Genomic DNA, 136,203 nt, shown 5'->3' on the forward strand with positions numbered 1-136,203 from the left:
CATGGGGTTTATTTCTCATGTGTCATCTGTCTTCCCTGCATGACGTGAGCTCCATGAGGACAGGCAGGTTGGAGGGCCTGTGCTCCATTAGATTTTTAGGTTGGTTAAATCAGGTTCTCAAAGGTTTCTCCCCAGGCTTCAGGCTGTTCTGAACTGACCTAATAATGCAGGGGTTTGCAAATATATCTGTGAAGGGCTAGACAGTGAATATTTTAGGCATCGGTGGGAAGGTGGGAATCATCTCTGTCACAGTAGCTCTGATCTGCCATTGTAAGCCCCAAAGCAGCCAAGGACAAAGCAAAAACAAATGGTCGTGACTGAGTTCTAGTAAAACTGTATGTATAAAACAGGCAGTGGGTTGAAGGCCTCTATTATTGTCATATCCTTCAGCCTGGAAGGATTCCAGCTCCCAGGAGAACTATTTTTACCTTGACATTTCTTTTCCCTCCCTCCCTCCTTCCTTCTTTGCTCCCTCCCTTTCTTTCTCCCCTTCTCTCTTGCCTTCTTCTCTCCTCCCTCCTTCCCTTCTTTCTTTCCTTCTTTTCTTTCCCACTTTTCCTACACTGTCAATAGCCAGTTGCTAGTGTTGACCCAGTCTTCAGTGAAGGTCAGCCCACTCATCTGTTGCTCCAGACGGGTGTCTTGAAGTCACACCAGCAGCCTCGTTGGGCACTTAGAATCTTTGATTAGGTCCTGGCACAGCCTGTGGAACCTTGGATCTCCTCCAGTTTTGACAGCCTCAACCCCTGGGTCCACTGCTCCCTTAGCCCTCTCTCTGAGGTCTGTCAATGTCCCCGGTTCGCTCAGGTGACCCATCCAGGTGCTGCTGTCTGCTTACTCTCTCTCCTCCCTGAAAGTGGTCTTCCAGAATGTTGTTGCTAAAGTTCTAAGGTAGAAAAATCCTTGATGTGTCTACCAAAGGGTTTCCCTTATGGCTCAGGCAGTACAGAATCCTCCTGCAAGGCAGGAGACCTGGGTTGGGAAGATCCCTTGGAGAAAGGAATGGAAGCCCACCCCAGCATCCTTTCCTGGAGAATCCCATGAGCATAGAAGCCAGGCAGGCTATAGTCCATGGGACTGCAAAGAGTCAGACTTCACCGAGCAACTAACACTGTGTCTACCAATAAAGATCAGGAGACTGTTCTCTAATGTGGATTCTGTGTTGATAAGATTACACATTTTATCAAAGAAAAAGAAACTTCAACCCTGAATAGTTAAACAGAAGCACATTGTAGTTTATGAGTCATAGACCACGTGCCATTTGGCAGAGGGGGAAATTTGCGTTGGCATGAGCAATTCAGAATTGTTGGAGGATTCCATGATTAGGTGGCCAAAATCTGCTGACCAGTGCTTAGAAATCTTGCTTTCCCACTTTGAGCATCTAGATTCTCTTAAGTTTATCGGAAGACCATATTTTTTTCTGGAAGACATTAAAAACTCAGTCTGTTTTCAAAGAGATTTTTCAGAGATGAGGATAATTTACTACATAAGAAGGTGGAGTGAGGGACCTCCCTGGTGGCCCAGTGGTTAAAACTTTGTCTTCTGGTGCAAAGGGTACAGGTTTTATCCTGTCAGGGAGCTAAGATTCCTCCATACCTAGCGGCCAAAACCCCAAAATTTAAGTAAAAGAAGCTGTATTGTAACAAATTCAGTAAAGACTTTAAAAATGGCCCACATCAAAAGAAAAAAAAAATCTTAAAAAAAAAAGGTGGTGTGAAAAGGAAATAGCTCAATACCTTTTAACTCTGAGTTCTCTGGTGTGGGTTAAAGTACAATTTTGTTATTACAAATTAAGAAACCCTAATTAAAACTTCCTGCAATGTATGATATCCAAGTACCTTCCCTACACTTCAGGAAGCTCAAGAACCAATTGTTAGCTTAGAGATAATAGCTGAGACAGTACAATTAGATAACTTGATATCAGCTTGCATTCTTAAGTCATAAATCTTAAATCAGGTGAGGAGGCGGCATATTCTCATTACCCTGTATAACAAATGTTTGTCACTGAAATCTAGGTTCCTGCTCTTTTCAGGGTTTCATAGACTAGCAGAGATGTTCTCCAACATCAGCTATATGAGTTTCCTGGAATCTAATCTAATAAAAAGGGAATTAATCAGTGGGAAAAAACATGGTCTACTGATACATCAGACTACACTTAAAATGATATGAGGCCATTCATCTAATATCTAATTTTGGAAACATTGTTCCTTTTTTTTTTTTTCCTCTGAAAAATACCAGCGGCAAAGCCTTCATTTATTCTTTCTAGTTATTTTGATATCTCCTTGCACTTTCCCAAAAGTAGTGTTAGAAAACTGCCACTGTCTTTGTGGATGCATGCAAGTAATTAATATTCTCCACACAGTGACCTTTAAAAGCCATCATGGCCATTTCAGCGCTGGCTGCAGAGAAGACAACTAGCTCTCATTTCTGACTGAGCACCTGAGGCATGTCTTGTAGCACTGGAGAGTGTGTGTCTTTTGAAATACAGCTCCTTAGAGTGGACTACCAAAGTTCAGAGTGATGCACTGAACTCTGAGAAAGAAAACAAACAGATGAACAGCTCCAGATATTTGGTCACTGGCCTGGAATTCAGAGTTAAACTGTATTATTCCTTTATTAGAAATAAGCGATCTCTGTACATAATGTATATCAGAATGCCTTTAAAGGTTAACTATATACGTCATACAAGCAAGTTGTACCTTCTTTCTTTTTTCCTCTGTGCTACACAGTGTTCTCATTAGCCATCTCTTCCACACAAGTAGTGTATATATGTCAATCTCAATGTCCCCACTCATCCCTTGGTATGCACATCCCATGTACTCCACCTCTGTTTTGCAAGCAGGTTCATCTGTACTATTTCTCTAGATTCCACATGTATATATTAATATACAATACTTGTTTTTCTCTTTCTGACTTATTTCCCTCTGTATGGCAATTCCATCCATGTCTCTGAAAATGGCACACTTTGTTCCTTTTTATGGCTGAATAATATTCCATTGTATCTATGTACCACATCTTTATCTGTTCTTTTGTTGAGGGGGAGTTAGTGTTTAATGGGGACAGAGTTTCTGGAGATGGATGATGGTGAGAGTTGCACAAAACTATAAATGTACTTACTGCCTCTGAACTGTACAGTTAATTATGGTTAAAATAGTATGTTTTATATTATGTGACTTTTTACCACACACACACAAAACATTAAAAAACAAAAGCATCAGGACCAAAAAAAGAAATAATTTCATAGAATACTCAACTGTATTGCTCAATGTGCTCTAAGGTAACAGAAACAGTGGGATTATATATAGATACATAGAGATTTATTGTGAGGGATTGAGTCACATGACTACAGAGGCCAAGGAGTTCTTGATCTGCCATCTGCAAGATGCAGGCCCAGGGAAGTCACGGGTATAGTTCCAGTTCAAATCTAAAGGTCTAAGAACCAAGGGAGCTGTTGGCATAAGTCTCAGTTGGAATCTGAAGGCCCAAGAACCAGGAAAGCAAATGTTGGAAGGCAGAAAAAGTTGGATGTCCCAGCTAAGGCAAATGGGCAAATTCACCCTTCCTCAGCCTTAAAAAATTAAGGCTGACATATAACATATATGTTGGCATATATCATTATGTCAGCTTAAGGCATATATATAGTGACATGTTGGTTTGACACATTTATATTTATTACAATATGATTACCACTATACTTTTAGCCAGTAACTTTCTCATATCACATAGTTATTATTATTTGTTTTGTGGTGAGAACATTTAAAATCTAGTCCCCTAGCAACTTTGAAGTATACAGTAGGGTATTGACTGCCATCATTGTGCTGTACATTAAATCTCCAGATTGTAAAATGGAGATCACAAAAATCACTATATTCAGAAGGAAGTAAAAGGCAAGCAGATGTCATATGAACCCTAATGTATAGAATAGCTGGGGAAATAGAGATGGAGAGTGAGAGACTAGGTTGGTTTATTAGCTTCTGCTTAACAGATGATCTGAGGAGGGCAGGTGGGGATGGGGTGGGGGAACTTGGTTGCCAAGCCTGAAGGACAAAGGGAGCTTTCTCTGCCTTCTCCTTTTGGGATAGCTATGTACAGACTCCATTTCCTGTCATTTTCATACCTATCACGCAAGGTGAATTTTACCACCATCACCATCATGGCCTGACTTAAAAGGTGGAGAAGTCAGGGCCCAGAGAAAGGTTAAAAAGCATATCCAACAACACAGAGTGAAGCTATAGGCAGTAACAGAATCTGTTACTCCAAAGTTCACAGACAAGACACTACACCAATGGCCTCTAAACACTGCCAAATATTTGCACACCATTGGAAAGAAATCTTTCTAAATGAAGCCAGGAAAAAAAAATGGGAGACTGAATTTTTTCATAAAAGTCTTATTTTAAAATTAGGAAATGAAATATTATAACCATTGTTAAAGTTTTATTATTATCCCCTTATCAAAGAGTTTCTTAGCTTCTTGAAAAAGTTTTTGGTCAAAATTTCAAAAATGGTGTGACCACCAAACATTGCAGACTGAATGTATTATTGCTATAGTAAAGAAATTTTGTTGTTGGATAAAAGAATTTTGAATTAGGTATTTTTTTTTACTGACCTGATAAACTACATAATTAATGTTTCTCACTCTACTTCTTAATATCAAGTTTATTTTTAATTTTTTTTAATAAATCATGTTGAAAGGTACTATTATCTTGATAGTACTTTTGATATGATATAATGAGAAGGATACTTTACCTCCGTGGTCTTCCTCTCCAAAACACACAACCCTTGTTTAATCATGAGAAAAACAGCAGATAAATCCCAATTTAAGGAACATTCTACAAAACAACTCCTCAGTACGTCTCAAAACTGTCAAGATCACCGAAAACAAGACAGTTGTAAGAAATTGTCATGGTTAAGAGAAGCTTACAGAGATTTCACAACTTAATGTAATGTGTTTATAGCTTCCCAAAGCTTTGTACTGTTGGATATTTAATCTTTGCCAGTATTTCAGTGAGCTTTTTTGGTATTTGTCATTGATCTGTATCCAAATTTATTCATTGGACTACAATATAATGATTTTTTTTCTAATTTTATGAGCTTTTAAATTTCAGGAAATTAATTCTGATTAAATATCTCTTTCATCTATCAAAATGATCAAAAATGTTTACATTAGATAATCATTGCATTCCTGGTATCAGCATTTCTCATTATATTTTTTTCATAAACTGCTAAATTATACTGAATATATTTAGTATTTTAAAATCCATTTTCAAAGTAATTATAGTTCTGTTTTTTTTTCTTATAACATTTCTTCTTGTTCTGATGTCAAGGTTATACTTGTGTTACAAAATGAATTAGGTAGCAGTTTCCCTGGTCCACGCTGAACTTGCCATATTCTGCATCTAGTGGCTGCATTTACAAAGGAGCACTGAAGCCTACCCACAGTATTTGACAGTATTTGGCTGTCATTGGTCAACTTCACTGACCCGAGAATGTCACCAGTGGGTTGTGCCCTTCTACTGGTTTTTAGTTTTACTCACTTAAAAAAATCAATCAAATAAACAAGCAAGCGCAGATGAGAAGAAAGAACAAATAAAAAACAGCTATCCACCTATCAACCAGGGAAACCCATAGTTGATGGCTTGGGATTATTATTTCCTAATAATTAAACTCTTTCATGGGATTATCAAATAACCAAAAAGCCTGCTTTTGTCTGAGATTGTTAGTTAAGGAAATTTATTGAACTGAATTATTCTTCTGTTTGGCTACATTGATTAAAGATGAGAAAATAATAGTTGCAATGATTCTTTTTAAAAATTTTTTATTTATTTTTAATTGGAGGATAATTGCTTTACAGTATTGTGTTGGTTTCTGCCATATATCAACATGAATCAGCCATAGGTATACATATGTCCCCTCCCTCTTGAAGTTCCCTCCCATCTCCACCTGATCCCAGCCCTCTAGGTTTTTACAGAGCACTGGTTTGAGCTCCCTGAGTCATACAGCAAATTCACATTGGCTGTTTATTTTACATATGGTAGTGTATATGCTTCCGTGCTGCTCTCTCCATTTGTCCTACCCCCTCCTCCCCCCACTGCTATGTCCACAGCTGTTCTCTATGTCTGTGTCTCCATTGCTGCCCTGCAAATAAGTTCATCAGGACCATCTTTCTAGATTTCATATATATGCATCAATATATGATATTTGTTTTTTTCTTTCTGACTCACTTCACTCTGTATAATAGACTCTAGGTTCATCTTCTTTTTAGAACTGACTCAAACGCATTCCTTTTTATGGATGAGTAATATTTCATTGTATATATGTACTACAGCTTCTTTATTCCATTCATCTGTTGATGGACATCTAGGTTGCTTCCTTGCTCTAGCTATTGTAAATAGTGCTGCAATGAATATTGGGATACATGTGTCTTTTTCAGTTGTGGTTTTCTCGGGGTATATTTCTCAGGGTACTGGTCTTCCAGTAGTGGGACTTTTGGGTCATATGGTAGTTTTATTCCTAGTTTTTTAAAGGAATCTCCATACTGTTCTCCATAGTAGCTGTATCAATTTACATTCCCTTCAACAGTGCAAGAGAGTTCCCTTTTTTCCACATTCCAGCATTTATTGTTTATAGATTTTTGGATGATGGCCGTTCTGACTGGTATGAGGTGATATCTCATTATAGTTTTGATTTGCATTTCTCTAATAATGAGTGATGTTGAACATTTTTCCATATGTTTATTAGCCATCTGTATGTCTTCTTCATTGAAATGTCTGTTTAGGTCTTCTGCCCCTTTTTTTTTTTTTTGGTTTATTTTTTTTTTATTTTTTTTTTAAATTTTATTTTATTTTTAAACTTAACATAACTGTATTAGATTTGCCAAATATCAAAATGAATCCGCCACAGGTATACATGTGTTCCCCATCCTGAACCCTCCTCCCTCCTCCCTCCCCATTCCATCCCTCTGGGTCGTCCCAGTGCACCAGCCCCAAGCATCCAGTATCGTGCATCGAACCTGGACTGGCAACTCGTTTCATACATGATATTTTACATGTTTCAATGCCATTCTCCCAAATCTTCCCACCCTCTCCCTCTCCCACAGAGTCCATAAGACTGTTCTATACATCGGTGTCTCTTTTGCTGTCTCGTACACAGGGTTATTGTTACCATCTTTCTAAATTCCATATATATGCGTTAGCATACTGTATTGGTGTTTTTCTTTCTGGTTTACTTCACTCTGGATAATAGGCTCCAGTTTCATCCACCTCATTAGAACTGATTCAAATGTATTCTTTTTAATGGCTGAATAATACTCCATTGTGTATATGTACCACTGCTTTCTTATCCATTCATCTGCTGATGGACATCTAGGTTGCTTCCATGTCCTGGCTATTATAAACAGTGCTGCGATGAACATTGGGGTACTCGTGTCTCTTTCCCTTCTGGTTTTCTCAGTGTGTATGCCCAGCAGTGGGATTGCTGGATCATAAGGCATGTCTATTTCCAGTTTTTTAAGGAATCTCCACACTGTTCTCCATAGTGGCTGTATTAGTTTGCATTCCCACCAACAGTGTAAGAGGGTTCCCTTTTCTCCACACCCTCTCCAGCATTTATTACTTGTAGACTTTTGGATCGCAGCCATTCTGACTGGTGTGAAATGGTACCTCATAGTGGTTTTGATTTGCATTTCTCTGATAATGAGTGATGTTGAGCATCTTTTCATGTGTTTGTTAGCCATCTGTATGTCTTCTTTGGAGAAATGTCTATTTAGTTCTTTGGCCCATTTTTTGATTGGGTCATTTATTTTTCTGGAGTTGAGCTGTAGGAGTTGCTTGTATATTCTCGAGATTAGTTGTTTGTCAGTTGCTTCATTTGCTATTATCTTCTCCCATTCTGAAGGCTGTCTTTTCACCTTGCTAATAGTTTCCTTTGATGTGCAGAAGCTTTTAAGTTTAATTAGGTCCCATTTGTTTATTTTTGCTTTTATTTCCAATATTCTGGGAGGTGGGTCATAGAGGATCCTGCTGTGATGTATGTCAGAGAGTGTTTTGCCTATGTTCTCCTCTAGGAGTTTTATAGTTTCTGGTCTTACATTTAGATCTTTAATCCATTTTGAGTTTATTTTTGTGTATGGTGTTAGAAAGTGTTCTAGTTTCATTCTTTTACAAGTGGTTGACCAGAGTTCCCAGCACCACTTGTTAAAGAGATTGTCTTTAATCCATTGTATATTCTTGCCTCCTTTGTCGAAGATAAGGTGTCCATATGTGCGTGGATTTATCTCTGGGCTTTCTATTTTGTTCCATTGATCTATATTTCTGTCTTTGTGCCAGTACCATACTGTCTTGATAACTGTGGCTTTGTAGTAGAGCCTGAAGTCAGGTAGGTTGATTCCTCCAGTTCCATTCTTCTTTCTCAAGATCGCTTTGGCTATTCGAGGTTTTTTGTTTTTCCATACAAATTGTGAAATTATTTGTTCTAGCTCTGTGAAGAATGCTGTTGGTAGCTTGATAGGGATTGCATTGAATCTATAGATTGCTTTGGGTAATATACTCATTTTCACTACATTGATTCTTCCAATCCATGAACATGGTATATTTCTCCATCTGTTAGTGTCCTCTTTGATTTCTTTCACCAGTGTTTTATAGTTTTCTATATATAGGTCTTTAGATTCTTTAGGTAGATATATTCCTAAGTATTTTATTCTTTCCGTTGCAATGGTGAATGGAATTGTTTCCTTAATTTCTCTTTCTGTTTTCTCATTATTAGTGTATAGGAATGCAAGGGATTTCTGTGTGTTGATTTTATATCCTGCAACTTTACTATAGTCATTGATTAGTTCTAGTAATTTTCTGGTGGAGTCTTTAGGGTTTTCTATGTAGAGGATCATGTCATCTGCAAACAGTGAGAGCTTTACTTCTTCTTTTCCAATTTGGATTCCTTTTATTTCTTTTTCTGTTCTGATTGCTGTGGCCAAAACTTCCAAAACTATGTTGAATAGTAATGGTGAAAGTGGGCACCCTTGTCTTGTTCCTGACTTTAGAGGAAATGCTTTCAATTTTTCACCGTTGAGGATAATGTTTGCTGTGGGTTTGTCATATATAGCTTTGATTATGTTGAGGTATGTTCCTTCTATTCCTGCCCCTTTTTTGATTGGGTTGTTTGTTTTTCTGGTATTGAGTTGCATGAGCTGCTTGTGTATTTTGGAAATTAATCCTTTGTCAGTTGTTTCATTTGCTATTATTTTCTCCCATTCTGAGGGTTGTCCTTTCACCTTGTTTATAGTTTCCTTTGCTGTACAAAGTTTTTAAGTTTAATTAGGTCCCATTTGTTTATTTTTGTTTTTATTTCCATTACTCTGGAAAGTGGGTCATAGAGGATCTTGCTGTGATTTATGGCATAGACTGTTCTGCCTATGTTTTCCTCTAAGAGTTTCTGGCCTTACATTTAGGTCTTTAATCCATTTTGAGTTTAGTTTTGTGTCTGGTGTTAGGAAGTGTCTTAATTTCATTCTTTAACATGTAGCTGTCCAGTTTTCCCAGAAGCACTTATTGAAGAGACCATCTTTTCTCCATTGTATATTCTTGCCTCCTTTGTCAAAGATAAGGTTCCCCATAGATGCATGGGTTTATCTCTGGGCTTTCTATTTTATTCCATTGCTCTATATTTCTGCTTTTGTGAAAGTACCATACTGTCTTAATGACTTTAGCTTTGTAGTGTAGTCTGAATCAGGCAGGTTGATTCCTCCAGTTTCATTCTTCTTTCTCAAGTTTGCTTCGGCTATTCAAGGTCTTTTGTATTTCCGTACAAATTGTGAAATTTCTTGTTCTGGTTCTGTGAAAAATGCCATTGGTAATTTGAAATGGATTGCACTGAACCTGTAGATTGCTTTTAGTAGTACAGTCATTTTCACAATACTGATTCTTCCAACACAGGAACATGGACTATCTCTCCATCTGTTTATGTTGTCTTTGACTTCTTTCATCAGTGTCTTATAGTTTTCTGTACACAGTTCTTTTGTCTCCTTAGGTAGGTTTATTCCTAGGTATTTTATTCTTTTTGTTGCAAGGGTAAATGAGATTGATTTCTTAATTTCTCTTTCTGATTTTTCATTGTTAGTGTATAGGCATGCAAGTGATTTCTGTATATTGATTTTGTATCCTGCAACTTTACTAAATTGACTAATTAGCTCTAGTAATTTTCTGATAGTATTTTTAGGGTTTCTATGTATAGTATCATGTCTTCTGCAAACAGTGAGAGTTTAGTTTCTTCTTCTCCAATCTGGATTCCTTTTATTTCTTTATAATCTTTCTCTAATTGCCCTGGCTAGGTCTTCAAAAACTATGTTGAATAATAGTGGTGAGAAGAGGGCACCCTTGTTTTATTCCTGCTCTTAGAAGAAATGCTTTCAGTTTTTCACCATTAAGAATAATGTTTGCACTGGATTTATCATATACAGCCTAGGTTTCTTCTAAGCCCATTTTTGGATGAGTTTTTATCATAAATAGGTGCTGAATTTATTCAAAAACTTTTTCTGCATCTATTGAGATTATCATGATTATTATATAGTTTTTATCTTTCAGTTTGTTAATACAGTGTATCACAATGATTGATTTGTGTATATTGAATAAGCCTTGTATCCCTGGAATAAACCCAACCTGATAATGGTGTATGACCTCTTTAAAATGTTGTTGAACTCTGTTTGCTAGAAATTTTTTGAGGATTTTTGCATATATGTTCTTCAGTGATATTGGCCTATAATTTTATTCTTTGTGTGATGTCTTTATCTGGTTTTAGTATCAGGGTGATAGTGGCCTTGTAGAATGAGTTTGAAAGTGTTCTTTCCTCTGCAATTTTTTGGAAGCATTTGAGAAGGATCGGCATTAGCTCGTCTCTAAATGTCTAATATGGAGAAGGCAATGGCACCCCATTCCAGTACTCTTGCCTGGAAAATCCCATGGACGGAGGAGCCTGGTAGGCTGCAGTCCATGGGGTCGCTAAGAGTCAAACACGACTGAGCGACTTCACTTTCACTTTTGACTTTCATGCATTGGAGAAGGAAATGGCAACCCACTCCAGTGTTCTTGCCTGGAGAATTCCAGGGACGGAGGAGCCTGGTGGGCTGCCGTCTTTGGGGTCGCACAGAGTTGGACACGACTGAAGTGACATAGCAGCAGCAGCAGCAAATGTCTAATAGAATTCACCTGTGGAGCCAATTGGCCCTGTGCTTTGTTTTTGAGGGATTTTTTGACCACAGTTTCAATTTCAGTGTTTGTGATTGGCTTATTCATAGTTTCTATTTCTTCTGGGCTGTTTTGGAAGGTTGAACTTTTCTAAGAATCTGTCCATTTCTTCTAGGTTGTCCGTTGTATTGGCATATAAAGTTGCTCATAATAGTCTCTTACGATCCTTTGTATGTCTGCATTGTCTATCGTAACTTCTCCTTTTCCATCTCTAATTTTGTTGATTTGATTCTTCTTCCTTGTTGAGTCTGGCTAATAGTTTGTCAATTTTGTTTATCTTCTCAAAGAACCAACTTTCAGTTTTATTAGTCTTTACTGTTGTTTCCTTTATTTCTTTTTCATTTATTTCTACTCTGATCTTTATGATTTATTTCCTTCTATTAACTTTGAGGGTTTTTGTTCTTTTCCAGTTGTTTTAGGTGTAAAATTAGGTTGTCTATTTGATGTTTTTCTTGTTTCTTAAGGTAGGATTGTATTGCTATAAGCTTGCCTCTTAGAACAGCTTTTGCTGCATCCCATTGGTTTTGAGTCATCATGTTTTCATTGCATTTGTTTCTAGGAATTTTTTTAATTTCCCTTTTAACTTCTTCAGTAACCTGTTCATTATTTAGAAATGTATTGTTTAATCTCCATGTGTTTGTGCTTTTTTACAGTTTTTATTCCCTGTAATTGATATCTAATTTCATAGCATTGTGGTCATAAAAGATACTTGATACAATTTCAATTTTCTTAACTTTACTGAGGCTTGATTTATGACTCAAGATCTGGTCTATGCTTGAGACTATTCCATGTCACTTGAGAAGAAAGTGTATTGTTCCGTATTTAGATGAAATGTCCTGAAGATATCAGTTAGGTCCCATCTGGTCTAATGTGTCATTTAACACTGTGTTTCCTTATTAATTTTCTGTTTTGATGATCTCTCCATTGGTGAAAGTAGAATATCAAGTCCCCTACTATTATTGTGTTACTGTCAATTTCCCCTTTTTTGTCTGTTAGTGTTTGTTTTATGTATTGTGGTGCTCCTATGTTGGGTGCATAAATACTTACAATTGTTATGTCTTCTTCTTGGATTGATCCCTTGATCATTATGTAGTGACCTTCATTATTTCTTTTAATTTTCTTTATTTTAAGGTTTATTTTTTCTGATATGAAAATTGCTACTCTGGCTTTCCTTTGATTTTAATTTACATAGAATATCTTTTTCCATCCTCTCGCTTTCAGTCTGTGTGTGCCTCTAGGTCCAAAGTGGGTCTCTTGTAGACAGCATATATGTGGGTCTTGTTTTTGTATCCATTTAGCCTGTCTGTGTGTTTTGGTTGGAGCATTTAATCCCTTTGCATTTAAAGTAATTATTGATATATACTTTCCTATTGGCATTCTTCAAAATTGTTTGTGTAGGTCTTTTCCTTCTCTTGTGTTTCCTGCTTATAGGTCTCTTTAACATTGTTGTAAACTGGTTTCGGGGGCCTATATTCTCTCAACTTTTGTTTGTCTGTAAAACTTTTGATTTCTCCATCAACTTTGAATGAGATCCTTGCCATGTAGAGTAATCTTGGTTGTATATTTTCCCCTTTCAGTACTTTAAATACATCCTGCCATTTCCTCTGGTCTTCAGAGTGTCTGCTGAAAGATCAACTGATAATCTTATGGGGTTCCTTTTGTATGTTACTTTCTGCTTTTCCCTTACTGTTTTTAATATTCTTTCTCTGTGTTTAATGTTTGTTAGCTTGATTAGTATGTGTCTCGGCATGTTTCTCCTTGGGTTTATCCTCTATGGAACTCTGTGCTTCTTGGATCGATTGACTATTTCTTTTCCAATGTTAGGGAAGTTTTCAACTATAATCTTTTAAAAAATTTTCTCAGACCCTTTGTTTTTCTCATCTTCTTCTAGAACGCCTATAATTCAAATGTTAGTACCTTTAATATTGTCCCAGAGGTCTCTGAGACTATCCTCAATTCTTCTCATTCTCCTCTTATTCTGTTCTTCAGTTATTTCCACTATTCTGTCTTCCAGCTCATTTATCTGTTTTTCTGCTTCAGTTATTCTGCTATTGATTTCTTCTAGAGTATTTTTAATTTCAGTAATTGTGTTGTTTGTCCCTGTTTATTCTTAATTTCTTCTAGGTCTTTTTTAAATGTGTTAACTGATCCTTGCATTTTCTCCATTCTATTTTTGAGGTTTAGGGTTATCTTTACTATCATTATTTTGAATTCTTTTTCATGTAGTTTGCATATGTCCTCTTTGTTTATTTGGTCTTGTGAATTTTTACCTTGTTCCTTCATTTGTGTAATATTTCTCTGTCTTTTCATTTTTTTCTAACTTACTTTGTCTGAGGTCTTCTTTTCCCAGGCTTTTGAGTCATATACCTTCTTCCTTTTGGTTACTGCCCTTGGTGGGTGAGGTTGGTCTAGTGGTTTGTGTCGGCTTTGTGTTGGGAGGGACTTGTGTCTGCATTCTGGTAGGAGGAGGTGAGTTTTTTTCCCCCTCTGATGGACAGGACTTGCGAGTTGGTAGATTTTGGGGTGTCTGTGGCAGGCCTCTCCACTAATGACTGGGTTTGTGTTTTTGTCTTACTTGTTGGCTGGGTGAGGTGTCTTGCACTGGGTGCTGCTGGCAGTTGGGTGATTCCAGGTCTTAGATACAAGTGGAGGTCTTCATGGGAGTTCTCAATAATCAATACTCCCTGGTGTCAGTAGGTCTCTGGCAGTCCACTGTCCTGGATTCAGAGCTTCCACTCCAAAGGCTCAGGCCCAGTCTTTGCCTGGGGAACTGACACTCTACAAGCCATTTGTTATGACTTTAAAGGGGATTAAAATAAAAACACAAAAATAGCACAACAAAACAAAATAATAAGTAAAAGAGGAGCCCCAGACAAAGGGTAAATACAAAATTAAGCAAATAATAACACACACACACACACACACAAAACCCCAAATAGTCCAAAGACAAGAAAGTACAAGAGAGTGACTTGGCAAGCAAAGGAAACCAAAAATGATACCAACCAATTAAAAACAAAACTAAAACACAAATTGGTAAACAAGACCAAAGCAGAATGTCAACTGGAGAATAAGCAAAGAAATCAAAACAAACTAACAAACATGGTGAAATAACGAAAGGAAAGGAAGAAAAGAAAAAAATAGAAAAGAAATAAAAGATTTACATATATTAAAGAATAACTACAGCAGGAAAACAACAGTAAGAAAAACAAACAAACAAACAAAATTTTAAAAAGAAAAAAGCCCCACAGAATCACAAAAACCAATGAAAAGGTATAAGTATATAAAGGAAACCAAAAGTGTGATTTAAAAAAAATTCTCAAAAACTTAGAGTTAATAGTAATAATAAAATCAACAACCATAGCAACAAAGAAAAAAAAAGAAGATAAAAAAACTAGGATCAACTACAGAATAAATTAAAATATATGAATAATAATAAATGTTTTTCTTGCATCTCAGCTGCCAGTGTCCTTTCCTTCACTGTGAGTCACAGTCCACCTCTGCCTCCCTAGGATGCCCTCCAATACCGGCCTGATGTCTGGACCTGCTGTGGGAACAGCTCAGACTAATCTGGCCCTATTCCTGCCATGTTCTTGCCTGCAATGTTCACAGCTACCAGAGCTGGTTTGTTTTCTTTTGTGATAGCTCTCACTGTCCTTTTATATATTCCATAGACACAGTCTTCCTAATTGATCATGTGGATTTAATCTGCAACTTGTACAGCTGGTGGAAAGGCTTTTGATCCTCTTCCTTAGCCACACTGCCCTTGGAGTTCAGTTGTGGTTTTATCCCCACCTCTGCATGTGGGTCATCCACAGGAGTTTGCTCCTGAGGCTGCCCTGGCAGACTTAGGTGTGCCTTAGTGAGGACCGGGTGTGGAGGTGGCTCAGTTGCTTGGATCACAGGGACCTTGGTGGTGCCGAGTGTGCAGAGATGCTGGTGGCCTCAGGTGCAGGAGCTATGGCACTATTACAGTCTTTTTCTAGCCCCTGGCAGCTGGCATTCAAAAGGCATCTCTGGCTGGTTCTACTCTGTTGCTTGGTGCAGCAGGCACTCAAAGATCTCCACTGGCTGGGGTCCTTCTCTATTGCTCTGTGCATCAGACACTCATAGGGTGACCCTCTCTGGGGTCTTTCTCTATTGGTCAGTTGCCAGCACTAGGGGGTGGGGGGAGAGAAGCTACAAGGATGGCTCCTCCCCCTGCACATGACTCAGCAGTACCGCTTGGCTTCAGTGGCTACTCAACATTGCTCCAAAGATATTCCCCACCATGACTCCTCCCTCATGTCCCGCTGGGCTGTCTCCCAGCAGTCAACAGCAACCCTCACCCTGGGATTGCTCTCCAGTCCCTATGCTCCAGCTCCCAGCCACTGTGTATTTCAGGAGACTTGGGTCCCTGACCAGGGTACATACGGCTGCAGCAAGGATTGTCTGGTTCTCACTCCATTCAGACAGTCCCAGATCAGCTGCTTCACCCTCCAACAGCTTCAAATACTTCCCCTGTGTCTCAAACGATTGCTTCAATTTGGGGATCTGACCCCTGCTTCAGTTCCCCTAACCCCAGGTGCAGGTCCAGTCCTGCTCATTCTCCTCTTTCCCCCTTCCTTCCTTTGTCCTGCTGAGTTTTGGATCTATATATTCCTTTCCAGTGATCAGGGACTCCTGTCTGCTCTCAGCTGGTGTTCTGCGAGATCTGCATCTGAAGGTGTATTCCTGATGTATCCACGGAGAGAGATGTTCTGCACATCTGGCTACTCCTTTGCCATCTTGTCTTCCTCTGCAGTCACTCTTTTCTTTTATTTTCTAGGGTTCTTTTTTTTTTTTTTTTTTTTGCTGTGAACTGCAATTGTTATGTCTGACTCAGTAATTCTTCGCAGTGTGAAGAAATTTGGAGAGGACAATCATGGTTTTGAGTCAGACAGCTCATGTAAGTGGCCTTTTATCTTATTGTCTCTTGTACAAAAAAAGGTGAAAACAAAAGTGGAACAAACTAGTGAAGATATTCAAGGAGCAGAGAAAATTCAGCAACAATAAGTAGAACTATTACCTCATATTCTTCTTACACAACCTGGGTATTTCTCCCGAGAATCCATGTAATACAACTGCTGAGAGTGCTAGGTAAGAATGCATAAATCCTGGGAGAATGAAAGCATCTCACTATAAATATTTTTTCCCTGGATAGACTGGGGTTGTTTTAGCACTTGCTCAGATGGTAAAGAATCTGCCTGTCAAGAAGATCCCCTGGAGAAGGGAATGGCTACCCACTCTAGTATTCTTGCCTGGAGAATTCCATGGACAGAGGAGCCTGGTGGGCTACAGTCCATGGACTCGCAAAAAGTCAGACATGACTGAGTGACTAACACTTTCAATACTTTCATTATTATTACCTTTATTCATATATTGCTATAATTGATTGTAGTAATATGCATTTAGGGAGCATTGCTCTCTGAGAGGAATGGTACAAAGACATTGCTGGCCAGAGTGAGGTAAAGTGGATGGGGATCCATAGCACCAGTACCTAGAGTGTGGTAAGGGCAGGTGATTCTGTGCTATTATTATTTTCAAAAGTCCTATGATTTGACACTTTATAGAAAAGGAAACTGAGATTTAGATACATTGTCTTAAGCTTGACAAAGATTGCATGACTATTGATTAAAGGAGCCATAATCCTAACCCAGTTCTGATTCCCAAATATGAGAGGTTAATCTTTGTCTACACTATAATGCCTCTTTACTCTGTATGAAATGAAATGAAAATGCCAGGGGAACCAGGATGTGCTGTCCCATGATGATGGTTGACATTAAAATCCTGGGTTCCTTTCACTATGGCTTCCCTATGCCCATGACCCTGAACCCCACTTTCACCTTTTCCCTTCTATCTGCTCTGACCTATGCTGGGGAAAATAATACGTGGCTCAATTCTATGGCTTCTACTGGCACAGGGGTGTCAATGACATTGTATTGTCTGTATTTTATGGTCTGTATTTTAAGTAGATTTATGGTCTGTATTTTAAGTAGATAAATTCTGATGTTTCTAAAAAAAACAAACAATAAATAAGTATTCACTTTATTTGGTAGTTCAAAAAAAATCAGATTTTTCTGTAACTAATTTACAAATATTGGCCTTTAGTTAGCATTCAGAAGATAAAAAGATTTCATTTTCTGGAGAAACTGTAGTCAAGGCAGCAGTCCTATATGTGAAAGAGTGTTTTCTTCTATAATACGGAGGAAGAGAGAGAAAGGTGAAAAAGCAAATAATTATTTTGTATTGTTCCATGAATAAAATAATCATAGAAATGTTTTTCCAGAGCAAAATTGTTAATGATTATGTTTCATTTTGTCATTATGATTAACTGCTTTATGTATTGTTTTTATCCTGACAGATAACAATGATAAAAAATCAAAGTAAGTGACTGCTTCAACAATGCAAAACATTTTCAAAATAATTCCCCTAATATTCATATCAAAGACACAAAGCAGAAGTAATATATGTTTTATATATGTTGCACTGCCCACAAATGGTATATATAATCCATTCTTTTTCTCTTTAAAACATTACTATAATTTGATTTCAAAAATCTTTGGGAATATTCCTTCTGGATTAGGTTCAAATATCCCCTATATGTCCAGGAACCCCACAAAATTTCTGACTTAAACAAGCAGAAGAAAATTTGGACATGTAAGATTTCATGGTCGCAGAGGAAGTTCTTTTTACAGAAGAAAATCCCAATTCTTCCCAAAAGCAAATTGTAGAAACCTAAAATGTAGTGACTAGATATTTCTCTTTAAGAGTTGAAATTCTCTTAGAAACCAAATATCAGTTTATCCTAATTTGACATGAGGACAGGATTAATGGAGTCTGATTTAGAAGATAAGGATGCCAGCTAAGTTTCTGAAATGGAGGTGGTGGAAAGGTAGAGGCTGAAGGTGTGTAAAACATTTTAAGTGTTAATACTGCATGATAGAGAGAGCTGGTGGTTGCGGTAACACGAGTTTTTCACTTGGAATGGTAGGGTCAGTTGAGGACAGAAGAACCACTCTTGTCTCATTGGGTGGGAAACAGATGGAAAAGGGCATGGATGCAGAGAAATGAAGGATCAGATAAATGAGCTGCAGTGAGAAGATGAGCAGGAAGGTTGAGTGAGTACTTTGGTTTTTAGAGAAAATGAACCTATGTCTGCATAGATGTGGTAATGGAGAGTGAGAAGATCACAGTGAAAGTTTGATAAAGCCGCTGAGGGGAGTGGAAACAATCTGTAGAGGAATGAAGTATAGTGCCTTGGGTTGAGTTGAGGTTAGAGACCATATTCATCCATTCATTTCACAAATATTAATTGAGGACTTACTGGGTATCATCTGCCTGGTAAAGCATGTGCCTGCAATCCAGGAGACCTGGGTTCAATCCCTGGGTTGGGAAGATCCCCTGGAGAAGGAAGTGGCAACCCACTACAGTATTCTTGCCTGGAGAATCCCATGAACAGAGGAGCCTGGTGGGCTACAGTCCATGGGGTCGCAAAGAGTCAGACATGACTGAGCAACTAATACACATACACACATATTGGGTATCAGGCACTGGTTTAGGTGCTGAGGATATAGAAAAGAAAAAAAATAGGCAAAAATCTCTGTCTTGAGGAACTTAACATGCCTTTGAAGAGTTCTCCCCTTTAGTGAGGGAGACATAATAAACACCATAAATAAATAAAATATATAGCATGCTAGATAATGACAATTTATCATCCCCTTTCTAAGAAAAAACAACAAACATGGAAATGGAGATTTGAAATGATGTGGGGGGACAGTTGAAATTATAAAGACTTTGACCATGGATGGCCCACTTGAAAAGGCAGCTTTTGAGAGAAGGTATGAAGGAGGTGAGGGAGTTCTCCACTCTATTATCCGAAGAAAGAACACTTTGGTGAGAGGAAATAGCAAGTGCAAACACCCAGAGGTGGGAACAGATTTGGTGTGGATGAAAGTCAGCAGAAAGGCCAGGCAGCTCGGGTGGGGTGAAGCAGGAGGAAACAAGGTAAGAGAGTCAACTGGCCAGATCACAGAGGGCTTTGGACATGTCAGCAAGGGTTTGTGATTCCACCCTGAGCTGGAAGGGAAGCTTAGGGCAGCTGAGCGCTAAGCACAGCATGTGTCGGTATCTGTTTAGACAATGGAGAGGTTGTCTTCAGCAGGCCTAACAGCCTGGCTTCAAGAGGAGAAGGGGGAACAGCGGACTGAATGCAGAAATGGTGTTTCCAAAGATGAATTTGGAAAAAAGGATTGAGGATGATGGTGACAGCTTGGTCCAAATGGCTGGCAATGGGACCTAGAATGCCTGGAGGAGGGAGAATCTTTTTTTTTTTTTACTTTATCTTTGGTTGTGACAGGTCTTTGTTGCTTCGCTCTAGCTTTCTCTAGTTGCAGAGAGCGGGCCTACTCTCCATCTGGGCTTCTCATTGCAGTGGTTTCTCCTGTTGCAGAGCACAGGCTCCAGGTGCATGGCTTCAGTAGTTGCTGCTTGTGGACTCGAGATCACTGGCTCAGTAGTTGTGACGCATGGGCTTAGTTGCTCCAAGGCATGTGGAATCTTCCCAGACAGAGATTGAACCCCTGTACCCCGCATTGACAGGCAGATTCTTATCCAGTGTATCACCAGGCAAGTCCAAGGAAGGAGAATCTTGATGGTGTTTAGTGATTGTAAGTAAATGGAGGGTTTAAAGAACTGGGCTTCCCTGGTGACTCAGATGGTAAAGAATCCGTCTGCAATGCAGGAGACCCAGGTTTGATCCCTGGGTTGAAAAGATCCTCTGGAGGAAGAAATGGCAGCCCACTCCAGTATTCTTGCCTTGGGAAATTCCAGAGATAGAGGAGCCTGGTGGGAGAGTTGGACATGACTGAGCAACTAACACACAAAGAACTGTGGGTCTCAACTGAGATGACAAATAGGTATGGAAGGAGGAAGGAAGTGAGAAAACAAGATGCATGGGTATTCCCAAAGAGCCAATGGAGTAAAGTGGTTCCTGGTGAAAATAAGACCTAAAGGGTATTTGTGAATAGATAACTTAGGTGAATTAGACCTCTTTGGCATTAGAAAGTTCAAGGATGGGTTAAGTACAATTTTCTGAGCAATAAATTGAATAGGAAATAGTAAGTAAATATGGTTTTAAGGGAAGTATGGGAGTTTTTGAATTTTTCATATCAGCACTATTTGATGTAGTTGCAAGCTTTGTAAGAGCTAGAAGCAATAAATTAGATAATCCAACCATTTAAATTTACTCACAAGGAAATGAAGGTAGATATAAATTGAGGGTCAAGGCTGAGGTTCCACAGTTGTTTGTTACTACAACTGGGGGTGCAGAGTACTTTTTGCTTTCTCTCAAAGAGATAAAAAAACCTCTCTGAAAAAAACCTCGGTGAATCTCTACTGAACAAGAGACATAGCTATACTGAAAATGCTAGCAGAGGTAAATCTGAAAGTAATAGCCAGTTTTTAAGACACCAGTTTTGGAAAGAATTTCACAGCCAGTGGGGACTTTCATTCTTACTAAAGAATGACTCATGAAGTCACAATTTAGGGAGAATTTCTCATTGTTTTGGAAAGGATGGTCTGTAAATCCCTGTGTTTTTCTCCTCAGGTTACAAGATGAGAAGAAAGGTGGTAGCAGTCAAGTTGGCTTCTTTCGATTGGTAATAAAACTATGCTGATTAATGGCATAGGTTTTGCAACTGTGAATTGTTCAGATCATGGAGAAAATGTAAATTTTTTAGTCATATTGGCAGGTGCTTAACTATAGTGATCACTTTTTTCAGTCATAAACTTTGTCTATGTGACAACATGTGGATTAGTAATTAGAAACTATTGCTGATTAAACACACATTCTATCTGGTAGATCGGAAAAGTGTTCTAGAAGATAATTTCTAAGTCCCTAATGATCATTTTAGTAAGGAAAATTGTCACAATAATCATGTTATGCATATTTATTCTTATGATGCCTTTAGAAGTTCCATAGTGTAGGTATTTTCTTCAAATTTGCAAAATGGAGACATTTCGGGGCACAAGCAGATGCTCTTCATTATCAATATCAGTTCTGTGAGCCAATTTCTACTATTGCTGAATAAGCCATACGGAGCATCTACATGGCAATAACATCAGTGTCAGTGATTTTTTCCCTCTAAGTTGGGGATGAAAAGCTAAGAACTGAAGTCAGCTCTTGAGGAAAAGAGAATGAATTAAGAGGCTAGGAAAGAAAGAACATGAGTTAACAATGTAAGAGTTTAATGACTTGGATAATTGATGCACCGTTTATTTCAGCGTTATTGAAACTGTACATTTCAATTAAAACGATTCCCTTAAGACTTGGTGTTGAACACTATTTATCAGAATCTAGTAACTAAAATTAAATAGTCCTCCTACCTCTCCTGCTTTTCACCCATAGATGATCTCTGAATCCTTTGTTTTTCAAGTTTCGATTTTCTTCAAAGACTGACATTTGCCTGATGTCTATGGGGAGTTTATGTGCACTTCTCCATGGAGTAGCCTATCCAGGAGTGCTACTCATTTTTGGCACAATGACAGATGTTTTTATTGAGTATGACATGGAATTACAAGAACTCAGTGTCCCTGGAAAAGCATGTGTGAATAACACCATAGTGTGGACCAATGACTCCCTCAACCAGAACATCACAAATGGGACACGCTGCGGGTAGGCTGCTATTTGTTTTTATTTATTTATTTATTTTTTGCTCATATCTTAGATTGTACTTCAAAATGTGTAAAGAGAACCTTATGGAAGGACCTGGAGTGGTATCTAACATGGAGTGAACAGAAACAAATTTACACATATTTCTATAAATTACTCTGCCCTGATGTTCTTATTCCACTGGGTTTTAAAATCCCAACAACAGCAACAAAATACAGAATTGAAAATTACTCATTAAATACGTACCCAAATTTCACACCTTGTAGACCGTAGGCTTGAGAATGACACTATTGATACTTAATATCATTGGAAGGTGACTCATAAATTTTGAGTCCTTGTCATTTCTCATATCTGAGACATCCTTTTCCCTTCCTTCCTCTTTCTTCCTTCCTTCCCTCTTTCCTTCCTTCCTCTCTTCTCTTTTGTCCTCCAGCTTCTGTGGCTGTGGCTGATGACCTACTTGACCACCAGTCTTCTCTCCACAATGGAAATTTCATCATTCCTGTGCTCTCGGACTTGGAGTAGGGGTCACTGGCCTCAACTAGCAGTTGAGTTGCTGTGAAAGAGAGGTGTGGTGCTAAGAACAGAAGACAGCCACGCAGTTAGCCAGAGCTCACTGTGTCCCTGTTCTGTCTGTGATAAGCCTGATAGGCTGCCACGTAATCAGTGAGTCTGCAGTATACACAGGGTTGACTTACTGTCACAGCATGGACTTTGCAGCCTGCCTCATGCTGCCTCAGGGCCAGAACAAGATCATTTTCACATATAAACTCACTCAGGTTCAAGAATCAAGAGCAGGGCACATCCTGGCTAGAGAGACACTTGGAATGGCTCCCTCAAGTGATGCATATTTTTCTCCACCATTTAAATTTTTTCTATAGGCTTGATTCCAGATTATGACAAATCCTTCTAAATTACTGATGTTCTTCTGTAATATTTGTTGTTAGCATCTTTCATTCATCTACTCATTCAACCAAAATTTTTGGAACACCAGTTATGTACCAGGAAAATGTGTAAGCATAAAGGCTACAGTGGTATCTTGTGAGTAATGGTCCTTATCTTTGTGGAGCTCACGTCTAATTGGTGAGACCATCATGAAATCAACGACCATGCAGATAAGTATGTAGTTATAAACTGGCTAGCACTTGACAGAAAAGTACAGGACAACATACAATGTACAGAAATATCCTTAAAAAAATAAGCCTACTCATAAGAAATAAATTTCCAACATATAAATGTGTATATTTCTCTTCTAAATTTGGAAGTAACATAACAATTTGTATAAATGGGAGACTGTCCTCAATGACAGTCTTTAAAATATTTTCACTTGCACCATGTGGCTTGCAAGATCTTACTTCCCCAACCAGGGACTGAACCCGAGTCCTCTGCAGTGTAACTACAGAGTTCTAACCATTGGAGTTCACAATGACAATCTTTTATTTTCTTTCATTTATGTTGGAGAACAGAAGACTTGAACTAATATTTACAGAGTGATATGACTACAAAATGTGAACTAATCACTTCCCCCTTTGAAAAAAAAATCCGTTCAGACTTACATATGTAAAAAGACCCCAGTTGTTAATAACACCAGTCAATCCTAAAGGAAATCAACCCTGAATATTCATTGGAAAGACTGATGTTGAAGCTGAAGCTCCAAAACTTTGGCCATCCTATGAGAAGAGTTGACTCATTGGAAAAGACCCTGATACTGGGAAATATTGAGGGCAGGAAGAGAAGAGGGTGATGGAGGATGAGATAGTTGGATGGCATCATCAACTCAATAGACATGAGTTTGAGCAAACTCTGAGAGATAGTGAAGGAGAGGGAAGCCTGACATGCTGTAGTCCATGGGTCACAAAGAGTCAGACACAACTGAGCAACTGGAAAACAATAAATTAATAACACTCATGAAAACAAACTCTTCAAGTGAAAAATCCTGAAAATATATCTTATAATGCCTTAAAAATTGGAAATAAATGTTAGAGGGACCAGTATTTGAGACATATTCAAGATAACAAGTGCTCATAAATATTTATTAGATAAACTGAAGAATGAATATGCCCTTAATGTCTGCATCACTGGCATCCGTTAGAAAGGATGCCTACCCATTACTCACTGGGCTTCCCAGCTGGCACTAGTAGTAAAGAACCCACCTGTCTCTTATGCCAAAGGAGACATAAAAGATGTGGGTTCAATCCCTGGATCAGGAAGATCCTCTGGAGGAGGGAATGGCAACCCACTCCAGTATTCTTGCCTGGAGAAGCTCATGGACAGAGGAACCTGATGGGCTACAATCCATTGGGTTGCAGAGTCGGACACAACTGGGGAACTTAGCACATACCCATTATTCACACTTTATTCTTACTGGGTCATATACTTGAAGGTGAGCAAATTGTTCAAAGCAAATAAGGGCTTTCATAAATTCCTTGGCTTTGGCTGAATTCACATGATACCAAGCATGTAAATAGATATCTGTCTTTTTAAAAAAATTTTTTTTTCATAAGGCTATTTGAAATTGTGTAGACCACACCTTTCTTAGGCCTTTACCAGGAGCTCACACTGAAGAGCTAAATATTTTAAATGTGAGTTATTATGGTCACTGACAAGAATACTGCTAATAAGCAGTATTCTGAATAAATGTGTGTTTAGCTTTCATGTGATGAGATCATTGTGAAAATGAACTTGGGTGGGACAGAAGAGAGGCAGGGGATGTTTTCTTACCAGGAAGTAGTGAATGTGCCTCCAAAATTACCCAACTCTTTCACAGATTTCTTTCTTGGAAAAAGTACAGCATTAAAAGTGCAGTGTCTCCACCTACTCTAATCAGTGTGCTAGTCTTGGACTATACAAGCAACTCAGTGATCTTATCAACATAAACATGCATGTACAAAGTAGGAGCTGGTTTTTCTCTTTCATTATATTGATTTCGACATATTAGTTATCATCCATTCGATGGAATTTTAGGCTGGAGGCTTCCAAATGGCTGAGTGAATAAGGCTGAGAAGGATGGCAGAACATTAGGCCTTCTGATTAGCTTCTCAGAATTTGTTTTCTCAGAGTAGTCAAATAATAAGGTAACAAAATGAAAGAAGAAAGAAAAAAAAAAATCACGATGCAGTTTACTTTTTTTTTTAATCCAATTAAAGTGTAAAAACTCAAATGGAAGCTCCAAAGCCTTATAACTTAATTGTGGAAGTGACATACCATCATTTCTGCTGTTTTCTGTTGGTCACACACACCAACTCTGGTGTAATTTGGGAGAGGACTACACAGGAGCGTGAATACCAGGAGGCAAAAATAATAAGGGGCTCCTTGGAGAATGACCCACGACCATTGGGACGTTTGTCCTTACCTACTCGACATGGATGTGTTGATGCAGAAATCTAAGTCTGTACTTCCTCTTGGATTTCAGTCTATGTTCTTAGCAATATACATTTATCTTATGCACTCAGGTACTGTTTTGAAGTTAGACACTGAAGATCACGTACATTGAAAAACAGTTTTATCAGGATTTAATTCATATACCATAAAATTAACCCACTTAAAGTATCCAGCTCAGTGGCTTTTAGTATATTCACAGAGCTGTGCATTCATCACTGCAATCAATTTTAGAACATTTTTGTTATTTTGCTGCTGCTGTTAAGTCGCTTCAGTCGTGTCCAACTCCGTGCGACCCTATGACGGCAGCCCACCAGGCTCCGCCGTCCCTAGGATTCTCCAGGCAAGAACACTGGAGTGGGTTGCCATTTCCTTCTCCAATGCATGAAAGTGAAAAGTGAAAGTGAAGTCGCTCAGTCATGTCTGACTCTTAGTGACCCCATGGACTGGAGCCCACCAGGCTTCTGCGTCCATGGGATTTTCCAGGCAAGAGTACTGGAGTGGGGTGCCATTGCCTTCTCCGTTTGTTATTTTATTATCACTTAAATTTCACTCCCCGGTTCCCCATCCTCCCCTCAGCCCTAGACAACCACTAATCTACTTTCCATCTCTGTAGATTTGCTTATTCTGGACATTTCATGTAAATGGAATTATACAATATGTGGGCCTTTGTGACCAGGTTCTTCAACTTAGCGTAATGTTTCCAAGGTTCATCCATGTGGTATTAATAGCATAAATCAATACTTCATTTATTTTAATTGCTGAATAATATTTCATTGTATGAATATAATACATTTATTGTGTGGATATAATGTGTGGATTTATCCATTCATCAGTTGATGGACATTTGAGTTGTTTCCTCTTTTCAGTTATTACAAATGCTGCTATGAACATTTGTGTACCTGGTTTCCTATGGACACATGATTTCATTTTTCTTGAGTAGATACCTAGGAAGGGGACTACTGGGTCAGATGTTAATTATATGTTTAACCACTTGCAGAATTTCCAGACTGTTTTTCAGAATGGCTGTACCATTTTATGAGCTTCCCAAGTGGCTCAGAATGTAAAAAATTTGCCTATAATGCAGGAGACTTGGGTTCGTTTCCTGGGTTGGGAAGATCCCCTGGAGAAGGAAATGGCAATCCACTCCTGTATTCTTGTGTGGAGAATTCCATGGACAGAGGAGCCTGGTGGGCTACAGTCCATGGGGTCACAAACAGCCAGACATGACTGAGTGACTGACACTTAACATGTGTGAGGGTTCCAGTTTCTTAACACTCACACCAATGCTTGTTATTATCTGTATCTTGACTGTTTCTCCATGCATGCATGCGTGCTCAGTTGTGTCTGACTCTTTGCCACCCTATGGACTGAGATTTCCAGGCAAGGATACTGGAGTGGGTTGCCATTTCCTCCTCCAGGGGATCTTCCTGACCCAGGGATTGAATCTGAATCTCCTGTAACTCCTTGCATTGGCAAGTGGATTCCTTACCACTGAGCCACCTGGGAAGCCCTGACTGTAGCTCCAGTAGGCTGAGTAACAGCCCCCAAAGATATCTATGATATTCCTGTGAATGTTACCTTCTATGGGAAAAAGAGTCTATGCAGATATAATTAACTAAAATATCTTGGGATTGGGGAGAGTATACTGGATTAATCAGGTGAGCCCTAACTGCAATCACGAGTATTTTTTAAAGAGACGGTTACTAAAAAGAGGCAGGAGATCTGACTTTAGAGAGAAAAAGAGACAAAAGGTGCCTATAAGGGCCTGAAGTGAGGTCCCAAGCTCAGGAACGCCTGTAGCTACCTGAAGCTGGAAGAGGAAGAAACAGATTCTCCTCTAGAGCCTTTGGAGAAAGTGCACCCCCACCAGCACCTTGATTTCAATCCTGTGAAGCTGATCTCAGACTTCTGGTCTCCAGAAATGTGAGAAAGATGGAAATATGTGTAGATACCAAAGCGTGACATAAGCAATCTTTGAATGAAGAAAATATTCTGCTCTTCATTGTATCCAAGTCAACATCCTGGTTGTGATAATGTCCAATAGACTTGCAAGATGTTACCACTGGGGGAAAACTAGATAAAGGGCATGCATAATCTCTCTATAATATATCTCACAATTGCATTAGCCATTCTGGCAATGTGCTAGCATAGTGTGAGGGTATTCTATAAAGCATCTTTACCTAGTAATAAATCATTTGTCCATAGGTCAATGTCCCATGCATTGAGGAATATGGACCCTTGCTATTTTGGAAGTAGGATATGGATGCATTTCTACCAGCTGGGTTGCCACTGATATGCACTCTAATGCAATGGTCCACAACCTTCTTGGCAGCAGGGACTGATTTTGTGGAGGACATTTTTTTCCCATGGATTGGGTGTGGGGAGGATGGTTTCAAGATGATTCAAGTGCATTGCATTTATTGTACACTTTGTTTCTAACCTAATTCTGCCACTGAGCTAATGGGAGGTACCTGTATGTGGCCCAGAGGTTGGGGACCTGCTCTAAGGTGTCAATGCTACTGAGTCTACAGTGCATAAGAACCCCTATGAACCTCTACAGTTCCTAAAAACCCTAGTGAAAGGAGAGCTTCTGGTGAGTCAATGCCTCTTGTCATAAAGACCTCCTAGGTATCTTCAATGAGAAACCTAAGTCTTTAGTACATCTGAAACCTTTGTATACATTGCTGTTGTCCAGTCGCTAAGTCATGTCTGATTTTTTGTGACCCCATGGATTACAGTGCACCAGGCTTCCTTATCTTTCACTATTTCCTGGAGTTTGCTCAAACGCATATCATTGAGTGATTCAATTTTATTTATCTTATTTTTCATAAAAAGCAAGGCAAGAATCCTCATATCATCTATTTTACCTTTTCCCTCTAAATGATATCTTTATCCCCTCTTCTCTCTTTGACAAATGTGTCAGGGCAATCTTAATTTACTCAAGAAGGCATATGTCAGTTTGGTGTTAAAAAGAAAGACATTCAAATCACCTATAAACTTTATAGAATACTTTCTAGGATTTTATAATCACAATAATTTTCCACCATGTAGATGATAAAGAGTCTAATGTGCAAAGGATCCAAGTCAATCTCCTGTTTTCCTTCCTAACAGTTCTTTTGATAGGCTTGCCCTGTTGTCCCAGAAATATTCCCAAGTAGTCTTTAAAACTCTAATGATTCTTCCCAGAATAAACAAAACTGAGTTAATGATTCATCTCTGGGGTGCCTCACGAGTGAGAAGAACCACAAACCACACATGTTCCTATCCACACCCCCCAACAGTGATGCAATTCTCCTGAACTTTGCTCCAGTAAATCCCACAGCTGAGTCAATGGGTCCTTCATCCATGACTGGCACTGCATTTTTCATGACAGGCACTCTCTCACCTCTGCTTCCATAGTCTATAGAGTAAATACATCCCAGGGAATCTAAGTAAAACTTTTTGACAAATGCTCATAGTTTTCTGTTTTGGGGACATACAAATTTTATTTCACAAACAGAAAACCAAGGGCATGCACTCATTTATACATTAGAAATCTTTACTCGTCAGTTCAGTTCAGTCATTCAGTCGTGTCTGACTCTTTGTGACCCCATGAACTGCAGCATGCCAGGCCTCCCTGTCCATCACCAACTCCCGGAGTCCACCCAAACCCATGTCCATTGAGTCGGTGATGCCATCCAACTATCTCATCCTCTGTCGCCTCCTTCTCCTCCTGCCCTCAATCTTTCCCAGCATCAGGGTCTTTTCAAATGAGTCACCTCTTCGCATGAGGTGGCCAAAGCACTGGAGTTTCAGCCTCAGCATCAGTCCTTCCAATGAACACCCAGGACTGATCTCCTTTAGGATGGACTGGTTGGATCTCCTTGCAGTCCAAGGGACTCTCAAGAGTCTTCTCCAACACCGCAGTTCAAAAGCACCAATTCTTTGGCATTCAGCTTTCTTTATAGTCCAACTCTCACATCCATACATGACCACTGGAAAAACCATAGCCTTGACTAGATGGACCTTTGTTGGCAAAGTAATGTCTCTTCTTTTTAATATGCTGTCTAGGTTGATCATAACTTTCCTTCCCAAGAGTAAGTGTTGTTTAATTTCATGGCTGAAATCACCACCTGCAGTGATTTTGGAACCCAGAAAAATAAAGTCAGCCACTGTTTCCACTGTTTCCCCATCTATTTGCCATGAAGTGATGGGGCTGCATGTCATGATCTTATTTTTCTGAATGTTGAGCTTTAAGCCAATTTTTTCACTCTCTTCTTTCACTTTCATCAAGAGGCCCTTTAGTTCTTCTTCACTTTCTGCCATAAGGGTGGTGTCATCTGCATATCTGAGGTTATTGAGATCTCTCCTGGCAATATTGATTCCAGCTTGTGCTTCCTCCAGCCCAGCGTTTCTCATGATGTACTCTGCATATAAGTTAAATAAACAGGGTGACAATATACATAATACTCATAATACTACCTTATACCCTCTATCTTTGTAAGAATTTAGGTTTTGAAAAGGCCTCTCTGATTATGGATACTTGTATATAAGTTTATGATTTTCTAGATCTTGTTCACTCTAGGGGTGCCCTTAAATCATCAAGAAAAACTAGGAATGTGGTAAACACAGACATATTAGCTGGTTTGGAGACTGTCAGAAGGGCAGTTGTTTCCTTCCTCTTTAGTATTTTTCAAGTGAAAGAAAAATCTAGAAACAATTGAGTACCTACTATGTGTAATGTATTGTATCAGGCCTCGGCAGTGGAAGCAAGCAGTCTTTGCTCTCAAGTCACTCGCAGTTTACTAGCAAGAGAAACATGAATATACTCGAAATAAATATATTCAATAAAAATATTGAATAATAGTGCAAAATGGCAATAAAATCTGCCATGGAATAGTAGTTTGTTCTGAATTAAATAAATTATAATTAAATACTTGGTCTGAATTCAGTAGAGGGAGAGAACAATTCAAACTTGGGTCACAAAAGAAAGGCTGATAGAAGCATAAAGCTGGTAGAATGCGAACATCTAGGCTAAAGATGCTACTTTCTGATGCTCTAAGGAAATGGATATCTAGCTTGTCTCTGTGGCTCAGATGTATCATCAACCAATGTGTTAATTTTCCAGTGACAAAAATTCTTATTTCCTGAAAGCAATTTCAGAATCATTTTTTTCTTCCCTTCCTGCCCCTGCCAATTCCAAACCCTGTGCCACAATGTGATAGCTGTGATGGGAACATGCTGTATAGCTTCCTTGCTTCCTCACAAGTTCTTTGACTTCAGCCTTAGAGATTGTCCAAGAGAGCAAAGCTTTCTGGGCTGTGGTCAGCAGAAAGACTTGGTGAAGAAATTGTTTTTCTCTCTCTATGGGAAGATAACAGGGGCTTCCCTTATGGCTCAGCAGTAAAGAATCTGCCTGCCAATGCAGGAGACGTGGGTTCAATCCCTTGGTTAGGAAGATCCTTTGGAGAAGGAAACGGCAACCCATTCCAGTATTCCTGCCTGGAAAATTTCATGGTCAAAAGAGCCTGATGGGCTACAGTCCATGGGGTCACAAAGAGTCGGACACAACTTAATGACTAAACAACAGCAAAACAATGGGAAAGATGACACACACATTTCTCCCACTGTTACTCTGAGAGGAAGGAGTTGAAAAGTTGTTACCTAGAGTAGGTAACATGCTGGGGTCCAGCCCCAGCTGATCCAGGGTATTTGAAGGGGAGACGGCTTTGGCGAGTTCACTGGATACAATAGCTTTATTTAAATATTCATTAGAGATATAAAGAGTAATAGAATGAGGATAGCTCAGCAGGAAAATTCAGTGGAGAAAATAGGCTGAGTAGCTTGGTTTACGCGGAAAATCAATATAACCTGTGACATCAGGTTAGTTTTGACCACGGAGGCTGCAGGCGCCCTCTCGAATAGCAGAAGGTGCCCCACCTTAGGCACCTTCTCGAGCGGGTCTTAGAAGCCCAGGCAAATAAATGGTCGCAGAGGACCTCCATGCTCCAGATGGAAACTTCAGCCTGAAATTGAGAAAAATAATGACATGGGGGCACCAAGCTTCAGTGAGCAAGGCCCATAGCTTTATTTTCAACGGGGCTTTTATACCCTAAGTTGCACATAGAGGATAATAGGGGATGTGAAATCATACAAAATCAGCAGTCTTTGATCCTTATCAAAACCAGGGTTTCTTTTCTGCAAAATTATCTTATACAAATGGTTTAGGTGATTTACATCATCTTCTGGCCAGAAGGCCTATTAACATTTTATGACTCTTGACAAAGGTTTGTCAACCATAAGACTTATTTTCTCTAAGAGTAATTATTTTAAGGTTTGGTGCCATCCTCCGAAGGTGTTAGATAAAGTTGCATTCCTATAGGGCAGAGGTGCAGTGGGTTTACAACACAGGAAAGACTTTATTACCTTAAGGGTCTACAGTTGCTAACACCAAGGCCACTACTTATTTTTTCTACATACCAACTATATTAATTAATACACATTCAAGGATACAATACAGGGGATGTGGAAACTTGGCAGCAAGCATTGGCTCATCAATGAAATCTTTTACTAATTTTATTCTGACAGTTTCTAACTCTCTGAGAGGCTCTAAGCTATTTGAATATCTTAAGCTTCCCGTGCCTCTCAAGACTGAGAGACTGTAAACAATCATATGCATAGCTGTAGGAGTAAACTTGTCAGGCGAGTTAGAGAGCTATCTAAGGGGTTTGGATTTAAACACTCCTAATGCCCAGGAACTTTATTAACTGGAGCTGTAAGTTAACTCTTTATCAGAGAGAGTGAGATGGTGGTGGGGGACAGCCCCCAGTAAAGTCAGAAGTGAGAGCACAAAGCAGTAAAGTAGGCAGACTCTGGTTTTTGGGGGGTAGATGCTCGAGATATCCAGGGGGACTCCTGAGGCTCGATCCCGCCTTTGTGTATGCCGAGCCTCCTTCCTCATGACCTTTGCCATGGGTGGAGCCCCTCACACCGGCTCCCAGCAGTTCCCCCTTTTTTATTTCTTAAAACAGCCAGATGTAGCTCAGTCGCGAGCCTCTGAATGTTCTGCCGAAGAATCTTGACAATACAAGGAAGAATGATTATGAGAAGCAGAATTAAAACAGCCACTGCAGCATAGCTAAAGACAGTAGACAGAATATTCTTTCCTGAAATGAAGTTAGAGAAAGTATGGAAGAAGTCATTTGCTGTTCCAGCGGCAGTAAAATCTAATCAGGAGTGTTTCATTGTTGTTATTTGATTGTGAAGTTTCCCTAAGTCTAAACCAATATCAGAGCTGTTCCAGACACCTGAAATATGGTTCTTAATTTTTTTTTCCAGTCAAAATCTGTCTCATTTACTTTCAGGGGTGTTACACATATCCACCAGTAGTCAGCATGACAGGACAATGCCATTCTCACCTTTAAAGTCTGCAATTTAGTCCCAATATGTATTACTGCTTCCTCTAGGGCGTCTACCCTCATTTTTAATTTTTTGTCTATAGCTTCCTGTGTTGCCAATGTTAAAGAAACATTTTTGGACATAGTATCAACATATTGAGCAGTATGTACTTGTTGAGTCAATGATATTGCTGTCACAGTAACAGAAGTGAATGCACTTATCAAAGCTGCTATTCCCAAGATAAGTAAGCCCACAAACCGTCGCGATCGCATTAAATCCTGTAGTAGTTGTAATACAGCAAGACTATAGTTATCATATAGGCACCATAAGATAGGGTGGGCGTTGTAACATTACAAAGGATCAAACATATTGAGGGTTTAAACAAGATGAGAGCATACATTGTTCACAACAACACCACAAAGGAGCAAACATTATATTGAGGGTTTAAACAAGATGAACCAGGGAGCAGCTGCAGGCATCGGCCCGGGGGAGCAGTGTCCCCAGCATCAGGAGGCAGAACGCGAGCAGCAGGCTGTGGGCCGCGGCCCTATTGGGGGAGGAGGGGCGGGGTTCGTGGACTCGGGCTAGCTGCCGCTGCTTGGGCTCGGGCTGTTTCTCTCTCACCGGTGGGGCCGCACTGGTCTGGACGGCACTCCGTGGGTGCGCTTTTTTCTCTGGCCCTCACTCGCCGCACAGACTTCTTTGTTCTAGGTCACGGGGTGCAGCGAGGAGGGTGCGGGGCACGGCTGGCGGCACGGAGGCGAGAGCTGGCTCGGGGAGGGGGAGCAAGCGAGTGCGCACTCCGCGAACCTGGTCTTTGGGGAATGTGACATGGCGAATTTGTCTGAGATCCAAATTGGAGAATCTGCATTCTGTAGAAATATACAAGCATACCCTCTCCCACAAGTTAGCAACACATCTGGCCTTTTTCTCTCTCCAGTAAGGAGGTCTTTTTACTTGACCAGGGGCCAAGTCGTAGCCTGTAATTCAGGCATCTAGTGTCTCATCATTGTAGTCTGCCCCTGTGTGTTTACATTTAAGTGATTAATTACAATTTGGACATAACTATTTGTCTAGTTGTTTTCCTAGAAATATGAAATTTATACCTTAAACCAGCTGCATTTTGATGGTGAATTTTGCGAGAATTTTTGGCCTTATCAATCTTTTTATGTAAGTTTAAAGCAATTACTTTAGTCAATGTATCTGCCAAAGCATTTCCTTCATGTAAAGGGCCGGGCAAGCCGGAATGGGCTCTAATATGTCCCACAAAATATTTTTTATCTCTGTGTTTAATCTCTTTTTGTAAATCAGATAACAAGGAGAAAATAGTAGTTTTATTTTTTTTGGAATATTAGCAGTCTCTATATGAGGAAATAACCCTACAATATATCAGGAGTCAGTCAAAAGATTAAAGGTGTGGTCTCTTAAATGTTGAAGAGCCTAAATAACTGCTCGTAACTCAGCCTTGACATTTTATTCCCTTGAATTAAAAGATCTTTTAAAGGCCTTGGAGCTGTAATTTCCTGCACTCAAAAGGCTAGACCACTAGATCTAAATGTTCTGTGGCTCTTAGCTTGAGAAGTCAAGTTTTTTCTTGTCTGATAATAAGGTAAAAGCAAAACCTGTGTTACTCTTTGACCTTTATTAATTTGTACAGTTTTGGTAAGCGGTGATATCAAAACTTTAATTTTTCCAATATAATCAGAATTTACTACACCATGCACCACCAAAATTTCTTTTCTTTTTTTGAAAAGAAAGCGAGCTACGCCCCAGGATAAATCTTACGATGCCCTCAGGTAGGGGGCCAGCCACTCCCCTTGGAATTGGAGTAACTGGCACGTCAGGGGTTAATATTGTTGCTAAATCCCCTGACCGATTCTGCTTTTTTCCTAGCCTGGGTGAGACCCCCCTGAGGGGGTTTTCTCTAAGGAGCACGCTCTGCATATTGTGCACGCAGTCTGTTTTAAAAGCTCTTTTGCTCAAAAAACTTTTTATCTTCCTCAGGCTTAGGCAACACTTTGGGAGGCTTTGGGGGCAAAGTGGGGAACTCCTGGGTCCTGGGAGGCACAAACGGAGGCGGTGGCGATCACCTAAAATCGGAAAGTGGTGGATAAGTTTTTTTAAAGGTTTGTGCAGAGGGGGAGGGAGCTCGCCAGGGCGCTCCGCGGCAGCGTCCTGTAAGCTCTCTCTTTCCTCCGGAGGGAGAGCACTTTCTCCCTCCTTTTTTTTTTTTTTTTTTTTTTGTCAATGGCAGAAAATATGATCTGTGTAGAAAGTGGAGACCCACCACCATCTACCGCTATCAGATCAGATCAGATCAGTCGCTCAGTCGTGTCCGACTCTTTGTGACCCCATGAATTGCAGCTCGCCAGGCCTCCCTGTCCATCACCAACTCCCAGAGTTCACGCAGACTCATGTCCATCGAGTCAGTGATGCCATCCAGCCATCTCATCCTCTGTCATCCCCTTCTCCTCCTGCCCCCAATCCCTCCCAGCAGCAGAGTCTTTTCCAATGAGTCAACTCTTCGCATGAGGTGGCCAAAGTACTGAAGTTTCAGCTTTAGCATCATTCCTTCCAAAGAAATCCCAGGACTGCCTTATGACAGAGGTCTAGGACATTTTAAATCATATTTTACAGAGCCAATAAACATTTGTCTATTTTTAGATGTAGAGAAACCCTTTTTTTTATTTTAGAGAATATTTTTATTTATTTTGTATCTTCTTTACCCTATCTAAACTGCAGAGGTGACTAGAAAATAAGCCTCAAGGTGAGGATCAAATTTATCTTTGGGACTAGAGAAAACCCTTTTCCGGGAAACTCTTAGCAGAGGCCCCTTACCCCCACATGGAGGAGGAGGCATGGGGGGATGGGAGCGTCCTGTATTTTTCCTCTCCTGTTTCGGAGATCTTTTAACTGTTTGGTGACTAAATCTTATGGACGGTCTGATCGGGGATGTTTCCCTCAAGCTCTTAGGAGCGGATGGTCTGATTAGGGATTTTTTTTTTAAACTTTTAGGAGCATCTTTACCTTAAAAAGACCAATCTTTATGAGAATGGTATCAAGCTGTTGTTTCCTCTAAATCTTTTTCATCTTGAGGGGAGAGCTGATTTTTTTTTTTTCATCCCTATCTTTTACATGTTCATTGGCAGTCATAGCAGCTAGCCATTCGTTTAGCTGTCTATAGCTAGGTATAGCCTCTTCATTTTTACTTTTTTTTTTTTTTTTTATAACAGGTACCTTTTTAGACTCGCTTTCTTGTTTAACAGGTACTTTTAAACTTTACTTTTTTTTTTAACAGGTACCTTTTTAAATTTATGAGCTGGATCTAAAGTATCTCTAATCATATTTCACAGAGGAAAGGTGTAAGTAGGGATTTTTTTCCAAGCCGTGTTGAGCACAATAAGATTTTAGTTGTTTTTTTTACTTTTTTCTAGATATCTAGGTTAACAGTGTCCTGTTGTAGAAACCAAGGGCAGTGTTGTTGTACAAATGAAAAAAATGATTGAATGGTAGATTTTTTAACTTTGATTTTTTTTTACTTAATAACTGTAAAATTCCTCCTATAAAGAGCTGTCTTTTATTTGATTTAGTGTTATCCATGTCAGAAAATTAAGTATAATAGAAGTTTAGCTTTAGTTTTTAAAAGATCAGGCTTTTTTTTAGCCTTTTAACTTCAGAAACTGTTTTTTTTTTTTTTTTCTCGAACTCTTTAACACTTTTAACACTTTCCACTCTTCTTCTCCCTGTCTATCTTACAGGGGGGTCTGTAGTACCCTAAGTGGGGTCCTAGCCGTCCCTAAAACTCAACACAGGGGGAACAATAGTGTTGGGGACTTACCTTTGAAGTCCCTGTTCAGGCGCCACCTGCCGGGGTCCAGCCCCGGCTGATCCAGGGTATTTGAAGCAGAGACGGCTTTGGCGAGTTCACTGGATACAATAGCTTTATTTAAATATTCATTAGAGATATAAAGAGTAATAGAATGAGGATAGTTCAGCAGGAAAATTCAGTGGAGAAAAGAGGCTGAGTAGCTTGGTTTACGCGGAAAATCAATATAACCTGTGACATCAGGTTAGCTCTGACCACGGAGGCCGCAGGCACCCTCTCAAATAGCGGAAGGTGCCCCACCTTAGGCACCTTCTCAAGTGGGTCTTAGAAGCCCAGGCAAATAAATGGTCGCAGAGGACCTCCATGCTCCAGATGGAAACTTCAGCCAGAAATTGAGAAAAAGAATGACATGGGGAGACCAAGCTTCAGTGAGCAAGGCCCGTAGCTTTATTGTCAACAGGGGCTTTTATACGCTAAGTTGCACATAGAGGATAATAGGGGATGTGAAATCATACAAAATCAGCAGTCTTTGATCCTTATCGAAACCAGGGTTTCTTTTCTGCAAACTTATCTTATACAAATGGTTTAGGTGATTTACATCATCTTCTGGCCAGAAGGCCTATTAACATTTTATGACTCTTGACAAAGGTTTGTCAACCATAAGACTTATTTTCTCTAAGAGTAATTATTTTAAGGTTTGGTGCCATCCTCCGAAGGTGTTAGATAAAGTTGCATTCATATAGGGCAGAGGTGCAGTGGGTTTACAACACAGGAAAGAGTTTATTACCTTAAGGGTCTACAGTTGCTAACACCAAGGCCACTACTTATTTTTTCTACATACCAACTATATTAATTAATACACATTCAAGGATACAATACAGGGGATGTGGAAACTTGGCAGCAAGCATTGGCTCATCAATGAAATCTTTTACTAGTTTTATTCTGACAGTCTAACTCTCTGAGAGGCTCTAAGCTATTTGAATATCTTAAGCTTCCCGTGCCTCTCGAGACTGAGAGAATGTAAACAATTGTATGCATAGCTGTAGGAGTCCGGGTAAACTTGTCAGGCAAGTTAGAGAGCTATCTAAGGGGTTTAGATTTAAACACTCCTAATGCCCAGGAACTTTATTAACTGGAGCTGTAAGTTAACTCTTTATCAGAGAGAGCGAGATGGTGGTGGGGGACAGCCCCCAGTAAAGTCAGAAGTGAGAGCACAAAACAGTAAAGTAGGCAGACTCTGGTTTTTGGCGGGTAGATGCTCAAGAATATCCAGGGGGACTCCTGAGGCTTGATCCCGCCTTTGCATATGCCGAGCCTCCTTCCTCATGACCTTTGCCACAGGTGGAGCTCCTAACGCCGGCTCCCGGCAGTAACATAAGTTGTTACTTAGAGTAGGTAACATAAGCCTCCTGATTTATAGTACACATCTCTCTACCAGTGCCTTTGCAGACACTGGTCTGGCTTTTTGCAATCTTTCTCCAGCTGTGACTGTGCTTTCACTAGTAATGACCACGAGTGAAAGGAGCCTCAGTGGACAGAGCTCTAGGCTGCCATCTAGGGTCCCCTGTCTTCCCACAGCTGCCTATTAATTACTACACAACCCTCACATCTCTACCATAAACACGAAGGAGGTAGGCACGTTTGCTACAATGGGTACCATGAGGTCTGTTTGGGGATTTGGATTGCTTGTAATTCTACACAGATAAAATGCTTTGTCCATTTTATTTACAATATGTACGTAACATATAATGTGTATATTTTAAATATATAATATGTGTATTTTAAAATCCTCTGTATGAACAAAGGCAATCTTTGGTAGCTAAATCCTACCTGTGAGTCTTACCATTTTTTCCCCTCTTTTGAAGGTTTCTGGACATTGAATCTGAAATGGTCAACTTTGCCAGTTACTATGCTGGCGTCGCTGTTGGAGTGCTTGTCACAGGATATTTTCAGGTTAGTGACACCTGCATTTTATTTATAGATCAACATCTGGGTTCAAAGACATGACAGTGAAATACAAAATGTGTTCTTTAAAGTTATTCAGAAGCCCCAAGGACTACAGTTTTATTTCAGGGGATGAAAAGGATGGAAAGAATTTTTCCTCTCAGCTGGGGAGGAGGCTATGGGCACTTAATAGCGAGGTAGAGAATAGACATTCAGCTTCAGTTCTTGTCCTCTCCTGCCCTCCCTGCTTCACTCTCTCTTCTAAACTCAGAAATAGTGGTGGAGGTTTTCATACAGGGAGACTGAGTCCCTGTGGAAAGTGGATGTGGGAAATTGGAGGAAAGCAAGCTTGACTTTCTTTTTTCTCTTGAATTCCAACCCAAATTCTGTAAACTGAACCCATATTCTAGATTTCAGTTATGGGCAGGCTTGGTGTTATTTAACTCTTACTAAGGAAGAAAAACATTTTATCTTTTGCCTTCTCATGTAGAGAAAATAATAAATTCCCCCTACTCTCCATTCACTTATGAATTCCAGGAAGTTAGTTTTAGTTATAAAGAGAAATTAGTTAATCCTCATCCCCTACCTCCCCCCGCCCCCTCCACCATCCTGGCACTAAAGCTTTAATAACAGGCTTCTTTTGCTTGGGAGGGAAACTGTAGGCAAGATTCCCTGCTTATGTCATAATTTTTGTCTTACTTTTTTCTGAATCATTGTCCAAGAGCTTGAAAACTACAAGCATTCATGTTAAGTCATTTCAGTCGTGTCTGACTTGTTGTGACCCTTTGGACCATAGCCCACCAGGCTCCTCTGTCCATGGGATTCTCCAGGCAAGAATACTGGAGTGGATTGCCACGTCCTCCTCCAGGGTTGAAAACTCTGCATGCATGCTTATTGGCAGGCCTCTCAAGAGAAAACTTTACTTGGAAGTGGCATGCAAAAGTAGTGATTTAAGAGCAAAAATTTACTTGTGGTGTGATGAGCCTTCTTTTACACATGAGGAGAGTGACAGTTAGTAAAGTTAACTCTGGAAGTGGTCAAGCTGGATTCAAACCCAAGTCTCTGGCTTCCCTGTTCACAGGGTTCTGCTTGTCTCCACTCTCAGCTGCAGATATCAGAGCTCACACCTTAGTTCTGAACAAGAGGCGTGTTGTGAATTCCTTTCCTCTTTTTTTCAGCTGTTCTAGTGAAAGTATTTTCTAATGAAAAGAGAAGGAATTAATGCCTGTTCTTATCACAATGCTAAACATTCCTTGCTCCATTTCCAGATATGCTTTTGGGTAATTGCTGCAGCTCGTCAGATACAGAAAATGAGAAAATTTTACTTTAGGAGCATAATGAGGATGGAAATTGGATGGTTTGACTGCAATTCAGTGGGAGAGCTGAATACAAGATTTTCTGAGTAAGTGGCTGGTAGGATTTTTTTCTTTTTCTTTTTTTGGCCTGCACCACAGGGCATGTGAGATCCAGTTCCCTGAGCAGGATTGAACCTGTGCACTGTGCAGTGGAAGCATGAGTCTTAACCACTGGACTGCCAGGTAAATCCCTGGTAGGATGTTTTAATGGACGTGTGATTTTTCTCTAATGAAACTTTTGTTTCTAAATTAATGACAATTGAAGAAACATTTTCAGTTCTTTTTGCTGCATTTTGTCTCTTAAGTTGGGCTTTTATAGGTAGCATGATTTTTTCATAGGTAATGGTTTATCAAATTATTATGTATTATAGAAGACAGTTTAAAAGAAGTAGGGTTATTTGGCCTTGAAAGGAGAAACTGAGGGATGTCACAATCTATGTCCCCATAAGGAAAACAATACAATCAGAATGAATTATTAATATCTTGCTTTGTCTGTTGATGTAATTTCTGCACATAAAAACAAAAGCAAAAAATTCAAAATAGTTTGAGAAAGATTTAAACTGAAAACTGGATTTAAATCCAGTTTATTTCTAAATACTTTGTTGTAGTTTAGTCACTAAGTCATGTCTGACTCTGTGTGACCCCCATGGACTGCAGCCCGCCAGGCTCCTCTGTCCATGGGATTTCCTAGGTAAAGTACTGGAGTGGGTTACCAAGCCCTTCTCCAGGGGATCTTCCTGATCCAGGGATTGAACCTGTATCTCCTGTATTGGCAGGTGAATTCTTTACCACTAAGCCACCCACAAAGCCCATACCTAAATATTAGTTTGAGTCATTAATAGTATGTCCCCCAACCCCGTGTAATTTTTGAATGAGCCAAGCCCTGATTAATGAGAACTGTTGAACCTTATTGAAATTTGAGGTCCCATGAAAGACAGTTAGCAGTGTAGTGACAATAAAAGAAGACTGAATATTGGGATCCCTAGTCTCCAGCACTGATTCTGCCTTTACTTATTTTGACTTTGAATAGATACTCATCCTTGTTAGAATACAATTGTCTAATCTCTATGTAATATCTTAGATCCTTTTGCTCTTAAGTCCTGACCCTTGTTTGCTCCATCTGGACAAGAGATTATGGAAGGTTTGCAGGAATATGAATTTAGTGTAATTATTGTCAACCAATACTCTGGAGCACTTACCCTGTGCAAGGCATTAAGGTATACCACAGAACTCCTGAGCTCAAGGAACTTACATAGCAAATAATCAGAGCTAATATATATTGATCGCTTACAATATGCTAGGCACTGTTCTACATACTTGACATATATTGACTAATCCTTATTGCTACCTATTGAGGTAGGTTCTGTTATTATCCCCATTTTATAGATGAAGAAACTGAGACACAGAAAGATTTAGTAACTTGCCCAAGAAGAGCTTGTGTTTAAATTCAGAGTCTGGCTCCAGAGTCAGGACTGTTAACCACTCTCCTATACTACCTATAAGCAGGAAGCAATAATTATATACACATACACGAAAACATGTATATGGATTAATTGGAGGCTTCCCTGATGGCCCACCAGGTAAAGAATCTGCCTGCAATGCAGGAGACGCAGGAGACACAGGTTAAATCTCTGGGTCAGGAAGATCCCCTGCAGGAGTAAATGGCAACCCATTCTAGTATTTCTTGCCTGAGAAACCCCATGGACAGAGGAACCTGGCGGGCTATAGTTCAGTGGGTTGCAAAGAGTCAGACATGACTAAACCACTAATCACACACACAGAGATTAATCACATTGCTATGGAAACACCGGGAAGAAGATAATACTTCTCCCTGCAGGATTATATAAATTTTTATGAAATAGGTGGTATGTAAGTAGAACTTTGAGACTGAAAAGATTTAGCATATATAAAGGAAAGAAGGGTTCTTCATGTCAGACCGGGATGTTAGCTTTCAGTTCAGTTCAGTTCAGTCACTCAGTCATGTCCAACTCTTTGCAACCCCATGGACTGCAGCACGCCAGGCTTCCCTGTCCATCACCAACTCCCAGAGCTTGCTCAAACTCATGTCCATCGAGTTGGTGATACCATCCAACCATCTCATCCTCTGTCGTCCCCTTCTCCTCCTGCCTTCAATCTTTCCCAGTATCAGGGTCTTTTCCAATGAGTCAGTTCTTTGTATCAGGTGGCCAAAGTATTGGAGTTTCAGCTTTAGCATCAGTCCTTCCAATGAATATTCAGGACTGATTTCCTTTAGGATGGACTGGTTGGATGTCCTTGCTGTCCAAGGGACTCTCAATAGTCTTCTCCAACACCACAGTTCAAAAGCATCAATTCTTTGGCACTCAGCTTTCTTATTAAGTCCAACTCTCACATCCATACATGACTACTGGAAAAACCATAGCTTTGTTGGCAAAGCAATGTCTCTGGTTTTTAATATGCTGTCTAGGTTGGTCATAACTTTTTTCCCAAGGAGCAAGTGTCTTTTAATTTCATGGCTGCAGTCACCATCTGCAGTGATTTTGGAGCTCAAGAAAATAAAGTCTCTCACTGTTTCCATTGTTTCCCCATCTATTTGCCATGAAGTGATAGGACCGGGTGCCATGATCTTAGTTTAAAAGAGACTAATAAGATGGTTTCCAAAAGCCTTTGCCTATTTTGAGTAAACATCAGTTGGGAAAATTGGATTAAATGCAAACTCCCTTGGCTATGAGGGGAGAGCTTAATGACCTCCCACACTACAGCAAATTTTCCAAGACACGAGAAGCTACTAAGTTTCCCAAGGGCAATGGGATACAGAAATGGGAGCATTCAGAAAAAAAAGGTTAAACTTTCTGGGAAAGATATTTGAATTGACCAAATTCAGTTTTAGTGATCAAAGCCTCTTTTGTTTCTAGTGATATTAACAAGGTCAATGATGCCATTGCTGACCAAATGGGTATTTTCATTCAGCGCATGACCACGAGCATCTTTGGGTTCCTGATGGGATTTTACCAGGGTTGGAAACTGACCTTGGTTATTATCTCTGTCAGCCCTCTCATTGGGATTGGAGCAGCCATCATTGGTCTGGTAAGAATGTCTTCTCACTTCTCTCCATGGGAAGACATTTACACTGAGAAACAGCCAAAAATGTAAAACTTGTTTCCCTTCTCCTGAGTGTGTTTAGTTAATATCATTATCACTACATTGATTTATTTTGTTTGATTATTACTCAGTATCAAATAACATACACATATATTATTATATTAGTAATAGTAAAAATGTGCTTAGTCACTCAGTCATGTCCGACTCTTTGTGACCCCAAGGACTGAAGTCTGCCAGGCTCCTCTGTCCATGTGGATTCTCCAGGCAAGAATACTGGAGTAGGTTGCCATGCTCTCCTCCAATAATAACTGTATTAATTGGACATTTACTATTTTGCCAGGCATTATTAGGAGCTTCATGCACATGATCTATAATTTTACAACAATCTTATAAAGTATTAATGCCATTTTAAATATAAGAAATGGAGGCTCAGAGAGGTAAAGCGACTTTTACAGAACTGCACAGCCAGCAAGAGACAGAACGGGATTCAAATTCAAGGAAGCCTGATTCCAAATCCCCACCCACTGTCTAGTGTACATATGGCTTCCATGGTCTCCCAGGTTTAGATGCTTCCCTCAGAAAGACCCAGCAAATACACTTGGATCAGTAGCAAGCACATACAAGAGATTTCTGCAATCACGCTGTGTTCTCCATCCCGTGTGATCAGTTTCAGAGAGGTATCTGACCCATTCAGAGAAGTATCCCAGTCAGTTTCCATTCCCCAGGTATGCAAGTCAGGAAAAAGTGTAGGTGTAGGAACTTGGGGTCATCCCCCCAAAAAACACTCCCAAAGATTGAGAAATTATTTCATTTTACTTTCAGAGCAGTCATATGAGATAACACATCATGGGATCTGGCACACTAATAATTTGCTGTAAATGAGAATAGGGTTTAAGTGAAAAACCGCACACATATTCACATCACTGAGCAACACGTACCAATCTCCATGACTATATTTTCTAGCAAAATATTCTCTACCCTCCACTGGCTATATTACTCAAACACATCCCAGGTAATACACAGCGACAATAGCAAAGAGCTCACTCTACTTAAGTAGGTCACCACCTGGCTCTATCACTTGGCTCAAGAAAAATATGTTTAACCTGTCAAATGTCAGTTTCCTCCTTGTTAAAATAAAGTTAATACCCCCCAAAGTCATTGTGATGACTCAAGGCATTATCCATGTTATGTACTTAGCACAGCAGCAGGTACAGAACTAATTGCTAAAGAGATATTAGCTTTTATTTTTTTTCTCAATCTACTGAATCATGCAAGCTTTACAACAGTTTTTCCTATCAAATGCTTTCCAGTGGCACTCCAGGAAAGCTTCAACTTTTCCAGCAGGTTGTTGGGGACTCTGCAAACATTTGATTCAGCATTTTTCCCCCCTAAATATATTTAATCTCTTACTTCAAACCCACCATAGATTAATAATCACCCTTACATGGCTCATGTGTCACATTTTAACATGCTGGAGACCAATAACATGGCCTGGCGTACTTGGTCGCAAATAGGCTCAAAGCACAGTTTCTCCTGTCATCTCAATGTCATTTCAACTTCTTGTAAATGTGTCACCAATTTGGAATGTTGTAGTTCTGCACTGGTTTCTTCTTGAATTCAGGTCTGTGCATGTTTGTGTAAATGATGTGAGCATTTTACAAAGCTCAATTCAAAAGCAGAAGAGAAAAAGGTGGAGGGGGCAATATATGATATATTAGAAATGATTGTGGGTCTTGTATGCCTTTTCTGACTTTTATATGTACTGTAGGAAACTTGATATTGCCAATATGCATCTTTTAAGCTCCTATATCAGTTTAGCTGGGGTATTAAAAGATTCTTTAATGTGACTCCCTGGTGGGTCAGATGGTAAAGAATCTGCCTGCAATGCAGGAGACCAGGGTTTGATCCCTGGGTTGGGAAGACCTCCTGTAGAAGGGAATGGCCACCCACTCTAGTATTCTTGCCTGGAGAATTCCATGGACAGAGGAGCCTGGCGGGCTCCATGGGGTCCATGGAGTTGCAAAGAGTTGGACAGAACTGAGCGACTAACATTTTCACTTTTCATTTTATAATAAAAACTGATAACATTTGCAACTACTTAATTTTCTCATTACTATGCTACCTATCAGCTTCTCTGGTGGCTCAGTGTTAAAGAATCCACCTACCAATGCAAGAGACATGGGTTCAATACCTGTGTTGGGAAAATCCCCTGGAGAAGGAAATGGCAACCCAATCCATTTTTCTTGCCTGGAAAATCCCATGGCAGGCTACAGTCCATGGGGTCTCAAAAGAGTTGGACACAACTTAGCAACTAAACAACAACATGCCACCTCTATATATTTTAGAAGTACATTAGAAGAGGATTGTGGTAAAAACCGCAATGGCATCCATACTAACCAAATTCATATTTTAATGTTGACAAAAATATTCTCACTTTCCTTTATTGTTGACTTTTCAATCTTATGAAATAAATATACTGGAATAAAATACTACTTGTATGCTAAAATTCTAAGATTTTGTTTGATAAGATTTTTGCTGGTAAAAATTTGGAAAAACTTGGAATATAAACTCCCTTAGTCTGGGTACTATATATATTTTTAGGTTTCTGAGTCAGTTAATCTTTCACAACATTTGTTTTCTCCCCTTCTTGTTTCTTAACCTGTGTCAGGGAATTCTTTTGGTGGTTGATTCTAACTAGGACTCAATTCAAGTCCAATTTTAGAAGAAGTAACTTGTTTACTATTAAGTGCAATGTCTTTTTCTTTCCTTTTGTGAAAAGCAAACCTCGTTAGTTGAACCCCTACAGTAGAGTCAAAGTGGTGTAATATTTATCTGAAGTTTTCTCCTTTCGATTTACCTCTGCGTATCATATCATGTTTTTGGCTGCTCAGAACCTCTTTCTTATCTATATTCTAATCAATATGATGCCTGCATGGTCCTTCATCTTTGTATCTGGTGTTTGTAAACTGTAACACGGCCTTTGGCCAATAGTAATGAAATGTGACAATTTGACTTGAAAACATTATTACTATGATGACTGAAACACTGTGGTCCCACAAAATGCCCTATCTGGGACTTAATCTGTGAGACGTTTTTTGAAGCTGACTTTTAATGGAATTATTTTGATATGTCAACAAACATCCATGAATGAGGCTTGGTGGTGGCAGTGGTTTAGTCGCTAGGCCTTATCTGACTCTTTTGTGACGCGGTGGACTATCATCTGCCAGGCTCCTCTGCTCCTGGGATTTCCCAGGCAAGAATATGGGGGTGGGTTGCCATTTCCTTCTCCAGAGGATCTTCCCAATACAGGGATTGAACCCGAGTCTCCTACATTGCAAGTGGTCTCTGGCATTGCTGGTGGTCTCAGGCATTGCAGGTGGTCTGCACTGCAGGCAGATTCTTTACCGACTGAGCCACAGGGAAGCCCAGATGAAGCTGGGAAGCCCAGGGAAGCCCAGATGAGGCTTAACATGGCTCAAACTTGGACCAAATTCTTTCTTTGGTAAACACTGTTCCCGTGGGAATCTAGTTTTGTCTTAAGCCATACCACGTGTTTACTCTGCTAAATAAACCACTGAGTGACAAGGTGACTTATCTGGTCTTCACATTTTGTTTTCTTCTTTTGAATTTCAGAGTGTGTCCAGATTTACCGACTATGAATTACAGGCCTATGCCAAAGCTGGCTCAGTTGCTGATGAAGTCATATCATCTATCCGAACAGTGGCTGCTTTTGGTGGTGAGAAAAAAGAGGTTGAAAGGTTAGTTAATTGAGGGACTTCCCTGGTGAATCAGTGGTTAAAACTCCGAGCTTCCAATGCTGGGTCTGTGCGTTCTATCTATCCCTGGTCAGGGAACTGAGATCCCACATGACTCGCAGCAAAGCCAAAAAGTAAAATAAAAAGGGAGTAAGAAATAAAAAGAAAGAAAGAAAGAAAGAAAAGCTAGTCAATTGAAATGTCTGACACTTCCTTGGAGTTTGTTGATCTGCACACTACCCTGAATCTTCCCCCATTTTGTATAGAGTGGCAGATTCTCCTTGCTATGGTACCCAGAGGGAGCTTTTGTTCAAGAAATAGCTAAGCAAAGTAATGAGATTGGTGAAAACACTTACAAAAGACTCCCAAACCTTTAGCTCAATGATGTAGTTGGTGTTTTTTAAAAAGTGATTTTAGTTTGGATACTTATGTCAAACTCTGATGATGTGTGTATACACCCCACACACACGTCATGCCAATCTAAACCACTGTCTTCTTCCATTAAGGAAAAACTTACAAGATTTAAAATGCAATTCTGCACATTTTTATTGAATAGCATTTTATTCAATGTGTTTTACTTAGCTACTATAGGCTCATTTGAAGTCCAAGATTTCCATTCAATCAAACAAAATTTGACATTGATATATTACAGACCATCATTCTAGGAGATAACTGTTAATAAATATCAAAACCTAAATGGCCAAAACAACACAATTGTTAAAACTTTGATTTTGTTTATTTTTCCATTTATTTAGTATTTATTGAGTGTTTATCAGGTTCTAGGTACTGATTCTATAAAATAGCCACCAATTTAATTAAACTCTTATTTCATATGTTATAGATCTAGCATGATCACATTCTCAGTTGCTACCAAATTCACCAAGTGAAAAATAAAATAGGATTTACACTATCTAATTCTGAGAAGGCAATGGCACCCCACTTCAGTACTCTTGCCTGGAAAATCCATGGACAGAGGAGCCTGGTAGGCTGTAGTCCATGGGGTCGCTAGGAGTCGGACACGACTGAGCGACTTCACTTTCACTCTTCTCTTTCATGCATTGGAGAAAGAAATGGCAACCCACTCCAGTGTTCTTGCCTGGAGAATCCCAGGGACAGCGGAGCCTAGTGGGCTGCCATCTATGGGGTCACACAGAGTCGGACACGACTGAAGCGACTTAGCACACTATCTAATTATCCTCTTTTCTTTTTTCTCTTTTACTTCTTTTGGTTGTGGGAAAATAAGTTTACCTTATTTCTCATAAAAAATTTCAGTAGCCCATTTCCTCCACTATGAGAGATATTATCTTTCATACCATATGACTTAATAAAAGAATTCAAACTCAAATAGTGTTGCAGTGAAAAGTAAAGAAAAGGAAGGAGTTTTTTTCTTTTTCTTTCCTGAGGACAAGAAGATAAAGAGAACAATGAGAAGACCTGAACAATCCTAGTTTTTTTTTTTTACTTTAACTGCTCCTAACTCTGCGTATCTATAACTAAGTTTGCTTTTCTGCCCCCTTACTCTGCAAGAGTTACATATCGCACCTACTATCCTTTGCTTACCTTCGCAACAGCCTCTTCCCCTTGTAGCTCTTGTATTAGGAGGAAGGCCCCAGAGCCAGGGAACTGCCAAACTCAATTACTGGGTTATTGACGCTAGCATATGTTTTTGAACAAGATCCTAACACCTTTGTTTCTCATCACTGGCTCCTGACTGCAAGTCCTCATCTTATATAAGCCCCTAGACTCCTCATGGAGGGGGTCACAGTTCTTGAAGCATGAGCCTACTGTGTTAGTCTCTCTGCCGGCTGAGAATTAAAGGCAGCTTTCTATTTCCTTCAAACTCCGTCTCTGTATTTTCTTATTCAGCTCCAGTAGGCAGATAAAGTGACAATTTTGACCAGCAACAACAGTACTGGATCTCTTATGTCCAAATCTTTTTGTTGAAAATTCTTTTCTCCTGGGGGCAAAACTCACCCCATTGTACTCATCCAAGAAGTCATCAACTATGAGACTTTCTTAGGCATCAATACGTTGTCAATGCCAGCTTGAAACAAATTTTGAGCAACTACACAGATGTGATTGTTGTTTTCTTTCCCTACAGCTGCTCTGTGTTTGGAGTGATTTTATTATCATTGATTAAAACCACTGCATTGTGGCCTATTTTAAACATTTTCACTTAAGCTGCTGTTGCTAAAATAGACTCAAATGTTTTCTCTTCACAGGTATGAGAAAAATCTTGTGTTTGCCCAGCGCTGGGGAATTAGAAAAGGGATAGTGATGGGATTCTTTACTGGATTCATGTGGTGTCTCATCTTCCTGTGTTACGCGCTGGCCTTCTGGTACGGCTCCAAACTTGTCCTGGATGACGAAGAATATACACCAGGGGCTCTTGTCCAGGTACTTCCACCTTGATGACCTAGACAGAACATTTCCTGCCTGTATCTAGGAAAAGTCCACAGAGAAGGCATTTGGTTTATTCCATTAGTGTCTGAGAGAGGACAGCCTCAGTGATTTGATGGAGTCCATCTGCAAACACAAGCAATACTTATGACTTTCATAATAAAGGGATGTTGAGCATTTGAGTTGATAAGATTTGCAAGTTAATGCTTTTCAATCAATGGAAGATTTTCTAGCTGTAAAACAATGATTTTAACTGAGTCCAAAAGATAATATGCCATGAAAATGGAAAGTCAGGGATCTCTCAGCTAAAACTTAACAGTTTATGTGGTTGAGCTTAATAATAGCATGAGATATGTGCTGGACATAGTTGTGAAATAAACTGAGTTACTAAAATATGAAGCAAATAATACCCTCAACTGAACAGATAATACAGGCATATTTTATTTCTCACTTGCACTGTAGCCAAGCTATAGCTAATGCCTTGGCTACTTTAATTTCCAATATCTTTTCAGTTTTTCTTTCAAGAATTAATTATTGGACATCTACTATATGCCAGATTAATACAAAGTGCAGAGGATTCAATAGTGAGCAAAAGAAGTATGATCTTTGCCTTGATGGAATTTACAGTTTAGTGGGGGTCGGTGAGCAATAACTAAATAATCACATCACTGTGTAATGACAATGGTATTATATGCTACAGAGGACAGGGCCCTCAACTGTGAAGAGCAGGGTAACCAGGTGTGGCTGGGGTCAGGGAAAGCTCTTCCTCTTGCTTGCTATCCCCAAATCTCCCCCCGCTGCCACCTTTATAGCTCCTGTCCTTGTTCAAGTTCTTAACTGGATGGCACTTCCCCAGTCAGGTGTTCCATGATCATCCAATCTTTTTTTTCTTTTCTTGGGGCTTCCATGGTGGCTCTGTGGTAAAGAATCTGCCTGCCAATACAGGAGACCTGGGTTTGATCCTAGGTCAGCAAGATCCCCTGGAGAAGGGAATGGCAACCTACTCCAGTATTCTTGTCTGGGAAATGCCAAGGACAGAGGAGCCTGGCAGGCTACAGTCCCTGGGACTGTATGGGATCTTTAGTTTACAAGGCTTTTATTTATTATTATTATTTTTTGGCTGTGCCCTGTTGCATGTGGAATCTTAGTTTCCTGACCGGGGATAGAACTTAAGTTCCTTGCAATGGGAGCTCAGAGTCTTAACCACTAGAACACCAGGGAAGTCCCGTCATCCTATCTTTTATTCTCTTGCATGTTCTGCTGAACTTTTCCTTTAGAGTCCTTGAATGCATCTGAACACTTGCATTTACTTATATTTGTTCCAATCATTCCCAACTTCACACAGTAAGCTCCATGAGGTCAGGGAGGTAAAACAAGAAATATATGTTTCATTTGGTCTATTAATTATTCAATAAATTATATTAATTTTAAAGGCATGGAAGTGGTTTCATATAAGATTTAAAACAAATTGGCTCCAGATTCTTGTAGGACAGGCATAAATTAAATAACACAAAATAGCAAAATCTCATATACCAGAAATTTGCTAGCCAGAAGACTGCAATTTGAGACCTACTGCTTTTATATAAATACATATTTAGGGAAAGTTAACAGAGAAGGCACTAGCGACCCACTCCAGTACTCTTGCCTGGAAAATCCCATGGACAGAGGAGCCTGGTAGGCTGCAGTGCAGAGGGTCGCTAGGAGTCGGACATGACTGAGTGACTTCACTTTTGCTTTTCACTTTCATGCATTGGAGAAGGAAATGGCAACCCACTCCAGTGTTCTTGCCTGGAGAATCCCAGGGACAGCGGAGCCTGGTGGGCTGCCGTCTCTGGGGTCACACAAGGTCGGACACAACTGAAGCGACTTAGCAGCAGCAGCAGGGAAAGTTGAATAGAAATTTTATTTGAAAAAAAAAAAAAAAGAAATTTTATTTGCAAATAGAAATGATTATTAGAGGCCAGCGTATAATCATTCTAAGCCACTGACTTTATTTCATTAAGAACCTGATAATACACTAAGAATGATTTTCTAAAAATGTATTAATTTATAATTTAGCTACACTGGGTCTTCATTGTGGCACATGGGATCTTCAGCTGTGGCCCGTGGACTCTTAGTTGCAGCATGTGGGATCTAGTTCCCTAACCAGGGGTTGAACCCAGGCCTTCTGCATTGGGAGCTTGGAGTCTTGGCCACTGGACCACCATGGAAGTGCCATTAAGAATGACTTTATAAATTTTAGTTTTTCTTTTAAAGATAAACAGTTGGCATCACTTGAAATTTGTTTTAAAAAATTAAATATGATGAATCATGTTAAAATGTTTTATAAACCTGAAAGGGATAGCATAGATGGAAAGTGTTACTATTATTATAATTTAAACACTTACTTAATAACTGTAATACAGCTTTGCACATTTGAAAAGCCAGTGAAGCTACTGCAGTTCTAAAATCTGACTGTAAAGTCTTTTTCTTTATTGACCTAATGACTCTTAAGAACTTCCAACTTTATCAAACCAAAAATACCTGTAGTTGTCTCAGCAGCTTGTATCTGCTCATTCTGCAGAAAGGCATTCATTGAGGAAAGACATTCTTCTTATGATTACTTGACTGTGAGTAGAGGAAAGAAGTGTTCACAAATAACAGTTTCAGAGGGAATAATGAGAAAATAGTAAATTGAAAATACACAATTCTGGTTGGAACCATTGGATTAAAAAAAAAAAAATCCTTGTTGCATCTTTCTAGAAAAGATCCAATTTTATGGTTTTGTTAAAAGATAAATTCAGGCATATTAAAATTTTTATGAGTTTATTTGAGCAAAAATAATTCCAGTTGGGCCCACCAGGAGTAGCTAGAGGGGTTCTATTAATAGAAGTTAGGAAAAAGACTTAAACAGAGAAGAGAAGAGCAGGAAGCAAAGCCAGGAAATAATTTGGCTGGCTGTAGCTTAAGTAATTGCCTTATTTTGTTGTTATTTTAGTTGCTAAGTTGTGTCCTACTCTTTGTGACCCCATGGACTGCAGCATACCAGGTGGCTAGATAGCATCAGCGGCTCAACGGACATTAATTTTACCTAACTCCGGGAGGTAGTTGCCTTATTTTGGAAAGCCTCTTTGGCTGTTTGTGATTTAGCTTTGTCCTTAGATTTTGATTTCTTAGCCTTGAGGCATTCAGGCTTAGGTTTTTGTGGCTTAAATAACCTGCTAAGGCATTAAGGCTACCTCAGTCTAATGGCAACCTTGTTTAACTCATTTAACAAGGTTTCACCTTCAAGTTTCCTGCCCAGGGGATTATAGGCTACTGTATACCTTCTATAAGAATTCCTTCTGTCAACTGATATTTTTTGAGTACTTACTATGTGCAGACATGATATGTAATATGTCTCTAACTTTTAATCATCAGTTACTAACCTCACCTCTTACTCCTTGTAAGCCACCATTTATATCTTAAGAAAATTTTCTTTGGGAAGAGGAGAGACAATCTTTAACAGTATGATTGTTGGTAAGCATTCCCTTTCTGGTTCTTTCTCTTTCTCTCTCTTGCATGTGCATGCACTTTATTGGCCATGCTCTGAGCTGCGAACTATTAAGGCTGAGTTTGCACGAGCTGAGTGTTTTTAATCCACTAAACTAATTAACAATTAGGTTAATCTAACACATTTTGTGATGCACAAAATCATTATTGGCTGCATGGTAATTGGGCCTAAATGGTAAGTAGTTCACATAAATGGCTGTAATTAGTATCACTTGTACATAGACAAAAACCGCACTCTGTGATCTATTACAAAAAAAAGATAAAAGGGAACTGAATGGTGCTGAAGTCTGCTCTTTCATGCCCCTTTTAAGTTTCAGGACTCAGTAATGAAAAAGTAACAGCAGTAATAGAGAGGTGCATTATTTAGTGTATACAAGGTGTCAAGCACTGAGTGAAGTATTTAATATAATTACCATGTGTAATCTTCACAACTTCATTCTGTAACTGATGCCATTATGCCACCACTTAAAAATGAGATGGAGCCATGAGGTGAGAATTATATGCCAAGTAGCGGAGGGTGGGATCTGAGCCCAGATTTCTGTGATTCTGGGACCCGACTCATTAAGCACTGTTTTCCTGTTTCTGAATCTCTTCCAAAGGGCCACAGATTTCATTTTATTTATTTAATTGAAGTAAAGTTGATTTACCATGTTGTGTTAGTTTCAGGTGTATAGGAAAGTGATTCAGTTATACATATATACATATATATATTCTTTTTCAGATACTTCTCCATTATAGGTTATTATAAAATATTGAATACATTGATAGTTCCCTGTGCTATGCAGTAGGTCCTTGTTGTTTATCATTCTATATATAATAGTTTGCATCTGCTAGTCCCAAACTCCCAATTCATCCCTCCCCTACTCCCCTCTCCTTTGGTAACCACAAGTTTGTTTTCTGTGCACAGATCCCCTCTCCAACATAGCACACTCACAGATACACTGTTCCTCAGAGGCTTCTTTTGCCTACTTTCTTCCCACACTAATGTTTACAGGGCTAAAGAGTGTGATATTTGGAATGAGAGATGATGGTCTACTAGGAGATGTGCTAGCTCCTGCAATGGTATTAGTGCGTGCAATGCAGGAGACCCAGATTGGATCCCTGGGTTGGGAGGATTCCCTGGAGAAGGGGGTGGCAACCGGCTCCAGTATTCTCATCTGGAGAATTCCATGGACAGAAGAGCCTGGTGGTGGGCGGGGGCGGGGGGGCAGGGGGCGGTGTTCCAAAGAGTCAGACACAACAGAGCAGCTAATACTTTTACTTTCTGTCTCATTCACTCTTCACCTAAGAACCCCAAGAGAGACATTCATTTCAGGTAATGCTTGCAAAAACCAGGCTGATCAAGCGTTTGACTTCAAACTTCAATTTAGGCCACTAGTGAATTGGTCTAGAATCTAGACCAAGGGTCAGCAAACAATGGTCCACAAATCAAATCGAGACTGTGGCCTGTTTTTGTAAATGACATTTTATTGGAACATAGCCACAGTCACTTTTTTCCTACTGTCTATGAATGGTTTTGTCCTCCATAGTTGAGGAATTGAGTTGAATAACTGCTTTAGCCCATATGGCCTGAAAAGTCTAAAATCTTTACTAACAGGTCCTTTATGGAAAATGTTTACCAACTCTTGAACCAGGACATGTGGAAAATTAAACCAAGAACAAGAACTGTTCTGTCTGTTCATCTTATCACTTCCTATGTGGAATCTCACTTTTCTCATCACCATCATCACTATTATTTCCATAGCTGTCCTTAGATTAATCATCTCTACACACATTATCATTTAATCCCTGTAAAAACTCCTTGACATATATGCAGTCATTTTCCCCATGTTATCAATATTGAAATCGGGGCTTGAGAGATTAAGTAATCTACCCATGGGAGGAATACCTGCCATAATTAAGGAAAAGGACAGATGGACAGATGGAGAACAGATGAAGAGAGAATGTTTATCTCCATGCATAGCCTAGGGAATTCAGGGAGATGTCAAGAAGCTGGCCCGCAGCATCATGATATATAGAATAGAGAGGATATTGGAGAGGGAAGAGATGGATAGCAGGCTCTGAGAAGCCCCATGGCCTAGCCATAAGGGAAAAAGAGAATGGGGAAGAATTCTGGGGCATTTTGTTCTGATGTGATATAATCCATGGGAAGAATACAGCTCATGGAACTACCACAGACTAGGATCACTTGATTACCTGAAAAAGACTACATTCGAGCAGGAGTCAACCTTTATTTTAGCTCAGCAAATAACTCCAATCCTCAATAGATGGCAACCAAGGAAATAGCCTCCATGTGAGTCATGTGACAAACAATCATTCTTTGGTTGAAAGGGTAGAGAGAAAGAATCATGTGCTCATTCTAGAGGCCAGCATGAGGAATTGCCTCTTCCTTTACAAACAGCACTGGTAAAAACAGTGCTGTTGGCTAGGAACAACTGATCGTGATCAGGTAGCCTTCCCCTAACTTAGTGAGATGGCCAGATTTATGAGTCAAAGAACGTCTTCCCCAGCTCTACCCAGGAAGCTGGCTACTCCACTTGTGTGCAATAGCAGCAGATGAGCCTGAGAGCTGAACAAAATGTGAATGGAGAAAGTGAAAGTCACTCCATCATGTCTGACTTTTTGTGACCCCATGGACTGTACAATCTATGGAATTCTCCAGGCCAGAATACTGGAGTGGGTAGCCTTTCCCTTCTCCAGGGGATCTTCCCAACCCAGGGATCGAACCGAGGTCTTCCACATTGCAGGCGGATTCTTTACCAGCTGAGCCACAAGGGAAGCCCAAGAATACTGGAGTAGGTAGCCTATCCCTTCTCCAGTGGATCTTCCCAACCCAGGAATCGAACCGGGGTCTCCTACATTGCAGGCAGATTCCTAACCAACTGAACTGTCAGGGAAGCCCTGTCTCAAATAGTGCTCTACCACTTAATATACACTGAGACATTAAGTAAGTTAGGCAGCCTCCATACACCTCTGTTTTCTCTATTATTGTAAGGATTAAATGAAATAATACAAGTAAAGCACTTAGAAACATGCCTTATTATTATTGTTATTATTACTGGTGGTAGTGGTATAACTGTGCATGCATGAGTGGGAAGTAGCTTCAGTCGTGTCCAACCCTTTGTGACCCTATGGACTGCAGCCTGTCAGGATCCTGTGTTCACGGAATTCTCCAGGCAAGAATACTAGAGTGGGTTGTCGAGCCCTCCTCCATGGGATCTTCCCGACCCAGGGAGCAAACCCTCATCTCTTACGTCTACCTGCATTGGCAAGTGGGTTTTTTACCACTAGCATCACCTGGGAAGCCAGGTATAGCAGTAGTTATCCTAAAAATTACTTCACTAGTAGCAGGAATGTAGCAGTAGCAGTAAGCACATATTGCATGTAACAAACTCTAGGATAGTCAAGCTAATAATAGTGTCTTTATTGTTTCAGTAACCCTTTCACCAGAAAACCATTGTAAGGCTCTTTATATAATGAATCAAATTCTTGTGTCATGACTCTAACTCACTCAGTGTCTATATGCTGCCTTACTTACACCTCTTACTGACCTAAAAACATGTTATTCTTTGTAGAATAGTGATGTTCAATCAAAAATAATATATTCTTTTAAATCATAACAGTAGAAAAATTGGAGATACTTGAGACAGAACGAAAGCTATCCCAAGTGTTTTCAAAGAGTTATTTAGCTTTCAAACTCCCACAGAAGGAACTTCCCTGGTGGTGCAATGGTTAGGAATCTGCCTGCCCAGGTAGGGGACATTAGTTCGATCCCTGGTCTAGAAAGATTCCACATGTTGAGGAGCAGCTAAGCCCACGCGCCACAACTATGAGCCCATGCTCTAGAGCCCAAGAGCTGCAACTATGAGCCCATGTGCTGCAACTGCCGAAGCCCTCACAGCTAAAGCCTATGCGCCACAAGAGAAGCCACTGCAACGAGAAGCCTGCACATCAAATTGAAGAGATGCATCTAGAGAAAGCCTGCATGCAGCAATGAAGACCAAATGCAACAACAAAATTAATTAATTAAAATAAATAAATTTTTTAAAAAAGCCATGTTGTGAGCTGTCCTATGGAGAGGACCAAGTGATAAGGACTGCATGTCTCTGACCAACAAAGACCTAAGGTGGTCTGCTCACAGCCATTAAAAAAAAAAAACACAAAAAAAAAACTCCCATGGAAGAATATTTCTGAGAAATTTTTGAGTTCACATGGATAGCCTAAATGACAATGAACACTATTTACAAACTGATGAAAACTATGTTTATCTCTTTTTATTTCAGATTTTCCTCAGTGTCATAGTAGGAGCTTTAAATCTTGGCAATGCCTCTCCCTGTTTGGAAGCCTTTGCAGCTGGGCGTGCTGCAGCCGCCAGCATCTTTGAGACAATAGACCGGGTATGTAAAAGCCAAAAGTAAAGGCCATTAGCAAGTTGAGGGCAGGGAGAGAAATGAACTCATGAGGAATTTATCCTCAGTGTTAAAAAATATAAGGAACTATCACAATGCCCTTAATTCAGCAATACTTAATAAGTACTGTCATGAGCCAGACCACAGTATGAGATGGGAGTGCAAGAGTGAAATACAGCAAATAAGGCCCCTCCTCTCATATCATATGGGAAATAGGCATTAACGAAGTCAGTCAATCAGTCAGTCAGTTCAGTCGCTCAGTGGTGTCCGACTCTTTGCGACCCCATGAATCGCAGCACGCCAGGCCTCCCTGTCCATCACCAACTCCCAGAGTTCACCCAGACTCACGTCCATCGAGTCAGTGATGCCATCCAGCCATCTCATTCTCTGTCGTCCCCTTCTCCTCCTGCCCCCAATCCCTCCCAGCATTAGAGTCTTTTCCAATGAGTCAACTCTTCGCATGAGGTGGCCAAAGTACTGGAGGTACTCTGAAATCATCTTTCAGGATTTGAAATAGCATTAACGAAGTAGACATATCCAAAGATAGGATAATATTAGACAGTGATAAGTGCAATGGTGCCTCAGAAGGTAAAGAATCTGCCTGCAATTAGGGAGATGTGGTTCGATCCTGGCTTGGGAAGATCCCCTGCAGGAGGGCATGGAAACCCACTCCAGTATTCTTGCTTGGAGAATCTCCATGGACAGAGGAGCCTGGCGGGCTACAGTCTATGTGGTTGCAACGAGTTGGACACAACTGAACGACTAAGAAGCGGCAGCAAGTACAGTAATGGAAATAAAACAGGTCACAGCAATAGCAGCTGGGGTAGGGGAAGGAGACTTTATATTGAGTGACAGTGACACCAGTTATGAACTGAGAACCAAAGCAGGTGAGTCAGCCATACAAAAAAGTACTTAGGAGAGGAGTGATGCCTGGGAGGTAAGAGCAGGGAGCATATTCATGGGAGAGACCTCCAGGTTGGAACAGGGCTTGGTGAGTGCAAGGAAATAAAACAAAGTCAGTGTGACTGAACAGAGTGAGCAAGAGAGAAGATGGAGAGATGGGAAGTGGCCAGATCACACAGGACTTTAAAACCCAGTTCATAAGATTAGATTAACTTCTAAATGTGACAGAAAGTCTACAGGCTTTGACCCTGGTAGCCTAGCTAAGAGTTTCCCGATTAATCTATTGGAGCACATTGGACGTCAAGATAGAAAGGTCAAAATCTAAGAACATCTCTGAGAAGATGCCCAGGACTGAGTCAGAAGCCCTGGAAATCCAGACGTGCGTTGTGGGTCCCTACATTGTTAGTGTTGGTGAGATTAGAATCTGCCTGAGGAAACTGTCCATCACTTTATCTGTTTTATATTTTGGGGTTTCATTTATGGGGCTTTATAGAAAGATAGTCGAAAACCATGTAGAGCTATCCAAATTCTACCTCATTCTTGGCATTGTTGTATGCTCAAATAAGATGTGTCTAAAACTCCCTTGAAACTATTACAAAAAATTAAGGCATTTAAAAATTTAAGAATAAAGAAGGAGGAATAGATGACACTGTAGCCCCCAAAAGAGATAGGATGATGAGTTTCTCTCACTAGAGTAAGAGAAGGAAGAAGTTGGCCCTGAGTGTTCTGGTAGCAGGAGACAACCCTCACTCTGGTCTGATTATCCACCATGGTTAAGTTCTGAATTAGGCTCACTACTAAGAGCCATGGAGGTGAAATTCAGCATGTTGATTAAAAAAGTTGGTGGCATTTGAAGACACCACTTGAGAACATTCAGTTAGTGTCAATCATCATCTACAATAGTCAAATGTAGGATATTATTGGATCTTGACCTCTTGAGACTCCTCTACTTCCTCAATGAACAAATGTGTATCATCTGTCAAGTTAGGTTATGGTGATGATCACATAAAAGAAAAAACATTAAAACACCTGTAGATTGTCTTCTTGGGTATCTCAATATTATAATACTCCATAATAATATCAATATATTATATACCAATATATTAATTACAGATTAATACCATATATTATATTGTGATATTTTCACTATATAAAATATGTCATAGTAATAGAAAATAAATACTAATTAAATTAAATTAATGTGATAATGTTTTATACCAATTATATGATTATCAGCAGTTTTAATTATAATTAATTATACATTATTTATGTAAGTTTGGTTATATATAAATCTACATAATATATGTAATACATAATATATTTTAATACAATTATATAGCAATAGTAATTACACAGTAAACATCTCAACATTAATTTCCCAAGAAGTGTTAGTGAATATTATTACTATTGTTAATACAATTTAATGTGGAAGCAGCTTATCTTTGGCAATGTTTAGCCTGATTGCTGTTCTGTGTTATGAATAAATTCAAACTGAGATGGACAGTAAATGCATGTTGTACATGCCATTGCTCTATCTCTTTTCCATTCCACTTCAGAAACCCCTCATTGACTGTATGTCAGAAGATGGTTACAAGCTGGATCGAATTAAGGGTGAAATTGAATTCCATAATGTGACCTTCCACTATCCTTCCAGACCAGAGGTGAAGGTACGTGCCAATCTTTTCCCAATTTTCTTCTTTGATGATTCATTTCCAGAGCCACAAATTATTTGTTTTTCTGAAGCATGACTTATTTTCCAGGAACAAGGCACAGAGGCATGTTTCTCTGGAAGTGTCCTCAGGTTTTGTTCCTTAGGCCACTAACCACATTCCTTGTGCTAATAATAATAATATACAAATCTCTTTGGTAGGAACAGTTTGGTAGCACATTCAGGTTAAGTCAGCCGAGTTGACACCCTGTTGAAACGAGTGGCAGGTCCTGTCACTGTGAGAGCAGGCTAAACAAACTGCAAGGCAATCAGAACAATCCAGGACAGCCGTGCCAAGCCTCTCTTTAGAGGCTGCAGAAGGTCGAACCCTGCCTGGGTGGGGCAGGAAGTGGCAAAGGAAAGCTGCTCTCTGAAATTTTTTACTTCCTATCCATGTTTACAAGGATCATTAGATCAGTCCTTAAAGGAAAGGTAATTTTGTAATCTTATAATCACTGTCTTGTACTATGCAATTGTTCTGGGCACAAGGTGAAGAAAATTTACACTGTTCCCACGCCTACTGAGCAAGTGTCTTTAAAGGCAATTTACCCTACAGGAAGCAGAATCTACTTCTCTAAAAGAACTGGCTTTGGAAGGAGAGGAGACTTATTCCTCATTTTTAACAGAGTATCTTTTTCTTTTCATTTATTTACTTTTAATTGAAAAATAATTGATGCACAATATTGTACAACTTTCAGGTGTACTACATAGCAATTAGATACTTGCATACATTATGAAATGATCACTGTGGTAAGTCTAGCTATCATCTGCCCCTACCCAAAATCATTACAATATTATTGACCATATTCCTTATGGTGTATATTATGTCCACGTGCCTTATTTATTTTATAAATTCAGGCTTCTACCTCCTTAACCCCTTCACATATTTCCCCTTCTGGCAATCACTCATTTGTTCTCTGTATCTCTGAGTCTGTTTTCATTTTGTTTTGCTTGTTTGCTTATTTTATTTTTTAGATTCTACATATAAGTGAGATCATACAGTATTTGTCCTTCTCTGTCTGATAGTTCACTTAGCATAATACTTTCTAGATTCATCCATGTTGTCACAAACACCAATATTTAGTTTTTTATGTATGAATAAATTCCTTTGTGTGTATGTGTGTATACATATGCGTATGTATACATATATATATTCTTCAATAGATAAATGAGTATAGAAGATGTCTATATATATATACCACATTTTATTTACTCATTCATCTATTGATCTATTTAGATTGCCTCCATATCTTGGCTATTGTAAATAATACTGCAGTGAACACTGGTATGCATGTATCTTTTCAAATTAATGTTGCTGTTTTTTTCTGATAAATACACAGAAGTGAAATTTCGGGATCCCTTGGCAGTTCCATTTTTAATATTTTGAGGAAACTTTGATTGTTTTCCATAGTTAGCTACCCTTCCTTAATATTTCTATATCCCCACAGAGGTCATGGAAATGCAACTTAATTTTAATACTACATAGTTGTAACATAAGTAAATTTATATATATATATATACACACATAGAAACAAATATACATCATACATGCATACTTATATATGTATATAAGATAGGTACATGTATATTCTGATATTTCTGAAGTATATTCTTAGTTACAACACACATACATATATAAACATTCAATGTAAAAGTGCCTAGTGAAATATAAATAACAAGGTTGTACTTACTCAGTAAACATTTTTGAATAAATGGCTAAAAACTTCCTTTATAATATCTGTTCAGAGACAGCTGTTCAACGAATACCAGTTGAACTGAAATACATTTATTTCATTCCTGTTTTATCTTCTATTCTCAATGCCAGTAGTTTGCTTTAACAAAGTCTTACTGTTAAGTGACTTTCTCCCCTAAGCTAATTGGGACAGTCTCCTTGAGGTATCCTGGCATGTCAGAAATGTTTTAAATTAGATTTTGGAACATAGTTTTTGAGGTTGGCCTGGCTTATTAACTTCAACAGTGTTACCACACGTCATTTTATTTGTTGGCTATGGCTATTAGTTTATGACTAAGTAATGTGCTAAATGCTAAAACCACATCCTAGCACTGTTTACTAATTTTTCTGGTTATTGATGAAAATCAATGGCTGTTGCTATGAGGGCATAAGTAAACACATACACAGTGTCCTAACAAAGTGTTCTAACTTGTAGCCTAATTGATGATGATCTGAACATTGTTCTTTTCTTTTCTCTGCAGATTTTAAATAAACTTAGCACAGTCATTAAATCAGGGGAAGTGACAGCTATGGTAGGATCCAGTGGAGCTGGGAAAAGCACAGCACTGCAGCTCATTCAGCGATTCTATGATCCCACTGAAGGCATGGTGTGTATCTTCTAGAAACTTCTTAATACACGGGGATGTGTACATGGATGCTCAGTCATGTCCAACTCTTTGCAACCCCATGGACTAGCCCACCAGGCTCCTCTGTCTATGGAATTTTTGAGGCAAGAATATTGGAGTGGCATGCCATTTCCTACTCCAGAGGATCTTTCTGACCCAGGGATGGAACCTGTGTCTTCTGCCTCTCCTGCATTGGCAGACAGATTCTTTGTCAGTGAGCCACCTGGGGATAGGAGATTGAAAATGGTGACATATTGGTCAAATGCAAACACCTAGCAAACACTGACAGCGCTTTGACATCTGCGTAGTTCAGTTAATGGTTTGTTTGGTTTGGTTTTTTGGCTGTAACCTGCGGCATGTGGGATCTTCCCAGGGATCAAAGTCTGACTTAATGATTTTTTTTTGACTAAACCAAATGGACGAATTCTCTCCATAGTAGTTGTGTTCGATGAATAATCAGTCCATCTGCTCAGTGATGTAACTGAATGTACAGATAAGTTCAAAATGGTATTGCTGCCTTTTCAGTGAGGGAAAATTTCCATTTCTTTCTTCGTATTATAACAAAATTGTTATTATTCCCTAAAGTTTTCCAAACACTAAGCATAAGAAAGCTTACATGGCCAGCATTAACAGAGAACAGTTCTTGATTGTTACTCTGAGATGTCAGGTCTAAAAATAATTACATTATTTTTGCAAACTACTTAGTCTCTTTCTCCTTGTGTTTGTCTGACTGTAAATATAGACTGAAACTAAAAAAATATTAATAATTGCTATTTATCACACATTATATGTCAAGTACTTTATAGAGATCATTACTTATTTTCACAGCAACTTCCAAAGATAAATATTCCCATTTTACAAATAAGGAAGCAGAGAAATTGAGAGTTGCCTCAGATTTGAACCCAGATCTGTTGGATGTCAAAGACTCTTTTCACTCTGCCTCATAATCATTCTTGTTAACATCTCCTTGATGCCTTGAGATAGAATCACTTGACTGTATATTAAATGACTTCTTCCATGCAATGAGCTCTATATAATGCAGGTACTGTCAGAGTGACACGGCAAATGTGATAAGGTTTTCTTTTTTCACAGACACTTTATTCTCTGGGAATTCTTTGCTACATACCACTATAATTATACTCTGAATATATAGATATCATGTTTTTTATATAAAATGTTTATATTTTTGCTAGTAGTAATGTTTATTTACTTATCCCATTTATAGTTTCAATTGCATTTGAACACCTGAGTGTCATTTGATGAATCAGGCCAGAAAGTAAGATTGTGTTCTAAAACATACACATATACTCAAGATAGAGACCACTGGTCATTTTCTTTGTATCTTTTGAAGTTCATTTTGGCTTCAAGTCAAAAGATAGAAATATTTAAAGTATGATGAATAACTGACTGTACTCTTTATTGAGAAATTAAAACTTTTTCTATTCTTGGGCCAATTGAGCTAAACTAAGTAACCTTTATATCAATTGTGTTTCTACAACGAACTGTCCTACAGCTATACTTGATTTCAATTTATATTGTCATCCTTATATTAACAACCACATTATAAGAGGAATTGTTTTACACAATCGTGTGGGTCTCATTTTTTCTCCTCATAGATCAAGTATAGCACGGTAGTAATATTCAGAATCTTGAAGGATTCCAAGAGAAGTGATGTTGTGGGTTTTGTCCTCTAGGTGACCTTGGATGGCCATGACATTCGCTCTCTTAACATCCAGTGGCTCAGAGCTCAGATTGGGATAGTGGAGCAAGAGCCTGTTCTGTTTTCCACCACCATTGCAGAGAACATTCGCTATGGCAGAAAAGATGCAACAATGGAAGATATAGTCCGAGCAGCCAAGGAAGCCAATGCCTACAACTTCATCATGGACCTGCCACAGGTACCCCTGGCCTCTCATTCCAGAGGGAAACCCAGAATTCGTAGAGGGAAAAAATTTACATAGTAATATGCATTGTTTTTCATTTGCATTCTAAATTATCAATGTCATGTTTTCATTTTGTGCCTGGAAATGTACTTTGAATTCCCCTCTTTGTCTGAAAATATGATGTGATTAATACATTAAAATCTACCAAACTGCAGCACCTTCTTTTAGAAGCTGGCTTTAACATAGATAAAGGTTCCTTATTTCATCTATTTAAACATTTGTCTAAGCAGATGATAAATTTGTTGTGTGGTGGTAACTTTCACAATGCTCTTTTGATGTCTGCAACTGTTACTGTTCTCAAATTGTCTTGTGTTTGGGCTGCAAATACTGTCTCTTCAGTACTATGTCTCACATATTCAAAATTTCCTCATTTATCTTCATTTCATATGATAGCAATGACAAAAACCAACTCAGTATTATACTTGTATGGATTTCTTGGCCAATGGTCTGCTAAATCAAAGAAGAATTATTATTACTATTTAACACATATATAGTGCTTACTCCCGGAGAAGGCAATGGCACCCCACTCCAGTACTCTTGCCTGGGAAATCCCATGGACGGAGGAGCCTGGTAGGCTGCAGTCCATGGGGGCGCGAAGAGTCGGGCACGGCTGAGCGATTTCACTTTCACTTTTCACTTTCATGCACTGGAGGAGGAAATGGCAACCCACTCCAGTGTTCTTGCCTGGAGAATCCCAGGGACGGGGGAGCCTGGTGGGCTGCCGTTTATGGGGTCGCACAGAATCGGACACAACTGAAACGACTTAGCAGCAGCAGTGCTTACTACATATCAGGTACTTTTATAAGCACTTCACAGCTATTAGTTCATTTAACTCTCCCAATCATCCTGTCAGGCAGCTATATTATTATCTCCATCTACAGATGGAGAATTGAGTTTCCAAGTGGTCAAATCACTTGCTCAAGGCAAGGTTCTCATCCAAGGTGGTCCTGGTTACACAGCCTGTGCTCTAGAATACGTCCTTCTCAGCCTTCCAAAATGCCTGCATGAATAGGATTGCAGCTGTGTGTATGACATAGTCTAGTGGTGAAACAATATAAAGCTTCAGAATCAGACCACCTCCGGACAAATCTTCTGCACTTGTAAGATTTATGAACTTGGGCAAGTTACTTGACCCCCTCAGACTGCAGCGTTACTTTATCCATCCGTTAAGGAGAATAGTAGTACCTGCCTCACAGCATATCAGTCAGGACTAAATGAGATGATCTGTGTAAAGAGCTCAGATCCACACTTTCTACATGGTAGATTCTCAACTCATGTTGCTAATGTGAGATAAGACACTGACCACATCGCCCCCTTCTGAGATTCCAGTGTAATACTGGGCATGCAGGATAGTAACTTCACTGTTCATGGTAGTGATTATAAAGCTACTTTGATCCTTCATTCATAATATATAGACAACTTTAGTGTTGTGCTTTTCTGTGTTATCTAGCTAGAAGAAAGAGACAAGGAATTGACATATGCTTTAATCCTCTAAGATGCATTTTCAGGATGCTGATTAACTTTTATTGTGGTGGAAACATTTTAATTGAAGTTGAGCTAAAATGAAACACTTTAATCATCCAGAATAAAAGAATAAATCAATATCTTTATTTTACACACAAATATTGATTAGATAATAACCTGTTTTGGGAAAGGGTTTTTTTTAAAAGTGAAAGATGGATGTGTGAAAACTCCTGCTTGAGGAGGAAGCTAGAAGGGACCTTTGTAATGAATGGATCACTGTCAGGATCCATCAAATTCTTGCTCTTCATCACTGATGTTGCTTTCTTCCTAGCAATTTGACACTCTTGTCGGGGAAGGAGGAGGCCAGATGAGTGGCGGCCAGAAACAAAGAATAGCCATTGCCAGAGCCCTTGTTCGAAACCCAAAGATCCTGCTTTTGGACATGGCCACCTCAGCACTGGACAATGAGAGCGAAGCCATGGTGCAAGAGGCGCTGAGTAAGGTTTGTTGAGAGTCTAGGTTCCTTTCGTAAGTCTGTGTGGGAATTCTTGTGTTGTAGGAAAGGCCTCTGTGAAGAGAGTAGAAAGCGAAAGAGAGACATCGAGAGACAGAGAGAGAAGGACTACATGGGTCATTGTATCTGTTTGGAAAATATTGGCTCACCACAATGTTCTGCACAGTTGAACAGAAGACATATCATTTGCTTCTAAAGGCGGCACATGTAAAATTTGTTAAGTCTAACTCACAATATGTGATTTTAAAAATTTACATTTTGGGTGTAAGATGTTGATTAATGGCAGCAACTGGAGCAACGTGTGATGTGTTTATTAGCCACAAGAAAGTATGCTGACATTTTCTAATGTCTGTTTAGCCTATTCAAGAATTTAGGGATCGAGCCTGACTTACTTGTGGATTCTGAGACAGTCCAAATGGCACCGTCAGCTTTGTCTTACAATCTGACTCAGTGCACTGTACATTCTCACAGGTTCAGCATGGGCACACAATCATTTCTGTCGCTCATCGCCTATCTACAATCAGAACTGCAGACGTCATTATTGGTTTTGAACATGGTACAGCAGTGGAAAGAGGCACCCATGAAGAACTGTTGGAAAGGAAGGGCGTTTACTTCACTCTAATAACTCTGCAAAGTCAAGGAGACCAAGACTTTAATGAAAAAGACATAAAAGGCAAGTGCCTTTTCAGTTATACATTATGTTAAATAATTAGCATATATAATATTTTTGGATTTCTATGCATTTTAATATATATTGTCTTAGTTGTTCTCCTCAAAGCCCTGGGGGACATAACATAGATGATAAAGGAAGGAACAGATGCTCAGGAGGTTTAGTTATTGATCAAGTCATAGTGCTAAAACCCAGGTCTCCTGTGGAAGAAATTTCAATGCCATCCCCTTTTTCCCCCTCACACTTTGCAAATAAGAGAGTCTTCCTAGAATGTCCTGCACTCAGTATGAGCTCTCTTCTTCTTGGTTGAGTGAATTAAACAACGACTAAAAAGTTTTATGCATATTTTCATTAATGTAATGTACTTTCTCCATTTCAATCTGAATTTTCCTCTTTTTTTTTTTTTTTTTGGCCACATCATGTGACATGTGGGATCCAATTCTCTGATAAGGGATCAAACCCATGCCCCCTGCAGTGGAGGCATGGAGTCTTAACCTCTGGATTTGGTGGTTTACCTAAACCTATGTTAAGCATCCATTACAAACTTTCTCTCCCATATCAAATCTGGATTTGTTAATACTATTGGATAAAATGACTGTATACATTGAACATGTGATTTATTCTGAAAAGATTTTTTTTTAATTTGGTTCATCTACTTTTTTTTTTTTTTTTTTGCCACCTCTAGTGGATTTCTCAGACTTCCCTGGTGGCTCAGACAGTAAAGAACCTGCCTGCAATGCAAGAGTCCTGGGTTTGATCCCTAGGTTGGGAAGATCCCCTGAAGAAGGGAATGGCAACCCACTCCAGTATTCTTGCTGGAGAATTCCATGGCTACAGTCCCTGGTGTCAAAAAGAGTTGGACACAACTGAGCAACTAACGCTTTCACTTTTCTTTTCAGTGGGCTTCTCACAAGATTTTTTTGTCATTCATATCAGCTACAGCTATAGGTGTCTATTTCTGTGGTGATACCACAGGCTATCATATAATTCAAAAGATTCAATCTTGCTGAGTATTTTTAATTTTTTTGTTGTTAGAATGTGCTGGACAAGTGTTAGCGTTTAGTTATTGCAACCACCTCCCAGAATATTGGAAATAAAAGCAAAAATAAACAAATGGGACCTAATTAAACTTAAAAGCTTCTGCACATCAAAGGAAACTATTAGCAAGGTGAAAAGACAGCCTTCAGAATGGGAGAAAATAATGGCAAATGAAGCAACTGACAAACAACTAATCTCAAAAATATACAAGCAACTCCTACAGCTCAACTCCAGAAAAATAAATGACCCAATCAAAAAATGGGTCAAAGAACTAAATAGACATTTCTCCAAAGAAGACATACAGATGGCTAACAAACACATGAAAAGATGCTCAACATCACTCATTATCAGAGAAATGCAAATCAAAACCACTATGAGATACCATTTCACACCAGTCAGAATGGCTGCGATCCAAAAGTCTACAAGCAATAAATGCTGGAGAGGGTGTGGAGAAAAGGGAACCCTCTTACACTGTTGGTGGGAATGCAAACTAGTACAGCCACTATGGAGAACAGTGTGGAGATTCCTTAAAAAACTGAAAATAGAACTGCCTTATGATCCAGCAATCCCACTGCTGGGCATACACACTGAGGAAACCAGAAGGAAAAGAGACATGTGTACCCCAATGTTCATCGCAGCACTGTTTATAATAGCCAGGACATGGAAGCAACCTAGATGTCCATCAGCAGATGAATGGATAAGAAAGCTGTGGTACATATACACAATGGAGTACTACTCAGCCATTAAAAAGAACACATTTGAATCAGTTCTAATGAGGTGGATGAAACTGGAGCCTATTATACAGAGTGAAGTAAGCCAGAAAGAAAAACACCAATACAGTATACTAATGCATATATATGGAATTTAGAAAGATGGTAACAATAACCCTGTGTACAAGACAGCAAAAGAGACACTGAGGTATAGAACAGTCTTATGGACTCTGTTGGAGAGGGAGAGGGTGGGAAGATTTGGGAGAATGGCATTGAAACGTGTAATATCATGTATGAAACGAGTTGCCAGTCCAGGTTCGATGCACGATACTGGATGCTTGGGGCTGGTGCACTGGGATGACCCAGAGGGATGGTGTGGGGAGGGAGGAGGGAGGAGGGTTCAGGATGGGGAGCACATGTATACCTGTGGCGGATTCGTTTTGATGTTTGGCAAAACTAATACAGTGTTTCAGGTTTAAAAATAAAATAAAATTAAAAAAAAATAATAAAGTTAACAGGTTGTTTGAGGTCAGACATAATAACGATATGCTATACAAATATAGTAAATAATCTTATTTTGCTTTGATTCTGCTTATTGTATACACTAAGGGATCACTTGTGTTGTATTGAATAGGAAAAGATGAAACCGAAGATGCCGTACTTGAGAGAAAACAAACCTTTAGCAGAGGGAGCTACCAGGCTAGCTTAAGGTAAGCTCAGGCAACGGGGCAGATTTTAAAGTTTTCAGATGTCTTCAGGAACCCTCTGCAGCTAAGATCTTCTGGCAATATCTCAGGTACACTTGGGAAGCCCTTAAATACAGCCCCAGGTCTTGTGTAATGTGAACATGCAAATGAATCGTAGGTTGCCGTATTGACATTTCTGTCTCCAATCCATAGAGGTTTTTAAAATTTGGCTTCTCATTTTATTGAGGGTAGGGGGTCATGATAAAGACGCTCTGTAGTTAAAATGTTGTTTGTTGAGCTTAGAAAGGGGATTTTAAAAAATCTGTGTTTAGACTTGTCTCCCAGAGTTAACTGTGGTATGAAGCACTGTCTTAAATGGAAGTCAGATTCATGCCTTTAGCTCCATTCTTTAACCTCCTGAGCTGCAATTGAATTACAGATATTTCTGCTCCTAGAGTTCCCCACCCAAGGTCAAATCATTCTTTAACTAGATGAAATATGAGTGTGTCATCTAACACTTAAAGCATATTTTCCTAAATATGAACTTTTTTTTTCTGGGTCAATCTGTGGGCATTGACTTCCAAAGCATATTTTTGGAGCGTGGTGTAGCAAGACTATAAATTTAATCTTCGATTCTGGTTTAAAAGTTTAAAAAAAAATAGTTCCTTTAATGTTAAAAGTCTGTATATTAAGAAAAATTCTGCCCAAGAGTATTTGTGTGTATTTGTGAAAAAGTTATTCAAGATCTTTTTTTCTTAAGTTCGGAGACTATTTGTAGGCAATAGACTGACATTTCTCTACCCGGTCCCTTCATTTCTAGGATATTTGATTCAAGGCTGTGCTCTAAACAAAGGCTCAATTTATGACTTGCTCATTCAAGATAGCTAATTGTTTATTGAAAAATGGTTAAAGAGGCTTAAAATATAATATTCTAGAAACAACTCCAAGTAGTTCAAACACAGATTTATTTACTTTTAATATTCAAAGACTAGTCAACTGGGTTTTATGCTTAGGGGTTTTATTTTTCCTTTTAAGAACAAGTCTATTCAGAAAATTTCAAGAAATGCTAGTTTCATTGAATTTTTTCAGGTAATAAAGCAATAGTTCAAATGTAAAAGCTATAAAAATTGCCAAAATCATTGGGTAATTTTTAAGGACATCTGGCATGAATTATTTCACCATGTTTTTTCTGATTGGAAGAAAAAAATTATAAGGGTCATCAGAATCACAGTTTGAAGATATAAACTAACTTCTTAAACCCAGAAAATGACTAGGCATCTCTTTTGATCACTAAGTTAAAGGTTGCAAAGAGGAATGTATCTCATGGTGAGGTCAAAAGAAAATAAATATTTTCTTAATTTTTCAGATGAACAGAATTTTTCCCATTCTAAATAGTTTACTTACAGTTTACTATTAGGCCCAGATAACCGTTTTAATATAAACATTTCTTATTTGGCCATTAGTTCTTACAAATTCTACATTTTGGTGACTAGGGAGAAAAGCCCAGAAATACAACCTGTACACAGAAAGTAGCTATTAACCTCCTACAGAGAAAGATTTATAGGTTTGAGTAAGAAGGTCTGTTAAAAATATCTTATTGTGTATGCTGACAGATTTTTTTTTTAAGAGGACTAATTGAAATGTTAATTTGTATCTTATTTCCTCGGTCTGATGCCTAAGTCTCTCTTTAGTAATATATTTTAGATTCAAGAACAATTTCCATGGATGACAATAATTTCCTAAATAATAATGTTGAGAGAGAGAGCACATATATTCCCAAATTAGCTGTTTTTGTTTCCGATGAGAAGTGGTGCACAGCTTCCGAGGAAGGGAGGGGCAGCCGTCTGAAAAGGGGAGTGACAGAATTCTAACGCTGGTGTTTATGGTAGACCAGAGGGGGCAGCTTGGGTCCCTGCCCCGCACCCTTACTGTTAATGGTCTCCTTGGGGCAGCTTATGCCAGACAGGTAGAATGCTGGATGAATGGGTAACAGGAAACGAGAGAAAGAGAGATTTAAGAAACATAAGATTAAAGTAGTAGAGGGGATAAGGATTGATGTCTTCCCTGCTCAGAACTGGGAGGTAGTCATCTATATTTTGATGCCCTCTTCTTCTCCACATACTTCTCCTACCTTGTCTGCCAATGCTCTGAGTTTCTTTTTTAGGCCCATAACCTTCAGTCTCAGCCCTCTCTTGCACTCAGCTCTCTCTAGCTGACACAGAGCTATCCCTCACACCTTTGGGAGTTGAGCTCTTGACCTCAGTTACCTAACTTAAAGAAATGACTCTATTGCTGCAGAGTTTCAGGCCAAATGGGACAGGCTTGGGGTGTCCCAGAAGCCAGTTTGGTAGCAGGAAGTCCGAGTCGGGTGTGGTTTCATGCCTGATCACAATGAGAGTTTGAGCAAGAGCAAGAGGGAGGACTTGACGTAAATGCACCTGTTGAACTTGGTGACTAAGAGGATAAAGATGCCATCAAATGAACGTGGGAATAAGTCAGGGTCATGAAGTTGATGCATTGCTGTCTTCTCAAGAAGGATAGATGAGCATCTGTAATAGGCAGGTGCCACCTTGGTATTTGTTTTAGTTTAGCTTAACCTGAATACGGATGATAGGAGACTTATGAATAACACCATCCGGATGGCACTACCACAGCTGATGCAGATCTCCTCATCACTACAAGCTCCCTCTTTACACGGTATTTCCTCAGGCTAAGTGCTTTGAGAATGTAACTTCCATCCTTTCAAGTCTTCAGGATTACATTTATCACTTAGCAGTCTATTTGCAAATGGCTAAAAACCTCAGCCAACCTGGTTTAACCTTTAAAGGGAAAGAATAATAAAAAATAAAAAATAAAAAGTAAAAAAAATAAAAAATAAAAAATAAAGGGAAAGAATGACAACATAACTAAATAGTTCAAAGAGGCTTTGGCTTCAGGCAAGACTGGGGCTTCAGTGAGTGACTTGGTCAATATACATACAATTTCTTTTTCTTCCCTTCTCAGCTCTACTTTTTTTTTTCAGTATTCATTTTTTAGGAAGCTTCTTTTCTTGACATAATTGCCAACAGCTTCCAGTGTCACATACTTTCAAATTTAACCTAGAAGATAGTAGAAGTCTCCTTCCCAGAAACCTCAGGGAGAAACAAAACAACTCGAATCACTTCCTATATCTGCTCTATACTGTTTAGGTAACTAGTAACCCTATCTCCATACTTCTCTTTATACTGTTCTGTCAATCAGCAATGCCCTTGCCCCTAGCCTACAGATACCCACAGCCTACCTTAGCTACCTCCTCCATGAAGCTTTTCATGGTAGCACCTGACATATGTTCTTTTATCCTTTAAATTTCCATACTGTTTATTTAAACCTGCTTTATGGCAACCCACTCCAGTGTTCTTGCCTGGAGAATCCCAGGGACTGGGGAGCCTGGTGGGCTGCTGTCTATGGGGTCACACAGAGTCAGACACGACTGAAGTGATTTAGCAGCAGCTTAGCAGCTATAGCACTTATCACATTCTTCCTTATATTAGGGTTGGTTACATGCGTTGTTCTTCTATAAAACTTTAAGTGCCTTAAGGGAGAAGTCTGTAATTGTCCAGTCTTTGTGTCCCCTCACAGCACCTAACTTTGATTTGTACGTTGTAGGCGCACAATCATCTTCTGTTGAATGAATCAGTGAACACATCAAGCTAAATTATATTTCAATAATATATTTGTTAATTAAATCCATCCCTAAAGGCAGCACATAGCCTGGAGAAATTTCCACTAGGGTCCCTGTTTCCTCCTACTAGTCTATTTGTGTCCAGGTAGAATTATGCTAAAGCAAACATCAGGGAGAGAAAGAGATATCAAAACTCATCCTACAATCCTGAGGGAGGTAATAGTGATGGGCCATTGCTATTAGAGCAATAGCAGAACCATGTGGGTTTGGGATGGATTTGAGTCTTGGATGCTTTTTTTCTTGGTGGACTAGTGAAACAACTTCGCCCTCTTCTCCTCCTCCCTCTATGTGTGTACTCTGAATTAGGGTTTAGCTCGGCACCATAGCAACCAGACTGAAAGTTGTGTCAAACCCACTCAGGAAGCGCCTGCACCTGACACAGGTGATGTAAACTTGGAACCAATTGAGTCCTGTTCCAACAAGCCACAGACTAATTCATCTTTCTTTTTACTTACAGAGCTTCCATCCGACAACGGTCCAAGTCTCAGCTTTCTTACCTGGGACATGAATCGTCATTAGCACTTGTAGATCATAAGTCTACTCATGAACAAGACAGAAAGGTCAGACACCAATGGCTCATGGGGGGATGGAAGAAGTCTCTCCTGGAGACTATTGTATGCCCTTCAAGCTTAGAATCTGAGTTTTCAAGGCCTTTATCTAGTAATGTTTCACTGCTGCTGCCGCTAAGTTGCTTCAGTCATGTCCAACTCTGTGCGACCCCATAGATGGCAGCCCACCAGGCTCCTCCGTCCATGGGATTTTCCAGGCAAGAGTACTGGAGCGGGGTGCCATTGCCTTCTCGTATGTTTCACTAAGTCAAACTAAATGAGAGGCTCCATTAAGACCTGAATGAAACTCTAAATTTTGTATCATGCTTTACATAATATTTTAAGAGAAGCATAGATAATAAAATATTTTAAGAATACATGGTAACTAAGATGAAGTATTAAAAGTTCCCTGATAATTCTTATGTGAGCCATTCTAATAAACACAATTACATGTACTTAGCAGACCATTTGATTATGTAGGAATCCCTTTCAAGCTCTTAAGACTATCTGAAAACTTTTCTTGGTAAAACTTTAAATCTCCTTCTTAAATAATTATAATAATTATAAAAATTATAAAGTGTTTAATACAAGTTACTGCAAATTTTAAATTAATGGGGACTGATTAGGTTTTACAGACATTTGTTTACTTAATACAATTTTATAATAATTGTTTTAGGGTACATTTGAAATTAACACTATTAATTTTAACACTATTCAAAGCAACATAAAAATGAAGTAGGAGAAGAATCAACACATATAGCAATATTCAACTTTGTTCATCAAGATGTCCACTGCTGCAGTGGGCACAGTCTAACTTTCACATAAGGTGACCATCCCTCCTACTCAGAGCCTTTCTTAATCACTGAACTTTATTCTTCAGCCCTGATCCTCTCATTTTCAATCCCCCATTACTCTTCATTTCAGTCTTTTCATGGCAATTTTCTTATTGAGGCTTATTTCAGATCATGTTGTCTTATCCTGTTACTAAATTACAAGCTTCTTAAAGTTAGTAACTGTTATTTGTGTTTGTATCAACTTGGGCATCTTGCTTTGCCTGGAAACTCCTTTATCTGGTTACCATTAGCCCACCAGGCTCCTCCATCCATGGGATTCTCCAGGCAAGAGTATTGGAGTGGGGTGCCATTTCCTTCTCCAGGGGATCTTCCCGACCTAGGGATTGAACCCAGATCTCCCACGTTGTAGGCAGATGCTTTACTGTCTGAGCCACCAGGGAAGTTCTGGTTACCATGAGACCTAGCAAACATTTCTGTTTATTTGACACATGTAAACCTAGAACCAACCAAATCCTGTTCCAACCTGCTCATAATCTACAGACTCTTTCATCTTTCTGTTTAGTTACAGAGCTGCACATGGTGGGACATCAAGCGATTTTTAAAACTAGGATGAAAAATTAACTTTTTATAGTAAAATAACATCCAAACCATAAGATTTATCAAAGAAAACGAGTCAGAGAATATTTTAATTACAAGCACATCCATTATGCGTGATGTAATTTCAAATTATCTTTAAAACATTTCAATATGAGAATCCTTTTGGGGAGTAATTATAAACACCGATTCACAATGCCAAATTTGGAATAAAGTATAGTATGTATGATTTTATGACTATGATGGAAGGATTATTAAGGCTCTCTTTTGGTTTTAAGATATTAATAATAAATAGCATTCTTAATTATCTAATATTGTTATTGTTGTAGTTGTTCAGTCGCTAATTGGTATTCGACTCTGAATAGATAGTGTTCTCAGTATCTAATATAGCTGGTTTAAATAAACTTCGTAGAGGAACACTTTGTCTCAGGAACAGCAGGGTGGATCCAAGGAGAGAAAATGTTCGGCAAGCGTGGTTGCTTACTGCATCTTGCCATTAAGGACTCAGCACCTCTTCTCATTCTAGAAATAGTTTTTTCATTTATATCTGTGGTACTGCCACCCATAAGTACAAGAGGCATTGTACAAGGAGTTTAATAAGCTTCAAGGAAGAAAGAACCAAACACTACACTGACATTTTAAACGTAACAGCACCAATTGTATTCAATTTTTGCATTTTTATTTTTTTCCCTAGTTTCTGGGAAAATATTTGACAACAAAAACAAGAGAGTTAGGAAGGAAAAGAAAATCCAATTTTGTTATTGTTGAAGCTGGTAGATGGCTCAGCACTGTTGGAGAGAACAATCAGATTCCCTGAAGATCTGAAGATCAGGTTCCCAGACTTCTGATGCAGGGAAAACTCAGAAGGGAGTTATTTAAATAAAAGGAAATCTAAATCAAATACAGAGAGTAGTTCCAGATAAAACAAAACTACTCCCTAAGTATTCTACTCATCAGCATTGCCAATTAGAATATAATAAATAATTAAATGGAAACCAAAAATCTGCCTGCAATGAAGGAGACCCAGGTTCAGTTCCTGGGTGGGGGAACTATCTCTTGGAGAAGGGAATGGCAACCCACTCCAATACTCCGCCTAGAAAATCCATGGACAGAGGAGCCTGGTGGGCTAAAGTCCATGGGGTTGCAAAGAGTTGGTCGTGACAGAGCATCTGAGCAGAGAGAGTGTACTTTTAAAAAGATGACACTTTGATTTCTTTCTTTAGTTAAGGGAGGAAAAGGAAAAAAGTGACAGAGAGCCAATGTGATTCTGCTAAAGGTAGAAGTGGAACAGGCCTTGTGCTTATATTAATACTTCTCATTTTATGATAATTATCTTAGAACTTTTTTGATTTAAAAATTAAATATTTTAAAAAAGGAAACAGCAGAATCAGCACTGATAGAATTTAATATAAGGACTTCCTATTCAGAGTAAATTTTAAAGTATTTTAGATATTTAGGTTATTCTAATCCCAAGTAAATTTTAAAGTATTTTGATAGTTAACTAAATTATTTAAGATCAAACACTGGTAAAAAAATTTTTTTTTCATATTTTGATGAACAAGCTCTAACCTGACTGTCTGTTGTTTGGGAGATGTTCTGTTTTGTGTGGCAAGGCAAAAAGGTTTACTTCTATAAAGGCGTTATCTCCACCTTGTGGTCTCTTTGGGTTTTGACTCCGAAAACTTGCCGCTGCTGCTGCCTAGTCACTTCAGTCGTGTCCGACTCTGTGCAACCCCATAGACGGCAGCCCACCAGGCTCCCCCGTCCCTGGGATTCTCCAGGCAAGAACACTGGAGTGGGTTGCCATTTCCTTCTCCAATGCGTGAAAGTGAAAAGTGGAAATGAAGTTGCTCAATCATGGTTTCAAAAGTCTGTGCTTCCAAAGTGTAAGTGGGGTGTCTGACCCAACGTTTCATAGTTAGCTGGTGACAGAGCCAAGACTGTAGCCTATTTTCTCTTGGTATCCAAGCTATACTCTTGGCTTTCATAAATCAGATCACAGTTATAATGCTAATAAAATTGAGATTAGGATTAGCGGAAAACTGTAGGCTAAAGCTTCCAGTTTCAGAAGAGTCTTCTTCCTCTTTCAGAGGAACTAAAAAGTAGAATATGTATGAGATTGTGTCAAGGTCAAATATTAAAAACCCATCACTTCATCACAGCTAACTTACAGTAGGGTTTAGGCATTGGTTAGGAGATAGGACAGGGTTTCCCAGGTGGCTCAGTGGTAAAGAATCCACCTGCCAATGCAGGAAATGTGAGTTCAGTCCCTGAGTTGGGAAGATCCCCAGGAGAAGTAAATGACAACCCACTCAAAAAATCTGGAAAATCTCATGGGCAGAGGAGCCTGGTGTGCAAGGTCCACTGGGTTGCAAAGAGGAGGACACAACTGAGTGACTGAGCACGCACACGCATAGGGGATAGGACAGAAGATCTATAAAAGTGACTGCTCGTATTTGGTCATTTGGAAAGTACCTGTTTCTTGGTCATAGTTACCATTTCCTACCATCATATCTTAAAGTTGTCATCAAGGCAGGAGACTGCCTATGGGTTGGCATGAAGAAATCGATGTAACAAAATATAGAAATCTGGACATGAGATTTAAGTAGGAAGTTATATTTTTACCTGAGCTACACAGGATATGGATGGAAGGAAGCTGGGAAAAGCCCTTTGTTTAGCATTGAACCATCTACCTTGTAAGTAAGTGAACAGTATTTTTTAAATAAATGTTTTTTTACATTTATGCACCACGAGCATAAAAGCTTCATTCATTCTCTCATCCAATAAACATAGATTGCACACCTAACAAGTGCCAGATATTGTCTTAGGGATGCAAAGATGAGCAAGAGCAGTGTCCTTCTTCCTTCACTGGAGCTGCTGGCAGGATACTTCTTTATGTATGATAAATAAGTGAGCACTGTGCAACTTATCATTGACACAATAGAGGAAGGAACTGCAGTGAGGAAGCGGATATAAACTTTTATAATTTTGTCTGTTTGTGAGTTACTTGTTTGCTGTGAATTTATTATATCTATGTATATATACTTATCTTTGTGTGTATATATATACACACACATATATATATATATTTTAGGGCTTCCCTGATAGTTCAGCTGGTAAAGAATCCGCCTACAATGCAGGAGACCCCAGTTTGATTCCTGGGTTGGGAAGATCTGCTGGAGAATGGATAGGCTACCCACTCCAGTATTCTTGGGTTTCCCTTGTGGCTCAGCTGGCAAAGAATCCGCCTGTAATGCAGGAGATCTGGATTTGATCCCTGGGTTGGGAAGATCCCCTGGAGAAGGGAATAGTTACCCACTCTAGTATTCTGGCCTGGAGAACTCCATTGACTGTATAGTCCATGGGGTTGCAAAGAGTCGGACACGACTGAGCGACTTTCACTTTAATACATATCTTTAGCCTTTTAGCTTTTTTTAGATGAGTTAATTTGTCTTTGGCTTTGCAAAATCCCAGAGGAAAAAACCCTTCTGTACATAATGACTTCCATTTTCTTTTGTTCTTATACTACTTTTAGTTCAGTTCAGTTGCTCAGTCATGTCCAACTCTTTGCAACCCCATGGACTGCAGCACGCCAGGCCTCCCTGTCCATCACCAACTCCTGGAGTTTACTCAGACTCATGTCCATTGAGTCAGTGATGCCATCCAACCATCTCATCCTCTGTCACCCTCTTCTCCTCCTGCCTTCAATCTTTCCCAGCATCAGGATCTTTTCAAATGAGTCAGCTCTTCGCATCAGGTGGTCAAAGTACTGGAGTTTCAGCTTCAACATCGGTCCTTCCAATGAATATTCAGAGTTGATTTCCTTTAGGATTGACTGGTTTGATCTCCTTGCAGTCCAAGGGACTTTCAAGAGTCTTTCTTCAACACCACAGTTTGAAAGCATCAATTTTTCGGTGCTTAGCCTTCTTTACAGCCCAACTCTCACATCCATACAGGGCAAAGGCTAACAGAGTTTTGCCAAGAGAATGCACTGGTCATAGGAAACACCCTCTTCCAAGAAGCTATCAAGTTAGCCTGACACAATTTTATGGATGCTGGAGAATACATAAGAGCTGTGTCAGAGATGAAAGACTTTACTCAGAGCATGAGCAGGAGCCAGTGCACAGCATTTCCACGGACTCCCCAGCCTACCCCCACTTCTCAGCTGATGAAAGAGAAGTAGGTGATACCAGCAAAGGAAGGGAAAGAGGAATCCTAGGCTTGAGAAACCTGGTGTTTTTATAATGAGCAATAAGCCCTTTTCTTAGGATGGAAACACTATCCCCCTCCTCCATGGCTATTTGCTATACCAACATTCTTGAGAAAACAGCCTCAACAAAGGTGGTCAGTGCCTCTTTTCACAAGATGTGCAGAAATATAAGAGAGCCATAAAGAACTTTGTCTATTTCTTTCCTTTTGAGGAGGAGAAGGCAACCGAGCCCCAGAGAGCCAAAGTGCTCAGTGATATATTCCATCAGTGGCCACGTGGGGCTCATCCAAGAACCACATTCTTTCCACATGCCCGTTTCCCTCATGCTTTCACAGGCACCTTTCTTCCTCTCTGCATTGATTTCCTAGAGTTGAGTAAGACATCAGAGATGAAATCACTGAAGGATTTGCTGCATGAGTGTGTAGCAACTATTGAGGGCAGACCAAGAGAGAACCTGAAATGGAGGCATTGACAGATCCATCACCAAGCAAGCTCTCCCTCCATCCTATTTGGCTTGCAACTAGAATAAGGACACCAGGCTTTTATTTCAATTGAATTGGTAATGAAATCTTTGACTTTGGAAGCAAAAGGATAGTATCTGAAGTTCCTTACTGCTGTCTGTTCCTGATGGTCAGCTCCTTAAGGGGTAAATAACTGTGTGTTAATGAAATAGAACACTAACAGTTTTGTAGTCAATTTGCTGTAGACATTTTTAGTATATTTTAATAGAAAAAGTAAAAAAAAAATCAATACAGATCTATATAAGCCACCTAAAATCTTTTCTCAAACAAAGCGAACAATAAATTTAGCAAATTATTGAAGAATGGGCCTAATGACTAAGTACTGAAGAATATCATTAGCAAGGAAAAATGATGGTAAAAATGATGAAGTTCTGAATATAATTTTTGCCTTCAAGAGGCTAAAAATTTGCTAGCTCTGACACTTTAATGGCAATTAAAGAAATTGGAATGGGGAAATTTATATATATAAATAATTTGTACTCCTTGTAAATAACATGCAGAATTTAGAAATCCAAATTGATTACCATTTACTTCTGGGCACTAATTAAAGAAAACCTTCACAGAAATACACAGTTGATAACCATTGTCACCAGTTAATACATTTTAAAAATTATTTTGCGTTGTTTAGATACAGTGGCCTGCCTTGGGGCTTGAGGCAGTCACTAGACTTTGACATTTATGAAGGACATATCTTGAAAATTTCACAAATTCTTGAATATGTAAATACCACTCACTGTAGCACAAAGGGTTGTAAAGAGTCAGACACAACTGAAGCGACATAGCATTCACATACTCACTATAGCACAAAAATGTTTTTAAACTGGGAATTATTTTTCTTATAGATCCAACTTATTTACTACTCCCCAAGTGTTAATACCTATGCAACTGTGAAATGAAAACTAGCAGCTCACCTTCAGATGAGCAGACACTCTAAAATCAATCCCATCCAAATCATAGCATGTTGTTACTGTTTAGTCCCTAAATCATGTCTGACTCTTCTCTGACCCCATGGACTGTAACAGCCCACAAGAGTCCTCTGTCCATGGGACTAGCCTAGCAAGAATACAGGAGTCGGTTGCCATTTCCTACTCCAGGGGTTCTTCTCGACCCAGGGGTTGAACCTGTGTCTCCTGTGTCTCCTGCACCGGCAGGCAGATTCTTTACCACTGAGCTACCAGGGAAGCCCAAGTCATAGCACGGCGGCAAGCAGTTCAAAACCATCTCTCACAAGCTATCATATCACCCTGTCTTATAGGTCTTTGAGGTCACTCCTAACCAATCAAACCATGACTCAAATCTATGAATGCCAAAGGGACAACTGTATAATAAAAGAGTGTATGCAAACATTTAAATGATTAATGTAACCTCCTCTCCCCTCAAGGACAAGAACATTCCTGTGGAAGAAGAAATTGAGCCAGCCCCAGTGAGGAGGATTCTGAAACTCAATGCTCGAGAATGGCCCTACATGCTGGTAGGCTCTGTGGGTGCAGCTGTCAATGGGACGGTCACACCCATGTATGCCTTTTTATTCAGCCAGATTCTTGGGGTAAGCAAGCAGCTGGACCAGCTTTATTCTCCTCCTACCTTTTGTTTGTCTGGATATTGTCACTTTTGAGAAGTTAGTTCTTTGTTGTAATGTATTTAACTTTTTTTTAAGTTTTGTTGTTGTTGTTGTTCTTTTAGTTCTTTTTCCCCTCCTCTCATCTCTAAAGAATTAAAAATGTCTCAAGTCTCCATCAAACAGGAGGTGAGAAGACAAAGCTGAGACTCTCATTTGGGCTGGCAGCACACTCTGACAGTCATTGTGTCTATTAAAAAAAAAAAAGAAAAAGACTATGGCTGCAAACTTAGTGTCAAAAGAGGGCAGTTTACCCATAGGCAAACCAAATAAGAATGCAAAGCAAGTTCTTTGAATGATATAAAAGGATTTGGGGGCCATTTCGATCTTGCTGATCAGCTGAGGTACAAAGTTTGACTTGTAATAGCAAGTGTTCATGCATGTTGTATAATACTCTGCTCTTCTGCTCATTGCACCATTGAAATGGGCAGTTGGAGGAGAAAACAGGAAAAGGAAGAGATAAGTAAAATAAGGCATGTACAAAGAATACACTTATTTCAGTTTTTCATTTCCTAGGAGTTTTGATATTCTCCATCTGATATTATTGCTATAAAAATAATAATATTGATGATAATAATAAGTATAAACATTAACTAGGCACTATCTAAGAACTTTATAGGAGAAGGGAATGGCACCCCACTCCAGTACTCTTGCCTGGAAAATCCCATGGACGGAGGAGCCTGGTGGGCTGCAGTCCATGGGGTCGCGAAGAGTCTGACACGACGGAGCGACTTCACTTTCACTTTTCACTTTCATGCATTGGAGAAGGAAATGGCAACCCACTCCAGTGTTCTTGCCTGGAGAATCCCAGGGGTGGGGGAGCCTGGTGGGCTGCCGTCTATGGGGTCGCACAGAGTCGGACACAACTGAAGTGACTTAGCAGCAGCAAAAACTTTATATATAATAGTTCACTAAACTTTCCTAATAACCAGCTGTGGTAGGAATTCTTATTGTTCCTATTTGACAAAGGAGCAAACTAAAGAACTTAGAGGAGTAAGTGATGGATCTGGGATTCAAATCCAGGCAATGTGACTGCAGAGCTGAATTCCAATAAAATCTTATCATTGCAAAGTCAGTTCTCGAAATGTTGACATATTTTCTCAGTTGAAATTCACACACACACACAAATCCTATGAGATCAACAAGGAGGAAAACCTAGAATCTTAGAGAACTTACGAACTTGTTTAAGGTGACACAGGGGCACAGAAGGTGGTGGGACCAGCCCTATAACCTGCTTTTCTGAAGCCTAGTCTAAAGGATGCGTAAGAGTCCCAAGTTTCAGTTTCCCCCTCTACTTTCCTTTCACTTTTATGGTCTCTCTGGCAGAGATCCTGACCAGAAAATTGTCCCAGCCGCCACGAGTTATACAGAAAGACCAATAGAGTCCACAAACCAAACCAAATCAATCCTATAGGGAGCGCCCCAGCCCTTGCTTCAGTTTTCACACTGCCCCCTTGTGGTAAGTGAGGAAATCACCATAAAGGTTCAGTTCAGTTCAGTTCAGTTCAGTCGCTCAGTCGTGTCCGACTCTTTGGAACCCCATGAATCGCAGCACGCCAGGCCTCCCTGTCCATCACCAGCTCCCGGAGTTCACCCAGATTCACGTCCATCGAGTCAGTGATGCCATCCAGCCATCTCATCCTCTGTCGTCCCCTTCTCCTCCTGCTCCCAATCCCTCCCAGCATCAGAGTCCTTTCCAATGAGTCAACTTGGAAAACACAGAGACAAGCTCTGGTAAATTAAATTTCTGGTTATGTTGAAAACATCTTGATAACTAATTTATATTCCTTAATACATAGGAAGTACAGTATCCTAAATATAATATCAATGTCCTTTTATTCACTTAACAGATACTTGTTGATTATCTCCCCTGGCCTAGGGACTGGCATGTTAGTGAGGGTGCCTTCCCTAATGGAGTTTCCAGTCTATGAGGAAGACAGATGTTAACTGAAAAATCCACTCACATTCACAAAATAGTTATTGATCATTTACTGTTTCCCAGACATTGTTGCTGGTATTAAGAGTACAGTGAGGAACAGGAAAACCAGAGCCCTCCCTGCTCTCAGAAAGCTAAAGTTCTACTAGGGAGAGGCTCTAGAAATGCATTCACTAAGCAGTGATGTAGATGCCGAGTGAGTAGGGGATGGTGTTGAATCTGTTAAGACCCAAGGCCCTAGATGTTTGCTTTTAAATTAAAGCCAGGATTCAGCTCCTTTGCTTTTCATCTCTTTTTCTCATGAATGCAGAGTAAGGAATGTGCTCACTCAACTTTGAACCCTGTGTATGAACTGCTTTGGAAAGAGTCCTGGATTCCCACCAGGAGGCTTCTTTACTTTCCTGGAGTCACACCTTGCTACTTCTTTCATGATGTCTCAGTTTCCTTAACTATAAAAGGAAGGATTGACAAAGAGGCTCTGTAAGATAAGTTTCAGCTCCTGTGGGCTATCGACTGGCCAAGTCAGAAAAAATCTGATGATTCAAATTATAACACCTGCCCTCCAACAGCACCCACTTGGTTACTGATGGTGAGAATATTCTCTGTGACTCTTCTGGTCACAACCAGAAAATCCTAGCCTAAGCAATTGGGTTTTCACCTAAGGACCAAAGGATCAGAGTAGCAGGATGAAATCCCAAATCTGTTCATCTTTGATGTTCCCACAGGGTTAAGTTTGCTAAGAGAATAAAGCTTTATTATTTTTCTTCTTTGATAAACATGGTTGTTTTTGTCTCTTAACATAATTATCACAGATTCATCAGTGGGTTCATGATGCTTTCATCTCATAGGGTATAATCATGAGTCAGATAATAGTCTGGTTTTAATTGTGCTTTTGTCATTCTGACATATCTAAAGGGCACGATATTCACATTTGGTATTGAGACCATAGTTTGTAACAAGGACACAGCAAAAGAAAATTGGGCATTAGAAGCCTGGTTGCTAATCTAGTGAAGCCTCAATGTACACGTAAGGCTTACTTTCTCTGGTTCACTTTCACTGGGTCTGTTTGACTTGGAACATGTTTGGATGTGGCATGCTGGGGAAAGGGATTCCCAGATGGCACTAATGGTAAAGAATCTCCCTGCCAATGTAGGAGATGTAAGAGATGCGGGTTTGATCCCTGGGTTGGGAAGAACCCCTGGAGGAGGGCATGGCAACCCACTCCAGTATTCTTGCCAAGAGAATCCCATGGACAGAAGAGCCTGGCAGGCTCCATAGGGTCACAAAGGGTCAGACACGACTGAAGCGACTTAGCACGCAGCACACACCCCTGCTGGGGAAAGCATGAATGTTGGAATCAGCCAGCCTTGGATTTGCTGCCTTCTCTGCTCTGCACTGTTTGTGTGTGTTTAGTCAAGTGGCTTCTTCTTGATGAGTCTTAGTTTCTTTATCTGTAATATGGGACAAGAAAATCTACCTTACTGGGTTGTTTTAAGAATCCCAATTTTAAGGAAATCCTCATTTAAATTAAAGTAGATTAAGTAATACATTTGTATCTAGTAAATAGCAAGAATCTAATGAAATTTCATTTTCTCCCTAAACTCACCTTTACAAGATGGTGTAGATGTGTGCGCAAACTATAGCTGGTCTAAAAACAGAGAAACCTATGGATGGGCAGCCCTTTGGGGTGCATTTCAGTAAGAATGTACAAAGGACTCATGCAGTAGAGTTTAGGGGTAAATATTACAGATAGATGATGCCCAATCTTGAATTTAATGTTAGCCAAATATTCTTTTTTTTTTTTTAATACTGAGAAGATGGGTATTATCCAGAACCAACAGAGTTGTGCCCAGAAAAAAAAAACCATTGCACTGGAATCTGGAAAATAGGCATTTCCTTCAGAGTGCCTTGAAGAATGATGGATGGACGTTCGTAACGTTGTATAGGAGGTGGTGATCAAGACTATCCCCAAGATAAAGAAATGCAAAAAGACAAAATGATTATCTGAGGAGACCTTACAAATAGCTGAGAAAAGAAGAGAAGTGAAAAGCAAAGGAGAAAAAGAAAGATATACCCATCTGAATGCAGAGTTCCAAAGAATAGCAAGGAGAGATAATAAAGTCTTCCTCAGTGATCAATGCAAAGAAATAGAGGAAAACAATAGAATGGGAAAGAATAGAGATCTCTTCAAGAAAATTAGAGATACCAAGGGAATATTTCATGTAAAGATGGGCACAATAAAGGACAGAAATGGTATGGACCTAACAGAAGCAGAAGAGATTAAGTAGAGATGGTAAGAATACACAGAAGAGCTATACAAAAAAGAGCTTCATGACCAAGATAACCATGATGGTGTGATCACTCACCAAGAGTCAGACATACTAGAATGCGAAGTTAAGTGGGTCTTAGGAATCATCACTACGAACAAAGCTAGTGGAGGTGATGAAATTCCAGTTGAGCTATTTCAAATCATAAAAGATGATGCTGTGAAAGTGCTGTGCTCAATATGCCAGCAAATTTTGAAAACTCAGTGGCAACAGGACTGGAAAAAGGTCAGTTTTCATTCCAATACCAAAGAAAGGCAATGCCAAAGAATGTTCAAACTACCACATAATGGCACTCATCTCACACGCTAGCAAAGTAATGCTCAAAATTCTCCAAGCCAGGCTACAACAGTATGTGAACCGTGAACTTCCAGATGGTCAAGCTGGATTTAGAAAAGGTAGAGAAACCAGAGATCAAATTGCCAACATCTGTTGGATTATTGGAAAAGCAAGAGAGTTCCAGAAAAACATCTATTTCTGCTTTGTTGACTATGCCAAAGCGTTTGACTGTGTGGATCACAACAAATTGTGGAAAATTCTTACAGAGATGGGAATACCAAACCACCTGACCTGCCTCCTGAGAAATCTGTATGCAGCTCAGGAAGCAACAGTTAGAACCAGATATGGAACAACGGACTGGTTCCAAATTGGGAAAGGAGTCCGTCAAGGCTGCATGTTGTCACCCTGCTTATTTAACTTAACATACAGAGTACATCATGTGAAATTCTGGACTGGAAGAAGCACAAGCTGGAATCAAGATTGCAAGAAGTATCAATAACCTCAGATATGCAGATGACACCACCTTTATGGCAGAAAGCAAAGAAGAACTAAAGAGCCTCTTGATGAAAGTGAAAGAGGAGAGTGAAAAGCTGGCTTAAAACTCAACATTCAAAAATCTAAAAGCATGGCACCTGGTCCCATCACTTCATGGCAAGTGGGGAAACAATGGAAACAGTGAGAGACTATTTTTGGGGGCTCCAAAATCACTGCAGATGGTGACTGCAGCCAAGAAATTAAAAGACACTTGCTCCTTGGAAGTAAAGTTATGACCAACCTACACAGCATATTAAAAAGCAGGAACATTACTTTGCCAACAAAGGTCCATCTGGTCAAAGCTATGGTTTTTCCAGTGGTCATGTATGGATGTGAGAGTTGGACTATAAAGAAGCCTGAGCGCTGAAGAATTGATGCTTTTGAACTATGGTGCTGGAGAAGACTCTTGAGGGTCTCTTGGACAACAAAGAGATTCAACCAGTTCATCCTAAAGCAGATCAGTCCTAAATATTCATTGGAAAGACTGATGCCGAAGCTGAAACTCCAATACTTTGGCCACCTGATGTGAACAGCTGACTCATCTGAAAAGACCCTGATGCTGGGAAAGATTGAAGGTGGGAGGAGAAGGGGATGATAGAGGACGAGATGGTTGGATGGCATCACCGACTGGATTGACATGAGTTTGAACGAGCTCCAGGAATTGGTGATGGACAGGGAAGCCTGGCATGCTGCGGTCCATGGGGTTGCCAAGAGTCAAACACGACTGACAGAACAGAACAGAACAGAACAATAACCACCAGCTAAACAAACCTGGACAGAGGACTTGAGCTTGTGGGCTTTAGTTTCCCATCTGTAAAATAAAAGTTAAACTGGTTAATCTGTAGTGCTATAGTCCATGATTATAATAGAGAACCATAGGGAGGAATGAGAATTATGGTATCACAGTTTGGGGTTTGGGGGGATTTGTATAATGTTTTCTAAAACCAAACTGAAATATAAGTTCTTTTATTTATAAACTGTAAAATAAACTTACATGAATTATTCCATGCTGGGATGAATGACTGTGGCATCTTCTGAACCCACTTCATTCATTAAGAATGAATATATCTTTTATTACTAAGAGCTATAAAGGCCCCAGAAACTCTGTCCTGGAAACAATACATCTCATTAATTTAGAACACCTCCTCCCAAATTGAAATTTGTGATGATTTCAATGGGTTACTTCTGCTTTACAAAAAAGGGCTTGTTAATGGAGAAGTAAACATTGCTTTCAGGAGATTTATTTGGCATACAGCAGGCACTCCAATATTTATTGAATAAATGGTTTCCTTTGAGCAACTGCTTGCTGGCATTGTTCTAGTTGTTCAAATTAATGCAGAGCAATCAATAAAGATTTATTGTGCAGTTCTCTAATGAATAGTCTTTCTGAACTCTTACAGCTCCCTCGCATAGTCTGAATTAGGAAGGTTTTGTTGTACCTAAAACCTACTGTAAGGCGATGTTATTAAGAGTATGCAGCTGTTTTTCACATTTTCTTGTTGCAACAGCTTGGGCTGTTGTCAGTTACTTGAACATGTGCCTCTAAGTTCAGAATATACTTATGAATATAGTTTGCTGCTTATTATAGACTGGAAAAAAAACCACTCATAATTTCCATAGTTTTTTTTTGAGGGGGATGTTTTCAACTTCGGATGATTTAGAGGCAGCAACTTCAGCCTCTGATGGATGAAAGCTTTTCTGTCCTAAGCCAATCCCAGTCAATGCCTTGATAGCTAGTTGCTTTGGTGTGGGTGTATGCCAATTGCCTTTTTAATGATGCTATTATTTGTATATATATATATAAATACTATAAAACTAATACTAGGTGGGAATAATATTCTTAGATTCTCAAGTAACTTCCCCACTTCTTTCCTTTCTTCTTTTCTTTTTCCCTTACCTTATTATGTAAAGAATTTGAAGCATTCATCATATTTTTCATCTGTATCAAAGAAAAGTCAATAAAATTGCCTACAGCAGGCAAAGAAGCAAGGTAAAAATTCTTTAAATCACAACTATTGGTTTCCATTCACCAGCCTTCCTTCTCCACAGATAAAGTACACATTTCATAGTTAACTTTGGTTTAATACTAGTATGGTTATAGTGAACTTGCTTTTAACCCAATGCCTAAGAGAAATTTCTTTTAAACATATTTGAATTTATTTCTTTTGCTGTTGTTTGTAATAATAAAGTGACCTCCTTGCTTACTGTCTTGCAAAGACTTTTTCGATTCCTGATAAAGAAGAACAAAGATCACAGATCCATGGTGTGTGCCTGCTCTTTGTAGCAATAGGCTGTCTCTCTCTTTGCACTCAGTTTTTGCAGGTAAGGAATTGATTTTTCAGTAAGCAATTTAGCTATTTTCTGCCATTTCAAGTTAAAATATCACTAAAGATTCCTTTATGTTTTAGGGATACGCTTTTGCCAAATCCGGGGAACTTCTGACAAAAAGGCTACGTAAATTGGGTTTCAGAGCAATGTTAGGGCAAGACATCGGCTGGTTCGATGACCTCAGAAATAGCCCCGGAGCCCTGACAACAAGGCTTGCTACAGATGCTTCCCAAGTTCAAGGGGTAAGCTGTGGGGGAAACCAGGGGTGTAGCAACTGGAGTAGACTTTCTTTCCTTTGCATATTCTGATAATTACATACGTTGTTGTTGCTGTTCAGTCACTCAGTCATGTCTGAACTCTTTGCGACCCGATGGACAGCAGCACACCAGGCTTCCCTGTCCTTCACCACCTCCCAGAGCTTGCTCAAACTCATGTGCATTGAGTTGGTAATGCCATTCAACCATCTCGTCCTCTGTGGTCCCCTTCTCCTCCCACCTTCAATCTTTCCCAGCATCAGGGTCTTTTCTAATGAATCAGCTGTTTGCATCAGATGGCTGAAGTACTGGAGTTTCAGCTTCAGCATCAGTCCTTCCAGTGAATATTCAGGACTGATTCCCCTTAGGCTTGACTGGTTTGATCTCCTTGCAGTCCAAGGGACTCTGAAGAGTCTTCTCCAACACCACAGCTCAAAAGCATCAATTCTTCAGTGCTCAGCCTTCTATATGGTCCAACTCTCACATCCATATATGACTACTGGAAAAACCATAGCTTTGACTGTATGAACCTTTGCTGGCAAAGTAATGTCTCTGTTTTTTTTTAATACACTGTCAAGATTTGTCATAGCTTTTCTTCCAAGGAGCAAGCATCTTTTAATTTCATGGCTGTAGTCACCATCTACAATGATTTTTGAGCCCAAAAAAATAAAGTCTGTCACTGTTTCCATCATTTCCCCATCTATTTGCCAAGAATTGACGGGACTGGATGCCATGATTTTAGTTTTTTGAATGTTGAGTTTTAAGCCAGCTTTTCCCCTCCTCTCTCACTTTCATCAAGAAGTTCTTTTAGAATTAGGCAGGTATTTCCTATGAAATGGGAACTCGTGGGACTAGGGTACCCCAGAGCCCCATTTTCTCTCATTTCCAAAGCTGACAAACAGCAGTGAGAACAAACTCTCCTCGGCAGTGCCGAGAATCAGTGTTACAGCATGAATCAAAATCTGTCAGGGTTTCGGATTTCCTGCAAGTTTAGTAATTGAGAACTTTTCCAGGTCTCCTTTCTCAGATTATTTTTAGGCCCAGAGGCTCCGATTCCATGGGACTTAATAGCGCCCCCCAGAGGGCGTATGGATAAAAGCATTCTTCCACACGTGCTCGGGGTTATAAATTAGTTTTAGGAAAAGAGAAGTTGTTCTGAGCAGCCCAGGAAATCAAGGGAAAGATGGAAATGTTCGCTGTCTAGAATCTTGACACATTCCAAAGCCTGTGTATCTGAATAATGGAGACTAAGCTGTGGTGTCTTAACCCCAGAACCTGTTGCCTTGTTCAGGAGACTTACCCAAATGTACAAAGTGAGGCTACACCTTTATAAAATCAAGCATTTGGATTAAAGTGATGACAGCTCAGCTTGCCTCCCAACACCTCTACTCACTTTCCATTATAAAAAGGCAAAGAGGAAAAAAGTCATGGTTTGTCTGTGAGGCTCTTCCTGGAAGAAAAAACTTGCTGGATTGCCGGTGCCTTACTGTATGTGTATCTCAACTCCTACCAGTTCAACCAACAATATGGACAATGGCATGGAGATTTTCAAAGGAGCATAGAATCCTTTTACTGAGAGGAAAGTCCCTGTAAATTTTTCATGTTGATCATTCTAGGCTTTTTCTCTGGGGCTTCCCTAGTGGCTCAGACAATAAAGAATCTGCCTGGAATGCAGGAGACCCAGGTTTGATCCCTGGGTCAGAAAGATTCCCTGGAGAAGGGAATGGCTACCCACTGCAGTATCCTTGCTTGGAAAATTCCCTGGACAGAGGAGACTGGCAGGCTACAGGCCATGGGATTGCAAACAGTTGGACACGACTGAGTGACTAACACGTGTTTACATAGGTTTTTTCTGTGGAAATGTGTTTCTCACAGTCTTTGGGTTACACTCTGCATATTATTTTGTAATCTTTCTTTTTTTCTGTCAAGCAACCTGATGTGAGCATATTTTTGCCCTTATATATTCTTCTATGATGAATTTTTAATGACTACATAATTCATTATTTTTATATATCACAATTTCTTAAAGAATTTCCCATTTAGGTCTCCTCCTTGTAAGTAATTTATATCATTTTACATCAGGTTTGGCATATTCTTGATTATTTTTTTTAGTTCTTAAAATATAATCATTGGATCAAAATGCATAATCATTTTGAAAGGCTTTAATATGCATTATCTTGCTGCTTAAAGAGTTTATACCAATTTTACTCTTATCATCTGAGTTTTCTAGTATCTAGTTCACCTTATTCTTGACCTTAGACTAAATAAATAAGCCATAAGCTCATTTCTACTATTTTTACAACCTTTCATCTTCAAGGAGTTTTATAGGTTATTCATTATCACTAGAATTAATCTCTCACTGACTGCTCTAGCTCTGATACCCATGAAATGAGATTAGTCAATAGATGAGCTCCCAAGAAGCTGTGAATAAGATGTAATACTTCTATTAATCCAGCATTCAAATGCTCTATGGGGGTCTCATTATGTAGAAAATTCTCCCTTTTTTAAACATAGAACTACTACTATACGATCAGTGATTTCATTCCTAAGTATATATACCCTAAAGAATTAAAATCAGGGACACAAACAAATACTTGTACACCCATGTTCATGTCACCATTATTCATTATGGTCAAAAGCTGAAAGCTACTCAAGTGTTTATCAACAGCAATGAATAAACAAAATATGGTATATACTCTCTATGGAATATTGTTCAGCTTTAAAATAAATAAAATTCTGATACCTGCTCTAACAGGGATGAACCTTGAAAATATTATGCTTAGTAAAATCAGCTAGACATAGAGGGATAAATGTTGTATGGTTTCACTTGTATGTGGTGCCTAGAACTGACAAAGTCACAGAGACAGAAAATAGAACAGAGGTTAACAGGAGCTGGAGAGAGGGAGGAAGGGGTGTTAATATTGATTGGGTATAGAGTTTTTGTTAGGGATGATGAAAAAACTTTGGGAATAAATATGGTGATGGTTACATGACATTGTGAAGGTATTTAATACCACTTGTTTATACTTTTAGGAATGGCTAAAATGATAAACATTATGTTTTATATATATTATATATTACAATTTTATCATAATAATTTAAACAATCTATCTTTTTGTTAGAAAACAACCTTCTCATAATATTTAGTCAGACACTGCATATCTGAGATTGTTTGATTGCTTTTGGTTTGCAGGCTACTGGCTCTCAGATCGGGATGATGGTCAATGCCTTCACTAACATCGCTGTGGCTATGATCATTGCCTTCTTGTTTAGCTGGAAGCTAAGCCTGGTTATAGTGTGCTTCTTCCCTTTCTTGGCTTTATCGGGAGCCATACAGACCAGAATGCTGATGGGATTTGCCACTTATGACAAGGAGTCTCTGGAAGTAGCAGGACAGGTAATCTCCCACATTCACTGTTCAGGCTGCTTATGGCTGAGTGGCTATCAAACTGCTAAGAAGGAGTAGCGCAAATAGGCCTAAGGAAGCTGTTAGCCTGCAATCACTCATGGTTAGAAACTTCCCATTAGCCTTTTTCATATATGCCTCTGATGCTATGAGATTGAGCAGATATGGAGAAATAGTGGGGCAAACACAGAGGTTACATGTTCAGTTTACTCCCAGACAGTTCTTTTCCCACATCCCAATTCGGCATAGTATCCTCCTTTGCAGGAGTGGATAGTTACCTTTATTGTCTGTTCTTCTTTTTCTTTTAGCTTAATGGTTTCTCCAGGTCATACTACCAACATAGAAAGGAATTACCATCTTTTTGGCACACACTTTTAACTTCCACACTTCAGTGTCTGCTAGACTTGTGGCAAATATCTTTCCCAAAGAGAACCATGAGATACATACGGCTTAGATCCTGAACACACTTAGGCTGCAGCTATGCACTTTTAAGACTGTTCTAATTAAATCTGGTTATCAGAGATAAGTGAAGAGATGATGGCATAGACATTTATCAGGGACAAGAAATTCTAATTAAATCTGGTTATCAGAGATAAGTGAAGAGATGATGGCATAGACATTTATCAGGGTCAAGAAATCATCCACACACATATATACACCCTCCCCTTTTAATAAATTTACTATCAACCAAGGTTTGTCTCTTTGAAGAGGAAAAGTTAACATAGCCCAAGTAGACAGAAGTCAAAAGAATTTTGTATGCCAATCGTAGAAAGTAGCCCACTTTTCTACCTTTTTTAGGATAGGACCCTAATTCAGAAATAGTAATTATTTACCCTAGAGTAGGGATTGAAACAAATACAAATTCATAGTATAGACTCAAAAATAAGCTTTATACTTAATTTTTCTTATGTAATATTTTGTCAGAATAATTTTTAAGAAATAGAATCTAATATTTTAAATTTATATTATGGAAACAATCTTCTGTTTCAGACACATCTAAAGAAACCATTTTGGACATTTCAAACGAATTCATAAAGAGAGCCTTCTGTACCATTTTTCTCCCTCTCCTCTCTTCCTCAACAATTAGAGGCAATGAAGCCATGTTCAGTTCAGTTCAGTTCAGCCACTCAGTCGTGTACGACTCTTTGCAACCCCATGAACCACAGGACGCCAGGCCTCCCTGTCCATCACCAACTCCCGGAGTCCACCCAAACCCATGTCCATTGAGTTGGTGATGCCATCCAACTATCTCATCGTCTGTTGTCCCCTTCTCCTCCTGCCCTTAATCTTTCCCAGCGTCAGGGTCTTTTCAGATGAGTCAGCACTTCACATCAGGTGGCCAAAGTATTGGAATTTCAACTTCAACATCAGTCCTTCCAATGAACACCCAAGACTGATCTGCTTTAGGATGGACTGGTTGGATCTCCTTGCAGTCCAAGGGACTCTCAAGAGTCTTCTCCAACACCACAGTTCAAAAGCATCAATTCTTCGACGCTCAGCTTTCTTTATAGTCCAACTCTCACATTCATACATGACTACTGGAAAAGCCATAGCCTTAACTAGACAGACCCTTGTTAATAGCGAGTAGAACTTGAACTGATAGGATGTCTCAGGGTCTAGTCAAGTTGATTTCCAGCAACTTCTTTTTGTTCCCAGAAGATGTGATGTGTATCGCCTTCTGCCATTTGCCCTGGATCTAATCCATGTAACCACTGAAGATGTCATGAAAGTAGTTACCTCTGTTCTTTTATTTCTAAAGCTCTTTTTCCTTCTTCAGATTACAAACGAAGCCCTGAGTAATATCCGTACTGTGGCTGGGATTGGAAAGGAGAGGCAGTTTATAGAAGCGTTTGAGGCAGAACTGGAGAAGCCATACAAGACAGCCCTCCGAAAAGCGAATATTTACGGACTCTGCTTTGGTTTTTCCCAGTGCATTGTGTTTGTTGCTAATTCTGCTTCCTACAGATATGGAGGTTACTTAATTCCCAATGAAGGGCTCCATTTCAGCTATGTGTTCAGGTGAGGAATATCTGGCTAAAATCATAAAAGATCAACATTCGAGGGAAGAATAGTCTGGTCCGATTTGTTAGTGGCTGCCATTTAAACCATCCCAAACTTGGTGTCTTAAACAGCTGAGATTGATTATTTCTTAAAGATTCTGTGGGTTTTCAGGGTGGTAGATAGTTCTGGACTGATTCAGTTAGGCTTCTGAGTGGCCTTGTCTCCATGTGGCCTGTTAGCAGCCTGTTTTCTTCGCTCTGTGCTCTTGGAAGACAGAAGATCACCAGCCCCAATGTGCACGCGCTTGCCACGTCTCTGCATGCATCACATTTTCTAATATCTCTTTAGCCAAAGAACGTTCTATATGACAAAGCCCAGATTCAAAGGAAAGAGGAATGTAACCCATCTTGTGATGAGAGGGTCTGATAAATGTTTCTCCTTTCTGCCCACACTGCTATCACACAGCACTGACACTGGGTGGATGTCCTACAGTTCAGTTCACACTGACACCTTACCTGGAGGTAGCACGGGATCCTCCCACAGGTTAAGGACTTGGTCCTACAGGACTGCCTCTCCCTCCATTCTCCATACCAAGGCAAGTCTAGGTCATCACCTGTGCTTCTCACCAACCAGCTAGAGACCCAAGGTTCCCATGACATCCTCTTCAGCTTTGATTTATATGCTAGAGTGTTTCATAGAACTCAGAGGAACATTTTACTTCCTAGATTACCAGTTCACTGGGCTTCCCAGGTGGTGTAGTCATAAAGAATCTGCCTGCTGATGCAGGAAGATGCAAGAGATGTGGATTCAATACCTAGGTGGGAAGATCCCCTGGAGTAGGAAATGGCATGCAACTCCAATATTTTTGCCTGGAAAATTCCATGGACAGAGGAGCCTGGCAGGCTACAGTTCACAGGGCCACAAAGAGTCCGACATGAATGAGCACACACAGCATGGCACAGCTCAGAAACAGCCAGCTGGAAGAGACCCAGTGGGTGTGTTTGTGTGGGAAGGGCTTGGAGCTTTCATACTCTCTCCAGGAATGCCACTCTCCCCAAATCTCCACATCTTCTCCAAACCAGAGGCTCTATGGACTCTGTCTTTGGGGTTTTTATGGAGGCTTCATCTTGTTAGACCTGATTAATTAAATCATTGACCATCAATCAAAGTCAATATCCAGCCTCTTCCCTTCCCTGAGGTCTGAGAAGGGACTGAAGTTCCATCTCTCTAATCACATGGTTGACTCTCCTGGCAACCAGGCCCCATCCTTAGGTTGCCTGTGTGTGCTGAGTCACTCAGTCATGTCTGACTCTTTGGGAGCCCATGGGCTGTATCCTGTCACATGCCTCTGTCCATGGAATTTTCCTGGAAAGAATACTGGAATGTATTGCCATTTCCTACTCCAGGGGATTTTCCCGACCCTGGGATCAAACCTGAATCTCTTGCCTATGTCTTTTGCATCTCCTGCATTGGCAGGTGGATTCTTTTCCCCTGTGCCACTTGGAAAGCCCATCCTTAGGTTATCCAGAGTTTTTAGAAAAGCCAGTTTCTTAACATAACAAAAGACACATTGATCCTCTCAAAATTAGGGGAATTCCACAGGTTTAGGAGCTCCAAGCCAGAAACTGACAGAAGACCAAATATATATTTCTTACTAGAAGTCCCAATATCAGAGGAGTAAAAAGTCATATTGCAAAGGGATGTGTATAGAGTAATAAGATTAATTAAGCATTTTCACAGTCTACCATACTGGTTAATGCTGAGAAAACCTAGAAGCCTAAAATAAGATGGTTCATAGATCTACTTTATTTGAACTCTACTTCTCGCTAAGAAGGCAAGTCTCCAGCTGACTCTTCCTAGGTGGAGATAGCAAAGACCCAGTCAGGGGAATCATGTTCCTTTCTTATAGCTGGAGTCTGCTCTTCTAAGGAGATTAGCTTTGAGTCCAGTTTCTCACATTTCCAGAGCCTGAGGGTGTCAGGGTACCAAGGAACTGGGTGTGCATGAGTGTGGTGTGATGGGGTGGGGGACCTTGGAAGGATGAGGGGGGAGATGGTCTGAGAAAACCCTGGAGGACATTAGGAAAATCAGCCCTAGTAAAAGTCTGTTCTCAAGTCATGAACTAGTCCTATCTTCCTGCCTTCTATATTCTCATAGAAATAAAAGAAAATTTTTCTCCTGCCCCACTACACCTTCCACCCACCAGAAAGATCTCTTTTCTAAATTTTTGCATATTTAGAGCTCCTGCTGCTGCTGCTGCTGCTGCTAAGTCGCTTCAGTCGTGTCCGACTCTGTGTGACCCCATATACGGCAGCCCACCAGTCTCCCCCATCCCTGGGATTCTCCAGGCAAGAACACTGGAGTGGGTTGCCATTTCCTCCTCCAATGCATGAAAGTGAAAAGTGAAAGTGAAGTCGCTCAGTCGTGTCCAACCCTCAGCGACCCCATAGACTGCAACCTTCCAGGCTCCTCCGTCCATGGGATTTTCCAGGCACGAGTACTGGAGTGGGGTGCCATTGCCTTTTCCGACATTTAGAGCTACTAACCCCAAATTGGAAATCACAAACTGTTGACTTATTTAGTTTAGATAAGATTTTTGAAGAATTATTTGCCAACATGTAAAAATCAGAGACTATAGAAAACTCCCAATTTCTGGCTTCTCTTTAAAAACTGAAAGATGACCTCCTATCACTTCCTGTTTTATTCCAGGTGCTTGTCATTGCTTTAAGCTTTGGACTGGGATCCTGGAGATGTTTGGGTTTGCAGGTCTGCCCTAAAACCGTTTCTGCTTATAAACTGAGCAGTAAAACATACAAAGAGTCAGACGCAACTGAGCGACTAAGCAACTGAGCACAAGTACACACAATGTTCATAAGCTGGGATGAGTAGAAGGATTCAGGCAATCACATCTTTCTCATGTTTCTCTGAAGCATGAATTACATGACTGCTTGGTACAGAATTGATGCTTATATCACCAATCATTGTCTTTCACACACTGATGTATAGATTCATAGAATGTTAATATTGGATTGGATTGACCAAAAGGTTCATTTGGGTTTTTCCATAACAACTTTGAAAATGTTCCAATGAACTTTTTCACCACCCCCAATAAAAAAGTCCAAGGCAATCTGGTGATCTTTCAACTACTCTCTTTTTTCACCCAAGAAGTCTTTCTCTCAAACAACTTTTTTTTAAAGGCTGCTCTACTTGAAGCTGGGTTTGGAGGTTTGAAGCCCCTTGTGCAATCCTCCCCTCACGCTTTCTTGTTAGAACACAACTTAAACACCATTCATCTCCCCATCTTCCCATTCCCAGATAAGTCTAAAGAGACCTGTTCAAGGCTGTTCGGTCCTTTCCAAGGCTGCTGCTGCTGCTGCTAAGTCGCTTCAGTCATGTCTGACTCTGTGCGACCCCATAGACGGCAGCCCACCAGGCTCCCCCACCCCTGGGATTCTCCAGGCAAGAACACTGGAGTGGGTTGCCATTTCCCTCTCCAATGCATGAAAGTGAAGAGTGAAAGTGAAGTCGCTCAGTCCTGTCCGACTCTTAGCGACCCCATGGACTACAGCCCACCAGGCCCTCCGTCCATGGGATTTTCCAGGCAAGAGTGCTGGAGTGGGGTGCCATTGCCAAGGCTAGACCCTCCAAACTCTGGCCTCTTAGGCCACCACACCAACCACACTGCCCCCTTTCTAGCTGGGTGTCTGTCTTATTGCAGGGTGATCTCTTCAGTTGTACTGAGTGCGACAGCTCTTGGTAGAGCCTCCTCTTACACACCAAGTTATGCCAAAGCTAAAATCTCAGCTGCACGCTTTTTCCAACTGCTGGACCGACGACCCGCAATCAATGTGTACAGCAGTGCAGGTGAAAGATGGGTAAGTATTGGAGGTGGGGGTAAGGAGTGCAGTGTGTGTCTGCTGGACAGCCATTGGGGCTGGTTATTTAAGACAATTCAGTTGTGAAATTCTGCAGTATATGGGTGCATTCATATGCACTCAGAATGAGCAGATAGTAGATTTATCAATGTAAAAGAATGAAGTACATTAGCATTAAAATTATTTATAAAGCTGGCATTTGAATAATGGCAATTCTATTTAGTGAATACTTGTTTTATAATACACAGTTACTATAAAACACACTTAGTTCCAGAATGAATGAAGCTATAAGTCTTTGAGACTTGCGCAATCACCATGATTTTACTGATGTTCTGCTATGGAATGTAGAAAAACCAGTTTCTCCTGTCCAGTAATACTGACTTATTTCATGTTTATCTTGATTCCACATGCCTTCATGTGGACTCTCAGAAAATCAATTTGATCTCAATGAAATATCACTTTTTCTAATTGATAGTCCCTACAGGTGTCTTTTTAAATCTTCCTTGCTTAATTTTTAATATCCCAGTATGTTCAAGAGAGCAAAACAACCTAAACTCCAGTAAAGTTAACTAAATTCAGAAATCTTAAAATTGGTCAAATGCCCCATTTCTCCTCCAGCTCAGTAAAAAGCAAGTCTCTGTGTGGTTTATTAAATGTCTATCCATTTCTAGAGTTCACATGTCAGATAGTACAACTGAAGGTTTTCACCTTTGCAATTCAGGGTTCAAGTAACTTTCTGTGGAGGTCATTTCAAGTGTAAAGTTATTATTTTAAATCTTTGGGGGAACAGAACTGTAGGAGTTTGCATAGTTACTGGCTTCTGTGATATAATCATCTCTTCTCTTCTATGCAGAATGACTGACAAAGAAGTCCCCTTAGGTTATAACAGGAATCAAATATCTTTAAACTCAATGCCCCACCCTCCGTTTATTCTACATCTGTTAAAATAGGGAATAGAATGCTGTTTCATTAAGTTGCTGTCTTTATACTTTACATTTTGGCAGCTTAGTGTTGAAGGTATCTTAAGCAAGGATTTAAAACTCAGGTGCATTCTCAACAGTCTAGATTCTAGTAGGAGAATATATAATTCTAATCTCTCCATCCACAGGACAACTTCCGGGGACAGATTGACTTTGTTGACTGTAAATTTACATATCCTTCCCGCCCTGATGTACAAGTTCTGAATGGTCTTTCAGTGTCTGTCGGTCCAGGGAAAACCCTGGCATTTGTTGGGAGCAGTGGATGTGGTAAAAGCACCAGCATTCAGCTGTTGGAACGTTTCTACGATCCTGACCGAGGGAAGGTGGTAAGCAGTGCAAATGCGTTTGAGAATCCAGCTTTCTGCAGAGGATCTCCAACTTCTCAAAGGGGGTCTTCCAGGTTGTGCCTTGCCATTCTCATTCTGCAGCGCTTGCCTTGGGCTATATTCTCCAGGTCCAGTCGTTTGCTGCTTGACCGGATTCTACCTCGCAATTTCTAATGTTAGATTCATTCTTCCCAGTTCCAGATGGTCTCCTGACCACATAGGCAAAGAAACCTGCAAAGCTGGAGATGAGTGTACTTAATAGAAGCATTCACTTACCTGTAAATGGGGCAGAAAGTGCAGACTAATCAGGAGACTAATGAGTGGGGACCGAAAAAGTGGGGGCGATGAGAAACACAATGATAAATGAGTAAGAAAGGGAAATTAATATGAAAAATCGGAGACCATCCTGGTTCAAGAAGCTAAAGTCTAAATAATAATGTAAGTCATGTGCCTTACATCTTTGGAAGGATATTTGAAAAATTGGTGGCTTGCTTTGTTGCTTATTTTCCACAGAATTTCTTTCTCTTCTTTTCTTTTTCCTTTCTATCTTTCCAAATAATATATGCAGAGGAGTACAAAGTAAAATAAGAAATATTTGTAAAAGCAAAGCAAAACAAAACAAAATCAACCTTTTATTCCACCATTTCCACCCCACCCCGCTTTTTCTGCTCAAAGGCAACTATTTTTAATCATTTGATGTTTTTAGATTTCCCAACAATTACCTCAGTGTCCCTAAGTAATATGCTTATGTTGCTATTTAATGACTTAACAAATTTAGACCCTCTGTTGATTTATTCGCAAGAGATGGAAATTTGGCTTCCCCTCCTCCTCTCCCCTCCTTTGACCCACCTCCTCCCAATATGGTTATATTACTTTTAAAAGCTTCTCTTTTTGGAAATTTAATCAATACAGCTCTGTTTCTTTTCCATCACCTGCAGATAACATCTCTTGAATCCTCATTTTCTAAGATGAGATTAGCAATTCTACCTCTATTTTCACTTTTTCCTCCCCCTCCCTTTTTTTTTTCTCTCAATCCCTAATAGCTACACTTTTACATTATCAAGAATATAAAATGCTTGCATTTTGTTTATACTATTTACTGTGTTCCATGCTTTTCCTCTAGGCTGATTCTAAAAGTTGAAAATCTATTAACTTTTATTATGGCTATGGAAATATTGTTCATCTCATAGTTAAGGAGTGAGGTACATTAGCACCACAGTTTCCTTTCTTGCTTTTCTGAAAGACTTTCTTTTTTTCTTGTATTCTCTGCCTTTATAAAATCTTTAGGTTCTTCCCATGTTCTATATCGATACTTATTCTGAGGAACCTGCTTCTTTCCTTTATTTCTGCCACAGCCTGGACTAATTGCATCCTATATCTGTTAAGCAATTGTTAGTCTATGAGTTCCCCGCAGTAGCTTTTGGATTCGGTCCATTATTTCCTAGTTCATGTATTTTCCTCTTTCTTTGGTTTCCCCTCTTATTTTGTTGGAGTGCATCTGTAAGTAGTTTTCTAAGAAATGATTCAGAGGTGTGGGTCTGATTGAATCCACATATTTTGAAAAAGGACTTTCTGATATCCCTGAATAATGTAATTGTCATTGCAAAGAGGATAGATAACATGATGAGGAGAAATGCTGAGGGAAATTTGAAAGAGGTAACTAAAGTTTCCTTTGCATAAAGCAAAACAGGGAAATAAGCAAACTGATAGTGGTAAAATCCAGGAAATTATGAAAATAAGGAGTAAGAGTTGATTATCTGAAGATTATAATCACTTATTAATTTTAGGTATAGGGATTTTATTTGTTTGAAATTATTTGGTGATTGATGACTCTAGGAAGTATATGGCACTGGGGGTCTGATCTCTGCAAAGGAGAGGATCCAGTTTAACCAAACGTCAGATCTTTCATGACTATCACCTGGGTAGACTGTGAACTACATGACATGCAGGGATTTGAATTCTTCATTCATGTTCAACTTCTTTAACATTAACATGCATATTAAGCATATTTCTCTGAACGTACTCAGTGAATGTTCTGGTCACAGGTAGAAGGCAATGCCCATGAAAAAATCAATATGTTTCCTTGCATTTCATAGACACAATGTATTTTATTATATCATTGTAAAGCGTTATTACAGACATTTTTCATTTAGAAAAATACCACCTTTAATGCAATTTTTAAAAATCCTCTTTACTCTTAAGGAAGCTAACAAATGCAGGCATTCAATGTTTTTAGCATTTAATTGGGTGCCTATGATGTGCCCAGATTAGTTCCTGTGGGAAATTCTAAGGAGCATGAAGCATGTCTTCTGTCTTCTGGGAGCTTACAATACTCGCACATAGACAACAATTAGCAAACAGTTCCAGTACTTAATTAAGTATTAGAGCTTTGCAGTGTATAAGTACTATGGAAAAATGTATAAAGGAAGAGGAGCAAGGGCTAATTGTTGAGGAATGCCATATACTTTTTCTAGTAGTGTTTGTGTTTTATGCTGCCGAAAAATTATCTAAAATATAGTATATCCATACCACTTAACATAATCATTTTTTGAAATCGTGGGGCAAAATACTTTATAGTAGTATGTTAGACATACTGTCCTTTTACTGTTCTAGGTCTTTTAAGTGAAAGAGCTCAAATGGTAGATATTTGAATTCCTGTACTCAACTGCCTAAATAAATCGTGTTGTTGTCGTTGTTGTTCAGTCACTAGGTTGTGTCCTACTCTTTGCAACCACATGAACTGCAGCTCACCAGGCCCCCCTGACCCTCATTATCTCCTGGAGTTTCCCCAAGTTCATGTCCATTGAGTCCATGATGCTATTCAATCATAAAAATAGATCATGTGTTCCTAGAAAATAGAGATTTTTTTTTTCTATAGCATACCAAAGACTGCCTAGCATGGTGCCTTTGTGGCAGGTTATTCTGTATATGTCTGTTGGTTGACCAAGTGAATAAATATATGCCTTTCTTATTGGGATTCATTATCTTCAATCATTCAGAGGTTAGTATCATTGAAATCAATGAGTTTGATTCTTATATTGTCCAGTAGATTTACATAGGAAACCCCATTTCATAACCCATGGAGTCTCAAAGTTGAGCAATTATGTGTACTTGGAGAGGATGTGCTACACCAGAAGATAAGGGAAGTTTTTGTTTTTTAAACTAGATAATGTCTTGAGTGCCTTTCTTGTTTGATACCACCTGTAGAGCTAGAATTTGGGAAACAAACAAACAAAACCATGTCTGATCACAGCTTTGACACCACTTCTGGCAGACACCATCTCCAAAGGTCAAAGGCAACATAATTTATTTCCAAGAATCCTGAGCTTGTTGTCTCTTAAGCAAAGCACGCATCTTGCATAACACTAACTCTAGGATATGAACTTTCCTCACTGCTGGAATTCTAAAATTCAGTGCCCTGGTTGTCACCTCTGTTGGCAGATGATAGATGGTCATGACAGCAAAAACGTAAACATCCAGTTCCTCCGCTCAAACATTGGAATCGTTTCCCAGGAACCAGTGTTGTTTGCCTGTAGCATAATGGACAACATCAGGTATGGAGACAACACCAAAGAAATCCCTATGGAAAAGGTTATAGAAGCTGCGAAGCAGGCTCAGCTGCATGACTTTGTCATGTCCCTCCCAGAGGTAGGTACACAGTCAGAGTTGTTCCTGATGGGAGACAGGGAGGGAGAGAGGTAGAACGACCAGAAAGTCATTATGACTGTGGCTCAAGGAGAAGGTCAAAGGCAATGCAACTTATTCCCCAGTGCCCTGGCATTGTCTCAGCCTTTTAAGCAAAATAAATGTCCTCCATCAACATAATCTTTAGGGCTTTATGCAATTTTTTTTTTGATGTGGGCCATTTTTAAAGTCTTTATTGAATTTGTTAAAATATTGCTTCTGTTGTTTGTGTTCTGGTTTTTTGACCTTGACCGAACCCACAATCCCTCTATTGCAAAATGAAGTCTTAACCACTGAATTACCAGGAAAGTCCCTAATTGTTAGTTTTGAATAGCATTATATTATCCAATGCAAGGTATGTTATAGAACTTGTTGTACAAAAAGTAATACCACATTGAGCATCAGCTTGCATGTGTGTGCTTAGTTACTCGGTTGTCTCCAGCTCTTTGTGACTCCATGGACTGTAGACTTCCAGGCTCTGTTCATGGGATTCTTCAGGCAAGAATACTGGAGTGGGTGGCTGTTCCCTTCTCCAGGGGATCTTTTTAATCCGGGGATTGAACCCAGATCCCCTGTATTGCAGGCAGATTCTTTACAGTCTGAACCACTAGGAAAGCCCTGTGTATCAGCTTAGCATAATTGAAAAAAAAAAAAAAATCCTGAGATTTGGAGCAGACATTGATTTGAATCCAAGTGAGGTCACTTTCTAGTATAAAGTTACTTCTGTAACTTTGGGATAACTACTTTTCTTTTCTGAGACTCAGTCATCTACAAAAAGGTAAAAGGTAACTTAGAATGAAAGAGTATACAAAATAGCCACACAAAGAAAGCTGCTTCTGTTATTACTGTCATTGTCATTCCATTTCTTGGCAGCAACTATTTTACATGTAGAGTAAGTTCCACTTGGTTTGGAGTAAGTCTCACTTTCCCAGAGCCAAGTCTGAATGCAGTGTAACATTGACCCTAAATTTTTCCATCCACCAATGGTCTTTCTTGGTGTTCAATCACAAAAAAAATGAAAACATGGAAACTGAAAAATTTTCAAAAAAGAAACTGAAAAATAGGTAATAGGGAGAAAATGATTTCTGTGAATATTAAATGATAATCTGGCTAGAGTAGTTAGCACCATACCTGAAGCACAGGAAATACTCTGTGAATGTGACTTTTTTTACACAAGCATTCAGCAAGGGATGCTCTTCCATAATTTCATAAAAATGACAAATATGTGAACTAGTTATTATTATCTGCATTTTCAGGTGAGTTTGCAGCTCACAGAAATTTAAATAATTTGTTCATGATCACAGAGCTAGTATACAGCAAGAGTGAAATTCAAAGCAAGGCTTGCATTCCAGAAAAATGCCACCTTAACAAGGAAATGGACGAGAAGATCTCCCAAAAGTTCTGACATTCTAGGACCATTCTGTCTTGGAAAGATCTTCCAGACAGGAGATTGGAAATAAAGGAATCTTACATCAGGGAGGATCTCATACTAAGGAGAAAGAGATTAAAAAATAAATACAGAGAAAAGGATACAAAGTCCCCTTGTTTTCCAGCATGAAAGGTCACAAATGCCATATTTTTTTTAGATCCTAGATGGATTTGAAGTCCTTTATAGAAATGATTCACAATTTCATAAAACAACAAATTGTTTAAATCCGGAGGAGTCATTGATGGGGGCTCCGTAAAGCACAGGAGCATGCTTCTGGTTCTCAAATTTACCATATGTTTTCCAGAAATATGAAACTAATGTTGGGTCCCAGGGGTCTCAACTCTCTCGAGGAGAGAAACAACGCATTGCTATTGCTCGGGCCATCGTACGGGATCCGAAAATCTTGCTACTAGATGAAGCCACTTCTGCCTTAGACACAGAAAGTGAAAAGGTAGGTATTGATTTTCTAAGCCTTCAACCATTGTGAATGAGTCTCTTGCTGTAATATTTGTCCTTATAAAATGGTAGTATTGTTAATTTTCTGATTCATTAACAGTAGAAATGGCTACTCCTTTGCGGAACCAAAAGACAATAGTTTAGAGAAAGGATTTAAAATAGGATTGCTTCAAATAAAAAAAAAATTTAACCTTAAAATAAGAATTGTTTTTAAATTGTTTAGGTTAGGTGACATTTTTTTCAAGGGCAAATGATTAGCTATCTTAAGTAAAATAAAATAATCCTGGCCATCTGTTAGGCATTTCATATTTTACAGTTCTAAAGTTCTCTGGCACAGCAGATGGGAAGCATACAAAACAAAGTAAGAGGTGGTTTCTGACATGCATTTTGCATAAAAGTAGATGCAATTGGGCAAAACACAATTATGAAATTTACCATTTATAATTAACTCCTTAAAAATTAGGATTCCGTTTTGGAGACAGTTAAATTGTCCTCAATGAAGAATGGTAGGGAAAGACCACCTAACTGCTACCTTACATTGTTTCCCTGGTTTTATTTTATTAATAGTAAACTAGACCATTGAGTAATGTAAAAGTACTTTATGGTCTCGTAGTTTGGTTCATTGCAGGTTCAGTGAAATTTTTCAGCTTGTGGACTGCAATTTAAGTCATTGATGCGTTGCATTCAGCAAGTATTTCTTTAAACCTCTCTCTCATATCAGGTCCTGAATACAGTGATGTTACTCAGGTGGTATGAAGCAGAACTCAGGCAACAGTGGACTAGGGAACAAACATATGTCTTTGCACCAACTTTCCATCTTCTCTTTGTAGACAGTGCAAGTCGCCCTGGACAAAGCCAGAGAAGGTCGAACCTGCATTGTCATTGCCCATCGTTTGTCCACCATCCGGAACTCAGATATCATTGCTGTCATGTCACAGGGGATAGTGATTGAAAAGGGGACCCATGAAGAACTGATGGCTCAGAAAGGGGCCTATTACAAACTTGTTACCACAGGAGCCCCCATCAGTTGACCTGACTTGTGAGATTCATGCACAGATGGTACACCAATTACAGGAGTGCCACGGACTGTTTTTTTTTTTTTTTTCCTTTAAGCAGAAATAATGATATTTTACTTTTACAGACATACATTGGACCTGAGCTAGTTTACCTTCAATAATAATTTAGTTTTAAATGTCTGTATATAGAAAATGAAAGAAACCAGGGTCATTGGTGGTAAGAATCCAATGTCAAGCAGCCATCATTCAGTGCTTTCACCAGTCCCAGTTACTCCATGGGAATTAGCGAGACGTCGTGATGTGGAGAAAATAAGACTTGGAGTTCCCCAGGGGCAGAGAACCATCCCTTGCATTTTGAACGCTTGAGGTACACAGAGCCTGGTCTAGACTAGACACTTGACAAATATCTACTGAGCTGGACCAAGGTCATACGGAGAAGAACAGAAGGACTGAAGACCGGCTGTTTTTGATTAAAGTTTTATTGCATGTGAAAGCAGATTCATCCATCTCTAAGGATGAGGAGAGAAAGGAGGACACTCTCAGACTGAAAGGGGCAGAAAAAGACAGGTATTAAAAAGGGTTTACCAGTCGGGAATGTTGATTTATAGATTCAAGGTGTAGTATGTGGGTGGTAAGTCCTCATTTACTGGACTAGGCTCTGCCGTGTGGCTGGAGCAGAGGGGCTCTATCCTGGGTCTTGTACTCCTCTTCACCCCTGTCCACATTGGTTGCTGTCCTTTGTTTCTCCAAGTCCCAGCATGAAGTGAAAACAGTGGATTTTACCTTGTGTAAGTGTTTTCTTCCCACAGCCAACAAATGAAATTCTGCCTACAAAGTAAGCCTGAGCTATTATATCAAGGTATACTATTTATGTCTCTGGTCTAGTGTTTCCTGGTGAATAACCACACAGGTGGTTTAGCAGGTTAACTAGTTACAACAGGAGAACTGATGGTTGTGAAGTCAGAAAGGGAGAGGGTAGAGGGCAGCATTCTACTTATGACAAATGGCAGTGATAAATTAAGTTGCAGAATAAAGATGCCTTTGAGAAGGAATTAAGCTTTGTAGGAAGCACGTGCTTATCCTGTAATACTAAAGAAAAAAGACCAACATCCATTTGTTTTAAGTTTTTGTTTCAGAGGAAGAACATAAGCTATGTGCTGGGAGGCTGCCAGTTTCCTGGAATAGAATGGATGATTAAATTATTTTTTAAATAAGATACTTGGAAGTTTTTGATGAGAGGGAAGAGCTTGACTGGAGAGGGTTTGAAATGATTTGGGAAAACACTTGAATTACAACTTCAAAAATACAGAAGTAAATAAAGTTGCAAGTTTATTTTACAATGTCAGGGACTGCCAATGTCTTCATTTTGTCATGTGTCCTGTACCACTCATGAAGATTTGGTTTCTACAATTTTATATTATTGTTTCTCAGATGATGGAAAGACTTGCTTAATCTGTTGTGACTGACACTATCTCAAGTCTTTCTGTAATTTCTAATGTTTTCAGGATGGGTTCTGCTGTGTTCAAACTCTTTCTATAACCCCAGTTAATAAAACGTTATAGAAGAAAAAAATACAAAGATTGGAAGATAAAGTTGGGAAACTTTTTCTGAGGGTAGGACAAAAAGACCTGAAAAGTATAAAAAGACTTAGAGGAACAATTCAGGAGATGCAATAATTAGCTAACAGCAGTTCCGGAAAGAAAATTCAGAGAAAACTGATGGGAAACATGATTAAATAGTCCAAGAATATGTCATATAGTTGAAGGATATGAATTTCCAACTTGAAAGAGTTCACAAAGTGTCAAATATAATAAATAAAGATCTTACCTGGGCACACCATTATGCAATTTTGGAAAGCTGAGGCAAAGGAGAAGATCCTAAAAGCTTATGAGAGAAGGGGAACGTATAATAAAGAAGCATAATGACACAGGACCTCTTGACTGTGATACTGAAAGTCAGAAGACATAAAGATTTGCCTTCAGAATTCTGAGGGGAAAATTATTTCTGTTCTGGAATTTTATTCCCAGCAAACTATTCTCAAGAATGAGAGATGCCTAAAGAAATTCTGCCGTGTAAGAGTTTCAAAATTGTATGGAAGCAGGTGCCTATACACCAGAAATGTTACTATTTGAGAAAAAAAATAGAAGAGTTGACCTCCAACTTTTTGTCTAGAAACACTTTTTCATGTAGTTACTCTAGGTCTATTCTACCTGTGCTCTTGGGAAATTATTTCAATAAAAAGACACTTTGAATTTAATGATGCAGTCATACATACAATTTTTGGCAATCGTACACTCATTTAAAAATGTACATCCAGTAATATTTTGATGTTATGTCCTTAAAGAGGAAAATACATAGGATCATAATTAGATATAGTTCACCACATATTTTTTAATGCATTAAAGGTAAGTTTCCTATCCTAAGAAAATACCAGAATATTCTCATCAGTCTGTTTCAGGATCACACATTATATTTCCAGCTAATGAGTTGGATTTATTAATATGTCTTATGCATGTAGAATCTCTCTGCAATCAGATCAATAAGGATATTAGTGGAGATAAAAAATTGCAAATTTGGCTGCTCTTTCCAAACGTGTTTTGAGATATATTTACATATGCGTGTGTACCATTATAAAATAAGCATTATGTCCATTTGTATTTCTGTAGCTTTCCAGGTCAAGTGAACAATCTCACCTGCCTATAAGAGATGGCAGGTGAAATTAACTGAAATCCAATTCCAATTTCTTTCACACTGTGTTCAGTTAAATACCCAATTAATTTAAATGGCTAGACTGTAAATAAAGCAATGCACATGATTATCATCTAATTAGAACTGGCCAGCATTATAATGTGCTCATTAGTGAGTTATATGGGATCCTAAGGCTCATAATGAGTCATCAGGGTACACGTGACTGGCATGTAGCTGTCTGGATGCAGCTACTAAACTCCATAAACCATCACTAGGACAGAATGTGCAGTAGGAAAAGCAAGAAGAATACACAGCCAGACAGTGAGTTGGCAATTTCTTTCTTCCTATAATACAAGGATAGCTCCTACTCTCAGATACAAAGAGATAAATGTGAGGACAACAGAGCAGCTGGGAATAGAAAGGGAACTGTTCACTCAAGGTGACCCAAAATGAGTATCTATAATAATTAAGAATGATTATAGACAAGAAAGAAAATTGTGCTATCTTATTGGTTGAGAGTATATATTTCTTATCTTTTCTTCTTATAAAATTTATTTATTTTTTAATTGAAGGATAATTGCTTTATGGAATTTTGTTGATTTCTGCCAGACATCAACATGAATCAGACATAGGTATGAGAGTATATATTTCTGATAGATCAAGTATGGAATCAACGTAACAGATGAACAATATTTTCATAAAATTCCTTAGAAGTTGAAAATTCAATGGATCATTTAAATATACCCTGTAATAACATTCACAAAGCATTTCATAATTTAGAAGCCACTTTGCCTTCATAAGTTTTGTTACTGTGAAACCATTTCGTAGGTTGCAGAGGAGGAAGGCAGCTCTAAGTTGCATTCGTTGTTATATACATAAGGAGTTAAGTTGACACCCAATCCTACACCCTCTCCCCTTGCATCCTTCTGTTTCAGAGGTCAGAAAGTAAAATACTTACCTTCCCAGACTCTTGCAGCTAGAGGAGACCATGTGACTACTGTGGTCAATGAAATGCAGGCCCAAGTCTCTGGAGGCTTTCCCTTCTGGAATAAAGCCTGGATTGAAGAAAACACATTTGCTTTCCCCCTTTCTTCTTTCCTGGATGCACAGTGACCATGCTGTGGCCACTTGGACAGAAGCCATACACTGTGGATGGCAGGGCAGGAAGACAGACTGAGCCTGATTCTTGGACACCATTGAGTAGCTATTGCAACCTGGACTGCCTACCCCCAGCCATCCTGTTAAACACACACAAAACACCTTTCACTTGTTTAAGCACTAAAGTGGTTTGTTGTAGTTGTAATTGTTGTTGTTAATTATAGATTAACACACTCAGTAGTTAGATTTTTATTAATAAAAAATGTTGAAACATACATTTAAAGATAATAAAGCAATGTTGAAATATTGATGTATTCACAGATGACCTCAAAATATGACCTTTAAATCCAGAGGTATTCCACAAACATTAAGTGAAAGAAAGAATTAATATGTGTTTTTGCAAATGTCACTGCTATGAGAAGGAAATGTCACTGGATGGATGTCCTTTGCAGCTCATTCTAGTTGTTTTCTAGAAACATTTCACGTACCCTGCTTCATTACGCTTTAAGCAAAGGAGACATTTACTTAAACACTTGGTGCTTTGTGACTATGCTTTCTCATCCTCTCACATTATTAATATAAAATTGGTGCCATACTGGGAATGGCCTGGCTTCCACGGGCGGGATATAGCCAGACTTGAAAAGAAAGTGATTCAAGAAGAGGATGAATTTGAAACAGAATGGACTAGAATAGATGGGGAATCAAGTCAACAGCGAATTTGTAGCTAGAGACAGTCTCAACTCAATTCTGCCAAGCCCACAGGCTGGAGATAGTCCAGGCTATCTTGAGCCTGGACCCCCTGGAATCTCCCCAAGGAAAGGCCTATATTGAACTCAACCTTGTATCTCTATCACTGAAAGATATTTAATAAGTGTTTGTCAGGTGTTGGGGGCGGGTGGGGAAGTTAGAGAGGAAAAAAAAAAAAAAGACAGAAGGGGCCCTGTTTGAGCCTGAGAAGATTTTTGAAGCTATGTGGAACTGAACCTCTAATTTAATTTAGTGTGGTCATCCTCAAAAGTCTTGACATCATATAATTTGATGTTAGAGTTGTGTTGTAGTCAAGAAGTACATTTCAACAGCCATAAAGAATTATAAAGTAACATTATCTTTTTGTCTTTATGCTGTGCTGTGCTTAGTCACCCAGTCATCTGACTCTGTGACCCTACAGACTGGAGCCCACCAGGCTCCTCTGTCCATGGGAATTCTCCAGGCAATAATACTGGGGTGAGTTGCCATGCCCTCCTCCAGGGGATCTTCCCAACCCAGGGATAGAACCCAGGCCTCCTGCATGCAGGTGGATTCTTTACCATCTGAGCCCCCAGGGAATCCCAAGAATATTGGAGTGGGTAGCCTATCCCTTCTTCTGGGAAACTTCCTGACCCAGGAATCAAACCAGGGTCTCCTGCAGTACAGGTGGATTCTTCACCAGCTGAGTTACCAGGGAAGCCCCTTATGTCTTTGAGAGATCCGTAATTAGTTCACAACAAACTTACTAAAATGCTATTTCAAAGTCCTAATCACTTTCCTCATATAGCAGAGTTGGTTAAGTACCTCCAAGCCTTCTTCACACAAAGCAGACTTTTTTTGTCCTTCCCCTTCTTCTCAGTCAGCCTGTTACCATACATATCCCACTAGGATTTCTTCCAGCAAGAAAAATATCCTCTTTAGGATGTTAAGGAAAGGGAAATAGAGCTGGTGATTTAGTTACAGAATCTCTTTTGTAATATAGGGGCTTTCTTTCTTTCTTTCTTTTCTTTTTTGTTAATTATTTTTTATTGAAAGATAATTGCTTTGCAGAATTTTGTTTTTTTTTTCTGTCAAACCTCAACATCAATCAGCCATAGGTGTACATATATCCCCTCCCTTTTGACCCTCCCTCCTCTCTCTCTCCCCATCCTACTCCACTAGGTTGATACAGAGAGAAAGGGGCTTTCCTGGTGGTTCAGATGGTAAAAAATCTGCCTACAATGAAGGAGACCCAGGTTTGATCCCTGGGTTGGGAAGATCCCCTGGAGAAGGGAATGGCTACCCGTTCCAGTATTCATGCCTGGAGAATTCCATGGACAGAGGAGCCTGGTGGGTTATAGTCCATGGGGTCACAGAGAGTCAGACAGGACTGAGAGACTAATAGTTTCTTCCTTATGTAAAATAAGCAAGTAGGAAATCTGTGAATATTTTCATGTGGCTATTTTTGGCCTCAAACATCAGTTACATTATTTCACATCTCTATGCATCTCTTTTCTTAGTGATACAATTCAGATTCTAATTGGAATAGGATGTTTTAAAGACCAAATGTATTATATAAATCTAAACCTGTTTATTAAAGTATCATATTACAAAATGGAGCACACTTTAGAATTTACAGCCTTGTTCATTGCAAGTAAGTAAAATTTAATGTAAGGGCTTCCCAGCTGGCTCAGTGGTAAAGAATCTGCCTGGAATGCAGGAGACGCAGGTGATCCTTGGATTGGGAAGATGTCCTAGAGCAGGAAATGGCAACCGACTCCAGTACACTCGCCTGGAAAATTCCACGGACAGAGGAGCCTGGTGGACTACCATGGGGCCACAAAAAGTCGGATACAACTGAGCGGCAGCACACACAACATTTAATGTAATTGCCTCTTCCAGTTTTATGGAATGAGATCCTTAGAGCTGCAGAATTTCAGAACTAGAAGGAACCTTTCATCCTAAATCCATTTTAAGTCTCTCATTTGAGAAACTGGTCAACTGAATCCACCAACATTAAAAGGACTCCCAGCATCCCAGGAGTTAAACACAGAGACATGTTAGAACCTAGTCAAAGAACTCGATCCAGGGTACTTGCTGCTAAGCTCCCCAAAGTCTTCCGTACATCTATCTGTCTGTGAATCTGCTAACACTTGCCCCCTTGAGTACTGACACCTTTGGGGATCTATACAGGGACATGTGGTGCCACTTTTTGACTGGCCAGCATGAGCAGGGCATCAACACCTCAATGCTAAAAGAGTTAGACTCACACAAAAATTTCACAAACTCAGACAGGAATATTTACTTCCCCCTTGTTAAGTCAATGCAATCTTTAAATATAAAGACAGCAAGGCCTCTATGATTTCTTTCACTCAAAAAGAAATTATAAAAAGGCAGAGTTCGGAATGATTCTGAAGAAAAAGAGATCTCAAGGATCAGATGCTTTCAATGCACAATTGTTGAGCTTGAGGGCAATGTTGGTGTCTAAGAAAGGCAGTGAGGGGTGAATGCAATGTGAACCTTGAGAAAACCTCTTCCATCATGGCAGGGTATGTGAGGAGACATCACATTCTGGCCTGTACTGTTTCTCAGATACAGACTGAATCCAAGGAGAAGTCAAGTCCTTGACCAGAAGTTGGGATGTGATTGGCCCACTTGATATGAAAGGCAGGGGGGAGCTGGAGGAGAAAGGAAGCTCTTTATCTTAACCAGCTCTGGGTTTCTTTCCCAGACACACATGAGCCTGCTCCTCCTGAAGAGTGCCCAGGCTGTCCCAGGGCAGAGGTTGCGGCTCCCACATGCGCCAGCACTGGAGATGGGCCAAGGTGGGTGGCATTGATTGCTCCTGGGGGCAGGCCCTGGTCTGTGCCACAAACCCCTCTAGGCAGGAACACAGCTGCCACCCTTCTCTCCTTACCCTCCCTGGTCCCCAGCAGCTTCTTTAGAACACAGTAGTCTTCAGGGAAAATATCACAGGTTTTGGGCTGAAGACAAAGTCAGAAATCTTATGGCAAAATCTTCAAAAAAAGACTCGAAGAAATTTAAAAATTCAAACAGAAAATAATTAATCGGTCTTACATTAACCTTTATAACCTCAATCTTTGATTTTCTTCCCTCTTTGAGTGCAATCACATCTGTGCTGCCAAAAGAAACAAGATGTAATTTCTTCCAGGTCATCACTGTGATCACCATCAAAGAACAGCAAAGACAATAATTAGTACTCCACACCAAATCAGCCACAGATTTGACATAAATTGCATTCGTCCTCTGCAAAACTAAAAGGAAGCACTTATATTTCTTAGAGTTTTCTAATGAGTTGCTGTCATTTGGCAGAAGTTTCTGAAATATTGCTTCTTATAGACCTTGCTTGCCATTAGCATTTTTTAAAAGAAAAAACAAAATGAAGATTTAAAAAAAGAAGTACCACTGCTTTACCTTCAGTATGGAATTAGCCTCAGAAAGCATTAAAGGTAAGGGGAAGGAAAAATTAGGAACACTACTTTAGTCTCTTGGAAACTTTGAGGTCCATTTTTCCAGGAGGCTGTTTGCAATTTCCAGAGAGGCTTGGACAGTCAGTCAATGAGGGCCAAATCCTCAGGTGCAACTAGACATTGACGATTCTTTTTAAACAGTTTCTGAATATCTTCAGAAGTACTGGTATCCAGAGTATAGGTATGACAGACCCAGCCAAGCAGGAAAACTTGGTCAGGATGTCATCCATCCATAGGAATATTGGATAAAGCTCCACTCAGTTTTGTGACCTTTCAAGGGTTTCTGGGGCACAGAGGGAGGAAAAACCCAGACTCTCTGGTCTGAGGCAACAGAGCTAAGAGTCCTGGAAGACCAAGGTGGTTCCAGTCCATAGAACAGAGTAAGACAAGAGAGCTCCACAGAGAGACTTTCAGATCTGCAGAGGATTTTCCTCAAAATCACAGCAATTTACTATTAGCTTTTAAAAATTTCCTTTCAAATGTATAAACATCACAATGGGATTTACTTATCACCATGCATGTTTTGTGGGCTTCACAGGTGGCACTAGTGGTAAAGAACCTGCCTGTCAATGCAGGAGACTTAAGAGATGTGGGTTTGACCCCTGGGTTGGGAAGATCCCCTGGAGAAGGGGATGGCAACCCACTCCAGTATCTTGCCTTAAGAATCCCCATAGACAGAGGAGCCTGGTGGGCTACAATCCATGAGGTCACAAAGAGTCAGACACGACTGAAGCAATTTAGCATGCATACACATGCATGTTTTATACCTTGTTGACAGTAGCTATTTTTTTTTTTTTCATCTGAAAAGTAACATCCGTGAGCTAATCGGAAGATCTCCAGACTGGAATAAATATACCTTGTCCTTGTTTCACCAGCAAATTTTTCTACATGAAATAAAGCAATTAATATCAACTCACATTGTCTCATAGGAATGTGGTACAGGTGACAATATAAAAAACTATTTTTGACTTCACAGGAGAATTCTATCAAACATTTAGAGAAGAGCTAATGCCTATCCTTCTAAAACTCTCAAAAAATTGCAGAGGAAGGAACACCTCCAAACTCATTCTATGAGGCTACCATCACCCTGGTACCAAAACCAGACAACCACAACACAAAAAAAGAACACCAATATCACTGATGAACATAGATGCAAAAATCCTCAAAATTTTAGCAAACAGAATTCAGCAACACATCAAAAAGCTCATACACCATGATCAAGTTGGGTTTATTCCTAGAATACAAGGATTCTTCAATACATGCAAATCAATCAATGTGATATACCATATTAACAAACTGAAAGATAAAAATCATATGATAATCTCAATAAATATAGAAAAAGCCTCTGACAAAATTCAGCACCCATTTATAACCAAAACTCTTCAAAAAATTGGCATAGAAGGAACCTACCTCAACATAGTAAAGGCCATATATGATAAGCCTACAGCAAACATTATTCTCAATGGTGAAAAACTGAAAGCATTCCCCCTGAGATTAGGAACAAGACAAGTGTGTCCAGTTTCACCACTAATATTCAACATAGTTTTGGAAGTCCTAGATACAGCAATCAGAGAAGAAAAAGAAATGAAAGGAATCCAAATTGGAAAAGAAGAAGTAAAGCTCTCACTGTTTGCAGATGACATGATACTGTACATAGAAAATCCTAAAGATAGTATCAGAAAATTACTAGAGCTAATCAGGAAATTTAGCAAAGTTGCAGGATACACAATCAATACACAGAAATCACTTGCATTTCTATACACTAACAATGAAAAATCGGAAAGAAAAGTTATGGAATCAATCCCATTCACCATTGCAACAAAAAGAATTAAATATCTAGGAATAAACTTACCTAAGGAGACAAAAGAACTGTACACAGAAAATTATAAGACACTAATGAAAGAAATCAAAGATGACATTAAACAGATGGAGAGATATTCCATGTTCCTGGGTAGGAAGAATCAATATTGTGAAAATGACTGTACTACTAAATGCAATCTACAGATTCATTGCGATCCCTATCAAATTTCCAATGGCATTTTCCACAGAACTAGAACAAAAAAATTTCACAATTCATATGGAAACACAAAAGACCCTGAATAGCCAAAGTAGTCCTGAGAAAGAAGAATGGAGCTAGAAGAATCAACCTTCCTGACTTCAGATTATACTACAAAGCTACAGTCATTAAGACAGTATGGTACTGGCACAAAAACAGAAATATAGACCAATGGAACAAGAGATAGAGAGCTCAGAAATAAACCCATGCACCTATGGGTACCTTATTTTTGACAAAGGAGGCAAGAATATACAATAGAGCAAAGGCAGCCTCTTCAATAAATGGTGCTGGGAAAATGGGACAGCTACATGTAAAAGAAAGAAATTAGAACACTTCCCAACACCATACACAAAGATAAACTCAGAATGGATTAAAGAGCTAAAGGTAAGACCCAAAACTATAAAACTCTTAGAGGAAAACATAGGCAGAACTCTTGATGACATAAATCAAAGCAAGATCCCCTATGACCTACCTCCTAAAGTAACAGAAATAAAAACAAAAGTAAATAAGTGGGACCTGATTAAACTTAAAAGCTTCTTCACAGTGAAGGAAACTATAAGCAAGAATCAAAAGACAACCCCTGGACTGGGATAAAATAATAGCAAATGAAACAACTGACAAAGGATTAGTTTCCAAAATACACAAGCAGTTCATACAACTCAATGCCAGGAAAACAAACAACCCATCAAAAAGTGGGAAAAAGACCTAAACAGACATTTCTCCAAAGAAGACATACAGATGGCTCAACATCGTTTATTATTAGAGAAATGCAAATCAAAACCACAATGAGATATCACCTCACACCAGTCAGAATGGCCATCATCAAAAAGTCTACAAACAATAAATGCTGGAGAGGGTGTGGAGAAAAGGGAACGCTCTTGCACTGTTGGTGGGAATGTAAATTGATACAGCTACTATGGAAGATGGTATGGAGATTCCTTTAAAAACTAGGAATAAAACCACCATATGACCCAGCAATCCCACTCCTATGTGTATACCCTGAGGAAACCAAAATTGAAAAGGACATATGTATCCCATTGTTCATTGCAGCACTATTTACAATAGCTAGAACACGGAAGTAACCTAGATGTCCATCGACAGATGAATGGATAAAGAAGTTGTGTACATATACACAATGGAATGTTACTAGGCCAAAAAAAGGAATGCCTTTGAGTCAGTTCTGATGAGGTAGATGAAACTAGAACCTATTATACAGAATGAAGTGAGTCAGAAAGAGAAAGGTAAATATCATATTCTAACACATATATATGGAATCTAGAAGAATGGTGCTGAAGAACTTATTTACAGAGCAGCAATGGAGAAACAGACATAGAGAATAGACTCATGAACATGGAGAGAGGGGAGGAGAGGGTGAGATGCATGGAAAGAGTAACATTGAAACTTACATTACCATATGTAAAATAGAAAGCTAATGGGAATTTGCTGTATGGCTCAGGAAACTCAAACAGGGGCTCTCTATCAACCTAGAGGAATGGGTTGGGGAGGGAAATGGGAGGGAGGTTCATAAGGGAGGGGATATATGTATACCTAGGACTGTGAAGAAAACCGAGCGCCGAAGAATTGATGCTTTTGAACTGAGGTGTTGGAGAAGACTCGAGAGTCCCTTGGACTGCAAGGAGATCCAACCAGTTCATTCTGAAGGAGATCAGTCCTGGGTGTTCTTTGGAAGGAATGATGCTAAAGCTGAAACTCCAGTACTTTGGCCACCTCATGCAAAGAGTTGACTCACTGGAAAAGACTCTGATGCTGGGAGGGATTGGGGGCAGGAGGAGAAGGGGACAACAGAGAATGAGATGGCTGGATGGCATCACTGACTCGAAGGACGTGAGTTTGAGTGAACTCCGGGAGATGGTGATGGACAGGGAGGCCTGGTGTGCTGCAATTCATGGGGTCACAAAGAGTCAGACACGACTGAGCAACTGAACCGAACTGAACTGATGGCTGATTTGTGTTGAGGTTTGACAGAAAACAACAAAATTCTGTAAAGCAACTATCCTTCAATTAAAAAATAAATTAAAAAGAAAAAACACAATTTTTTTTCAGGGAAAAGCACTGTGTGATTTGATCTGTGTTATCCAATTCAGTAGCCATAGATGCACACAACTATTTAACTTTAATTAAAAATAAATAAAATTTTAAAATGCAATTCATCAGTTGTGTTAGCTGCATTTCAAGAAAGTAATGAAATGCATTTTAATAGCCATACATGGCTAGTGGCTACAACATTGGACAGCACAGACATAGAACATTTCCATTACTGTATAAAGTTCAATTGAAGTGCTGGAATATGGAACATACAGGCTTCATATCCTTAAGAAATGAATAACTTCTTAAAAAACAAGTCTTTTGACTTTCTCTTATACCAAGGTGTTTGTTTTTTTTTTGTATGCACCAAATTTATTTACAGGGTGTGAATAAATATAAAGCATTGAGAGATACAACTTTGAGCTTCAAGGGCATCTTACAAGAATTTTAAAAATCATCCTTCTGTTATACTGAAATAGGCATAGAGAATGCACCAACTTAACCCTATGAGGCAGACATCCTTTCAATGGGTTGTCAAAGGAAAGAGATTCAACACTCTTCTTGGTAGCTAGTTTCAGCAATAATAAATTAATTTGCATTACTTTCAAATGTATGCTTGATTAGACAGTTTCTCAAGTCCCCTGTCTAGATTTCTCATCTTGAAAACTCATATTGACACTTTTCTTCTGAATATGTAGCTGTGTAGACATTTTGAATATATGGTTAAGTTACAGTAAGTCAAATGAGCTCAATTTCCCTTACTTTTGGCAAATAATTTGGAACCAGTAGAATCTTTTCCATCTAGATTAGAGGCAGGCATTTTCTCCAAGGCAGTGAGAAGCTCTTCCTCTAGCTGTCTAAGCAGTTTCAGTTTGCAAAAGCAGCTCGCCACCATATGAATCCCTCCAGGAGACTTCAACTAGAGCAAAGAGGGGAATTTCACCACATGGGGACTTTAGGACTTTATGGCAGATGGGGTTTGATTTGTTGGGGATTAATTATAGAAAATGAGCCCATACCTCATCCTACTCCCCTTCTGAGGACCATGCATCACCCCAAAGACAGGACTTGCAATGTGGTGGCTGAAGAGAACTTCTCTGTGAGAGTCAAGAAGGGATTTATGGTGGAGTCAAACATTGCAGCAGAATCCCACTGGGTATCAGCATCCCACTTTCCTCAGGCCTTGGTGACAGCAGGCTGATGCTGTGTCGGGATGGGTGATTCTTCCAAACAAACATTACTAATTTCAAATGAAACTTTGATAGAGGGCTCTCAGACAGGAATAAGAGCTCTGACAAGTGCAGAGTTGTAGGGAATGAGGCACGTGTGCTTAGTCACTTCAGTCGTGTCTGACTCTGCGCTATCCATGGACTGCAGTCTGCCAGGCTCCTCTGTCCATGAGATTCTCCAGGCAAGAATACTGGAGTCGGTTGCCAATTCCTTCTCCAGGAAATCTTACTGACCCAGGGATTGAACCTGTGCTTCATAAAGGATTAAAGGATTGGTGTGACTTTCTACTGACCAAGTGTGGGGTGAGGTGGGAGGGATTGAACTAATGAACAAGGGGCAACACCTTTAGTATCATATCTCTTTCACCCAAAGGCCCTGTAGACATGAGAAAAATTTCATTCTTAACATAATCATTCATCATCTTCACCTTCTTGCTTAGGAATCACTCAACCTCCGAAACCAAGTTCAGTTACCTTTTTTAACAAAAGCTATCACAAATTGTGTCTTGTAAAAGTAACAGCTTATACTTTGTAAGTACTCTTCAGATTAGATCAGTCATTCAGTCGTGTCCGACTCTTTGTGACCCCATGAATCGCAGCACGCCAGGCCTCCCTGTCCCTCACCAACTCCCAGAGTGCACTCAGACTCACGTCCATCGAGTCGGTGATGCCATCCAGCCATCTCATCCCCTGTTGTCCCCTTCTCCTTCTGCCCCCAATCCCTCCCAGCATCAGAGTCTTTTCCAATGAGTCAACTCTTTGCATGAGGTGGCCAAAGTACTGGAGTTTCAGCTTTAGCATCATTCCTTCCAAAGAAATCCCAGGGCTGATCTCCTTCAGAATGGACTGGTTGGATCTCCACACTTAGAAAGGGACAAATAATTACTTTGATTTTGAGAGGTTTTGTTAGCCTCAACTAATATTTTGTCAAATAGCACTTGCTAGAACTGTTGTTTTCATACATATTTATGGCTTATTTAATATAATATCTAAAATAATTCATATATTGGTATTCTTCAGAAGAGTTACATAAAGCATTGTGGCAGATCACAGGTCACTACAATATGTAGCAAAATCTGACTCAGAATGTACTTGATTGAAATGAAATAGTTATCAACTTCAAGTTTAGAATTACTAGGTCCAATGAAGGGGAAAGAAATTTACTGAAAAACTTTTAGTATGTTAGCATTCCATCAATAATAACTTTCTAAAGGAAAGCTGTATATTTTCATCACAGTTCAGTATATGCAGAACTCAACTAATAAATATAAGCATTTCACAATTTTCCTGGGTTAGAGCATGACCTACAGGAAGGCACTTGATTTCCCTGGTTTTGAAAGATTAGCTCCTAAAAATAACATATAAGGATGACATAATGAAGAGATAAACCTTGGGGTGGAGTAAATAATGTTCTAAGCAGAGAGTCTTCAGAAGAGTTTATTAAAATGTTGGAAAGTACTACCATAAAACAGAGTCAAGAGTTAAGAAGAGATTCAAGTCCAGAAAGCAACTCAGCCTATTTCCTTCCCTGTGGATATGTAACCATAACTAGAGCTACTGCTGGCCCCATCCGTACCCAGCACACCTGATATAAGTCAAACAGGTTACAATATTTTAAGGTCATTTCTGGAAAAATTACCAACTTGCATGGCAAACATCATAGAACCTATGTAAAAGCATTCATTCCTATAGATTTTTACCTCTTGAAGAAACAAAATACAGTGTCGTGTAAATACGTGTCAGAAGATTGGATTCTAATGTTCTGATGGTGGTGTGGTAACAGTGAGTTTTTTCACCTGAATAAACCTCCATTTCCTTATCTAATCACTGAGGGGATCAGATCTGACTGCCATTAAAATGCCCACAGGAGCCAGAAGCAACCTGACTTTACGATGATACAGTTTTCTGATACTGGTGGTTCTCTAAGGTACTGAAAACAGCGACAGCATGCAGAGCGCACGTCTCCTGGTGACAGTCAGCTGCAGTGGATTGTCTCCAGGTGGGAATGCAGGCCCTGCGTGACCAGACAGTCAGATTATTCAGGAAAATACAGAAATTCAAACTTTTATGTCAAATATCCTGGTTTTAAAATATTGGCAGCTAATCTAAATTTAGGGCTTCTCTGGGGGCTCAGGGGTAAAAGATCTGCCTGCAATGCAGGAGTTCCAGGGTTCAAACCCTAGGTGGGGAAGATCCCCTGGAGAAAGGAATGGCTACCCACTCCAGTATTCTTGCCTGAAGAATTCCATGGACAGAGGAGCCTAGCAGGCTACCATCCCTGGGGGTCACAAAAAGTCAAACAGGAATGGTTGACTAACATACACTCTAAAAGACAGGGGAACACAGGTAACTCTGAAGGCCAAACTAAACATATATGTGAATGGACTGGGTCTTATGGCTGCCATTTGTGACCTCCAACTGGGAGCCTCCAGTTTCTCTCTGCCCTGTTGGTCCTATGTGAGCATGGGGTAGTGTCATCCTGGGGCCACAGGCACTAACCCTCCACACAATTCTAATTAAGCTTTTTGGCACTTGGTTTCATTAACATATGAATACAGTAGGGAATCAGGGCAACCACAGTCAGTGGGATGGACGCACTTTTACAGAAAGACAGCACGTAAAACAAATACTCGGTGTCAGTGGGGATCTTGATGAAATGGTAGAGCTGCAGGGTGGTCAGCGAGACCAGGGCACAGAGCAGCCGGAAGCTCAGCCTGTAGCCGTTTTCTCCTCGATAGCTCCTGAGGAACATCTCTGAGTTAATTGCAAAGCCCAAGCCAAAGAGGACCCCGAGGTTTCTCACAAGTCCGGCAAAAGGTGTGGTGTCAATGTGGATCCAGTCGGGGTTGGCGCACCACTTCTTGGCTATGGGCACAGACCACAGCAGGTCAATGTCAAGACGTCTGAGAAGCAGGTAAAAGCCAAGTGCAAACAGGAAGAGGAACAGGTTGGTCTTCAGGTATATGCTCAGGCTGGCTGTTTGGATACCTGGAGTGTATTCAAAGACCTCCGCTACCAGGACGCCTGGGGATTGGAAAGCAACACTGAACAGAACTGTGTGCCTTTGAGACTCTCAGGAATCATCCCTCTCTGCATTAAAGAATTTAGCCACAGTTTTCAATGATAAAGTGCTGTAGAAACCTAGGTTCTATCCATTTTCCAAAGCCTGTTTTTTTAAGGCAGTAACTGAAACCTCACTTTTCCCATGGCCTTTTACCCATCCGCATTAGCACAGGGGGGATTTTCAGGAGTCCAGGGCACTGAATGACAACCCACTTTATAGGCAGAGCGCTGATCTGCTGCTGCTAAGTCACTTCAGTCATGTCCGACTCTGTCCGACCCCATAGACAGCAGCCCACCAGGCTCCCCTGTCCATGGGATTCTCCAGGCAAGAACACTGGAGTAGGTTGCCATTGCCTTCTCTGGAGAACTCATCTAGGTGCTTGCAATTAATATTTCAATTGCCAGAGCCAGTTAATGTAGAGAGCCTTTGAAAGATATGTGGAGTTGAAAAGCGGAAACTTGATCATTGTGAATGCTGGTAGAAATACAAAGCAGCTGCTGAATGAAGTCCACAGTTAGGTAATAATCACTGCAGGTGTTTCCGAGAGAGTGACATGGTGTGCAGGTTGGAAGGCCATTATTAAGTCTCCCAAACCAAGACACAAGCACACTGTCCTTCGTGGTGGTTCGGGAGTTGGACTCAGCACTAGTCACACTTTAGATAAGCCCAACCGTGTCACCCAGAGGTTATGCGCTTATACTTTTGAGTGAGAATGTGTACCATCGCCTGTATGGAGAATTTGAGAGATATGAAGAACCACTTAAGCTCCTAGGGCAGCATTAAATATCAGTGGCTTGATAGAATTACCTGAGTTTGGGGAATCAGTTAGCAGGGAGAATCTGACAACATAAAACAAAGGACACTAAAGCTTTCAATGATAAACAAAAGATAAGTGATCATATTTACCACCAATTACTCCAAGAATAACTTGATGAGGAAAATGTGTTGCTATGAATACTCTGGAGATGCAGACACTGACTTGAATCAACCAAAAGAGACTCCAAAGAAATGACCAAGTCAGTCTACAATGGAAAAATAGAGATAAGCATAAAAAGCAAAGAAATTGTATCACTCATAAAAATGGGCGGGGGATTGACACCAGATGATCTTTCATAGAGGAATCTTCTAGCTGTGATGTAATATCATAATTCTAGAGGGTCTTTCAATTTTGTTTGCACTCCATAGGATTTCAAATGTTTTAACAGATGTTTCTATATTTATCGATGCATTAAACTGAACCAGTACTAGGCTATATTGTGAAATTTTAATAAATGCTGTAAAAAGAAACCGACTTGGCATCCTGATAATTATTCTAATGAAGGGAAATTCAAGCTTGGGGGAATTATTAATATTTACAGTGGTCTAGAATAAATTATATATATTTTTACTCCTTGTTATATGTGCTTCCTCTTTCCTCTCTCAACGTCTCTTTGCTTGAAGAAAACTCACAGAAGAGGCAGCTGCCGATCTGATGAAAAGCACACAGGCATTCCATCAAGGGCAAGTTTTCACTGGGTTTAATTTCAAGACTCTCAAGCTCTCAAGAGTCCTGGTTCCTTGGTTTTTGACACGTAGAAAATAAGAAACAGAAAGTGACCTATGGGTTATATATGTTGAATTAGAAGCAGTAGTATGCAGAAAACTTATAAAAATATTTAAGTCCAAGCAATGTTCATCATTTTAATAAAAAATATTAGCAATAATGAGTTCTAGGAACCCTTGATGGTTCTGAATGATTTGTCCCTGATAATTGGACTTAATTTTGGATATTGAAAAGTTAAGGAATAGAGAGAAACAAGACTTTCAAAGAGAAAGTAAGCAGGGGGTATCCATATGGAAGAAGAATCAACAAGGATGTGGTAATATTTAGGTAAGGTGTGGGCACTCAGTACGTTTTGATGGATCAACGAAATGATGCAGTTATAAGAATCAAAGAAGAGTCGAGAATTTTTTTTTTTGAGAACAAACAAATAATTTTCCAGGAACTGGAGGAGAAAATGAACTACAGAGAAAAGGCAAGGCTTATCTAGATTGCTGCTCTGAAAAATTGTCTATGGATAGAAAATGCTAATTTTTAAAGATGACAACATGTTTTTTACCATTGTTGTTTTGGATTGGATAATGAATACCTTAAGGCATACAGGTCACAGTCTCGTTAGGATAAATTTTAAAGATGCCCAAATTCCTTTGGTTATTTGTTTTGTATATTACCCAATATTACTCTGAAAAGTGGAATATGAGATGGAACTTGGAAATTCTTTATTATAAAGAGCTTTAATGTAATGGTGTATCTTATAGTAGCTTTTATGCAATTAACTGGAGAATCTTATCTCAGACTGCCTAATAATTTATGATTAAAGTGATGCTCAAAATTATTTTAATGATAGTTAAAGTATATCAGGAAAGAAAAGAAGGAAAAAGTATAAAAATTTTGAATAATTTAAAGGTCTAGGCCTTTCAGAATGTTATGAATCTACTAACATTAAATCTACTAACATTAGAATTTAAGTTTGCTTCTGGACGTTTTAAATTAAAAGATTGCATAATATTTAAAGCTAGAAAATATGTTATTTATGTCAAAATTATTAGTTAGTCAAAGAAGAAAGCATAATTATACTAAAGTAACCAATGCATTCGAGGGGAATGAGGCTTCTCAAAAATTTGTTTAAAGTAAGGGAATATGCATGGAAAAATACTTCCTTATATAATTTAGATGACTTATTTATGAACTACTAAAATGAGTATAGTATTATGGGAACCCCAAAAGCACATTTAAAAAGTCATTAATCAATTAAACATTTCCAACCCTGTAATGTGGTAATCATTGTGAGCTAATTAGCGTATTATCTTAAAAGCAAAATATTAATCTCCTATTCATTTTGCTATATTGGCTATGATAGAACTGAATAAGCACATTTCAATAACTAAAATTACACTAAACTGAATTTTTAAAAAGACTTTCTGTGTTTAAACTGTCATGTTCCAGGGCTACAGAGATTGGAGCAAAGCTGACCTGTGCAGAGTGATAAAAGACTTATCCATCTGACTGATGGCGTGGCTCAGGGCCTCTGTCACCATGACATACCAGACGCATGATGAACCCATCGCGTGGCCAGATGGACTTCCTGCAACAAGAAAGTGGCAATCCATTTGAAAGGCGGTTAATAGAGTACAACTATCAGAAATGGACAATAGAATAGCATATTAGCCATGAATATTACAAATAACTCAGAAAAAAGCCATAGGACATAGGCTATATGTACTGTTTAGTAATGGGTAGAAATAAAGAAAATTGAGTCAAATACCATTTCAAAAAATTTCCCCAGGTTATTCAAGTTCATTGAAGTCCAGAAATCAAAATGTTCAAGTCTAATTAAGAACTCAGGCTGTTGCATCAAAAAATCTGCCACATCCTTAGTCATTCTTCATATCTAATTGTTTTTAACTGATGACAAAATTGAAGTACTTGGATTGAATCTTGAATCAGCTTATTTTCCTTGGGCTGAAAAGTCAAACATATTAAAGCTATCACTGCTGTGTCTGATTTCCCAACTAACTGCTATGTACTAGCTAGCCCCATGCCCATCTTGTAACTGGTTGCTGCACTAGGAGTCTTAGTCATTAAATGGAAAAGGGAAGCTACAAAGTGGCATCAATCCTGGCAGAATAAATCTGCAGACAGGAAGCCTTTCTACTCCCAGAATGTCTTTCCCATGTCACTAGATCTTTTTTTAAAAAATAACTTTGTTTTGATGTACTCCTTGAGTTTTTACCAAGTGGAGATTCATTGAGCTTAAACATCAGTCTCTTTTTGAAAAACACCAAATTAAATAAAGACAAATCTATGACTTATAGATCTCTTTCTTTCAAATCGATTTCTTAAACAGAAATTGTCAGGGCTTTTTATATGTTTCATGCATTGGAAAACTTCAAGGAATGAATGTAAAATGTAGTATTTCTTTTTTTCTTTTCCAGAAAATGTCTCATAAGACAGAGCATGTGCTGGGAAGTTCTGGGATAAACCAAAGTAGCATTTCAATTGAATGGCAACCCACTCCAGTGATCTTGCCTGGAGAATCCCAGGGACAGGGGAGCCTGGTGGGCTGCTGTCTATGGGGTCGCAGAGAGTTGGACACGACTGAAGCGACTTAGCAGCAGCAGCAGCATTTCAATTGTCCCAGATACTATCCATCCATCCATCCACCCTGCATTGTTTTCACAAAGATAAAATACATAGCATCCCTGACATGATGGAATGCACAGTCTATTGGAGGAGTCAGATATTAAATAACTAATTCTACTACTACTACTAATACTATAATAATAATATAATATTAGTAGTATTAATAATAATACTAATAATACTATAGAGCAATAAGTACTATAACAGATGGATGCCTACTTTTTTGGTAGTAAAAAAAAAAAGATATTCCAAAAACTTATTAGGAACTTACACATTCACTGTATTCAAGGTTAGTCTCAGGATGTCAAATGCCAAGAATTTGAGGCTATGTAACAAACTGTGTGGAGGTACAATATAACAAAATCTTACAAAGTAAAACAATATGCAATTTACCTTATATATATATTTAAAACTTTTTATAATCTTAAACTCAACTCTCATAGTAAAGATTTTATACTCATACAAAATCTTACTTATGAGAGAGTGGACCAAGAAGTCTACTTATATACTGTATACACGAGAGAAAAAGCAAAGTGAAAAGAAATAGCTCTACGATTAAAGAGAATTTTGGCAGGCAATAGTAATACCAGGAAGTCCATACCTTTCTTACAGAAACCCTGTCTGTTGTCTCATTTATGTAATTCTCAGATCTACAATAACTTTGAAAGGTGCACAGCAGCAGATAAATCAGCATTTCCAGTATTTTAATATAGTTTTTAAAAAATGTGTTCTAGTTAATTGTCTTTTGTTTGTTTCTATATCAAACCATGACCTCCTTCCAAAAAAAAATTGCCAAGAATAAAATCATTTGGGGAATATTCTTTTAACTTATCCTTTTACAAATTTTTTAAAAATGAAATTTTCTTACTCATAAAAGTTTTACCCTTTTCACTAGCAATTTTTGTTTATGAACTTTTAGCATCCTCACCCATACCATTTTCTTTAAAACCCTCTATGATATTGTACAGTTATTAGGTGATAATCATGTACAATGGCTATCTGTTGGAACATCTTTAGTAACCTGAAGCTGCTTTAATAGCTTACCTGGACCTGTTTCGCATGTAGTGGGGAACTGTTCAAGGCATGGACTTGAGTGATTTGGGTAAATCTGAGTTTCTTGGACCCACCAGTAAGGCCGATGACCAAATAATATCCTGTATTTAAAGAAATATAAATATGCATATATGTTTAAACACACAGTTGTTACTTAATTGGAGACTAGCTATTCTCTCCTATAAAAATAACTCAAGCAGACTGCTGATGAGGAAAGCTCATTATTGAGAGACTTTGAAAGAATTTAAGTTCTGGTCTGTCCCTCATTATAGAGGATGAGTCATATGGAATTTGGGCATCCTACTTTCCAATAAAAACAGGGACTTTTTTCCTTGCAAGAGAAGTCTTTCGGTGCTTTGGATACTTAGACTGAAAATATCAAAGTGGTCCTTGGAATTATTAATCTGTTCATTATGGTGCAATTCGTTTAACTCACTTCTTGGTTAATCACACCATATATGTTATAGGCTTTTGGAATTTACTTCTAAGTCAGATAAAGTATAGACTTCTATGCTTTTTTGTAAGTTCTATTTACAAATAGGTGTTTCAAGTTAACCAGTATGTTTGAAAAATCTTCCAAGTAAAACTATACACATCTGAAATGTGATCATTAAGCCAAAGCTACAAATTTAAGAAGAAGCTTTATGAAGAATGAAACAAAACAGAAGGCTTACCATTTAAAAATAAGATTGAACCAATCCCCAATGACTGCTACCCATATCATCTTAGTTCCAACTGTCTGATTAAGTTGAAACCAAAGTGGAAAATAAATAGAAAAGATATTCCGGGGATCTCCAACATTGGACATAAAATTTAGAAAATTGTAGTAAGCTCGGTAGTCCTTCTGCAAATGCTGAATAACAAGCACTCCATTCCTATGAAGGAAATCCATCTTGAAAGAGAGGCAGTTCTAAACATAGAGTGAGCAGAGCTGAAGTGCTCTGAGTTCTACCATTTTTATACGTTACTCTCTTGGCGTGTCCAGCCATTACTGTGACATGTGATACTGACCATCTGTGGAGAGGGCATGTCTGTCCTCTGCTGAAAAGTTCAACTGCTTTATGATTTTAATTGATGCTAAAGATGTGAAGTACATGCAGATCAGTGGCAAGTTGAGGGGAAATTTGGGTAGAGACACAATGCATTTCTTATGCAGTCTGTCTTTTGTGTGAACAGTTGGATCATGTTTGCTTGAAATTTTTGCACGGTTCATTTCCTTCAAGGGCAGAGACATTAGCAATTTCTGTGCTTCACTAGAAGACTATGTAAATAATTACTGCATGTCAAATAGCCCTTAAAGCAATGCTTTTTAATTTAAAATAGACTGTGGCTCTTTGACTATTTTATTGGGTCTTTCAGGAAAACAGAGGAGTAAATATCTAGGCATGAAAAGTTTATATGATATGACAGTATTTTCTGATTTCAGATGTTTAAATAAAAATATTTTAATATTTCCTTATTAGCAAAGAGAATAATATGAGAGATGTGGAACAGAGAAGAAAATACATGGAGTTTATGAAATCTGGAAGGAAATGTGTTATTTTTCGACTGTGAGGCCAGAAAGCAGATATAGAGATTACTGAGTAGTAGGTCTACTAGATGGTAGAACTGTTAGGAATGAGGTATATTTTTATTGGCTAGCAAAAACAATTGAGAGCATGGGAGAGTTGCTCATGTGACAGAGCCCAAGAAAATAAAGTCAGTCACTGTATCCATTATTTTCCCATCTATTTGCCATAAAGTGATGGGACTGCATACCATGATTTTAGTTTTTTGAATGTTGAGTTTTAAGCCAGCTTTTTCACTCCCCTCTTTTACCTTCATGAAGAGGCTCTTTAGTTCCTCTTCACTTTCTGCCATAAGGATGGTGTCACCTGCATATCTGAAAAGTGAAAGTGAAAGTTGCTCAGTCGTGTCTGATTCTTTACGACCCCATGGACTATATAGTCCATGGAATTCTCCAGGCCAGAATACTGGAGTGGGTAGCCATTCCCTTCTCCAGGGGATCTTCCCAACCCAGGGATTGAACCCAGGTCTCCTGCATTGCAGGTGGATTCTTTACCACCTGAGCTATCAGGGAAGCCCTGCATATCTGAGGCAATTGATATCTCTCCTGGCAATCTTGATTCCAGCTTGTGCTTCATCCAGCCCAGCATTTCACATGATGTACTCCACTCCACTCCAGTACTCTTGCCTGGAAAATCCCACAGATGGAGGAGCCTGGTAGGCTGTAGTCCATGGGGTAGTTAAGAGTCGGACACAACTGAGCATGTGACAGTGACTTCACTTTCACTTTTCACTTTCATGCATTGGAGAAGGAAATGGCAACCCACTCAAGTGTTCTTGCCTGGAGAATCCCAGGGACGGGGAAGCCCAGTGGGCTGCCATCTATGGGGTCACACAGAGTCAGACACGACTGAAGTGACTTAGCAGCAGCAGCTCTGCATAAAAGTTAAATAAGCATTCAATATGCCAGCAAATTTAGAAAACTCAGCTGTGGCCACAGGACTGGCCCCATCATTTAATGGCACTTTATTATGGGGAAACTCAGCAGTGGCCACAGGACTGGAAAAGGTCAGTTTTCATTCCAATCCCAAAGAAAGACAATGCCAAAGAATGCTTAAACTACCGCACAATTGCACTCATTTCACACGCTAGTAAAGTAATGCTCAAAATTCTCCAAGCCAGGCTTCAGCAATACGTGAACCGTGAACTTCCTGAGGTTCAAGCTGGTTTTAGAAAAGGCAGAGGAACCAGAGATCAAATTGCCAACATCTGCTGGATCATGGAAAAAGCAAGAGAGTTCCAGGAAAACATCTATTTCTGCTTTATTGACTATGCCAAAGCCTTTGACTGTGTGGATCACAATAAACTGTGGAAAATTCTGAAAGAGATGGGAATACCAGACCACCTGATCTGCCTCTTGAGAAATCTATATGCAGGTCAGGAAGCAACAGTTAGAACTGGACATGGAACAACAGACTGGTTCCAAACAGGAAAAGGAGTTCATCAAGGCTGTATATTGTCACCCTGCTTATTTAACTAATATGCAGAGTACATCATGAGAAACTCTGGACTGGAAGAAACACAAGGTGGAATCAAGATTGCCGGGAGAAATATCAATAACCTCAGATATGCAGATGACACCACCCTTATGGCAGAAAGTGAAGAGGAACTCAAAAGCCTCTTGATGAAAGTGAAAGAGGAGAGTGAAAAAGTTGGCTTAAAGCTCAACATTCAGAAAACGAAGATCATGGCATCCGGTCCCATCACTTGATGGGAAATAGATGGGGAAACAGTGGAAACAGTGTCAGACTTTATTTTTTGGGGCTTCAAAATCACTGCAGATGGTGACTGCAGCCATGAAATTAAAAGACACTTACTCCTGGGAAGGAAGGTTATGACCAACCTAGATAGCATATTCAAAAGCAGAGACATTACTTTGCCAACAAAGGTCCGTCTAGTCAAGGCTATGGTTTTTCCTGTGGTCATGTATGGATGTGAGAGTTGGACTGTGAAGAAAGCTGAGCACCGAAGAATTGATGCTTTTGAACTGTGGTGTTGGAGAAGACTCTTGAGAGTCCCTTGGACTGCAAGGAGATCCAACCAGTCCATTCTGAAGGAGATCAGCCCTGGGATTTCTTTGGAAGGAATGATGCTAAAGCTGAAACTCCAGTACTTTGGCCACCTCATGCAAAGAGTTGACTCATTGGAAAAGACTCTGATGCTGGGAGGGATTGGGGGCAGGAGGAGAAGGGGACTACAGAGGAGGAGATGGCTGGATGGCATCACTGACTCGATGGACATGAGTCTGGGTGAACTCCGGGAGTTGGTGATGGACAGGGAGGCCTGGCGTGCTGCGATTCATGGGGTTGCAAAGAGTTGGACACGACTGAGCAACTGAACTGAACTGAACTGAAGTGTCTAGAGGTACTTCCCTAGACTTTTTGCTTCTCTTGGAGGAAATGTTTTGACTGACCAGTTCTTTTGGGGTGCTTTTTAAAAAATGCTATGCCTTTCCCAGATAAATTCAATTTCTGGTTATGGAAGTTAGGCATTAGCATTTTAAAAATACTTTCCAAATGATTGCAATGTGCAGTTAGGGTTGAAATCATTGATATAAAGCAATTCATACATAGCTTGTTCTCCTTTTGGCCTTACACCCCTCCCTCTGCCAAAAGTCTACCTGAAAGAAGCTGCACTGACATTTAGCATGTCAACTATTGGGCTTAATTGGATTTCCCATTACATTAGATTTTTGCACTAAGTGATGTATCTTGTCAAGTCTTTGGAGACTCTATCTCTAGAATGAAAGAAAACCCTAATCTCCAGAAGAGGTAAATCAATGGAGGTAATTGAAGTGCACTTATGAAATAGGGCATAGTAATGGCAACTTTGCTCACTGAGTTTTCTGTGCTTCTCTCCCAAAAAGAGCTTAAAATACAGCCTGGCTTCTATGGATGAGAACTTGGGTCTGACAGTCACGAAGCAGGACTGCAAATGGCATCAGATCACTTTTCAGAAAGTGTCTTTAAATGTCTTCCAGGAAATGAGTATTAATCTCTGTCCATGGTGAGACCCTCACAGTCTCCTTTATTATTTTTACTGCGGTGGGAGGAGAGCCAGGAAGGAGTCTGCCGGCACTGGCTCTCGCCAGGTTTTCCTCTCCCCTCGGGCAGACTGCAGACTATGAATCATATTCACTCTCATTCTCCCACTACTGTGCTCATCTGATCTGAAGGATGTTTGGGATAAAATTAATTGTGCTGAAAACTCAGTTGTGCTTTAGAATGTCTTGCATTTATGGTCTGCCAGTTATTTACCTTTAAAAATACTCCATCTGGGGACTTTGCTGGTGATCCAGTGGCTAAGACTCTGTGCTCCCAATGCAGGGGGCCTGGGTTCAATCTCTGGTCAGTGAACTAGATCCCACATGCTGCAACTAAGACCTGGCACAGCCAAATTAATAAAAAATAGTAATAAAAACAACACTCCATCTTTTTATCCAATTTTAACTTCACAGAGGTCTTCATTTTAGGGATGAGGAAATGAACAAGTAACTGCCCAGGTCATTTTTTTAGTATGGGAGGCCTGCTTGGAAATGAAATTTTGTTTCCAGAGCAATGATTTTTCTCAATCTAAGCCTTGTCTTGGCTGCTTAAGGCCAATATTGATGAGATTTTTAAACAGCTGCAAAATAAATAATAGCTAATGCTATCGGGCATCTGGCCCCAACACTTCATGGGAAATAGATGGGGAAACAGTGGAAACAGTGTCAGACTTTATTTTTGGGGCTCCAAAATCACTGCAGATGGTGACTGCAGCCGTGAAATTAAAAGATGCTTACTCCTTGGAAGGAAAGTTATGATCAACCTAGATAGCATATTCAAAAGCAGAGACATTACTTTACCAACAAAGGTTCATCTAGTCAAGGCTATGGTTTTTCCTGTGATCATGTATGGATGTGAGAGTTGGACTGTGAAGAAGGCTGAGCGCCGAAGAATTGATGCTTTTGAACTGTGGTGTTGGAGAAGACTCTTGAGAGTCCCTTAGACTGCAAGGAGATCTAACCAGTCCATTCTGAAGGAGATCAGCCCTGGGATTTCTTTGGAAGGAATGATGCTAAAGCTGAAACTCCAGTACTTTGGCCACCTCATGCGAAAGTTGACTCATTGGAAAAGACTCTGATGCTGGGAGGGATTGGAGGCAGGAGGAGAAGGGGATGACAGAGGATGAGATGGCTGGGTGGCATCACTGACTCGATGGACGTGAGTCTGAGTGAACTCTGGGAGTTGGTGATGGACAGGGAGGCCTGGCGTGCTGCGATTCATGGGGTTGCAAAGAGTCGGACACGACTGAGCAACTGAACTGAATGCTATAACCAGCTTGTTTCAAATGTTTTCAACCACCCAGACCTCCAGTTTCCCTGTATCGTGATTGGTTGGCACTGAACCACATCTGGTCAGCTGCTTGAGCACTAAGAGGACTTCACAGATACAGTCACCACTTGGAATTGTTGGATGGCTCATCCCATCATTTGACAACAAGGACACAGTTGTTGTGGGTACTCAGTGGCTACTGTAAACTTCCCAGTTGCTGACATCTTCCCTGGAGAAAATATAAAGTGGCACAAAGATGGGTCCCTCCAGAGCTTATGGGGAGCTCTGATGCCCATCTGCTGCTGATGGTCCTGGGACCCAGCATATGTTTTCTTCTCTGGGAATAGTCATGCATTGAAATAAATTGTGCTGTGCTAAGTTGCTTCAGTCATGTCTGACTCGTTGTGACCCTGTGGACCACAGCCTGCCAGGCTCCACTGTCCATGGGATTCTCCAGGCAAGAATACTGGAGTGGGTTGCCATTTCCATCTCCAGGGGATCTTTCCGACCCAGGAATCAAACCCATATCTCTTATGTCTCCTGCATTGCCAGGCAGGTTCTTTAAGACTGCTAAGTCACTTCATCATGTCCGACTCTGTGCGACCCCATAGATGGCAACCCACCAGGCTCCCCTGTCCCTGGGATTCTCCAGGCAAGAACACTGGAGTGGGTTGCCATTTCCTTCTCCAACACATGAAAGTGAAACGTGAAAGTGAAGTTGCTCAGTTGTGTCTAACTCTTAGCGACCCCATGGACCACAGCCTACCAGGCTCCTCCATCCATGGGATTTTCCAGGCAAGAGTACTGGAGTGGGGTGCCATTGCCTTCTCCATCTTTAAGACTAGCACCACCAAATAAATTAAATTTACTCAGATGAGAGCAAACGGAGATTATTTATTCTGCTTGCTATAGCAAGGGCCAGCCACCACCTCGTGCATCTGACAAAAGCACAAAAGTGGACAGAGAATTGGCAACACTTTATAAAAAAAAAAGGAAGGGAGGCCTCAGGGTTGCTCTGATAAAAGATGGTTGGTGGCGTGTGTAATCTGGAGATGAGCTTCTAGAAGCAGAGCATCTTAGGTGATCGGTTTGGGAAACCATTTGGCTTTCTCTGGTTGGTCCTGAGTTGAAGGCAGGGGCAAAAGAACTGGCAGTCATTGACCAAGTTCTGGCACTCTGGGCATTTTGCTTCAGATGTTGTGGATCAGAGTTCTGTTGTTACATTTGGTCTGGCCATTGTCCATTTGTATCCTCTGTCTTTCACAACACAAATTGAATAAGCATATGTCAGAAGCAATTTATGCAGCATCCCACCAAGAAATAAGGGACTTCCTGTGATTCTGAGTCTATAATTCTTATTTATTAATGTTTATTTCTTTGGCTGCGCTGGGTCTCAGTTGCGGTACTTGGGATCTTCTATCTTCATTGCAGTTTGGAGGATCATCAGTTGTGATATGTGAGATTCTTAGTTGCAAACTTAGTTGTGGCATGTGGGATCTAGTTCCTTGACCAAGGATGGAACCTGGGCCCCCTGCATTGAGAGTTCAAAGTTCTAGCCACTGGACCACCAGGGAAGTCCCTATAATTCTTATTATTAATTGAGTTAAAATGAGGATATGTGCTTGCTTGCCAAGGACCAATCAATTTATTCAGGTATATCATGACTCTGTGAGGCATCGGCCTTGACTAATCAGAGTCTGTACTCTTGGCCTTTTTGTTTTTGCATAATCAGGTTCTATAATTCCCATAATCTCTTTAATGAACCATGAAGAAAGACATTACTTGTCTTTATTCTTTTTCTAAGATGTATTTGAGCCATATATTTTATCATATTCTTTCTTCAGAAACTTCCTTAAATTATAATGTGAATGATATCAAATACATTTTGTCTTACAATTAAAAATTTAACTTCTTACTCATTCAGCACTTCAGAATCTGTGGACTGTGAGGAAGTTGGTTGCACATTAGCTTTTCATCTTAGGTGGATAATTTAGAAAGACTGTCTCCTGAGGACTCTCTGCTTCTGTAGACTGTGGGATAATTAACCACAGCAAAACACCTTGATTTCTTTCACCTCTTAACAGGAACTGCTAAATCTTTTTCTTTCCCATAGTTCATCATTTTTTATCTTTTCCTATTTTAGCCTATATATACATTTTCGGTGTTGGCTTCTCCAACCAGCTCCCTCACCATTCCTGTAATAGTGCTTTCTTTCCAACACTCTTTTCTTTTAGGGATTTTATTACTCTGCTAGGGCTAATATATGCAGTATCAGACTGGGTGGTTTAGATAACAGAAATTGGAGTCCACCAGTCCAAGATAAAGGTGTCACAGGGTTGGTTTCTTCAGTGGCCTCTGTCCTTGGCTTGCAGGTGGCGTCTTCTCCTTGTGTGCTCACAGGGTCTTCCTGCTGTGAAACTGTCCTAATCTCTTTTTATAAGGACATGAGTCACATTGCATTAATGCCCAACTCTAATGTCCTCATTTTAACTTAGTTACTTACCACTTTAAAGACCCTAATTCCAAAACAGTCACATTTGCTAGTTCCAGTGGTTTAGGAATTCAACATAAGACTTCAGAGAGGTGGGGGTGAGGGATGCAATTCAGCCCATTAACAGAGACATGATTACAATGTGTGACTGAATATTCGTCTTGCGCGTCTGTGTTTAATCTCTCTCTCCTGCACCTGCAGCACAGTCCAAGTTCCATAAAGTAAGGGATCATGTTTTCTGTGTGTGTGAACCACCAGTACAGTCCTAGCACAAACCCAGGCAGGATCTGATTTCCCATGATGCTGGAGAAGCTGGCATGGGTCCCTGCCATGGCAGTTTATTACTGAGTGATGATGCGAGTTGTAATAATACCAATTTTTTATTCTTTTT

The 136,203-nt window shown here is 39.5% G+C and overlaps 2 protein-coding genes across 3 annotated transcripts; one reads left to right on the forward strand and one right to left on the reverse strand.

The window, feature by feature from the left end:
- The first annotated feature begins 16,082 nt into the window (after positions 1-16,082).
- On the forward strand, positions 16,083-106,546 carry ABCB11 (ATP binding cassette subfamily B member 11). Of its 2 annotated transcripts, none has more exons than XM_055572306.1 (27): positions 16,083-16,158; positions 17,614-17,635; positions 20,857-20,908; positions 21,686-21,924; positions 38,371-38,458; positions 39,718-39,851; positions 42,699-42,870; positions 46,519-46,643; positions 48,863-49,037; positions 56,855-56,968; positions 59,440-59,550; positions 61,806-61,931; positions 63,644-63,847; positions 65,688-65,858; positions 66,342-66,543; positions 68,929-68,998; positions 73,153-73,255; positions 80,744-80,908; positions 88,271-88,375; positions 88,462-88,623; positions 91,829-92,032; positions 93,819-94,060; positions 97,761-97,917; positions 99,026-99,223; positions 102,665-102,875; positions 104,642-104,787; positions 105,623-106,546. In XM_055572306.1, the coding sequence occupies exons 1-27, from the start codon at positions 16,083-16,085 to the stop codon at positions 105,821-105,823; spliced, it is 3,975 nt and encodes a 1,324-aa protein (XP_055428281.1). In that variant the 3' UTR covers positions 105,824-106,546. The 2 variants fall into 2 exon arrangements, with proteins under 2 accessions (XP_055428281.1, XP_055428282.1); XM_055572307.1 differs by having other exon boundaries at positions 102,665-102,871; positions 104,641-104,787.
- A 15,108-nt stretch (positions 106,547-121,654) lies between these two features.
- G6PC2 (glucose-6-phosphatase catalytic subunit 2) lies at positions 121,655-128,334 on the reverse strand. Its single transcript, XM_055574732.1, has 5 exons — positions 128,117-128,334; positions 127,434-127,543; positions 125,220-125,331; positions 123,113-123,228; positions 121,655-122,166 (listed from the first exon to the last, which is right to left on the reverse strand). Exons 1-5 carry the CDS (start codon positions 128,332-128,334, stop codon positions 121,655-121,657), a joined length of 1,068 nt encoding a protein of 355 aa, XP_055430707.1.
- Between the last annotated feature and the right edge of the window lie 7,869 nt (positions 128,335-136,203).

Source organism: Bubalus kerabau, chromosome 3 (genome assembly GCF_029407905.1).
Source record: "Bubalus kerabau isolate K-KA32 ecotype Philippines breed swamp buffalo chromosome 3, PCC_UOA_SB_1v2, whole genome shotgun sequence".
NCBI lineage: Eukaryota > Metazoa > Chordata > Mammalia > Artiodactyla > Bovidae > Bubalus > Bubalus kerabau.

Bases quoted from the DNA above. Each gene is read 5' to 3' on its own strand.
- G6PC2 (XM_055574732.1), bottom strand. From the start codon at position 128,334: ATGGATTTCCTTCATAGGAATGGAGTGCTTGTTATTCAGCATTTGCAG. The intron at 123,229-125,219 runs GTCAGCTTTGCT...TTTCCATTGTAG, and splicing joins TCTTTTATCACTCTGCACAG to ACTGACTTGGTCATTTCTTT. The intron at 122,167-123,112 runs GTAAATATGATC...TCCAATCCCCAG, and splicing joins TATTCTTGGAGTAATTGGTG to GCGTCCTGGTAGCGGAGGTC.
- ABCB11 (XM_055572306.1), top strand. From the start codon at position 16,083: ATGTCTGACTCAGTAATTCTTCGCAGTGTGAAGAAATTTGGAGAGGAC. The intron at 59,551-61,805 runs GTACGTGCCAAT...TTTTCTCTGCAG, and splicing joins CTTCCAGACCAGAGGTGAAG to ATTTTAAATAAACTTAGCAC. The intron at 104,788-105,622 runs GTAGGTATTGAT...TTCTCTTTGTAG, and splicing joins TAGACACAGAAAGTGAAAAG to ACAGTGCAAGTCGCCCTGGA.